The sequence below is a fragment of the Thamnophis sirtalis genome, unplaced genomic scaffold (genome assembly GCF_051295495.1).
Source record: "Thamnophis sirtalis isolate CommonGarterSnake01/CBP01778 unplaced genomic scaffold, rThaSir2_p1.2 scaffold_3, whole genome shotgun sequence".
Taxonomy (NCBI): domain Eukaryota; kingdom Metazoa; phylum Chordata; class Lepidosauria; order Squamata; family Natricidae; genus Thamnophis; species Thamnophis sirtalis.
In genome coordinates, this window is record NW_028261383.1 from 97,140,299 (window position 1) to 97,245,293 (window position 104,995).

The window sequence follows — 104,995 nt, forward strand, 5'->3', positions numbered from 1 at the left end:
TGTACAACTGAGCCAGCTGGGTTTATAAGCAGTGATCCATAATCTTGGTTCCCATCAGGGGTGGGTTGCTAATCCCGTTCCAACCGGTTCGATTGGTACGGGGCCAGCGGCGTCCTGGTGCACGCGTGCAGTTCACGCATGCGTCTTAGCGCCTGCGTGATGCTCCAGCTGCTCGCGGAGAATCACGCAGGCGCTGTATGTGCCATGCGCCTGGGTGGAAGCGCAGAAGCCTTCAAAGACCGGTAAGGAGCACGGGCGGGCGGGTGGGCCCTTCGCCGTTCCCGGAAGTTACTTACTTCCGGGTTCCCCCACCAACCGGTTCGCGGGGACCGCCGCGAACCGGTTGAAACCCACCCCATCCATCTCAGGTATTCAACATGATTTATGCAGACTCACCCTTGAAAAGAACCTGGAATTGCAATTGGAGCAAAATGCATTGGCTGAGCTATTAGCAGGGCAAGGGAGAAGGACCATATGAGGCTGGACTAAAAGATCTGCTTTAGCTACCAATTGCCCACCAGGCATAACTTAAAACCCTTTGAAGTGGTGATTCCTTGACAGATGGTTCCTTCCATTGTAAATCTGCCTGGATCCACAGATCAGCAAGAGAAATCCTTCTGAAAATGCCCACTGTGTTAGGTATTTGATTATTGGGCATGGAAGAAAAGACCTTAATTTTATTTGTATTATTCATGTTACATCTTACCAACTATCTTTTTTTATTGCTATAAACTGTCTTGAGTGATGGAAAAGACAGAATGGTGTGACATAAATTCAGTAATAAATAAAATACATTCTAGGTGTTTTCTTACTTGATATACAGATATAGGTATACAATGTGTGTGTTTTAAACAACTCGCACACAGAAAGCCTTTATTCTTTTATCTCTCTGTTTTAGGCACAGTTGAAACATCTCCGTTGCATCGCAATAGCTTGTCTACTTCTAGCAGCAAAAATCAATGAAGAAGATGAGGTAGGCATCTTTTTAAATAAGTAAAGGTTTGGACTTTGCTGCGTAACACACAATATATTATTAAATGGGCCTGATCAGTCTTCTTTGTCTTTCCCAATACAATTTTGGGGTTGTGACTCACTATGCCTCATTCCTGATTTTGGTGATGGGGGCTGGCTTCTGTCAGACTCTAGTTAGCCGAATGAGATGCTAGTTTCTAGTACACCCTTCCTTGAAAAAAATCAGAAATGTACACTGTTCAAATTCTCAATTTTAAACTGTAGCTGTTTAGAGCCATGGTGGCGCAGTGGTTAGAATGCAGTACTGCAGGGTAATTCACTGCTCACTCCAGGAGTTCAAGGCCAACCAGCTGAAGGTTGACTCAGCCTTCCATCCTTCCAAAATCTGTAAAATGAGGACCCAGATTGTTGGGGGCAATATGCTGACTCTGTAAACCACTTAGAGAGGGCTGTAAAGCACTGTGAAGCGGTACATGCCTTAAGTGATTTGCTACATACTATATACCATGTTTTCCCCAAAATAAGGCAGGGTCTTATTTTCTTTTGATCCCTGAAATAAGCGCTTGGCCTTATTTTTTGGGAGGTCTTATTATATTTGAGGTGCAGGAGAGGGCGAGCATGGTCACCTCATGGCTGCTGCTCTGCTGCAGTATTTCCAGGGTGGGCTTATTTTGGGGGGAGGGCTTATTTCAGTGCATGTGCTCAAAAGCCTGATTGGGCTTATTATCCAGGGAGGTCTTATTTTCAGGGAAACTAGTAGTTGTCTAGATTGTATTTCTATCAATTGGTGTAGAGAAGGTCTATTTGTAAACAAATACGATAATTTTTTTCTTGTACTTAGTCATGTCCAATTCTCAGAGACTGCCTGGAAAAGAAGATTCCAATTATTATTATTTTTTTGGGGGGGCAAGTTTTTTCCAGAATGGTTGGCCATTGCCCCCTTCCCAGGACTGAGAGAAAGTGATTGACTCAAGGCCACCCAGCTGGCTTTGTGCCTAAGGCAGAACTAAAACTCATGGTTTCTAACCTGTTGCCTTACTCATTACACCAATCTGGCTCTCTTTGTTTGTTTGTTTGTTTGTTTGTTTGTTTGTGTTTGTACAGATTGTATCTATTAGTGTTGAGTAGGTCTATTTCTAACCAAATAAGGTAACTAGTGGCTTGGAAAACACAACACTATGAATTATGAGCCAAAGCTTCAAATACAGATTACAATTACACAGTTGAGACTAATTTCTACATTTCACAATATATGTTACTTCAGTGCATTTAAGTCACATACATCAAGAACTGTTATGGATGGAATTAATTTTTATTAAAATGTATGAGAATATTGTCTTGTAATACACAGTTGAGCATCCTGGATGTTTTGATTTCACAGAAGAATCGCTTTAGGTGTTATTCATTTTATTACATGGATAGTCCAGAAAGCAACTCTTCATCTTTCAGAGAATTGTACATACAACACCATTACACAATACTTCATAAGAACTGAGCTTCTTTTATTATGTTTCCATTTGTTTTTGAACAGATAATACCATCAGTAAAGAAGCTGGCAGAGCAGAGTGATTGCAAGTGTTCTCCTGCTGAGATTTTGAGAATGGAAAGAATCATACTTGATAAACTTCACTGGGATCTTTACACAGCAACATCAATGGATTTCTTAAACATTGTAAGCGTTAAACCTTTTGATGGTTAAAAGACTAAGCTGACTTTTTTAAAACATTAGTAAACATGTATTCCTTTCTAGTTAGCCTGACAAGTTAAACATTCGCAGTTACCTGCAAGTATTTCAAAGTGTATTTTTTTTACCACAAAGATAATAAATTTCCATTTTGAACATTCTACTTATTCCAAACACTTAAGCTGATTTACGAATGTAAATTCCCATTTTGAAAGGACAACTGAAATGGATGTTTAAAAGAGATACTCATACTGTTCACTAGAGGTCTTTTTTTTTCTTTTTCTTTTCTTTTGCACGCTGCAAAAATATTTTTAACTATCTGAATCTTAATACTGTACGTAAAAAACTTTCAAAATTTTTGCTACATTTCACAAATAGGTCATCTCAGATCAGCCTTTTTTTTCCACCCTGCATAAATGCACTTGACCCTCATTTTAGTTAAAATAGATCATTCTGATCTGGCACTTAAGTCATATATCTTAACTGCTAAACATTTATAGAAAGAAAACTTCCTTTTAAGAAATTACTATGTGCTATAGTAAGGCAAAAAATCAAGTGATACAACAGTGTCTTAATGCTCCTCCTTTACCATAAACAAGTAGGGTTTTTCCCTCCCATCCTGGAGAATTTCGGAAAAACATCCTGTTTTAACCAACCAGGATATTACCTTTATATGCCTATATGAGTGATTTTTACCACTCTCATTTATTTCTTTGTGCTGGCTTGAATATCACTATTTTCTTATTTATATAAATAAAGGAGAATTTGGACTTTCTGAATTTCCAATTGCGACAATGCAATGAATTCAGAATTAGTTACATTCAGTGTAAGCTTAAACATCTCAATATTTGGCAAATACGACACAAATTATAACAATGGAACATAATAATCCCAGTTTAAACCTCTGGCTGACTGTGCGATCAACCATTATAATAGATTTTAGAGGTTCTTGCCATTAATAAGAATTAGTTTGCACTTCTGGTCAATGACATAGGAAAACGTACAAAGTTCATTTATTCATATATATATATGAATGATATAATATAATATACTGATTCTCTTCTCTCCAGTTCCATGCCATGGTGATGTCCAAGTGGCCCCAACTACTAACTAGGCTACCTCAGAGGAATCCTTCCCGCCATGCTGCGTTCTTGACCAAGCAGCTACAGCACTGTATGGCCTGCCACCAAGTGTTGCAGTTTAAGGGCTCCACACTGGCCTTGGTGATCATCACCTTAGAGTTGGAGAAGCTGACTCCTGACTGGTTTCCTGTAATTACCGATCTGCTAAAAAAAGCACAGGTAGGAGTCAGGTTGGCCCCTGCAGCTTAAATTGGAGACCAACACCACGTTTCAAAAAGCAAGCAAGCAAGTTTAACAAGTGGTTGGAAAACATTGCACTTTTTAAACAATGTATTTTTCAGGAGTGCTTTGCAAGTAGTTGTTAGGATGCTGTTTCTGTCCAATGCAAAAGATCAGGTTAGTTTAATGGGATTTAAGGTTCTGATAAATTAAAATCATTAGTGGGTTATATGGAACCATGGCGTCATGCTTAGCTTAGTTCGTATTTTCAGGTATTCCAGATGTTCTTACCTCAACCAGAGCATTGCCTCTGCTCTGGCAATATGTGAGCACCAGTGTCTTTAGCCTCCTATAGAGTTTAGCTTTATAACCCGTTCACATTTCTCGCAGCCATGTAATAGGTGGCTTAGTGAACCCAGGAGTTGGATCTTTTAATTTCTTTATTACATCAATTTGTGTAGCCACCCATCTTGCAGTTGTGATTCTGGACAACAAATGCAGGATTCAAACCATAAAACAAAAGCAAAGCAACAAGTAATAACAATAATGGTGCCCAAGGTCTTAGGAAATTTAAGGGTGGCCAGTTTGGCTATTAGCCAATGACATAATATATGAAACTATAATGTTTCATAGTTAACACTATGAAAATCAAAGCTATGAAACATTATAGTTTAATTCAGAACTTTGCTTTACTGTGTGCGTTATGCAGACTTCTTGAAGACAGAAATGAAAGCCTTCTATTGTGCTCCCATTTCCCTGTCCTCTTGAGTGGTTTGATACTTGCTAAATAAGGTAAAGGTTTCCCTGACCAATAGTGACAACTCTAGGACACAATTCTGATTTTCATTTCTTGCCCAAGAAGCCAGCCTTGTCTGAAGACATTTTCTGTGGTCTTGTGGCCAAAGGCACAAGAGTTTGACTATATGCCAAAGGCATGCAGGATGCTATGGTATGTTCCCAGCAAAGTGGTACCTATTTATCTACTTGCACTTGCATGCTTTTGAACTGATAGATGGGCAAGAGCTGGGGTAGGAACTGGAACTCACCTTGTTTTGCAGCGCTTAACTCTCGAACCCAGGCTGTTAGCTTTCCAGCTGACAAGCGCAGTGTCTTTAACTGCTAAGCCATCGTCCCCCCTTGCTTAATACCAAGGTACTATTGAGTAGTGAAAAAATATAATGCATCCCTTATAACTCCCACAATTTTAGGGGTTCATTGATGGCTTAAAGTTCTCATGAAACAGGGAACCTGTGATTCTCCCATTATTGTGCAGCTGTATTTCCAGCTCAGATGGCTAAGGATAATGGATAAGGCTTTGCTTTATCTAGCCTTTGCTTTCTTGTCTGCCTTGTTCCATCATAGTGCATTTGCACAATAATTTGAAAACAAAAGATAGGCACAGCATTTTTTTTGCCATGCTAGGCAAAAGATAAAAGGCTGTGGCTAAAAAATAAACCACATTTGCTGTATAATACTTCCGTTGGTTCCGAACTCATTCCACACCATTTATCTTGAGTGAGCAGCAGTTTTAAAACAGAGCATTCACCCTAATTGTGGTTTATAGTACATTCACAACATTAAAAAAAATTCTAACATGCAAAGACATAAAAGCTTCACATTAAGTGTGAACTCGGCCAAAGCATCTCTAGTTTTTCCATTTGTTGGCGCTGAGTTCAAGGATAGACTTGTCTGGTTTTGTAGCGCAATTTGCTGGAATTACTGGAATTAAATGGAGAAACTTTTAAAAAATAAATTACTGATAGCACCTAAAAATTAAGGAAACGAGAGGAAATGGTTTTATCACATTATATTTGTATTACGCGGCAGATTGACAGCACCAAATTCATCCACTGCAAAGAACTTGTGGATCAGCAGATCCTGGGCTTCCAGCTACCCAATGCTGTCTACATTTTCAACCCTGCAAATCGAAACATCCAAACTCACCTGGCTGAAGGATTACCCTACTATTATCCCATGGAGAAGAAAGAAATGCAGTTTAACATGCAAGCTTCACTCTTCAGAGGCAAGGTTTATGAGGCTGACTTGCAGAGTGATGAATTCTATGATGGGTTCAAGTACTTGTACAACGAAGATGGGACCTCAGAAGCTGGACCAAACAGTGAGATGGGAAGTGATGATATTCAGGGGCCAGAAGAGAGTATCAATGCTTGCCCGCCATTACAACCGGCTCCTCATATTGATTAGAGGTTCACATAGAGCAAAAAAAGGAACCAAATACTAGACAAAGCCAAGGCTATTTCTAATATTTCATTAGTGAGGACTATGTATTAATCCAAAGCATTGCCTATGCCAGTGATGGCAAACCTTTTTGGAACCGAGTGCCCAAATCGGAAGATGCATGTGTGTGTGCCAAAGCGCCAAAAACTCAAAGACCAGCTGGCCGGTGAGTGCATGCTGGTTTTTTGGCTGTTGTTTGGCTGTTTTTTGGGCCATTTTCAGGCTGTTTTGGGGCCATTTTCAAGCCATTTTTGGGACCATTTTCAGGTCTTTTGGGGGCTGTTTTCAGGCTGTTTTGGGGGGGCATTTTCAGACCATTTTTAGCTTGAAAAAAGGCCCCATTAAGGGCCCCAAATGGCCTGAAAAACAGTCTGTTTTTTAAACCAGAAGAGCAGATGTTGATGACAACCGTGCCCAGAGAGAGGGCTCTGTGAGCCAACTCTGGCACGCGTGACATTGATTCGCTGTCACGGGCCTATACAGTAGCTTTCAACTTTCTATTTTTTAAAAAAATTCTTTGGCCAAACTTGTTTTGATTAGATCAAAATATAATCTAAAAAGGACATATTTGGACTGTGAGCAACTGCAAGGCAAAACCTCAGATGTCCCACACTTAAAAATATTGATGGGGGAACAATAGGGACTTGTTTAACATCTTAGGACAGCTTAAGATGTTGGTTAATACAGATAGTCCTTGACTTATGATCACAGTTGAGTCCAAAATTTCTGTTATTGTGGTATTTGTTAAGTGAGTTTTCCCCATTTTTATGTCCTTCCTTGCCTCAGTAGTTAAGTGAATTGATAAGTTTGGTAATCCTGTTTTTAGGCGGATCTGGCTTTCCCATTGGCTTTGCTTGTCAGAAGGTCCCAAAAGCAGATCCTATAACCCCGGGACACTGCAATCATCGTAAATATGATCCAGTTGCCAAGTGTCTGAATTTTGATCACATGATCATGGGATGCTGCAAAGGTCGTAAATGTGAAAAATGGTCATAAGTCACTTTTCTCAGTGGTGTTTGAACGATCATAGATGAACTCTTATAAGTCAAGGACTACCTGTATTCAGAAAGTAGCTTGGTTCTTGTTAGGTAAGCTCCCCGTTGGGAGAGCGAGTATGTTCAGAGAAGCGTTGTGAGAGTTGTGTTGGAGACCACACAAACCAGCATACAGAGACACTGCAGTTTAAATAGGCTTTTACTTTCGTGGAAATAGAGGTATCAGAGTCCATCAAACAGTCCAGGTCATATCACAAGGAAGTGATAACTGGTTTGCTCTTCATCTGATGTACATTTTTGTCTTGACCTTAGCCTGTTTATTGCTCTGAACATTATGAAATGGTGTTGCCAGTTTGTATTCCATTTCCACGGAGAAATTAATTGCCTCTAAACCACATCGGTTTTATATTCTGTGAACTGAATCTTGGAACAGAAAACATCCAACCGGAAAGAGTATTATTATCTTTAGTTCTTAGCTTGACTGTGCATGCTTCAAAAATAATTTGAAGATCATTTGAATGTGTGCACAATCACAATATCTCTCTGCTATTCATTTTTTTCAGGTTGCTGCATGGATCTGGAAAATCTCTTTGTGTTCAGAGTTGAAGTATCTTAACAAGTCAGCCTGTTAAGGCAGCACCATCTCATTTTCAACCTTGTGCATCATACTTGATGTGGCTGCTTTAACGAATAGAAGAGAGACCCCATATTTGTATAGATTCCAATATATTCCTGAACAGTTCTATCTTCTTGGGCAAGTTTCTTTCTATAAGCTTTATCCATTTGCTTTCTCAGACATTTTGTGGCTACCTTCTCTCCTCATGATTATCTCAAATTCCAGTGAGGACTAATTTTCCGAGGGACTAGTACAGCAAAATGGTGCAAAATGAGCAAGAAGATGTTTATCATCCTAACACTTACCTTCTCCCAATGCAGCTAGTTTTAATATATTGATTTTGAAAAGGTATTTAGATTGGCCTGTAATACCTCCCAGATCAGAAACTGCAGCATTGTTCATTTGAAAATTTCTCTTTTCATTATCAAGGAGTTCTTTATACAGCACAGAAGTACTTATAGTTTGATCAAAAGTTCCCTTCTGAGATTTAAAGAAGAGGAATTCAGCCCAAGAGTGCCACTTCCGGTACATTCTACTGTTTGAGTAGTGTGTTTACATACTGTGTCCAAAGGCACATAACATGGGTGATAATGATGAATCAAATAACATAACACTCTTCCATCTGAAAAAGACACTGTGAAATTATTCCACCTTAATATTGTAAAATCTGCAGACAACATTCACCCAGTCCATCAGCAGTTTTACATTTTCTCCATAACATTCATATGAATAAGACCTGCTGGTGTCATAGCAATAGCAATAGCAGTTAGACTTATATACCGCTTCATAGGGCTTTCAGCCCTCTCTAAGCGGTTTACAGAGTCAGCATATTGCCCCCACAGTCTGGGTCCTCATTTCACCCACCTCAGAAGGATGGGAGGCTGAGTCAACCTTGAGCCGGTGAGATTTGAACCGCTGAACTGCAGCTAGCAGTCAGCTGAAGTGGCCTGCAGTACTGCACTCTAACCAGTGTGCCACCTTTGGTCATTTCCTTGGGTCATTTCTCATGCTGTTAACACATTCCAAATCAGGACTTTTTAATTTTGTAATTTGCAAGGTTTTTTTAGCTCAAATCTTTGGCTAAATGGATTTCACTTTCAAATTACCTGAGAAATAAATGGCTCAAGGAGCAAAATAGGTTCAGCATATTCTAATTCCCCTTGGAGAAAGAACAAAAGAGCACCCACTTCTTGGGTATCCAAGCATAAAGTAATCACTAGGTAACCAATGGAATTCTTTGTTCTATAGCCTACAATGGGTTTTTTTTAAACCATGGTTTGAGTCTCCCGAGATGCAAACAATTTAGGAAGGGTGTCCCAAGCTCCATCTTGTGCACCAATTGCATTCCTTTTGGGACTTTGAGGCTCTGTTTGGAATCACTTGTGTCTTGGCGGACTACTGCATTCCCAATCCTGCAATGCACTTTACATGGGACTGCTCCGGAAGAGCATCCCGAAGCTACAGCTGGTACAGAATGCAGCGGCGCAAGCAACTATGATCACTTCTTGATCAATGCATGCTGCACTTCTGCTTTGCAAGCTGCCCTGGCTGCCAATATTCTTTCACGTTCAGTCCATGGTGCTGCTTGTAACCTAGAAAGCCCCTTATGGCATTGGGCCAGGAGGAACCATCTCTCCCTGTTTAAGTCTGGTAGGAGGCGTGCTCTGGGTCCCATCTCTATTAAGGAGTGCCATTTGGTGGGGCCGAGAGAGAGAGCCTTTTGGTCACTATGCCCACTTTTAGGAATATCATCCCTGCCCTCATCTCAAGATTAGTCTTGAGTTTGTCATCCTTTTCTAAGCTATAAAGATAGGGTTCTGTCACCAGGCCTGGGAGGCAGGAGTGGCTGAGTGCATACAATGGTTGGGTGTGTCAATTCATTTTTGATGAGTTTGATTTTACCCCAACTGTGGTTTATATGTGTGCTGCCATTTCTTGGTTTTTATTCATTCATTCATTCATTTATTAATTAAATTTATATGACACCTGTATCACTATCAAACAAGTTTTGATGTTGCTCTTTTCAAAGACTATTATCAGCCACTCAGAATCATGACTTGAGTTGGACAGCCATATAAACTGGGTGAATGAATGAATGAATGAATGAATATTTCTAAAGGTGATTGGGTTTGCACACACAAGGCAGCGAGGAAAGCCTAGCAGGAGTTTTGAGAGATAGCGGCTTACTGTTTTGAATTTGCCATTCTTTTTTTTCCTCCTTCAAATTATCTCTCTATGCTGTATATTGCCCAGAGTCTTATGGAACCGGATGGCTTTCCAAATGCAGCAAATGAATAAATTGCTGACTTGCAAAATTAGTCAGGGCTAAAATGATAAATAGTTGTTTTCTCTCTTGTGAGAATCTTTTTTCTATCCGATGCTGCTGTGATGTAAAGGACTTTTCATATCAATGTTGTGAAACAAGGTAACCACAAAAAAACCCCTACGGTTCCCATTCCTTACCTGTTTCCAAGTGGATATTGGACTATAGAATTACAAATGCTAATGTAGGCAAGCGTTCATTATTATTAGTTTCATTATATCATAAATTTAGAAAGTGAGCACCCTTCCGTGCATCTTTCGGCTGACCCAGGCAGCATTTTCAAATCGTCTGCTTGAAATAGTTGCATACCGGATGATCATGTGAATGAAATAAGTGTAGGAAAAGGTATTGTTTTGGAATATATCAGAGCAGCAGTTTGAATGCTGTGTCTTTCCCCAAACATTATGTTTTGTGTGTGCTCAAGAACTCAAAATAGTGCCTTGACGGCTTCATAGTGCGGGCAATCCTTGACTTACGACTGGTAGCTTAACAACCAAAGTTATGATGGATCAAAAAAAAACAACAACACCCTGACTTGGATGACTGGCCCCCTTCACAGTCATGTGACCACTATTTAGGTACTTGATGGCTGGCTCACATTTATGGCCATTTGCAGTGTCCCATGGTTACAGATAGCACTTTACATATTTTGCCAGAAACTTTTTCTGGTTTCCAGGAAAAATAATGGTTTCCTTAACAACCATGGTGATTCACTTAACCACCAGAAAAAATCTTGCAATATCAGACACATGATGACTCACTTAACAACCAGCACAACTGTAATTCCAGGCTTAATTATGGTCCTAAGTCAAGGAATACTTATATGTGAACAATAAGGGACATAGGAGTTTAAGCTATGCAATGTATTAAAATGTAAAATCTGGTATTTTTCATATGCTTCAATGTCTCCTAAAGGTCAGCTTGGAAAATGTCTTGACGTTCCTTTCAAATTATAGGACCATAAGCATCATTGTAAACTGTGACTTTTTATATTTTTAACATCACCTATCTGGGGGTTTCCCTTTTCTTTTCTTTTTTTAAAAAGTGGGTGTTTTTGTTCAATAAAATCTAATTTAAAATCGTGGTCTAATTTGCCTTTCTTGATTTTGTTTTTTCTCTTGGAAATAAGACATAGTTCTTGTGACTTTTGCAAATAGAAAACAAGCTAGTGCATTGAAGACATTGTAGTTGTATACATACCTGAAATATACCTTGAACTCAACGATCTTAACCTCTGAACTGGCTTGCAGTCAATGGGCTATGATCTCAGCAACCAAATTTCTGAAACTTCTTCAATTTGCAAACTATACCTACACAGTGTATACTTTCTTATAGAATGAAGCATATTGTGTGTACTTCTAAAGCATGTGGGAAATCAGACAATTTAAGGGTTGGGAAAAGGATGTGAAAAGGAGCAAACAAATTGCCATGAAAACACTATTCTGTTTTGATTTTTAATTATAGCTATCAGGGCGGTGTATTCTATGGGGAAATTAATATTACCCAATCACGTACATTCCTCAGATGTAAGAGTTTTCAATGGCGCTCATGAGGACACTATTTAATGTCAGACTAACATAAGAAAATCTGCATTTGGCTAAGCTTGGACTTAGTATTAAACACTTTTATTCTGGCAGAATATAATTCCACAAATATCCAATGAATTTTGGCTATTATGTAGCAGAAGGAAATTCAGTTATTGTCAGCCTCTATATTGCTTGTTTGCTTGCTATTGGCTGCCATAGTAACGGGGGAGGATGGGGGTTTCAGTATTTGGGAGGGAAATTGTGCTATGTCGGGGCGAAAAGGGAGTTTTGTTCTCACCATCTTCTGCGCATGCTGAATGGCCTTATTTAGAGATCTGATGCGCATGTGCGAGGCGAATGGCCGCTAACTTCTTCTCTCCGGTCTGGGTGAGCGGAAAACACCCAAAAAATACTAACGACCCGGCTCAAGACTATGCAGGAGGGAGCCCCAGTGGGAGAGCGACATTTGGGGTACCCGAACCATCGTTTATTTGGAGAGTTGTCGCGACTGAGCAGCCTCCGGGCCAGGAAATCACCCGCAGCATTTCTGACAACGTTCGGCGGCATAAACCAAGATCATGGCGGCGGCGCGCTGACGGCGCCGTCCTTGGAAGCTTCTTTTTGCAATTTTAGCCCCGTTTCCTCCGTCGACCATGAGGAGCCTTGGAAGGTGTTTGGCGGCTGTGACTCTAATTCTGGGGAGATGGTAGGTGATTTGAAGCGGCGCTGGACGAAGCTGGGCAGTCGGCTTGCTTGCTGCGACCGCTGCCTCTTTAAGCGCCCCCCCCCCTGTTCTATCGGCTCTGCTGGCTTGCGAAACGCGGCGCCCTCGGCTCCTTTTGACAATCTTTGTTTGCTCTCTTATGCTATACGAACTTTAGACTATCCCAGAGAAGGGGCTGGCCTGGCAGAATATTGGACGAGATTGGGGAGTTGTCTTTGCTGCCCCCGTGGCCCCTTTGGATGCCCCCCCCTCCGCCCCATTTGAACTGGCCTTCCCTTTGGTGTGGCCTGTCCTGTGTGATTTTTCCACGGCTTCGGGGCCTCTCTGCCACCTGGCCCCCTTTATTTATAGTAGCTGGATGCCTGGACTTGCAATCTGGCCACCTAGTGGGTTTATTATCATCTATGGAGGCCCAGAGATGTCATCTCAGCCCTTTCAGAGGAAACTCTTCCGGCTTAGGGCAGTTTCTGGGACGTGGAGGAAGGGAGAGGGACGGAATACCCCTCTCTGGACTGCTCCCCCCCATTGAACTCAATGAACTCTTGCCAGAACTCTCACCAGATTTGTAGAAGAGAAGATTAAGACAATTAAGACCTTATACAAGCCTCATACGCTTTTTGCACGCTGCGCAATTTTTAATTTTTAAATTTAAAATTTTTTATTTTAAATTGGTATGATGAGTGTATGAGACTGTATGTGACTGAGTGAATGCGCCCACTTTTATTATCCTATATTGTTGTATTTGTGTGTTTTTAATTATCACGTGGGGACTGTCTGAGTGAACGAATGAGTGTGTCTGATTCGGAGGGCCTGTCCGGGAATGCGGGAGCTATAGGTGTGGTTGGGGGAACCACGGACACGGGAGTGGGTCGGAGCATTACGGTCATAACGGGGAGGGGCAGATATGGCGGGGACTTTAGGGCTGGCCATTACCGGGGAAGGAGGGTTCGCTATGTCACAGCGATCCCTCCTTCCGGCCCTATGAGCCCCACTCCGAGGCCAGATGGCGCGACTAGTCAGGACCCTGGTCTCCGGCTGTTGTCGCTAAATGCCAGGTCTGTTGTTCACAAGGCTCCCCTCGTCCGGGACTTAATTTTAGATGAGGGGGCAGACCTGGCATGTATTACTGAAACCTGGCTGGGCCCGGAGGGAGGAGTCCCCCTCATAGAGATGTGCCCAGAAGGATTTCAGGTGCTTCATCAGCCGAGAGCTCAGGGAAGGGGTGGGGGTGTGGCTATTGTTATTCGGGAGTCTTTGGTTCCTCGTAGGATCCCTGCTCCGGAGCTTGTCGGGTGTGAGTGCCTGCTTGTGAAGCTGGACCTCAAGGGTCAAGTGGGCCTGCTGCTAACGTACCTGCCTCCCAACAGCGTTGCAGCAGCCATCCCCTCGCTCCTCGAGTTGGTAGCCGAGCTGGCAGTTGAGTTCCCCAGGCTTATGGTCCTGGGTGATTTCAATTTGCCTACGCTCGGTGAACACTCGGATGGGGCGCAGGAGTTCATGGCTTCCATGACAGCCATGGGCTTGACCCAGATAATTCGGGGCCCAACTCACTCTGCGGGTCACACGCTCGACCTCGTATCCCTCTCGGAGCAGTGGACTTGTGATCTTGGTCTGAGGGGTAATAAGATCATACCCCTGTCGTGGTCAGACCACTGCCTACTGAGGCTTGACTTCCGAAGACCAAACCCCCACTGTAGGGAGGAGGAACCGACCAAGTGGTTCCGCCCCAGGCGACTTATGGACCCTCTGAGGTTCCAGACGGAGCTTGGGGTTATTCCTGATACTCTCGCCCACAGTCCGGTAGACACTCTGGCTGCCGCCTGGCATTCGGCAGCATCGGAGACCCTCGACCGGATTGCGCCACTACGGCCCCTCCGAGGCGGCGGATCCCGGAGGCCTCCTTGGTTCACCGAGGAGCTCCGGGAGAGGAAGCGCCGGAGGAGACGCCTAGAGCACCTGTGGAGGTCCGATAAATCCGAACCGAACCGAGCACTTTTAACAACCTGCACCAAGGATTACATCAGGGCACTTAGGGCAGCAAAGAGATCTTATATTGCCACCTTGGTTGCGTCCGCCGAGTCTCGTCCAGCCGCCCTGTTTAGGATAACCCGCTCCCTCTTAAATAAGAGGGATACGGGGGACCCCTTGCAGGGTAGGGCTGAGGATTATGCCCAGTTCTTGGCGGACAAAGTTGCTCGGTTTCGGTCGGATTTGGACTCCACCTTTGCAGAGCCAGCCGAGGCACGAGAGGACGATTTGGTTGACCATCGCTGGGTTGAGTTTCAGGATGTTACTTCCGGGGACGTGGACAAGGCCATGAGGGCTGTGAGTGCCTCCACCTGTGTACTGGACCCGTGTCCCTCCTGGCTGGTTGCTAACAGCAGGGAGGTGACACGGGGCTGGATCCAAGCGGTTATTACCGCCTCGCTTCGGGAGGGGCACTTCCCCGCCGCACTTAAAACGGCGGTGGTGAGACCCCTCCTGAAGAAACCATCTTTGGATCCAGCCATACTTAACAACTATCGTCCAGTCTCCAACCTCCCCTTTATTGGGAAGGTTGTTGAGAAGGTGGTGGCCTACCAGCTCCAGCGGTCCTTGGAGGAAGCCGATTACCTGGACCCCTTCCAGTCCGGCTTCAGACCTGGTTACAGCACAGAAACCGCTTTGGTCGCATTGACCGATGATCTCTGGAGAGCCAGGGATGGAGGCTATGCCTCCATCTTGGTTCTCCTCGACCTCTCGGCGGCTTTCAATACCATCGACCATGGTATCCTTCTGCGACGACTGCGGGAGGTGGGGGTGGGAGGCACTGTTTTACAGTGGTTCTCCTCCTACCTCTCGGACAGGTCGCAGTCGGTGTTGGTCGGGGGTCAGAGATCGACCACGAGGCCCCTATCATATGGGGTGCCGCAGGGGTCGGTCCTGTCCCCCATACTATTTAACATCTACATGAAACCGCTGGGCGAGATCATTCGGAGGCACGGGATAAGATACCACCAATATGCGGACGATACGCAGCTGTATCTGTCCGCCCCGTGCCAACTCAATGAAGCGGTGGACGTGATGAGCCGGGGTCTTGAAGCCGTTAGAGACTGGATGCGGGCTAACAAGCTTGTACTCAACCCAGAAAAGACCGAGTGGCTGTTGTGTTTCCCTCCCAAAAATTTGGTTAGTGTTCCAATGCTCAGGCTGGGGGGTCAAAATTTACACCCCTCAGACAGGGTTCGCAACTTGGGAGTCCTCCTGGATCCACAGCTGACCTTTGATCACCACCTGTCGGCTGTGACCAGGGGGGCATTTGCCCAGGTTCGCCTGGTGCGCCAGTTGCGACCCTACCTGAATCGGGAGGCTCTCACAACAGTCACTCGCGCCCTCGTGACCTCTAGGCTGGAATACTGCAACGTGCTCTACATGGGGCTGCCCTTGAAGAGCATCCGGCGGCTTCAGCTAGTCCAGAATGCGGCCGCGCGAGTGATCGTGGGTGCACCTCGGTTCGCCCACATAACACCTATCCTCCGCGAGCTGCACTGGCTACCTGTTGACCTCCGTGTGCGCTTCAAGGTGCTTCTTACTACCTATAAAGCCCTTCATGGTAGTGGATCTGCGTACTTGGGAGACCACCTTCTGCCAATTACCTCCTCTCTACCCATAAGATCCCACAGATTAGGCCTCCTCCGAGTGCCATCTGCCAGCCAGTGCCGGCTGGCAACTACGCGGAGGAGAGCCTTTTCTGTAGCAGCTCCGACCCTCTGGAACGATCTCCCCGTGGAGATTCGTACCCTCACCACCCTTCAGACCTTCCGCACAGCCCTCAAGATCTGGCTATCCCGCCAGGCCTGGGGGTAAAGACCATAGTTTGCCCCCGCCCGAATGTTGAATGAATGTTGTTTGATCTTAACTACATATTGTATTTTTATGTTATTGTACGTCTTCCCCTCCCATAAGTTGTTAGCCACCCTGAGTCCCCTCAGGGAAAAGGGCGGCCTATAAATAAACGCAACTATAACTATAACTATTTAGGTCTGGTCAACGTCAACCATCTCGGCATACCAGATGGACGAGACTACCTGAAGATGCACTCCACAAGATACACTTGGGGGCTAGAGATTGGATATTTAGCTTGGGGTTGTTGGAGGGAGGGATTTGGGTAAACTTTTGATATGAACAATTTTGCGCCTTTTAGCCTCAGATCTTGCTTTACTATTGTTGCTTTCACTTTATATTAAGTCAAAGTACCTTTTCTCTAAAACAATGGAGTTGGGGGTTTCCTTTCTTGAATTTTGAAGAAGGAACATCTGACAGTCTTGTTTTCCATAAATGAAGAAATGAATATAAAATGCTTTATTCCAGGAATCAGGGATCAGAGTGATGAGGAATTTTCAACAAGTTATAGTGGGAGGGCAGAGCACATCTGTTCCTTGGGAAGTGGTCCCCTAAATGTGAGTTGTGCTGCACGATTGCTTTATCTGAATTAAAGTATCATCACTGAAACTATTTCTGCCATTTCAAGACCTAATCAACAGCTCCCCAAAAGGGCCTCAATTGAAGACAATTTTAGCTGGCTGCATATCATGCCTGTGCCCAAAACAGCATTTCCTTTGTCTTCAATTGGAACTTAGTTGTTTCTTTTTGTTTGTAAAACCTTCTGAGGCAGCTGTGTGTGTGTCCTCCTTTCTTGCCACAAATGTGAAAGGCAGAAAACAATGGTAGCTGGAGGTTCATAAACTCCCAGATGACATGAAAAGTCTCTCCTAGATGTTTCAGTCTTAGCCCTTCAAATTTTTAGATGTCTTGGGGAGGCTAGAAACTTCAAAAAAGTGAAGCATTTCTTAGCTGATGGCTCTTGTGAACAAAGATGCTGAATGCCATTCTCTCTTTAGAACAGATACTTCTGCATGTAATCAGCAAATTGGGGAGCGGAGAGGCGAAATAGTGTACAATGTTCATTTTTAGAAAATTTGACCAAAAGCAGCCAGTGACTGCCATTGCTGTAATAAGATCCCTTCAGAGTTTAATGATTTTGGTCTCTCTTTCATTCATCTTAATGTTCTCACATGGCCTCTTGAGAGAACAACGTTCGTGGCCACTTTGCTGCATTTCAAATGTGGCAGCAGAGTTCTGCTGATTCAGCTTACCCCTGCTCGTCCGGAGGGAGCCCTGGCCAGTTTCCTGAAAGTATTCCCTACAGGCATTGCTGAGTACTTCAAAACAACATAGGGCACTAAATTGTTGTTGTTTTTCACCCAAATATTATAGGTCAATTTGGATATGCTGGACTAATTTACAGAACTCTTCTCCCCAAAAAATGTCTTAATGTGGACTCCTTCTATACTCCACTTCAGGTTTCTGTTTCAGTCTTGAATGAGCTGGCAAACCAAAGGACCAAATGTAAATTTATTTTGTAGCTCAACCTGAATGTATTTTGCTTCCCATATTAGAACATTATATGCCAGAAGAATTAGGATCTGTGCATTTGGGCTATGCATAAACATTATCCATTTTGCTAAAGGAAGAGTTCTATGGATGGTTTTCTTATTGTCTTATTTCAAGATCTTAACAACAAAGCTATTAATCATGGAATTTCTCAACCTCTCCCATTAAGTTATCCTTTAAAAATGGTTCGTAAAAAGATTTTAATTTATTATTTGGAGACAGAAAAGGCTTTGGGGCATTGTGGCTTTAAATTAAAAAAAACAACACAGATGCACATACAGAAAGGGAGAAGACAACAATGGTCTAAAAGAGACAAGGGGGTTGTTCCTCTATTGAGTTGAAATTTAATGAGTTATTTTCCTTTCATACAAAATGTCTCATTATACAGACAATAAGGGGGAATTTCTGCAAAGAAATTAGTGCTAAGAGATTCTAGAATTTCATAGAGAGGTTAGAGATTATTTAAAATGATCTTTGATGCCCCAGTTTGAAACACACTGTGACATATTAGGTGGTGTTGTTTTTTTTAAGGTGAGGATTTTTCTCATGAAGGGCTTTACCATGTTAATGGTAAAAACATTACCATGTTTTTTTTTAAATGATCTATTATAGGGAGAGGCATTTTAATGGATCCAACTAAACACATCAAATCTCTGTTTATAGTGGAAGTAAAACAATAGCTGAAATATCAAATTCATTCTGAATACCTTCTCAGTGTGTTCAATCTGTCATTAGGAAACTTCGTTGGGCTTTCTTTCTTCACATAGGAAAATTAGTGTTTTTCTTTTAGTACATGCCATGCATTTAGTCTGAATTAAACATTTATAGGTGAACGATCAGTTTCTACCTAATCAAGGAACCTGATCAGGCAATGCGGTCCAAACCAATCCTTGTTTTAGAATCTCTTCTGTGAATACATTTCGAGCATTAAAAAAGTAGAAGCACCAATTAAAACTCTTCTGCATGAGATGTTTTGGCCTTAATAAATCTTCTAATTTACATATCTTCCTGATGTAATGGAGCTGGGAAGGCTAAAGAAGCTACAGAAAGAACAAGAAACAATATTTAGATTTCAGGCTCACTTAATTACATCAAACATACTGCAAGAAAACACACTCTGCAAAGACACCGCTGCTTGCTTGTTCACTGTGATTTTCTTCAGATGGAGGAAAGTTCAGCGGCTTGCTCTCAATAATTCCAGCAATAAAACAAAAAGAGACCAGAGAGTCAATAGACTGTAATGTTTGTAGTTTGTCATTGCCATGCAGAATTAAGAATAGCTTTTTTGGGGAGAGGGGACTGGGTTAACAGAGGTTCTGTACCTCCAGGAACCATATAAACTCAAATAAGACCTAGGTCAGGGGTTGGCAACCTTAAACACTCAAAGAGCCACAAAGGTCCTAACTGGAAGTCCCCCATTCAATTGTGAAGCCAACTGGAAGTCCGGTTCCCCCACCATAGTCTCCTCCTAGCATGGCATCCTTTTTCCTCAACCTATCCTAACTGAAAACACTATCAATTGTGGAGCCAACTGGAAGTCCGGTTCCCCCACCATAGAGTCTCCTCCTAGCATGGCATCCTTTTTCCTCAACTGAAAACCCTATCAATTGTGGAGCCAACTGGAAGTCCGGTTCCCCCACCATAGAGTCTCCTCCTAGCATGGCATCCTTTTTCCTCAACCTATCCTAACTGAAAACCCTATCAATTGTGAAGCCAACTGGAAGTCCGGTTCCCCCACCATAGAGTCTCCTCCTAGCGTGTCATCCTTTTTCCTCTACCTGTCCTAAACAAAAGTCCTATCAATTGTGGAGCCGACCAGCAACAGGGAGCTGCAGCAGAGGGATGAAAGAGCAGAGAGATGAAAGAGCAGAAGGATGAAAGAGCAGAGGGATGAAAGAGCAGAGGGATGAAAGAACATGTGGCTCCAGAGTTGCTGACCCCTGACCTAGGTGATGCATATTGATAGAGGCTCCCATTTCAATATATATATTAGTGGGCAAAGGCACCTTAACTAGCCTTTAATTGAGCCGACACAACTTTCCCTTGACTCTGACCACAAAACATAGATTTCAACATGAGCAGCTTATTGACAGAACTTTCTCAAAGTTCTGTTTGCTACTTAGAATATGACACAAGAACTGGCCTGTAGAAACCAAATGGTTCCTCTGGACTTTCAATGTAGTTTTTAAAATTTCACTACAGAAAGCAAGCTGCTTTATAGGCAATGTTTGCTCTAACGACTTCTGTAAGAGTAAATAATTTCAATGATCTCTTCACAATGACACAAATCTTAAAAGTCATGGCTAAGTACCTACGTACTGAGGATGTTACCTAGTTGGGTAATGAAAAGTCTGCAAGCAAACGACCAAACTCAGACAGACACCACAGTTCAATCTTGGGTTACATGTGCTGTCTTTCACTGACACTCTCATAAAACAGAACTCATATTCAAGAGTTACCAATTTAAGAAAAAGACAACCACCAAGAGGTGCATTATTCTTCATTCTAAAATGACATATACCTACAATTATAATCTCATCTCTCTCATATAATCTCAAATATTTGCATCTCAATTTTAAAAATGTAATATGCATTCTTTCTGTAATGCATATTACATTCTTTCTAATTAGCATTTTATCAGATTACCAATATTTTTATATCCATCTAATAATATAGTTGCCTAATGCATGACAGTTTATGTTCTGCTTAAGACAGCCTAATTCAGCAAAACAAAATTAAATCTGATCACTGTAGCAGCAGGATACCCTGCATCCATGAGATGGATTAGGAATAGCTATTTTATTCATTATTCTGCTTACACTTTTGCTACCATAGTTCCAGTAGTACAAAATCATTAAATATTTAATGGTTCATAGAACATCAGGATAATTGATCTCATGTTCACAACCATCCATGTTTCCCATATCTGTTCTGAGGTTTAAAGAAATGGACATGAACAATGAATGGGGCCTGTAGTAAGAAAAAGCATTATTACCAATCCATTTCCATAAGAACTATAATTATAGTTACTTTTCATTGTAGTTGACCTTACCTATTGATAAGCTTTAAAAAAAATAACCCCACTATTCAAACTGTTTTGTATGCAATCATACATGCATGCACGCACGCACACACACACACACACACACACACAATTTCCTTCTGTACAATATTTCCACCTCATATAATCCATTGTAAATGTACCTCTCCTCCCTTATTTCAGTTTCTCTTTATACATATTATACTATTATATACAGTCCTTAATTTACAATCCTTCTTTCCATTTATACATGTTTGTTCATCTCTACCTATACATTGTTAATTTCTGACTCCTGTGTCTTCTTCATTTAGTTTTTCCTTAAGCTTTAAACCTGTCCTCTAGCCACTTGTACCACTCATTCCATACCATATATTCTGTTTCCTCCTTTTCAATGCAATCCTACATTTTTATCCTTCCAAACACATTTGGCTTATGTTATATTTCCCATCTTAAAAATGAATTTTCAGGATTTTGAGAATTGAAATCTCTCAGGCCCATTATCTGTGTGTATTATTTCCACAACTTAGCATCCTTCAGCTCAGAACTTCCCAGCAACTAAGGCAATTCCACCAGAGTAGTATCTTCTTAGAGCTAATGTCTTTTGAGGCTAACGATGTGTTCTTCTTTCATAATTGAAACCTGGTTATGAAATCGTCTCTTTTTAAAATGCAGACAAGTCCTAATTCCACCATTAAAAATTGTTCAGAATTGCTGGCATCAATGAGAATATGGTTTTACCCCAGGCACGTCAGCTTTAAGGGTGCAAATATTATATTTATATAACATGTTACAAGAACTTTTTCAAGTTAGAATTGAATGAAATGTGTAAAAATAAAAGCACGGAACTTAAAATGAAATGTAATATTTAATAAAAAGAAGTACAAAGAAAGCTGAAAAAGTGGTTAAAAAACTACTAAAACCATAATGTAAGAACAATACATAACACTTCATTAAAAGAAGTTGATGGGTTTTTCTCTTGACACTTTAAAATATCATTCAGTACGATTGTCCAAGTGAATGTTTTTGCTTCTGAAAACATAGATCATATACGGAACCATTACTTAAATTACACAAATTTTGAAAAAAAACAGGAAATATATGGGGTATTTAAAGTCAATGGAAGATGCAGCTTTCCACTAGTCAAACATTATAGAAAATAATGTAGGAAATAGATCGTTGTGTTTTCCTGTTTTTCTTACTTCACACAACAGAGGTAAATCTTCAAGCTTAGTTTAAGATTTAATTTAAGGTTAGTGTCACATTATAATAGCCAGCAACTTATTAAATAACAATGAATAAAACTACTAAATGCAATTTGGTCCCATAAAGAAATACAAAGTACCAAATCAGACCTCAACCAAGAAAAGAATATTAGTTTCCACGGGACGACTAATCACAAATAGCTTAACCAAGACGGTAGCAAAATTGAGGCCCATAGTTCAATGAAATTAACATAACGGGCAGCACAACATAAAATATGCACTCACATAACACTAATGCTATAATAATTAATATAACATTACATACATTCTGAATGTCTTCATCAGACATATATTGTCATTTCACTATGCCTTCTATATATTTAATATTTATTATTATTCCCACCTTCGTAATTAATTTCCAAAATAGGACAGCATCAAACTGAGGTCCAGAAAACCAATTGGGCCAAAAAGAAATGTTCTGCATAGAACAAATCTTATTGGCTTTCACAATTGTTAGAAAAACTTCTTAAGCTGCAACATTTTGCATATTTGATAGAACTCTATTCTACCACCCTGCAGTCTCCTTAGCACACATTAATTTTCAGGCTCCTAATTTTGCCTCCCAAAGAAATTTTGTTTTACGCCTTTAAGCAATCATGTACCAGAACTGCTACTATCTACATAAACAATACAATAGATCTCTTCTGCACTGCAATTCACCTTCAGTAATTATCCAGTTGCATTTTAGAAAATATATTTTATCTTAATAAAGGCACAGCCTTTATAAAAGAAAAAAAAGAGATTAAAATGCAAGCCTGAAACAGTATAACTTGAAGAGGCTTGCGATTAAAAAGTACGCTTATGGGTTGTTATTTTTTCATGAGGTTTTTTTCCCCTCTCTCTTAAAAATATCAAGTAATACTGTAACATGATTTTCAATATATTCAGAAATTGGCTGTAGGTTAAATGACAAAAGACTAAACTAGTATTTCAACATCCAGGCAAGAAGCTTCTGCCAGAAAATGTGCAAAACAAGGAACCTCGGGATAACTATATAGTTAAATTCTACTTTTGGAAAGGTTTTAGCAAAAATAATAATAATATGCAAGCAATGCTCTAGCACCGCCAAAAAATTTAAATGGATGGACAACTAAAACTTCCCAAGCAAAACATTCTGTGAACAGCTGTCCAGTCAACACTAAGGCAAGGGAGAGAAAACATGTGTCTGTCCAGTTCTACGCAGTGGACAAGCTGTGCATTTGGTTTTCTTATCAATTTTCTGGCAAAGAAAATTTGAATCTTTTAATGGCAGTAAGGTGAAGCTTCAATAAGCTTCACTTAAGCTTGGTTCAATTTTCTGGCAGTTTATGTATGTAATAGGAATGTTTTGTAATTGAATTTTCCATCAGGAGTCACTGTATAATTGGAAATCTTGCCATTTGTCCAGGCCCTTTTGAATCCAGTGTTAATTTGGATCTCCATATGCAATAAACAAGACCAACTGGATCCCAAGGCTGCCTGTCAGGTACGAAGCCAGACTTTTCAGGCTCACGTTTTAGTTGTGTACATTTCCCCAAACCATATAACAAGAGACAAGACACATTTTAAAAGTAGACTGTACAGTATGTAAGTAACAATTTAAATCAGCACAAAATATGATTTGAAAACCGCTAAGTGTTTTAATTGGCCTAATCTTAATTGGCCCATTTTTTTTTCCAGAACCCTTGCTATCAATGCTATCTCCATCTCTTTTTTTTGCCTGACCTCTATTATGTACAAAAAATTATAGTACTTGTAGTACTTGAGATTTGCAATACTTATGAACTATTTTAAAATAGCCAAACCACCTTGGCAGAAAACCACAGGTGTACCTGAGGGAAAAGAAACAACTTTAAAAGTTGGTTTAACATTGATTTTTTTAAAAGTGAAGTATGATTTTCTATGTTCTACCACCAAGAATGGAGCCATTTTCAATTTTAAAATTTGAGGAGGGAATTAATTAAAGGAATTATATGTCTCTCTAGATCCTACAGCAAACTTACATCCTCTTGAAACTTGTCTTGAATAATATTTCAGTCACCAACAGAAATGCTAAGCTTTCTCATACTATAGTTTCTTATTTTAATATAAAGTTGGGAATGCTGCCTCAAAACAGGTTTTGATCAGAAGTAACATTCTGGTAATCTCTCCCTCAGAATAAATTACCAAAATTAAAGCAAAACCAAAGATAACTTTTACCAATGGTAATTTTTACACTGCTACCTCTCTGCCTATTTTGCATCGTAAAAATTGACTCACTATATTTAGGGCCATTTGATACGGAAATGGTGACTCGAAGAGTTTAAAACAAATACGTTGCACTGCAATTACCTTCCCGGCATTTTGGAACTAAATGTGTGAAGAATTTCCACCTTGAATCTGCAAAGGCAAAGCAAATCATTCTTTTTCTTAATCATGCTAATTTCCTGCATGGTCACCATCCATTCTTGAAAAAAGGCAGGTGATGAGTTTCTCGTGCTGCTTCCTTTGCCCAATGGGATAGCAGAAGGATTCACAAGGTGGGGAAACAACAATTAACATACATATGAATATACAGAGTCCACTCATGGCATTGTAATCTATGTGTGAGATTAACTGAAACAAAAACATAAAAAAACATGGATTAAACTATAGAACTCAAATATAATAAGAACATAATAGCATGAAAAAAAATAAGGATGATGTGACCCTTTGGGACATGCCATAAATGCCCAACCAAATTATACTTCTCTCCAAAGTCTGCCAGCAAGTATCTGCAGTTAGACTCTACCACTTTACCTTAATAAAATATTAGATCGATATGTATAAGCAGTGATGGGATTCAACTGGTGTAATAACCGGTTTGCTAAAAGTGCGCTTTGCACGTGGATGCACGCTTTGCACATGTGTGCAGTGCGTTTGAAAACAGCTCCACAACTTACCTTCTATTGCAGCCCCAGTAAGTAAAACAGCGTGGCCATCTGCTCAGCCGCGCCTATCAGCTGGGTTTCAAACAAAGGAAATATCGGACAGACTAGTGCAGGGATGGGTGGGCAGGACCAACTGATCACTGGAACTACTGGTCCATACTGGCTGAATCCCACCCCTGAACATAAGGCCTCATGTTCAATTCCTAGTATTTTCCCACTTTTTAAGATTTGTGGTAGCAAGAGTGACTATCTTACATCTCAAATCAGCATAGTATTCAGCATGTGGTACCTATTTATATTCCAAGATATCCAAATGATTGCCAGGTTCAGGAACATTGCATTTAGTGAAAATAATAAGTTTAACAGTCAGAGAAACAGAATATTTTAAAAAGAAATAACTACTTGAAGCATTAATTACTTGAAACAGAAGGACACGGGCAAGACACTAGTAGCTGTCCATCTTCTTTTAATTCTTGTCCTCTTTGTCTGATTGGTCTAGCTGGAGCACATTAATAGGTTGTCAAAGGCAATGTACAAATTCTAGAAGTGCAATGAAATAACTGGACGGGACTACCAAGGGATAAATGCATCTGCACAAGACTGTCATGGGCAAGAGAGTCATAGAGCTGAGGTGGCGCAGTGGTTAAATGCAGCACTGCAGGCTACTTCAGCTGACTGCAGTTCTGCAGTTCGGCTGTTCAAATCTCACCGGCTCAGGGTTGACTCAGCCTTCCAAGGTGGGTAAAATGAAGACCCGGATTGTTGGGGGCAATATGCTGACTCTGTAAACCACTTAGAGAGGGCTGAAAGCCCTATGAAGCGGTATATAAGTCTAACTGCTATTGCTATTGCTATCTGCACAAGAGAGTCATGGGCAAGACTCCCTACAGAACTCATAGGTCCCCTGCTCAAAAAAATCCAATTTGGATATTTTGATCCTTAATAATTTAATGTTCAGTTGGTTAATCTCCCCTTTCAAGAGAGGTTAAAACTGAAGATAATCTGAAAGATAAATGAAGATAAACCTGAAAGAAAGGAATAACTGAACTCATTCAGCCCTGACTATGTGACCAAATCAATACTGACGGCTCAGGGACGAATGTGCCTTTGTTCTCTTTTAATCTCTTCATTCCCTCTTTAAATGTGATATCCTAAACTTTCCTTGTAGGTTGTGAGCGAGGCATTCCAGTGATACCACTCTATTCCCAGATTAGCATTATCTTGGCTTCCTGGCAGTTATGGAACGCCAAAGAATTCCACTGTTTATAACATTCTTTCCTGGTTTTTATGAAAGCTGTTGGAAGCCATTCTTAAGGGAATCAAACTGAAGCCTCGTTGATATGTGACATTACAGAGCAACAGTTAGGTACCATCGGAATCAAGAGAAATGAATTCATGCTCTTGGCCACTTTCTGGACACCACAGCACGTTGGAGGACGATCAAAAGGCTGAGGTTGAATTCTGAAAGTATAATGACAATGGGAATATGATATTCTCTTGTCATTTCATTCCGTGAAAGAGTGCTGTTGGAGTCTCTTTATGAATGGAGATTTTGACTAAATTGTACTTGTTTGTAATTGGTGTGTGTGTGTGTGTGTGTGTGTGTGTGTGTGTGTGTGTGTGTGTGTGTCTATCTGCTTAATAAACTGTATAACTGTATCCTTGTTTTGGGATTCTTACAATAAAAATACCAAGTATCAATTACATAAATAAATCAGGTAATATCAACTGGGCATTGTCCAATAGGACATGTCCATACTGATATTCATCCCAACTCACATGACAAACTTCCAATAAGCTTTGAAATGCAATAATGGCTAAATCTTCCATATTAATAAAGAACAAATGAACTATCGGAATGTGATGAAACAGAAGCTCTTTCAGCAATACATTTCATGTCTTTTAGTCTATTAAGAAGGGCGATTTATTCAGGGTAAATAAGTATAGGAGACTGCACCATAAATTAAAATCGGAAGATGAATACAATTACACCTCTTTCAATGCAAACTTTTTCATAGAGCAACTGCTTCAATTTATGCCAGCAAAAGGATCCTTTCCCTACAATGGCAACTTTGTTCCAATTCATTTTAGACATTCCATAATGAAAAAAATAACTGTAGCAAAAGTTACCATGAAATCTTGCTTATTAAAAGAGGTAGATGTCACAATATATTGTAATTTAAGATTAATTTTACTCTAAGCAAATCTGTAGTTATGAGCCTCTATTATAGGAGAGGTATGTCAGTTTAGTAAAAGCTATTAATCTGATAGCACCTTTTCATACTAACAAATTTTATTCAAAGGCATAAGCTTTGGTTAGCTATAGCTCACTTCATCAGATGCACAGAATGGCTAGACTGCTCTAGGTTTTAAATTGGGATGGGCAGGGGTGAGTGGGAGAAGGGAGTGGAAAATAGGCTGATCTATGCTCCCTAATGCCAAACCTGGTTTTCAAATAGTGGCAAAAGGTCACCTCAGTTGAATTAAACTGGAAGTTTTAAAGAAGAGATTGGACAACCATTTGTCTGAAGTGGTGTAGGGTTTCCTGCCTGAGCAGGATTCAGCAGCATAAATGATATGAATTAATGCAAATATTGAAAATGTATCTTATGACTTGTAGGGGGTAGAAAATATGGTATGGCCACTGGTTGGGATCACTTTACAAGGGGATCATACAGCTTCAAGATTATTGAGACAGCATCTGAATATGGAGAAGGTTCTGCTATAGGTCATTCAAATCATATAACTAAGAGAGGATAACTCTATATCCAAGCAGAAGACTTTTAAAGAGTATGTCTGATATCGGATTCAACCTAACAATTTTTACGTTTACTGCAGTAGTAGTCAACCTGGTCCCTACCGCCCACTACCGCCCACTAGTGGGCATTCCAGCTTTCATGATGGGTGATAGGGATTTGCTGCAACTCTGCTATATAAATTTTATAAAGTAAAGTTACTTCCCTACTGTATAAATCACCATTACTGTGGAACCAGTGGGCGGTTAGAAAATTTTACTACTAACAGAGATACAAAAGTGGGCGGTAGGTATAAAAAGGTTGACTATCCCTGGTTTACTGGCTTTTATTTTTCACAGAGCAGATATCTAGCATGTCTGATTGAAAGGATCTTGGGCAACATCATCAGGAAAGATCTCTGAATGAAAACCTGAATAGCTGCTGTCAGCAAATAAGTTTAGATGGTCCAATGTTCACATTTTTGTTCCAAATTCAGAGCACATGATTCAGTTTTAATATACCAGCACAGAGGAGGATAAGTGTACATTTATGGAACATAAATCATACTCTAAAGGTAAGTACTCATGTATATACTAAGTGCTTCTATTCCTCAATTCATTGTTTCCTGCTGTTCCTTTTGTTGATGTCCAGATTCTGTGCTTCTGGTACCTCTTAAATATCAAAGATTCCAGAACCCAACAGTAAAGAAAACAAACTTCATTAACCTCCATGGGGATTAGCAGACCCAGCATTCCTTGCAGGAATCAGGATAATCAAGCATCTATTAAATAATCTTCTCAGATCCAAGAATCATTTGTCTTTGATTTCTTTAAAAGGTATTCCTTTGGCTTATCCTTTTAGGATTTGAAAGCATTCTAAATGGGTAATTATACCTTAGGTATTATTTTGTTTAAATACCTAACCGTTATTTATTGTTGCAAATAATTTGTTGCACCAATATTGTTGCAAGTTATTTGCAAAACTGTTACAAATAACTGTTGCAATATTTTTATATGATCAGCTGTGAACCTCTGATCTTGGAAAAGGTAGATAAAAGTGGCTTACTTTTTCTTGTCTTTATCTTTCTTCAGTGGTTGCTGTGAAGTGGCTTGCAGATTCTGACACTGTAGTGTTTCAACTGCCACCTTCCGCCTGTTGAAGGCATTCATCTCCTCCTCTAGCTCCCTTCTTTTCTCCTCCACTTTCCTCTTTTCCTCCTGATGTATTCGCTTGAGATGTTCAAACTTGTCATGCAGCTGGTGGGAGAAAGAAAGGAAACCTAATCCAGGCTCTGTCTGGCACTAAAACCAATTATAGCCTGCAAAAAGGTCTTCTAATGAGGCATATTACTCTAGAGTATCCATTACATATCATGTCAGAGTATAGGCTATGTCAAAAAGATATACATGGAATCATGTAGGATGTTTCAGCTGCATAGCAAATTTACAAATATTTCACAGGGTTCCTGTTTAACCCTAAGAGTTCCTAAAAATCCCCCAAAAATATCTCATAAAATCCTCCAATCTCACAAATTGGACCCAAAATGTGTTCCTAACTACTGCTACTCCTTCTCCAATACCACTTCTACCACCATCACATTACTATTTATGAACAGTATTACTTTGGCTTATGGCCCAAAGAAAATTAACTGTACAAGCTCTGGATACATCTTAGCGCTTAAGGCTTGCATGTTTCTATTCTAATTTAGGTTGCATTAATAGAGTATGTGAAGTATTCGTACTGCTTTATAAAGTCCTAGTAGGACCACACTTAGAATACTACATCCAGTTTTGATCACCATGTTATAAAAAAGATGCAGAGACTCTGGAAAGAGTGCAGAAAAGAACAACAAGGGTGATTAGGAGGGTGGAGGCGAAAACATATGAAGAACATTTACATTAACTGGGTTTGTCTAGTCTAGTGAGAAGAAAGACTAAGTGTGACATGCATATAAGTGTTTTGTGTCCTCATACTAACTTTCTAGAAGGATTTAATGATTTACCAGTGGGAAGAAAATATTAGGCCAGTTTAACCTGTTTTAATAGTAGAAGGATCTGGAAAATCCCCTTTTCAAACATTTGATCAATACAGGGAAAACAAAAAGAAAAACTCAGTCCCATCTAATGTAGGAATTTGTCTAGTAGAGTCATTGTCTGCCATACTCACTTCTCTCTCCTTTTCTTTTAGTTCAGACTCCGTCTCCTTGACCTTGTTCACAAACATCTGTCTCATTTCTTCCTCTTTTTTTTGCAATTCACAAAGGAACTCTTTTCTTTTGGTCTCATACGTTTCTTGAAGGCTGGTGGAAAACACAAGTTCCAAATTGTCCAGACATTAAAAGAAAGATGCAAGGTAAACTATTCAAGGTCACAAATATCTGAAAATGCATTTTATACCCCATGAAAAAATTTGCATGTGTCAGAAAGGGGAAAATATCAAGAGAGAGAAAACATGAAGAGACGACATGTCTACCCCACACCCTGAGGGTAAAACTCCCACAGCTCCCAAGAGAACATCCAGTTTTCGCAACTCCCTGCAGCGTATTAATGGGGGGGGGGGGAGTAGAGAAGAAATGTAAGACTTTCTTACCTGAATGGCTGGCTGTCAGGATCTGTATCCTTGAAGCCCATTTCTTCTAGCTTACACCGCCTATAAAGCTCGTAATGGCGAGCATGAGTTTGCTCTCGCAGGTCTTCCATGTTAACTCGGATCAGCATTTCGCGCAGCTTCATAAAGTCACAGTGGCTTTCATTTTCAACTAGTTAAACAAAGAGCAGATGTGAAAACACATAGGAGAAAATGACTGGTTCACATAGAGACAAGCATCTGCCCATGTGCATGTACACACACACACACACACACACACACACTCTTGAAGAGCATTCGGAGACTTCAGCTTGTCCAGAATGCAGCCGCGCAAGCGATCGTGGGTGCACCTCGGTTCACCCACGTAACACCTATCCTCCGCGAGCTGCACTGGCTGCCTATTGGTCTTCGGATACGCTTCAAGGCGCTAGTCGTCACTTATAAAGCCCTTCATGGTATTGGACCTGGGTACTTGAGAGACCGCCTACTGCCAATTACCTCCAATAGACCGATTAGATCCCACAGATTAGGCCTCCTCTGAATTCCATCCGCCAGCCAATGCCGGCTGGCGACTACCCGGAGGAGAGCCTTCTCTGTGGCTGCTCCGACCCTCTGGAACGAACTCCCCATGGAGATTCGAACCCTCACCACCCTCCAGGCCTTCCGCAAAGCCCTTAAAACCTGGCTGTTCCAACAGGCCTGGGGCTAAAGAGCTTTTGCCCCCCTCCTCGAATGGTATGGTTGTTGTGTGCTTTTAAATTGTGTATTGTTTTGTTTGTCTTTTTCATCCCTTATTTGTATCCCCTTCCCTGACTTGGATTGTGAGCCGCCCTGAGTCCCCTTCAGGGAAAAATGGCGGCATATAAGTGCAATAAATTCCAAATTCCAATTCCAATTCACTCCTCTTGCAGGATTAATGCAGCATTTGTATGAAAAAAAGCATCCTCCAGAAAAGTAAAAGTGTTGGGATAGAGAGATTAGAAAAGATGATAGACTGCAGGCTCCTGTGTATATTTTGCTCAGAGGTTCACCACCCTGACTTCAAAAGGGCTCGCTCCCTTGCAGCTGTGTTGAAAGAGGTGCTTTGCAATGTGTGGAACACAAACAAAGCAACTCTATTTGAATTGTTAAAGCAATCCTGTGGAAGCCTCTGAAACATGACATCTCTGCTTTGCTGAACAGCAGAGACTGATTTATTTATTCAGCATGTGTTGCAAATCCATTTTTGAAATCTTATTATTCATAGGATATTGGAAGCTACTTTTCAGAATCAATTATAAACATTAAGATCAAATCATATATCAGTGTTATTAAACTATTAAACCTCTTCTCTCTCTTTTTTTTACTTAATGTGATCAAATATTTGTCTGCCTTTCCACAGATATAGGTTGGGTATGGTGTTTAATGTGGTGACCTAGAAACCAGGAGATTGTGAGTTTTGTTCCACCTCAGGCACGAAAGCGGCTGGATGACTTTGGACCAGTCATTGTTTCTCAGACCAAGCTACCATACAGGGTCGTTGTTGTGGGGAAAACAGGAGGAGGAAGGAATATTAGCTAAGTTTGCCACCATGGCAAACTTAAAAAATAATAAAGGTGGGATAAAACTCAAAGAAATACAAATTTTAGGTTAGATAAACAACCAAAACTTGTAATAGCAAAATGAAAGTATAATAGAAACAGTGGCAAGAGGATAAATAATCTATTAAATATCAAAATGTATGCAGAGCCAAATCCACAGGCGAATATAAAAAATAACACTTAAGGCAACAACAACAATAACAAAAATGCTAGTGAAATGATGTTTCTGAATTATTGTTTCATGACCATGATATTCACTGGCATTGCAATATTATGAGTTTATTATGAGTGGGTATTATTCTTTTATTCAAATATAATGCACACAAACCTACACACACACACACACACACACAACTTAGCCAAAATAGATAAAAAGGTGGATAAAAATATGATAACAATTGACAGGTGAATAAAAATATCAAATCCAGCCTAAACATTTGGCTCACTGTGCAGTCACAAGAAGAATAGCAGCAATAAATATTCTTTAGCAAGCTGCAGCACACAAGGATTTCAGCCACTATTAAACATGTCTGGAGTCCCAACTTACCTTGTACAACACCCCATGGATACTGCCGAGCTCTCACCATTTTATTTCCCACTTTTACTTCTTCTGTGCTTCCCACAACAGCAAATGGCAAATGAGCCTTGAAGGAAAAAATATAACTATGAAATTCAGAACAAAACAATAGAACTGTCCAAAAGGATTTTTTAAAAACACTTTTAATGCAAATTTCCTAATAAAAAACGTTTTTTTTTAATGTCTATGGAATCAGTATGATGTTAAGACAGGACTGCCAGGACAAACAAAACAAATCCTAATTTTTGAAAGTTTATTATTCTACAGCACATTAAATAAAAGGCTAATCCTGAATTTGCAATAAAACCATCTATGGAATTTTTAAATCCACCAGTTTTGTGAATAATGTTTTTGGCAGTTTTTACATACTGCATTCCACATCTTTCTATCCACAAACAGAAGTTTATTTTGAGCACTCATAGAGAGAAGAATAAGCCAAACAGAACAAACCCTTTTGTTTTTACAAATCATTATGGCATGCTAAACAATAGTTTGCTATTCTAGTTACTTGCAGGTATAGCTCAACTAGCAGACTAGCCAGGAGATTTTTCTGCCTCATATAGCAGATTAAGCTAGGGCCAATAATTTTCTCATTTCTACATGGTGAATTCTATAGGGAATACCTAAGTCTAAGTATATCTTTCTATCATATATATATTTCTAGGAAAGCCAGACAATTTCTAGTATATGAATCATCTTCTAGAAAATTCAAAACCCTTTATTATTTGTGCAGTAGCCAAATCCTGTATTGCAATGATGAAAATAAAATATAACTGCTCACAGAAGTAACCACTTCTCTTTTATTTATCACATCAAGTTCAACACATTGTTTTAGGTAATACATATGTACATTTGCAGAGGTAATTATAGTACGATACAGTATGATACATTTTTATTTGGTATTTTATCTTTTTTATATTTGTGTGTTATCTCATCTATTTGATTTTAATTTTGTGTTGTTATTTTTTTAAAAAATTGCATATCACTGATCAATTTTTTTTTCCTCCCAGCACAATTTCCTCTTTGTGGGATTATTGCAAGAAATTTGAATTCCAAGCTAAATGGGATATAATGTAAAACACTAATAAACAGGATGGCATGGGGAAGGCAATTTGGCACAGTGGCTAAAGTGCTGGATTAGAAATTGGGAGACTGTGGCTTCTAGCATAAACCACCACCATTGTTACTGAGGAGAAATAGGCAGTGGGAGCATTATGTATGATGTCTTGAGTTGTGCAAAGCAAAGACAAGTTATAAATGTAATAACAAATTTAAGAAGAAATAGAAACATTTTGCTCTCTCAGATGATGACAGATACAATATCATTTTTCTTTCTCCTCCTCTTCCCTTTTCTGAAATACAGAGTAGTTACATTCATCAATCTGACTGATGTTTTGCTGTAGCACAATATATGCCAAAAATTATTTCAATATTCCCAATCTAAAATGTATCCAAGAATATGAAAAACTTGATGGCGACTTTCCAGACTGCTTTACAAATTCCTATTCCATTCTAAACAGACATTGAACATGAAATGTATCAAGGAAGAAGGATTATATTCCACACTAAATCACTGGATTGTCTTAAATGGCAACCACTCCAGACGGAGAGAATGCCACTGCTTCCTTGAACATCCATTTGAGAAATGGCAGGAATAAACACAATTATAATGGCATTCACCAGCTAACACAACATAGAGTTTCTCAGGGTCACTGCTATAAATACAGAAGCATAGAAAGTCTAGAGAAGAACATGTTACTTACATTCATCACAGAGTTAATCTCAGATACAGCATCATCATCAATAGGGAATTGATAAATCTGTACTCCGTTACTGACCAGTTCGCTCATGATCTTAATCTTAAACTTGTGCAATTCGCTCTTGGAAATAGTGTCAGCCTTGGCAATGATGGGAATGATGTTCACCTGGAGAGCAGTGAAAAAACAAGAAATAACTAAAAACTGAGCTTTTTGTAATCAGTCATGAATTAGCTACAGAATGGATTAATGCCAGCTAGGAATGCAGGCAGAATTAAACATTAAATGACAGTGGCTAAAAGATTAATGTAAACAGATATGAACAAACTGGAACAAGTTCAGAGAAGGGCTAACAAGATGTAAAAGAACTGGAAATCAAGTGATGGAGAATAGTGCAAAGAACTGTATATTTATCTTACAGAAACAATGACTCTCTGTGTGTGTGTGTGTGTGTGTGTGTGTGTGTGTGTTTATAAATACTTGTAAACAATTTGTTGTTGTGCTGGTAGACAGGATCTGAATCCGTTAGGAAAACTTAATCTAACATTTATTTGTTTGATTATTTATCAAATTTATATAGAAGCCCATCCCACCCAAGGGAACTCTGGGTAGGGCACAATAGATAAAAAGCAAGAGTATAAAATAGCAAATATAAATAAAAAGGACCATACTAATAAATTCCTCTAAAATCAAGAAATACAAATCATAGTTGAAATAAATAAACAAATAAGTGAAGAGGTTAGAGCTAGATGATTTCTGAAGCAAGTTAACTATTTGTTTTCACAATTCTTCATAACACAAAATAAATTTAACTTAATAAATTTAACTTAATAATAAAGGTGTGAATTAAATAGTTAAATATAAATGCAGCTTAAGTTATAGCTGTCCTATTTTCTTTTGAAAGTTATTTCATTTTGTTGAGGGTTTTTTTCAGTTCAGGGAAAATATGAGGAATGCATGAGATTTGATTAAAAACATGTGTCCTTAAAAGACATTCACCAACACAGATTGACCCCAAAAAAATAACATCCTCTTGGTATGCTGCTGAATATTAATTGCTTTTGTTGGCACATCAAAAGAAGGGACAGGTGCAAAAATGCACAGATTATAAAGCAAGTAAATAAGGCTTTTAAAAAGAACATTGTCCACTCTAGAGAAACATCTCCCTACTCTGATAAACAAGCTACTTGTTTCATTCAGTCTAGAGTTCTGGGAGTTGCTGAGGTTGGAAAACGCTGGTCAAGACAAGTGTTGTCTTTTTCAGCTCTGAAGAAGAGGATTGCCCGACTGGGCCTTCTGCTGAGTGATCTCACCCTACCTTGATCCAGATTGCCCCACCAGGATGCATCTTGACCCAAAATACTAAGCTGCTCCCCCAAGCAAAAAGTGGGATGATTCAATCTGGATACTGGGCACAGATCACTGAACGCAGACAAAAAGTTTCTTTTTTTGCCTCCAGATCAAATGTCCTTGGGCCCCTCTGATCAGCATTTCATAGGAAAGTGACATTGCAATCTAGGACACCTCTTCAAAGGGACCTTTCAATCAAAGCTTGGTGAAACCATGCTGCCTCTTTGAACACCACATACACACTCAACTGAATTGAAAGTGGAAAGTAGCCCTTGTAATCACAATAAATGTCAAGTTCATGCCGAACCCAATCCCTTCAGATGCTCTGGCCTGGAGCTTCCAGCAGCCATAATTGGCATGGCCCAAAGTCCAACATGACAGGAACTATAGTTCCACAAAATCTACAGGACACCTTCATTAACTGATCCTCGACCAGAGCAATAATACAAAATAAAACTCCTGCAAAAATGCTCTGCAACTGATTACATACATTTCAGCATAGGGTTTAATCTATTTGCATGCTTGGAACTGCAGAATATTTTTGGATTTGTTCAGTATGATGTATTAACATATAATTAATTAATATCTTTCATTTTAGCAACATCTAACCCATCCCTAAGATCCATATTTACCAATCTGATATCCGAATGGAATACATATCCATTTTCCTTGACCCTTAAGCAGTGCAAGCCAGTTCTTCAATTATCTTTGATAAAGGTTCTATGGCTACTTCAAAAAATACAACATTTTGGTGATTGCCAGAATTTCTGACAAGTATTTTTCCCTCTTGTTCATGCAACAGAGGGACTTGAACAAGAGGAAGATGGTGAGGAAATGGTAATGACCTATAAAGATTAAGAACTCCTCAAATTAAGAGCCCTTTGGAATTGAATGAGCTGACTGAGCTCCAGTAAGTTATTCTGGCTCCAACTGATTGATGTAATCTATTAATAGGGTTGCAGCCTAATACAGGGGGTCAGCAACCTGCGGCTGTGGAGCCACATGTGGGTCTTTCATCCCTCTGCTGTGGGATGCTGCTTGTTGCTGGTCGGCTCCACAATTGATAGGGCTTTCAATTAGGAGAGGTAGAGGAAAAAGGAGTCTCCATGCTAAGGAGACTCTATGGTGGAGGAACTGGATTTCCAGTTGGCTCCAGAATTGAACGGGGGACTTCCAGTTAGGACCTTTGTGGCTCTTCCAGTGTTTAAGTTGCCAACCCCTGGCCTAATGGAACCACCTCCGTTGCTTTCACCTCTCTTCTCACTGGGTCTTTGCAAGATAAGCCACACATGATTGATGGATGCAGTGCTCAACCTTTCCATAATTTTCTTTGGCAATAAATACAGTTTTCATTCATTGATTCATTCATTGATTTTTCATATTTCTAGATTGCCCATTTCCTTCAAGGTCTCTGCAGGGCTGGGGAGGCTTGTATCTGTCCTCTTTCCTACTTTTTCTGGATCAGAAGGGATGCAAGAATTCCTTGAGAGAGGCTCAGAGTCTTTTTGGCATCACAACCTGCTTCCCAGGCAGATGGTACTGCCCATATTCCCCTGTATTAGCTCTTTCTTCCCTTCCCCTTGGACAGGACATTGTTTTGGCTCCTCTTTCCTGCTGTCATTTCGGATGATTATAAGGTGGGTGGGAATCTCCCTGGATGCTAGGTCACCATTTTTCAATGATGCTTGGGAAACCACTGGTCTCCTTGAAAACATAAAGCCAAAAACTGAAGGGGAAGGTTAAGAATAATGTTCCTTTCAGTCTTGCTTTTTCACTAAGTGCTAATGCTAATACCCTATTTCCCTGAAAATAAGATCCAACTGGAAAATAAGCCCTAGCATGATTTTTCCCATGATGCTCATAATATAAGCCCTACCCCCAAAATAAGCCCTAGTTAAGATTGTCAGCAGACAGAGGCGTTTAGTACTGTATTTTCCCCAAAACAAGACATAACCAGAAAATAAGTTATAATGTGTCTGTTGGAGCAAAAATTAATATAAGACCCGGTCTTATTTTGGGGAAAACACGGTATCTTCAGCTCCAATGATTCACTGAATGAAAACACGAATACCGCCAGGTTTCAGATAGCCCTATGCTCTATAATGATATATCCAACTGCTCCCCTAAAACCAGATATTCAGAAAATAATCTTTATATGCGGTCCTGAATTTACAAACATACATTTAATGACGATTCTGAGTTACAATGGCACTGGAATAAGTTATTTTCAACCTGCCTTCGATATTATGACTGTTGTACGTCTCCTACCGTCACAACTGTGATTTGGGTAGTTGGCAACCAGTTTCATTTAAGATCAGTTGCAATGGCCTACAGACCCATGGGCATGGTTTGCAATGTTCCGAGACAGCTTTTGACGAGCAAAGTCAATGGGGGCAGCTGGATTTGTTTAATGACCATGTAATTCACGCAATGACCACAATAAAATGATCATAAAATCAGGTCTGGTCCCATGATCAAATGACCATATCACTTAGTGACCAAAATTCCAAACACAATTGTGATCATATGACATGGGCTCCCTGTACATCATTGAGGACTTGAAGCGAGGAGGAGCTAAAATGGAAAAGGAGGACAAAACTGTAGTCCAGTCCTTCTGACTTTTGACTCCAACTCAACTTTCAATCACAGAAGTTACATATGTGATATGAAGGTAATTTGGACCCCAAGAGAGTAATGCGGGTAGATCAGTGGTGGGTTATGACCGGTATGCCCCAGTATGGGCGTACCAGTGCCTGCCAGGAGCACCAGGTACCGTTCTGGTATGGTGCTCTGGAGGGCCCATTTGCCCGCCTGTGCTCCTTACTCTTATTTGAAGTTTTTGGGGCTTCCGCGCACAAATCCAGAGCCTGTGCGACACTCTGCCGAGCAGCTGAAATGTCATGGAGCATTGCAGGTGGTAAGTACACATGCGTGCACTGTGCACGCATCGCACACATTCATGTGGTGGATGCCCGGCCCTGTTGCACCGTACCAGTTGCACCGGGATCCGGAACCCACCACTGCTGTAGATCCAATCTCTTCATATAGGCAACATGCACATATGGCACAAGATTATTTCCAGATATCTTGTAGTATATATTGACCACCATGGAAAACTTCCTGACTGAAAAGGAGCTTTTCTGAAGTCCCAAGAAAAGAAAAGCTCCGGTTCTCCTGCATATGGTATTTCACATCTCAGCTTTTGCCTTTAACATCCTAGAGAGCTGTATGAAGTAATAGAATTTGGAAACAGTTGGCAACCAATAAACATGTTAACACTCTGTATAGGAAATTGCTTGACTTTTCATTCACTGGCTTCCCAATTAGTTTTACAAAACGGTTATGTTTAGCTTTTATCCTTTTAAGTGAGAAAAATGTTTGTGTGTGCCAAAAAAATAATAATCTACCAGCAGGAAGTCTAAAAGCAGCCTTATAAAAAGAACCGCACCACTTCACTGAAATTAAGCTCCAAGTTGAACACCTGGCCACATACACAACAGTGAAAATTGCTTTCCTAATGGCTGCAGAAACAAAAACACAAAGATCTCCAGCAAATTCCAATGGATGGGTGCCCAGAATCATGAGTTGGAAGATCATAGAGATCACCTAATTCAATTCCTCTGTTGTGGCTCTTACCCTCTAGAATTACATCCCTCCAGAGATCCAGATCAGTCCAAATCCTCATGACATGCAGGAAACTATTAAAGACCTGGCTCTTCTCCCACATTTTGAAGCAGAAAGAAGGTGGAACCTCTGCTGGCTCGTTTTATTTGGTTATACTTTCCTTTTGAAGCTGTTCATAATTCTTTTGTGTTTTGCTTTTTTTTTTAACTTTTAATTGAAAGCAACCCAGAGTTGCTATGAATTGGAAGGGCTACAGGTTGTATATACAAATAAATAAACTCCCTCCCTAGTGCAGGATCTACTAGAACAGTATTTCTCAACCTCAGTATTTCTGACATACAATCGTTCAATGGCTTTTTGAAGATCTCTGGTAAAGAAGAACTCGTGACATACTGTGGCAGCTTGCTCCATCAGTTGACAGTTCACGCAGTCACGAAGCCCCCCTAGTTAGTATCTAACTAGGCTACCTGTTGTGGCCCAGTAGGAGCCGTTGGAGCTGCCACCAGACTCCAACAGTGAGGGGCCCTATGAGTCGGCTCTGGAGGATGTGGAGGATCCTGGACAGGGTTCTGACTCCGAGCAGGGCGCAGAGAGACTGGTTGGCCACCAGGTGGCGCCTGAGCCTTGGACCAGTGGGGAGGAGACAAGGGAGAGTGATCCAGAAGCCAGCAGTGAGTTGTTCCTGGATGCACGCCATCGAAGAACTACTAGGCGTCAGGAACAATTATGCAATTACAGGAGGTGATTGTACTCAGCTGGTGGTCATTAGGCTCCTCTCCAGACTATAAAAGCTACTTGTGCACACAGCCCTCTTTGTAGAAATCAACGCAGGAATTGAATGTCAGAGGACAGTTCTGTGAGCTTGGCAGGCTGGATTGCTGCCAAGCCTTATCTGTGTTTATTGCTGCCTGAGTTTGTCTGAGTTGCTGCCAAGGTCCTTATCTGTTTGTTTGCTTGGCTTTCAACCACTGAGGTTTTGGTGTTTTGCTAATTAAAAGACATTCCAGTAAAGCTTGTCTCGGCATTCATTACTGGACGGAGGAGGGGGTCAGAACATCTACCTTCCCTGTAGCTTTAACCCTCTGATTCTGATCGTGCTCTCTGAGGCAACGGAGAGGGATTTCACTTCTTTTTCTACATGACAGCCTTCCAAATATTTGAAGACTGCTATCAAATGTCTCCTCTTTTCTGTAGACCAAATATAGACAGGTTTTTTTTAACCATTCATGATAGGGTTTGGTTTTTCCAGCTTGATCGCGTTCTTCTGAACTTGTCCCAATCTGTTATTGCCCTTTGGGAACTGTGGTGCCCAGAACCACCATGGAGATCTCAACAGAGCATAAAAGCGGGGAAGAATTACTTTTCATGACCCAAGCTTAATGTTCTGGTTAATGTACTCCAAAATAATATTTGTCTCCAAAATAATATAAGTACTTTTAATAGCTGAGTCATACTGCTTGTCTTTAACAAAGACCCCCATATCTTATTCTTTTTCTTTCTAGGGTGAGGAAATTGGCTAGAATACAAAAAAACTATATATAAATAAATTATGTGAATCTGCAGAGGTTCTGGAGTTACTTTGATCAAATATCAATTTGCTGTAGAGCAAGCTGATGTTTGGTTTCAGATCCAATTCGGCTACTCTAAAAAAAAAAAAAAAATCAGAGCAAACTTTTTATCATACAATTTGCTGGAGATCTCCTAGCAGGAAATCCACTACTCTTAAAATATACACCCATTTGAAGTTCATAACGTCTTGTAGTCTTTTCAGCTTCATCTTCCCGTACTATTTCTTGAGTTCTAGAGTTTAAATCCTGAGCTCTGGAAATATCACAAGGAAAAACCAAGCCTGGAGCTAGAATAAAGATGCACACCTTTTTATTCTCATTTAACAAGAGTCAATCACCAAAAAACCTTCTAAAGGGACAAGTACTTGGCACTATACTTTACTGTTCTAGATATACATGAGTTCCATTTGAACAGCAAAGCAGGGAAGGTTGATTCCTGCTAAGGTTCTCTTATTCCTTATGAATTGCCAGAGATGGATCAGTTCCAGTTTGACTAGTTTGTTTCAACTGCAATTCCAACCACCTATTATTTAACTGAGGAATTCAGCTTTGAAGATGAGTTTTTGGCTGCCTGGAAGTAATTAGATACAGGAGGCAGCAGCTGGGTTGGTTATGAGTTCAGCTGCACACAAATGCACAATGGGAGAGTGGGCTGGGTAAAAAGGTCACCCACTGATGAAGTCACACTTCTGAACAAGATTCCTTAATATCATAGAAAATTCAGACAGTCTGCCCAAGTTTGACATCATCCTGCTGATTCTGCTGAACTGTTGAGCACTGGAACACAATGTCAGATGCTTAATAACATATAGTATAAATCTTTGCTGAGAAGATGTTTGATCTCCAGCCAGTACATGTCATATCTAAATCCCATGTGTCTCAGAAGAGGAAAGCATCAGGGCAAGAAAAAGAAATTAAGTAGAAAAGAAATTCATACTTAATTAAATGTCAAATATTTTCATTTTTCAATCTTTCCATAACTTTCTTTCTTTCTTTTCTACCATTGCAGATTCCTCAAGGAAACGAAATTCAAAATAATAAGAAGAAGAAAAGAGCAAGTTTATTATTTCAGGGAGCATCCACCCTGCTTGAGCTGGGCAGAAATAAGGAAGAGCGAAATATAATAGATGTTTTGTGGTAGAGGTTTACATCCCTAGTTTCCCCCCTGTTTTATAACTCATTTCTGATCTGTTGTTTTGATGCAAGATCAATTATTTAAACCCACATCCTTCCTCACCTGGGACTCTTTAGTGGCAGCCCCCAGGATTAAAGCACAGAAAAAAAAGAAGGTAGACCAAAAAACAACCCAAGGTTCACCTGGAGACAAGCCTTGAGGCCCATTACATCCATGGGAATGAGGTTTATAGGATTCTCCTCTGTAATCCATAACAGGATTAAGCAAAACAAGGATTGAGATTGAGTTCTTCTCATCTTCAGCAGAAAATCTGCTAAAATGTCTAGAAGCTTTATGACTTGAGTTGAACTTCAAAGTTGTTAATGCTTACCAAGTGACAGGAGAATCTCATATTATATGAAAATTTTCAATTACTACTATTTCCACTGTTAGTCAGATTGATTTGTGCCTGATCCCATACTACATCAAATCTCTCTAAGGCTAAGGAAATAATCATGTCCAGAAAGCTATAGTCAAATACAAATGCACTGGTCCACCTCTACGTATCCAGCATGCAGCCCAGTTGCAAAATCAATAGCATATTAACTAACAAAAGCTACAGTGAATGAACTTCTGGCTTGCCTCCAAAAGTTGTGGGTGCTCCATCACTGGAGGTTTTTAAGAAGAGGTTGGACAGCCATTTGTCTGAAATGCTACAGGGCCTCCTGTTTGAGCAGGAGGTTGGACTATAAGACCTCCAAGATCCTTTCCAACTATGTTGTTCTGTTTTGAAGAAACCCAGACCACTAGATGACAGCAAAGAGGAGCTTGTTCACCTTTTTTGCTAACATTTATTGGCTGGATTTTTGAAACCTGTATCTCGTTGTCCTAGGACAATGATGATAGACCTATGACATATGTGTCACAAGAAACACAGCATGTAGTTTTTGGTGACATGTCAGGCCTCCCTCTGAAACCTGTACAAGAGGACTCTGTTCTCGCATACCTTCTGGAGTCTCTGAAAATCACCTGAGAACAAGGAAGTACTTTTCCGCTCTTGCAGAGACTGCAAGGCCACGCAAGAGCATTTCCCAGTGTCCAGGTTGTCTGCAATCCTGATCTCAGATCCTCAGATGGGAATTTCAAATAACGTTTACAATTATGTATTTTCTTATTAAATATTAAATTTATATTCTGTATTTTTCAGAGTATAAGACTCACCTTTTTTCCTCAAAAAAGAGGCTGAAAATCTGGGCGCGTCTTATACAATGAATTCAGCATTTTTTTTGCCTCCCCAAACCCCGTTCCCTTCACTAAAATGTCGTGCATAGCTGGTAGGAGGCTTTCAGATAACTCCTGGGGGATGGGAAGGGCAGAAATGAGCAAAAAATTAACCGTTTTTTGCCCACTTCCCCCCCCCCAGCCCCCAGGAGCACTCTATAAGCTTCCTAAAGGCTATCCATGCCCTTTTTTTGACAAAAAAACGGACCCATTTTTGCAAAAACAGGCCGTTTTTGGGAGGTTTGCAGAGTGCAAAAACTTTTTTTTTAATTTTCCTCTTTAAAACCTTGTTGCGTCTTAATACTCCAAAAAATGCGGTAAACTATTACTCTTTGTTGTTGTTTCTCTTTTGTTGCGTCCATGTGTGGGACATGCCAGCAGAATCAAGGTGGGCATGTTATTTGAATTTTTGATCCGCCAAGGCCATACGGTTTGCCATCACTATCCTCGGATGAGGAACTTCATCAGCATTTCCTAGCAAATTAGATGCTGATGCTGCGATTTAGAAATAGCTCTGTTTTTTGTTTGTTTCTTTTACCTTTTAAAAGGTCACTCACTGGGATGAGCATTGTAATTCTTTTTTTTCCTGCACATGAATCACTTTGCATCAATTACCTTTGTAGTGTGCCTCCAGTTCTCCCCACAGTGTGAACTTCAGAAGATCGGCTGTTCCTCTTTGATCACCATGTAGTAAATCAAATGACTAGTTGTCAGCTATGATCCCCGAACATAGGCAGCATGGGAACAATTGGCAATTGCCAGTGTTCTGAGGAGGCCCTATGATTGAGTGCCACATCAAAAAAATGGCTGCTGCTTCAGATGTTCCCAAAGCAATGTTTTATATCTTATTGGCTTCGACATCACAACATCTGCAATTCATAGAACGTAAATCCCGGGCTTTATCGCTCTGCTACTCATCCAGTGCTCTGTTTTCCACCCAGCTGTTGAAATGTTCTAAGGATGGCAATAACGACTCATCTCCACATAGAATCACCCTCACTTTCTTTTGTTCACATCTCTGTATGATGCATCTCGTAATGCTGAAGCTGCATCATCATTTTTGAATTGTGAAAAGTAATGGAAAAACAGCCAACATTTTAGTTAGAATGATTCCAATAAAGTGGAGACTGGGTAGAATGTGTTTATGCAATTCTTCTGAGGGGAGGTAGGAAAGATGATCTTTTGATAAAGAGAAAGATCAGGGTTTTTGTTGAAATTATCTGGCATTCATTTATGCTTTCAGACGACTGAAGGAAAACTCCCGATCAAACGCATCATTAAGATTGATAATAAGTAAGAAGGAAGACAGGTAGACAAAAAAAGAGAGCCAATACTTGTGATGATGTGGAGATACTTACTTTGCTATCCAGCTTTTTCATGGTCACCAGATCCAAGGACTTCAATGAATGGCCAGTTGGGGTGATAAAATAAAGGCAGACGTGGATTCTCGTATCGTGATAGTTAAAAAGGGAACGCCGGATTTTTAGCTCTTCTTGTAAATAATTTTCAAACTGCGTGTCAATGTAATCTACTATTGGCCTGTAACTAAAAACGAATTCCATTAGCAACTTGAATGGTACTATTCATGAACAATGACTAAACACGTTCAACATGACGGCATGTTTCCATCCACCAAACCTTCATAAAATGAGTAAAAGAGATGCTGAAAAATTGCTGGCTGCAAACAGATTAAACCAAAAGACCGTGCATGTACAAAGTGCTAAACTAATTCTGAACTTGTGCTGGATTTCACCTTCAAAAACCTTGCACTATTGGCTGCTTTAGTGCAGACCAACCAGGAATTGTAATCTGACAATATCTGGCAATCATGCATTCTAGTATCAGGATTAAAGCAATCAGAGTTAGCTCTAACCCGGCTACAAAGAGTCCTTGACTTACAACCACAACTGAGCCCAAAATTGATGTTGTTAAGTGAAACATTTGTTAAGTGAGTTTTGTCCCATTTTAAGATTTTTCTTGCCGCAATTGTTAAGTGAATCATTGCAGTTGATGTTAGCAACCCGGCTGATAAGGGAACCCAGCTTCCCCATTGATTTTGCTTGTGAGAGGGTTGCAGGACCTTGGGGCTCAGCAAAGGCCATAAATATGAACCAGCATCTGAATCTTGATCACATGATCATGGGGATGCTGCAAAGGTCGTAACAGTGAAAAATGGTCATAAGTCACTTTTTTTCCAGTGCTGTTGTAACTTTGAACTCTCACTAAATGAACTGTATGTTGTAAGTCGAGGACTACCTTACAGATTGATTACACAGAAGTAACTGGAAGGCTCTTTTACAACCAGTCAATACTTTTCCTGTTGTGCAACCTCTTCCTATGTGCACCTTCCACTCAGACAGCAATGATCTTCTTTGTGAATGAAGATTTGCATGCATAAAGCAGCCACTGGAAATCCTGGAAGTTCACAGAGTGACTTTGGGCAAGTCAATCTCCCAGACCAACCTATTTGTTCTGACCCAGAATGAAACAAACTCCTTGTACTGACAAAAACCCCTTTTATTAATTTACTGTGAATTCTGCTCATTCACATCCAGCAAAGTCTTTCAAGAGGGGATTTACAGTCACAGACCTTATCTGGCTTGGAGAGCTGCCAGGGCAATATCTGCAAAACTGGCAAGGAGTCTTGGAGGGTCACAATTAAGCGAACTAATTGTCTCCTGCAAACCCCACTCCCCTTTTGCTTCTCTTTTATTTCCTCTGGGAGGGGCCATTCATTGTCTACCTGTGGCCTTTCTCCCAAGTCGGCCCCTGTTCTTTAGCTGTTCCCTTTGGTCTGGCAACTCTGCGCATGCGCACAATGAGAACAGGCTCCAGCTGTTCGTGTGCCTCACTGATGTCTGACTCTGAAGGCAGCTGATAACTGTCACACAGCTCTGGCCCAGTCTCTGCCTCTGACACAGAGGCTTCTCATCAGAGCCTTCTCCAGACTCCAGGACTGGCCCATGTTTCTCCCCAACCTACTCACTGTCTAAATCAGCTGCCACTATTTTACGGGATTATTGAAAGGATAAAACCTGAAAGAGGGAGTGTTTGATGACCTAATCTCCAAATAAATCCCATAACTAAATGAACCCTTTGGGGATACAGCAACAACCGGAAACATTGACTGGAGACATTCCTTGCAATAAAAGTAGCAAGCAAATCTCATCAATTTCAGGTCATCCTAAAAACCTTAGCTTTAAATTCTCTTTTAGAGTAGTATTTGATTCTCAAGTGTTTTACAAATCAAATCATGGATTATCCCGCAGAAACTTCAGTCTAGGACATTTTCTATGTTTTGACTTGAAATACAAGTTTTGCTGTACATGAAACCCACCAGTTACAGAACCCCAGAAATCATTCATAACCTCTGGGAATTGAACACCATGGAAGCCAAAGTCAGAATTAAATAACTCATGTTTTCCTACAATGATCCTCTGGGAATCTCACATGTAGGATATAAAAACAACAGCTCTCCCCTGTTGCTGCTCAGCGTTGGAACATAAGAGCAGATACTAGCACCCCATCTTTATTTTTGAAGGAAGAGGTATAGCAGCTCTCAAATGAAATGAAGACAACTGATTCCAGCTGACTAGTTTTTGTGGGAAAATGGGAGGAAGGGAATCAGGATATCTGCGGGGGAAAAGAGCTCCAAAGCCTCACTCTTTCATCTTCCTTTCAACATGTGCACAACCCAGCAATTTACATTAGAGCCAGTGGAGAAATTGAGAATGACTATAACATGCAAGCTCAGAATCAAAAAAAAAAAGTAGAGCCTTTGTTAACTCTTTAGTTTCCTACCAAGTTTCATGGAAATGTTATTAAATCTGACAACTATATGGATAATGTTACAGCTTAGCCACCAGGTGGCAATGGATTGTATTTTATCTGGCCGACATCTGAAATTTCCTGTTTCTGTTTTTCCTTCTTCTTGACTGCTGTGTCGTCTAAGCTTTGCATTGCCGATATGATAAGCAGCCCATCACAAGCACAATAAATAAAGTCTAGTATTCCAGGTGGAATATCTACATCCTTTCCCCATCAAAACAACGCAAACGTTTCTGGATGAAACTGGAAAGTGACTTGCCTTTCATCTTTATTTATCTGATCTCCAAATCCCACAGCATCTACAATGGTCAGTTTCAGGTGGACATTGCTTTCCTGCAGATCATACGTTCGTGGCCGTAAACGGACTGTGTGCTCATAGTGACTCGCTTCTTCTGTCTCAAAGGTTGTGTTAAAAAGAGTATTCATCAGGGTAGATTTCCCGATGCCAGTTTCACCTAAAAAAAATATTAAAATGTTTACTCCAATAGCGATCAACAAAGGCTAAAAAAAAAGAAAATAGCATCCTGAAGAAACATAATACCATCTTTTCACATTGAAATTTTCAGCAATTTATTAAGCTTAGTCCATTGTACTATGGATTTGGGATACCTTTCCATATATATAAAATGGGAAAGCATCAAAACATCAGAAAGAGTAATGCAAAACCTTTGCAGAATCTCAACATGATCCATAACAAACTATAGTGCCAGAATAATTTTCTACTTTTCATTATAACAAATATATATATTTTTTATAAAAGAAGACTTTAAAATTATAGCCAATGGCAAAAACATCATTTCAGGAATTTTTGTACATTTTCTTTTCTTTTTCTTTCTTTCTTTTTCTTTCTTTCTTTTTTATTTATTTATTTATCTATCAAATTTATATAACTGCCCATCTCAACAAAGGTGACTTTGAGTGACACACAGCAGTAGATGAAAAAACTAGCAAATACAATTGTAAAAATCATAATAACACATGGATAAACACAAAATATATTCTTGATGGGGTTAAGTTAGAAGATCACGCAAGTATAGAAATGAATAGAAAATTAATCTCGAAACTACTTCATGCGTGAAAAATCGAATCATAGAGTTGGAAGGAACCTTGGAGGTCATCTAATCTCCTGCTTAAGCAGGAAGTCCTATATCATTTCAGACAAGTGGCTGCCCAGTCTCTTCTTAAAAAGCTCCAGTGATGGAGCACCCACAATTTCTTAAGGCAAGCTTTTCTACTTGTTAACTGTTCTCACTGTCAGGAAATTTCTCCTTATTTCTACGTTAGTTCTCTCCTTGATTGGGTTTCCATCCATTGTTCTTTCCTGCTTTCTGATGCTTTGAAGAATAGGTTGACCCCCATCTCTTTGTGGCAGCCTCTTAGATATTGGAACACTGCTCCCGTGTCATTCCCATTCCTTGTTTTCATTAAACTAAACTTTCATTAAGGAGAGAAACTGAATTATTGGAGTGGCATCAAAGTACAATAAAATGACAAAGAAACATTCATAACTGCCCCAGATTGTCTAATACAGCAACCCATCTCCATGTATTTGTTCAAATGCTCACTGTTGAATGCAGAACGTAACAAGAAACTTAAACTGCGAGGGAGGAGTTTAAAACCAAAGCTTAAAGTGTTCCTCTTCACAGTCAAGGCATCACATTAAATCTTGTGAAAGACTATGAAGACCAGTAAGTGGAAGCTGAAACTTAAAAATGCAAATATCTTTTAAAACACATCTTAAATCATGTAAGATTTTTTCCCCATAAATAAAAATATATTTTAGGTATCTAAAACTAAACAGTTTGTTTAGTCATTAAATATTGTAAACCCACAACTTCTATACATCACAAGCCAGGAAGGGTATAAACTCAATCCTGGACACATAAGGAGCCAGAGGGGCGACAGAAATTAGATCGCTGAACTTTCATTCCGATTGCCAAAAGTTCATTCGCTCAATGGAGTAAAATGACATTATTCACGTAAATGTTTCAAACTGGGGTCTGTTCTCAGAAAAAAAATGTAAACAAGGTCAAGAGTCTGGAAAAAGAGTTAGCTTCATTCCAAGACACAGCATGTGACAGCCCACATTTGGAAAGTTTAATTTCTTAGCACATTAGCTATATTGTAGTTGTTTCCACTCGAAAAACCAACTGGGTGTATATATATTGGCGTAAGTCAAAAGAGACAAGTTCCCATAAAACAGTAGAGCAAAAATCCAAATCAATCACATTATGTTTTAAAGTGATGTGGGAACCTAGCTAGTAGTAGAAGAATACAGGAAGCTCTTCCTTACAAGCTCCATTTTATATCATCTTCTGACTGATCTTTTAGCTGAGATGGTGCAATAGACTTTTAGGTATGTTTCTGGTAAGCTTTCTCCTTTCTCCTTACAACGTGACAACTTCAGGCTATTATTCAGATTTTAAGCATTCCTTTTCACAATAAGTACTTTACTGACCTACACAGAGGATGTTGAAGCTGAAACCTTGCACCACTGATTTGCTGACCAGTTGATCAGGAAGACTGTCAAATCCAACATGGCCTCCCAAAGATAGGTTTCTTTTCTCTTCATTCTATTAAAAAGAATCACACCATTTTGCAGGGGTTATCTGGTGGAAATTATATCATCATCATCATCATCATCATCATCATCATCGCAAAAACTCAATGAAAACCCAACCATTTTACCTCAAATGCAGCAAGCTCCCTAACTGGAGAAACATCTCTCCAGATGGTCATTCAAAGAATGATCAGGTTTTTTTATATGCCACATTCTAGACACACTATTAATTACAATCAAGCACCGGGGGGGGAAAGGGGGTGTGGATTATAGAAAATTAAAAAGATCAATGATTACTTTGTGCCACTTTGTTGAAAGGACAATTTGCCTCCCAATGATCTTATGTTAGACATGCAGTGCTTCAGGAATTATTATTGGTAGCCATTGATAGCCTAACCCTTCATGAAGCTATCCTGTCTTCATTTAAAACCACTGAGGTTGGCTGAAATTGCAATTTCTGATAGGATCATTTATTCACATATGTTGTGAAATGCAGTATTTCTACCTATCAGTCTTAATGTTAATTTTTTATTGATTTATCACTAGTAGTTATTTTCTAAAATGTTCAAATCTGAATCATGTCAACTCAAAGAAATCTTTAATAAGTTTTCTCAGACTTTGTCGTAAGAAACTATGTTCATAAGCAACTTTTGCCTTATATTTGTGGAACTATTACTGCAGGCAACTTCCAGATTGGTGTGCACACCCAACACATTTGTAATCCTTATATCCACAACAAACATACATACATACCATACAGCTCAGATAGCAAAAATGAATGGCTTGATGTCTAGTTGTTAAAGATCAGAAAACATCAAAAATGGGGCACAAGGCAGACGAGTATTTGAGTATTTTTTTTTTGAGTATTTATTGAGCATTTATAGGCCGCCCTTTTCCCTGAGGGGACTCAGGGCGGCTTACAATAATGAGGGAAGGGAGTGCAAGACAAGACATAAAAGAAAAATGTGAGTAAAAAAATAACCATAAAACACAACATTCACTCAACATTCGGGCGGGGAGAGAGTAAATCCTATCCCCAGGCCTGACGGGATAGCCAGATCTTGAGGGCCGTGCGGAAGGCCTGGACGGTGGTGAGGGTGCGGATCTCCACGGGGAGATTGTTCCATAGCGTCGGAGCTGCAACTGAGAAGGCTCTCCTCCGCGTAGTCGCCAGTCGGCACTGACTGGCGGATGGAATTCGGAGGAGGCCTACCCTGTGCGATCTGATGGGACGCAGGGAGGTAATTGGCAGAAGGCGGTCTCTCAAATAGCCAGATCCACTACCATGGAGCGCTTTATAGGTGGTAAGTAGGACCTTGAAGTGCACCCGACGATCAACAGGTAGCCAGCGCAGCTCACGGAGGATCGGTGTTATGTGGGCGAACCGTGGTGCGCCCACGATCACTCGCGCGGCCGCATTCTGGACTAGCTGAAGTCGCCGGATGCTCTTCAAGGGCAGCCCCATGTAGAGCACATTGCAGTATTCCAGCCTAGAGATCACAAGGGCTCGAGTGACTGTTGTGAGGGCCTCCCGGTTCAGGTAGGGCCGCAACTGGCGCACCAGGCGAACCTGGGCAAATGCCCCCCTGGTCACAGCTGACAAATGATGGTCAAAACTCAGCTGTGGGTCCAGGAGGACTCCCAAGTTGCGGACCCTGTCTGAGGGGTATAAATTTTGCCCCCCCAGCCTGATTGATGGAACATTAGCCGAATTTTTGGGAGGAAAACACAACAGCCACTCGGTCTTTTCCGGGTTGAGCACCAGTTTGTTAGCTCTCATCCAGTCTTTAACAGCCTCAAGGCCCCGGTTCATCACGTTCACCGCTTCATTGAGTTGGCACAGGGCGGACAGATACAACTGTGTATCGTCCGCATATTGGTGGTACTTAATCCCGTGCCTCCGAATGATCTCGCCCAGCGGTTTCATGTATATGTTGAATAGCAGGGGGGACAAGACCGAGCCCTGCGGCACCCCATAGGTTAGGGGCCTCGGGGACGATCTCTCCTCCCCCACCAACACCGACTGCGACCTGTCCGAGAGGTAGGAGGAGAACCACCGTAGAACAGTGCCGCCCACCCCCACCTCCCGCAGTCGTTGCAGAAGGATACCATGGTTGATGGTATCGAAAGCCGCTGAGAGGTCAAGGAGAACCAGGATGGACGCATGGCCTCCATCTCTGGCTCTCCAGAGATCATCGGTCAATGCGACCAAAGCGGTTTCTGTGCTGTAACCGGGCCTGAAGCCAGACTGGAAGGGGTCAAGATAGTTAGCTTCCTCCAAGGTACGCTGAAGCTGGAAGGCCACCACCTTCTCAACAACCTTCCCCACAAAGGGGAGGTTGGAGACTGGACGGTAGTTATTAAGAACTGCTGGATCCAAAGACGGTTTCTTCAGGAGGGGCCTCACCACCGCCGCCTTAAGCGCGGTGGGGAAGTGCCCCTCCCAAAGAGAGGCGGTAACAACCGCCTGGATCCAGCCTCGTGTCACCTCTCTGCTGTTGGCAACCAGCCAAGAGGGACACGGGTCCAGTATACAGGTGGAGGCGCTCACAGCTCGCATAGCCTTGTCCACATCCCCGGAGGCAACATCCTGAAACTCAACCCAGAGATGGTCTGCCAAGTCATTCCCTTGTGTCTCGGCTGGATCTGCAAGAGTGGAGTCCAGGTCCAACCGAAACCGAGCAACTTTGTCCGCCAAGAACTGAACATACTCCTCAGCCTTACCCTGTAGGGGGTTCCCCGTCTCCCTCCTATTTAGACGAGGGGAGGAGAGGGAGGGAGAGAGAGAGAAAGAGAGAGGGGGAGGGAGGGAGGGAGAGGGAGAGAGAAAGAGGCATGATGTTTGTCTATCAGCACCCAACTGATTGGAATACAATGGGTTATTAGCAGTGACGTGCGGTGAGGTTTATGGCTGGTGAGACACTGACACAGGGGTTTCAAATTTTTTTAGACTTGTGGACTTCAATTCCCAGAATTCCACAGCCAGACATGCTCAGTTCCGATTTAAAGCGACAGCATTTGTTTTTCTCCTTTGCGAAAAAGTTTCCTTCATTCTTTTTCTTCTCCCTCTCCCTCCTTCCTCCCTCTCTCCCTCCCTCCCCCTCTCTCAAACAGACACACACAGAGAGAGAGGTTGGATTGGACTATCTCTCCTACCCCCTTCCCTCTGTCACTTACTCTCTCTCAAACAAACACAAACACAGAAGTTGGATGCAGCCTGCTGTCTGGGTAGGAAATGCCTGAAACGCAATAAAGCCTACCCACCCACTCACCTCCTGCTTGCAGGCTAGGGTGAGAGAAGAGGCAGAGAAGCCGATCCGAGCCTTTGATTTCAGGCGAAGCCATGTTGCCTTTTCAAACTTGTAATCAGTGAAGCTGGGCTTATATACTTTTATCTAGGGGTGTGTGTGTGTGTGTGTGTGTGTGTGTGTGTGTGTGTGTGTGTGTGTGTGTGTGTAAAGACAACATTGCTCTGCCTGCAATCAAACTACACTTGGGGAGGGATCTACATTTGAGGATGAAGTTTGAATTCCTCCCCCTCCCTCCGACCCACACATACTTTTTCCAGCTGTTTCAGAGAGGATTTCAACTCTGCTCTTGCCTGTCATCATGAAAAGAAAAAAAATGTAAAAGGAAAAAGGCAAGAGCTGAGGTCAGGCTGAGCTAGTTGCTGCCAGAGTCACCGTGGATGACTCTGCTTAACTGTTTAAAAAAGCATCTAAAAAAGCACCCTCTACAGGAGAAGGCAGGAGAACAACGTGCTTCACCTACGGCAGGAATTTTTTGGCTTTTAACCCTTGCTTAACTCTGCTCGAGTGATCATAAAACACCTAAAGTCAGACTAGATGAGGCACGTCGTTCTCCTGCCTCCTCCTGTAGAGGGTGCTTTTTAGAGGCTTTTTTAAACAGTTAAGCACTAAGCAGAGTCATCGACGGTGACTCTGGCAGCAACTAGCTCAGCCTGACCTCAGCTTTTGCCTTTTACCTTTTACATTTTTTTTCTTAAATGATGACAGTGGTGAGGCTCTGCCTCCCCTGCCTCCCCTGCCTGCACATCCCTGGTTATTAGCATGGAGAGGCCAAAGAAATGGCTTTTGGACATGATTGTAGCTTTAATTCCTTACATAAAATAACCGTACATAGCAGTAGCAGAATAGAGATGGAAACAGGCTACTAGGAGCCTTCCTCTATTCCACACCATTAAAGAAACAATTTGGTGGATAGGCTGAATGTATCCAACAATATTCACAATAACATTAATGAATCGTCTTATCTTGTCATCTGAAACTATATCTATTTCCCTTCTTAAAGCAATATCTTGGTTCTGCTCTCACCTCTTTCTCATGCCCTCCCATCTGTTCTTTTTCTCTCAGCTTGGAGAAATAAACTGACATTTTCCCATTTTCTTTTATTAGACGGCTAAAAAGTATTTTGACTTTAAGGTTGTAGGTTGTAGGTTGCGTTTATTTATAGGCCGCCCTTTTCCCTGAGGGGACTCAGGGCGGCTAACAACTTATGGGAGGGGAAGACATACAATAACATAAAAATACAATATATAACTAAGATCAAACAACATTCATTCAATATTCGGGCGGGGGCAAACTATGGTCTTTACCCCCAGGCCTGGCGGGATAGCCAGATCTTGAGGGCTGTGCGGAAGGTCTGAAGGGTGGTGAGGGTACGAATCTCCACGGGGAGATCGTTCCAGAGGGTCGGAGCTGCTACAGAAAAGGCTCTCCTCCGCGTAGTTGCCAGCCGACACTGGCTGGCAGATGGCACTCGGAGGAGGCCTAATCTGTGGGATCTTATGGGTCGAGAGGAGGTAATTGGCAGAAGGCGGTCTCCCAAGTACGCAGATCCACTACCATGAAGGGCTTTATAGGTAGTAAGAAGCACCTTGAAGTGCACACGGAGGCCAACAGGTAGCCAGTGCAGCTCGCGGAGGATAGGTGTTATGTGGGCGAACCGAGGTGCACCCACGATCACTCGCGCGGCCGCATTCTGGACTAGCTGAAGCCGCCGAATGCTCCTCAAGGGCAGCCCCATGTAGAGCACATTGCAGTATTCCAGCCTAGAGGTCACGAGGGCGCGAGTGACTGTTGTGAGAGCCTCCCGATTCAGGTAGGGTCGCAACTGGCGCACCAGGCGAACCTGGGCAAATGCCCCCCTGGTCACAGCCGACAGGTGGTGATCAAAAGTCAGCTGTGGATCCAGGAGGACTCCCAAGTTGCGAACCCTGTCTGAGGGGTGTAAATTTTGACCCCCCAGCCTGATCGTTGGTACACTAGCCAAATTTTTGGGAGGGAAACACAACAGCCACTCGGTCTTTTCTCGGTCTTTTAAGCCATGTATAAATCACAAAATCAAAAAGGATCAAACAGTAGCATTAAAAGCAGGATAATTCCTGTATTTCACAGCGTATTTTACTGCAAGTTGTCACATAACATAACACTTAAGCTGAATAATGCCACCAGTTGCTCAACCAAGAAAGCCCAAATGTGTAACTTAGGATCTTCAGCAAAATTGGTCTTAATATAAACAGACTGTACATGTTTGCAAAGCACATCTGCAGGGACCATTTACTTATGTGAATACCAGACATGTTAGATGACTAATGATGGAAATGTTATTTCTATATAAAATTTTGCTAAAACCTAAATCTATACCAAGAGATATCCCATCTATATATGACATCCCATATAATGCTATTCTAGCGTAAACACGTGTAGCTCTTTCCTAACCTTTTTTACAGTATGTTTATACTGTAAAACTAAAGAGCAGAGTACTGGAAAGATATAAAGGGTGTATGAAAGAGAGTCCGTAGCAGAGGTGGGTTCCTACCAGTTTGCACCTATTCGGTAGAACCGGTTCATCAAATCTACCGAACCGGTTAGAAGAGGTTCCACCAGTGGACCCGGAAAGCAGGCCACACCTACAGAAGAGCTTCCAAAAAATTTTGAAACCCACCACTGGTCCTTGGATATGATTATTCTACACTATCATGCTCATATTTATAAAACTCAGTGCCTCTGTGAAAGGTAAGGATGACTACTGCGTTTGTGGTGCAATCAGAACATTGCGTGTGTTGAAGTTGTTTTAACGCAAACCAAAGATGCCTTTTAAAAAACAAGTTTACATCATATTCTTATGCATGCCAGTGCTGTGTGTGAGGTAATTTAAGGTGGTTCTGACAAGTGTCGTCGGCATCTTCATATCCGGTCACATGGGCGGCAAGCCACTCCCATCCGGTCACATGGGCGGCAAGCCACTCCCACAAAGAAGGCCACACCCACAGAGTAGGTTCGAACAATTTTTGAAACCCACCACTGGTCCGTAGTGAAGGTAAAAACAACTCTTGGCAATTATCGATAGTTTTGAATTGTGTCCCTGCTGCTTCTCTTAAAATTACACTGTATGCAACATACAATAGATTCCATTGCACTGAAGCAAACCCTGCCTGGACCGGAATTTCTCCCAACACACATGGAGGAGAAAGAAGAGAAATACAGGTGATAAGACTGGAGGCTGAACCACAGTCAATCCTCTTTCATGTTTAGGTGTACAGGAAACCAAGAGGAAACACATCTTTCAAAAAAGTTTAAACCGAGTGAAAATTAGAAAGACTAGTGTTGAGCCTTACTCCGTTTGCTGCAACTTGCGCGAGGACTTCCTATGCATAACATATCTGTCCATTAGCAAGACACCTATAATAGATGTGAGCTGGATTTTGTAGCTGTCTAGTCATATGCTTTCTATGTTGATTTTCAGAACGCAAGCATTAAGTAGGAACAATGGAAGTTGGATTTTGTACATTATCCAACCCTACTGTTAATGAAAATCACACACAAAAAGATGTTACAAAGTTTTGAGGACCCCCTCCCTCTCCTCTCCCCCCTCCCTCCCTCTGAGGGAGAGGGAGAGTTTACCTGATGTTTTGCAGGATTGCTGCATACATAGGGAAGGATTAATCCATCTTCCCTTCCATTAATGTCCCGGTTTTGTCTCCCACATTACACTTTTTAAAATAGTACATTAAATATTTTGTAAAGTGTAGTTTGGTAATCATGGTGGTATGAAAGAATGAACTTATTTCATGATTTACCAGGCCTTTTCTTTCTGGTCATCTGAAAACCCTTCCTTCCACACCACAGGAAACCAGAATATTTCACTTTATTGGAGACTACCTCTACTATCAAAGACTGTGAACATTATGTTTATGAATGTTCATAGAACTACTGTATATACAATATATTTTGACTAACAAATGCTGTCCTGTGTGCTAGGAACTCTTCACCCTCACTTTGTTTAATGTGTATATGAGACGATATTATGAACAATAAAAAAGAACAAGAAATATGCAAAGGTTCTGTCATCTCCACAGCCTGGAAAGGAAGTAAACAAGCCTTTGCCAAAGTGCTATGATTAGAATATAAATGCACCAAAAGACCAGAGAGATGTTCCTAGGCAACAGTCAGAATCAGTGCAAGGCAGGTTTAGGGGGAAAAAGCTCTCTCACTGCTAAGCCTGAAGTCTCAAACTCAGATTATCTCGGAAGGGAAGAAGTCATTCCTTTGGGGAAATGATCTGTTCAACTTCTAGTTGACCACACAATCCTTTTCAGGTTTTTCCCCTCTGGATATTGATATAGTTATTTCAAAATAATATTGTTTTCTAACATTCATATTCCCAATGTGGAAAATCAGTGATTTGGCTAGAAGAACGTATTGATATATTTTAATGCAAATATTTTGTCCACCACATGGAGCGTGTTAAGAGAATGTACAAGACTTTACCTTTTGGAATTGCAGTGAATCAATGCATTCTTAAATTTTGACTACTGTAATATATATCCTTGCCTCCTGTTCTTACTGAAGAAGTGACAGAATATAATATCTGCATTTAAGGAACTTAATTTTTTTTAAAGTCCAGGCTACTCAAGGCCTCAAAGGGATGCTCTGCTCTGGTGTGGTATAACATAGTGGCATCAAAGGAAACACAGACAAATCAAAATAAGTTACAAGAAGATAAAGACATTGAAGAGATAGTAACAATAAGTATTATGAACCAAATAGATAATTTTTAAAGAGTTTACAATAGAACAGAGGGAAAAAAAGAAAGATCTCCCAAAAATAATGAAAGGATTATGGATGGGTATTCAAATGAAGCAGCAGAAGGAGACAAGGCAGAGGGAATATTCAGTTTGTATAAAAATGCTAGAAAGAGATGTAAGATTCCAAGGGAGAAATATAAAAGAGTTACCAAAAAGTCAATAAATGATAAAATTTTAAAAAGGTAATTTTAATTTATAAAAAGATAAAATACCTTTCAATAGTGACAGTATTAAAAAATTTTAAAAATAGAAAGAACAAATTGGGAAGTAGTAGTATACATACTGATATATAATAGAATTTATTATAATCATAAGCATATTAAGGTTAGAAGATAGAAGACTATGATAAGGTATACTGTATTATTATTACTAAGAGAGTGTAAAATGTATATTAAACTTATAGCTCTCAAGGACTATAAATTTAGGGGAGTTGGAGATATAATCCCAGGACTAACTGAACCTTATTAATAATTGGCTTTATTGGTATTCCTAGATAATTGGGATATTGGAATTATGGTGGAATATCGAGTAATTTTTAATACATTAAACTATTAGTGACTCAACAGGGGACAACACATTGTGTGAAGAAATGTTATTGATGTTTAAATGTATTTATGAAGAAGTGACAAAGGATCATAAGGAGAGAATGATATTGTTTAAAGATAAATATGTGAACGTAGAAGAATCCCAACAAATGGGGGTGGGGAAGAGGAGTACAAATGTATGTTAAGGTTAGAAGTTGGAAGAATATGAATGAATTAATGTACGTACGTACGTACGTACATACATACATACATACATACATACACACACATACATATGCACACATACATATAAATAAATAAATAAATACATACATACATACATACATACATACATACATACATACATACATACATACATGGAAAGGAAACACTAGTAGGATCTTTGATGCAGGCAGAAAGCGCTTGAAGCAGCCAGCCATATCAAACTATCCCACCTCAGGTGGGATGCATCACCTTTTTTGGGGGGGTGTTTTTTGGTTTCAAATATGGGTTTGAAGATGGGATTTTTGTCCCAAGTCTGGTTGCAACTCTTGTTGATGCAAAGTTAGCCTTGCTTTACGCTGGTGCCCATTTCTGTCAGTTTTGGTTTTCCCATGAAGAAGCAAGAAAAACAAAGCTTATATTTATTTATTGTTTTTAAAATTCATAATAAAAAAAGACAAAAAGAGCAAAACACAAGGAAAATAGGGATGGTGATAGATAAATTGTCAAAGAGAAGAAAAAAGAAGATATTAAAACGTGCCTTAACAAAAAAGTGAAAAATATAAAAAAAGGGGTGTCATAATAATAAGGAATTACAATTCTATATGCACTTGTCCAATTCAAATATTACTCCTGTACATATACATATATATATATATATATATATATATATATATATATATATATATATATATATATATATATATATATATATATATATATATCATACATTTATATATGTGTATGCATATTCTATTGCATTCTGTATTAACGACTTCCATATTTTATTATATTTGTCCCTACAAAGCTATGTCCACAGACAATCTGCTCGTAAGTGGAGAGTAAAATCGGGTCTTCAATCCACTGAATAAATGGACCATGCATTTATTTTCCCTGCTGCAAATATCAGTCTTTTAGCTGCAGAGCTTTTCAAAGATACAGCTTGGAAAGAGATCTGTCACAGTGAATGACAGGAGCGCATCCTTTACAAAGAGAGCACTTTTCTCCTTAAACGCTATTACAGACCACACAGAAACAGAGAAGCTCTTTAGAATTCTGACCATAAACTATTTAATAATGAACAAGTCAAAGGCTTCTCTGCCCCGAATGTCATAACAATATACAAGCTGAGAGTCCAAGGTCAAATGGGTTCTCCGTGGGCCCTCCAATAATTGCAAGCAAATTGATATTTTAACCTATAGAAAACATGGGTAGCAATCATATGAAAAGCATCCATTCCATTTAATATAATTCTGAGTCACTGTAATTTTAAATAAATTAGATTTTTATACTGCCTCTAACTATGTTTGAGAGAATGACCTGCATTACATTAACCAAATAGTTAACCACCTTTTGGCCCTGGGTCAAAAATGAACTACTGCATTCAAAAAGCAGCAGCCTATTGAAGAGACTATAAGTAGGTTTGTTAGTAACTTAGTTTGTTAATTTATGCAATTGTCCTAGGAGATCAGGATTGAAAATAGTCAAGTGATGTCTCACTTTGCCAAACTGTAGTCAAATCCAGCTTGAATAGAGTGGTCTGTCACAATCGTTACCAAAATCGGCAGAACTTCACTAATAACTATCAAGTGCCAGGGAAATCAGAAGATCCAGGCAGTTCAAATGGGTGTAAAGATTTATTGCAAGCTTAAGCTACAAGAATATGAACTACTAACTGCCAAAGCAAATTGGTGGTCGATAAGAGTCTAAGGAATTCAAGGTGGGCATGACTTAATCACTTATGGACACAAAGGGACTCATGACTGATGATGTGTTTCACCCCACCCTCAGGCTCAGCCTGGGTATCTCCTACAGTAACAACACATTCCTAGATGTATTAAAAAAATAAGGTCTATTTACTTCTCTGATGGTCAAGTGAGAACAGGATTGCTGAAAGGAATGGAGACAAAAAGGAAGGAAATCAAGATTATCCCAAAAACCCACTCTACTCAACCCATATCCATCCACAGCGTTATCCCACCAAATGCCATGAGAAAAGGATCTAAGAATTTGTGTTTGTTTGTAAAACTATACAGTAAGAATAGTTTATATTGCTTGTAAGCTGCTTTGGAAGATTTGTTAGATTTGTAATTTGAAGGGTAGAATAGAAACACTTGTAATCTGTAAATTAATAAAGAGGTCTTGTGTGTAATGTTGTACTTTGAAAGAAAGGCTTTTGATTTATTTCAAGTATCACAGTAAGCTACATTTAGAAAGCAAAAGATTTTAAAGTAGTTTTTGATCTTGCAAGGAAGAACAAATGTTCAAACAATAATAACAAGTCCACTCTGAAATCAAAGGCGCAGATCATGGTCTGAATATGTACAGATGAATATTCCAAAACCAAGTGGTCAGTTTTCTCCATGAAAATAGTTGGAAAACTGAGTAAGTGAAACTATATTTAGATGCTTCACAATAGTTCTATATTCGGAATCCTTCTTGCCTGTTGCCAAAGCAGCTGTGAAGTTGACAAAGGCTGAGGGTTAAAAGAGAAAGGTTTTTATTATTATTTCTACCACTAAATTTTTTTAAAAAGAACAAGAATATAAATTTGGATCAATTTTTAGGTTAGTCCACAGATTAACATTAACATTTTAATGATAGGTAGTCCTTGACTTATGATCACAACTGGAACTAAAATCTCAATTGTTGAATGAAGTGATAGTTAAATGAGATGCTCATATGACCGGTTTGTTCAAATGACCACAACCCCAGCTCTCCCAGTTGTAGTTGTTATGCGTGGGTCACTAGAGTAGAGTAGAGTAGAGTAGAGTAGAGTAGAGTAGAGTAGAGTAGAGTAGAGTAGAGTAGAGTAGAGTAGAATAGAATAGAATAGAATAGAATAGAATAGAATTCTTTATTGGCCAAGTGTGATTGGACACACAAGGAATTTGTCTTTGGTGCATATGCTCTAATGTACATAAAAATACAAGATACATTAATCAAGAATCATGATAGTCATAGGGTACAAATAAGCAATCAGGAAACAATCAATATCAGTATAAATCGTAAGGATACTAGTAACAAAGTTACAATCCTGCAGTTGTAAGTGGGAGGAAATGGGTGATAGGAACAATGAGAAGACTAATAGTAATAGTAATGCAGCCTTAGTGAATGGTTTGACAGTGGTGAGGGGATTATTTGTTTAGCAGAATGATGGTGTACAGGAATAAACTGTTCTTGTGTCTAGTTGTCCTGATGTGCAGTGCTCTATAGCTTCGTTTTTAAGAGCCAAGGTGGCACAGTGGTTAAATGCAGCACTGCAGGCTACTTCAGCTGACTGCAGTTCTGCAGTTCGGCTGTTCAAATCTCACCGGCTCAGGGTTGACTCAGCCTTCCATCCTTCCAAGGTGGGTAAAATGAGGACCCGGATTGTGGTTGGGGGCAATATGCTGACTCTGTAAACCGCTTAGAGAGGGCTGAAAGCCCTGTGAAGCTGTATGTAAGTCTAACTGCTATTGCTATTGTTTTGAGGGCAGGAGTTGAAACAATTTATGTCCAGGATGCGAGGGGTCTATAGATATTTTCACAGCTCTCTTTTTGACTCCTGCAGTGTACAGGTCCTCAATGGAAGGCAGGCTGTTAGTAATTGGGGTTTCTTCTTCTTTTTTTTTTTTAAGTTCTAATTATCCTCTGAAGTCTGGGTCTGTCTTGTTGGGTTGCAGAACCAAACCAGACAGTTATAGAGGTGCAGATGACAGACTCAATAAGGGGACAGAGCGAAAGAGCACGCACAGAAGGGAAGTCCAGTGGAGGGCTGCACAAATGAAGCTCGGATCTTCAGGCAAGGATATTAAGTGAACAAAAAAGGATGGGAGTTTTAGACTTTGAACTACATGCCAGTTAACCAACCATACTCCCTTCTCCAAATAATTGTGGATATGCTGCCTCAGATCAAAACTACATTAACTTATAAAGAATCTGTTCCTAATGTCCTCCTTTCTTGTCTTGTCATCCAGCATGATCTATTACGCTTGGAATAATTTAATTGGCCTCTAATTTGGAACCAGAGGGATTCTTTAATTCCATGAAAGAGTACTAAGGTAAGAGGCCTCCAAATACATTAGAGGCAGGAAAACCCCAAACTTAACTTATCTTTTCATCATTAATTACATGAAATAAATAGTCTAATGAAAGATAAATATCAGGTAGGGGTATAAACCCTAAAATAGAAACCATGTGGAGGTTTTTTTTAATTAAAAAAAATCTAGGAAATATAAAAGCATTAAAAATTGGCAATTATACATATTAAATGTTCCATCTCTCTTTCCATCATTGTCCTGCACTTTATTACTTACATTTATGTAAGTAATTACATTTGATGGAGTTACATCCTGCTTTTCCTTCAGGGGCTCCAAGATGCTGCTTCTTGTTTTTTTCCTCCACAGCAAAAAATAATAAGTGGTTTCTAGTCATCTAAAACTGGGCTGTTCCCAGAGGCAAGCAAAACCACATGGTTTCTTAGATATTCAGTTTATTTGGAAACATTTTTTTTTAATGAAGTGTCTGCTTTTGCACTGCTATATAACCCCGTTTCTAAAAACAATCCTATATTTTCAAAAGTAATCATTCAAAATAAAAATTAAATGATGTTGCTACAGAGGAGATGGGAATGTACACATCATGAGAAAGCTGGCGCGAACCCTGAATTAGTCTGAAATAGGTGGTGTACATTTGGATTCAATTTACATAGCTTAGAGCATTTCTGTCCAAAACAAAGAGTTTGTTCACTTGGAGCTCATGCATATTCCTGCATCCAGCATAATTCATCCTGGAAATTTGAACAGCTCACAAAATAGCTTAATTATTATTATCTGGAAATAAATATATGAAAAATTGTCTATATCAAATTTAGCTTAATCATAAACTATAGGATGCTCAACAGGCTTCTAACAATACTTCAAAAAAGAATCAAAAATGCCCAGTTAGTGGCTTCTGACGCAGGAGTAATTTCTAATAGAACGTAAGAAGGGGAAAGCAGAAATGTATATTTTCCTTTTTTTAAATCTCATTTCAGCAGTGCTGCAGGCTTCGAAGCTAGGGTGCCTTTTCATGTCCACTGACTGGACATTAGTCAGGCTTGCTGGACATGAAGTGGGGCACATGGAGTATTTTAGGAACCCAACTGGACTCAAGGCCCTTTGTCACATTGCCCTTGGCTTGCTAAACGAAGCCTGTTGAGTATGGTTGTTAAACATACCAACTCACACAAACCACCAAGTAGTTTAAAAAAAAAACAGCATAAACAAGGAGAAAACAACACCCCCACCAACTGTGGTAGGACAAGATACTGTATATAAACAATCAATAAACCTCACTCTTTCATAGCTCTGAAAACTTCATCTAGTTGGGTAACAAAACGTCTGCAAGAAAACAACCAAGCTCAGAGAGCAGCAAGAACTCTGCAGTTCAACCCTAAGCAGCATATATTCTCTTCTGCCAAGTCATTATACTATTGCAGCTCCTATGTTGGGATGCTGTTATTCTATCTGTTCTATGTAAGAATTATCTATCAGAGAGAAAGTGATGTGCACAACTGATTAGTTTTACTGATTCATTCTGTCACATCTTTAGACCTGCTGCAAAACAAAACAAAAACATTTTCAGAAAGGTTCTTCCCTTTCAGAGAAACCCATCACGAAATGTCCAAGAATAAACTTGCAAGCTATAAAGTACAAACCGTAAAAAACAATACTTAGTATGGCTGTGCAATGCTATATGTTCAAGTTGGAAAAATACCTTGAAAAATGTGGTGTGAGCACATAAATGCAGAACCGGTCTGTGGCTCATTAAAGCAACTTCACTTGCTCCAAACGAAGCTGTTTTAATGAATCACAGTGTCAGCATTGCAAATATCATGCAGAATTAAATCAGAGACCAAGGCAAAACTATCCTTAAAGTTCCAATTTAATAAGACAGACATGTTGGCACATTGCTATGAAATCCCAATACTGGAAATGACATCAGAATTCCACCCAGTTAAAAGTTCATGATCTTGTCCCCACACCCACAATCCATCACATGGTACAATCTTCTTCTTCCACGCTGGCATCCACACCCAGCTGCTTCCGGTCAGGTGTACTGGTGCGGAGACAAAGGATGACCTTGGCTTCTAGTAAAGAATGAAAACAATACATTCCACAATCTCACTCCTGTCTATTCCCCACTCCCATCAACTATACTAAAGAAACAGCATAATGAAATAAGAGAAAGTGTGGCAGGCCAAAATTCTAAAAGGAATATAATTGCAGGCCTGACACACAGGTTGGTGGTGCATTTGCATTTGTGCAAAATTCCAATGCAATTCTTCCAAATTGAATCCAATGCATCCGAATGGACTTCAAACCGAGATAATACATACCTATATACAGTCTCTCCCAATAATGCAGTAAGTAAAAATGATCTATTTCATCAGGAGATTGGTAAATGTATCTTCAGCGGTTAGCATTCTTGGAGATGTACTCAAATCCGCAGATTACTTAACAGTTCTTGAGCACGGCATCCTGACAACTACCTTAAATATTTTTCTCTAAATTCAGACTGTAAACTATTATATAATTTTATGTTCAGATTGTATTGCTTCTGCCATTTCACAGACCTTATGAACATTAAGAGATTGGCTGTATTATTTGAAATTATCCAGTGGTGCATTACTATGCAGTGAGTGATAAGCCATTTGGTCTTATGTGACAGATAAATCATCAAGTGAAATTAGCAAGGGCCCATCATCCTACCAGGAAACCGACGTATTTCAAATTATATTTTTATGAAAGACACACATTCCTTAGCTTTCAAAGTGATAGCAACTGAATTGTGCATTCAAATTAGAAAATTTAGAGCGCTCTATAAGATCCATTGATTACTTTAAAAATAAACCAACAGAAAACAGTCTCTGACCTGGTTAAAGCCATCAGAGTGCCAATTACTTGGGAGGCTGAATCCACAGTATAAATCTATTGGCATCAATGCTTAATAAAGACTCCAATTTCGGTTTCAGAAACTCTGGCAAGTCATAAGCAACAATTTTGGAAAGAGGGTCAAGGCTTTGAAAAGCTGATGCCCATGAGAAAACAATTATTTCCAGATACACATGAAGGATAATTATCAACACCGTGGGGTCCTTGGTGCTCTCTGAGGACAGTTGCTTTCTTGCAGACATTAGATTACCAAACTAAGTAACATCATCAGTGCTAGAAGACCGGGATTTGCTTTCATTTTATATATTAGTGGTCACATTGGAACAGCCTCCCACCTGAAATATGGACAGACCCTATCCCCGTGATGGCGAACCTACGGCACGCGTGCCAGAGGTGGCACACAGAGCCCTCTCTGTGGGGGGCACGCTGTCGCCAGCTGCTCTTCGGGTTTCCGGCATGTATGCTGGTCTTGCCACCTGCTGGAGCACTGTAACCCTGAAAACCAGCTGGCCAGTGCACTGGTCTTCGGGTCTCCAGTGCTCATTCCAGCTTCAGCACTTGGTGCCAAAAAGATCCGCCATCACTGCCCTATCCTATTGGCTTTTCACAAGACTGCAAAGACCTGGTTCTACTTTTAGGCATTGGGATCTGGATATTAGCATGACCGTTCTAGTGATTTCATTTTTTTTATTGAGTCTCAGTGCTACTGTAGTTGAAGTTTTTTTTTTAATGAAATCATGTTTTTAAATTTTTTGCTGTCCCAAATTTCTGGGTTAGACAGGTGGCTATATAAATTGGATGGATGGATGGATAAATGTGTATGAAAAGGAGTTTAACCCTCTTTAATTTATTGGTACAGATATTCAAAACTTAAAACATAACTGAGAAATGTATGCTCTGAGCAAAGAAAAACGCGAGCATCACAGAAGAGATGTAGAGATACATAACAGACAAAATGTCAGCTAGGAATGATTGCTGCATTACAGCTCCTATAAAGTTTTGGGGTGTTTATTTAATTTTTACAGCTGCTAAAATTTCAACAAGTGAATCTGTACATGTACATCCTTAAAACAAACTATTATTCTTTTATTCAACTAAAATATACTGAATAGTCCACTGCTCCTTTGATATTTGGGCCATACAGTCCATTGCTCCTTTGATATTTCTCAATTGGAAAACTGCTCACTGGCATTCCAAAGCTATCATCATATTTATTCAACAGAGAAAACACAAGGGAGTGTTGCAGATACATTCACTCCCAAATGTTCGTGTGAACATTTTTAGGAAGTAATCACCCTTCCTCCAGGTCTCATCCCACCCCCCATCTTTCCATCCACCCACATTTGTCTAATGTTGGTTGTTGGTCAAATATTTGAGGCTTTCCAGAACACCAACAGAAAAAGCAGTTTCCTCTAGACTGTGCTGCTTTCTGTTGATGCAGAAAATGTGACTTCAGCAACTCCCATCAGCTGTAATCCACCTATTAAATGCAGATTTGTTAGCCAGATATGACTTTGCAATGACTTATTCTTAATGATTAACTGTATGCAAAAAATCTGGCAGTTTTTAAAAGGCACAACACTATTGCACCAAGGACTGACCAGTTCTAGTTTTTCCAGATATAGTAAAACCACCCCAAGGGCTAAAATGTTTTACGTGTGAAACTGAATGGTTAAATTGGTTGTGGAACAAATCATACATCACACATTTTTTTTTGCTGTTGTTGCTGTTTTACATACTGGAGGAAGAACACTGCTCTTCAGCAATCTAAAATAATCAAGGAGAAATCCTCCTCTCTTTATTTAGGAATAATTCACTATATAAAATGCTAACTACCACAGATTCTTTGTAACCAATTCAAGACGAACTGAGGCTTCAATTCAATTCAAAACAGAGTTGGAAGGGACGATGGAGGTCTTCTAGTCCAACCCCCGGCTCAAACAGGAGACCCTGTACCATTTCAGACAAGTGTCTGTCCAGTCTCTTCTTAAAAACCTCCAGTAATCAAGCACCCACAATTTCTGAAGGCAAGCCTTCCACTGGTTAATTGTCCTCACTGTTAGGAAGTTTTTCCTTAATTCCAGGTTTCTTCATTTCCACTTCCAGAAAAAAATATTCTTGCACCTAACCAAACAGATATCTATCACAAATTATAATGATAGAACAAAGCCACCAAAAATTCTCTTCAAACAGCTACCTCGTTAATAACAAGTAAAAAATTACTTCCCAAAAGCAAATAATCCAGATGGTATCTATATTGAGCCACACAGTACCCAACTTGGACAGATTGTGTGACTTTAGAAAGAACATGAGAATGACAGTTGGTCTTACTTGAACTGTTATTTTAAGAGGTGTTTGCAGGATAGGCCAGAGATGGTATTATCACAGCCAATTGGTCTCGAGACTGGGTTGAAGCTGAAGCCACGCCTCTGGGCTCCTCTCCTCTGACTCCAGTTTCAATGCAGTATGCGTTCCCGAGATGCTGAAAACAAGTCACAAAGGAGACACTTCCACCCCCCAATACTGTCTATCTAACCTAGGGTGGGAACTGGCCCATCCTGCAAACACCTCTTAAAATAACAGTTCAGGTAAGACCAACTGTCATTTTCCAGAGTGAGTTTGCAGGATGGTCCAGAGATGGGACATACCCCAAGTTTCATCCCAAGGGTGGGCCCTCACTGATCCGACAGGACCTGTTGCAGGACCCTATGGCTGAATGCCGCGTCGGAAGATGCAAAGGCATCCAGTCTGTAGTGCCGGATGAAGGGCGACGGAGATGCCCATGTCGCTGCCCTGCAGGGCATGGGAGGGCTGCCCAAGCCGCCAAGGTGGCTGCACTCCTAGTGGAGTGGGCCGTGATGCCAGATGGAACTGGTAAGTTCTGCGCCTGGTAGGTGAAGGCAATGGCCAGATGGATCCACCAACTAATGGTGGACGGGGAGACCCTCTTCCCTAACGACGAGGGTTAGAAGGATAAAAACAGAGCCTCAGACCTATGAAACTCCGCCGTCCACCTTAGGTAAATCCGTAAGGTCCTTCTTACATCTAAACGGTGCCAACTGTGCTCCCACTCCCTGGTCAGGTCTGGACAGAAGTCCAGAAGAACCACCTCCAGCACCTGGTGGAAGACAGTGTTTATCTTTGGCAGGAAAGCTGGGTCCAGGCGTAGCACTACCCTGTTATTGTGAAATGTGCATAGATCTTCCCTGGAGGAGAGAGCCCCCAGCTCCGAGACTCGCCTAGCCGAGGTGATAGCCCCCAGGAACACAACCTTACAAGTGAGGAGCTTCCGGCTAACCGTCCGGAGTGGTTCAAAAGTCTTGGCCATAAGGGCCCGTAGCACCGTGGGAAGGTGACTCGTAGGAAACCTGTGGACTGGTGGTGGACGAAGGTGGGCTTCCCCCTTGAGGAGCCTCTTAACTAAAGGCAAACGAAGTAGCAGAGTGGGCCTCTCCCCAGGTAGCACTGTGGCCAGTGCCGCTAACTGTCTCCTAACTGTAGCTAGGGACAGGCCCTTGTCCAGACCCTCCTGGAAGAAATCCAGGACTTGAGGGACTGTGGCCCTGGAGGGGGTCACGTGGGAGGCCTGGAACCAGGAGACAAACATCTCCCAAGTGGAATCGTAAAGCCTGTTTGTTGACTGTCTGTGGGAGGCCTCGATGGTTCTGGTCACCTTTTGGGACAGGAGGGCACCTCTCAGACACTCCTGCTCAATCATCTCCACCTGCTTTGTGGAAGTCCCCTCCCCAGGAGACATGGGGGGGAAGGGGATCTATTCGCCATCATGCAACTACTTACGACCACTCCTCGTGCTTACTGTGATTCGCTCCTCACCCCCACCTCCGCAGCTAGAATGGCAAGGTCCTCACTCCTTTCGTCATACACTCCAAATTTTAAAACACCACCAGGGCACATTTTGGGGTTGCTATGGCTTCTCAGGGAGTCTACTGCTACTGCACTGCTTCCCAGCCGCCTCTGCCACTCCTGGGACTTCTGCGGCCTTCGCATGGCCCACACGCTCTTCTGCGCCCTCTTTTAATGCTGCTGCAGCGAGGCACGCTCTCCTTTTAGGCTTCTGAGCTGTCGGGCTGGAAACCAGAGCCCTTTAGTCTCCACCGGCGCCCATCTGCCCTCTTAGGGCTCCATGTGGTCACCGGCCAAAATGGCCACCGGGACAGCGACCCAGCCACCGGAGCCTCCAAGCCTTGAGATTTAACCCTCAAGTAGCTGGAAAAAAACACAGCTAATAGCAGGGACTTACTGGGAAGTGAAGGAAAGGTCTCCTTGTGAGAAGGAAGCAAGCTGAATCGAAGATGGTCCAGAAAAGCTGAATCAGATCAGGAGTCAAGAATTTACAACCTCTCTTTGGCCAGACTGGATTGAAACTGGAGTCAGAGGAGAGGAGCCCAGAGGCGTGGCTTCAGCTTCAACCCAGTCTCGAGGCCAACTGGCTGTGATAATACCATCTCTGGACCATCCTGCAAACTCACTTTTATTTATATTATTTATATTTATATTCTTCTCAGTTTGTTCACTTGCAGACAGTGCAGTTTCGAAGCAAAGAATCTTTGCACAGTAATTTTGTTAGAATGAAGCAAAAAAAAAAAGTTCAAATTATTACTATAACTTCAGGGCTCACAAAATAAATCCTATTGCTTTTTAGATGGAAGAAACCTTGGAAGTCTTCTAATCCAACCCCCTGCTCAAGCAGGACACCCTGTACCATTTCAGACAAGTGGCTGCTCAGTCTCTTCTTAAAAACCTCCAGTGATGAAGCACCCACAACTTCTCAATTCCACTGGTCAATTGTCCTCACTGTTAGGAAGTTTCTCCTTAATTCCAGGTTGCTTCATTTCCACTTAGTTCATAAACAAGATGCCAGGTGTGATATTTATTTATATAAAAGTTACAGATATCATCCAAACAAAAAGTCTACATACAAAATATTTCAAAAATAGTAGCTTTTAAAAGCAGCAAGCAAATCCTAAGAACCACAGAGATCCAAATGTATATAGATTTGCATAAGATTTGGTTAAATCCACAACTGCTATACTGCCACTGTAAAAAAACATCATCATGAAAACATTAAAAAAAATTCACTGAAACATAAACATTTTACATTGAATGTGCTCTTTTATTTTCTTAAACACTCCCTCTGCTCCAACATATTTCATCAATAAATATACCAGTGTTAATATCCCACTCTGGTTATGGCAACCTCACCCAATCTGATGTCCTCCCATTATGTGTTGAACATCTACCTATTTTCTATGTTAGTACCAACTGGAAAAGCATCTGGAACAGTAGTAGGTTGGGGAGCATAATCTTCTGCCATCCACCATAGCCACCTATATACTACACAGCAAACAGCAAGTTTCACTATTAGTGGGATCACAATAAATCACTTTCCCTAACCCATTGGCTCTCCCCTAACCCTTAGCTTTTGCTCTGAGAAATACTTTAACAGTCAACAGACTCTTTATGTTCTGCTATCTGCAGAGCATAAAGTGATGCAACTGGAAACACACACAAAGGCAATTTGCTTTTGCTCAGCCAAGCAGATGCTCTGTTCGCAATGACACTCTCTGACCTTTCAGAGAAATGTCTACCATGCACAGGCAGTAAAACTGTCCTAGTCAATACACAGAAAGCACTCTGATGTACCAAGCAAGCTAGTTTAGCTAACGGAAAAAAAACTTCCCCAAAAATCCATTTTTAAAAAAAAATCCCTTCCCCTATTTCAATAAGTAAGAGAGTGAATAAATCCAACTTCTTCATTAGGGTGGTGTAAAATCCCCAAATGCTATGTTACCAAAATGATGCCTAGAGAAGACATAGGAATTCAGCAAAACCTCTTTATCTTCTTTGCTCAGGATTCATATTCAGTTTGTCGTAGATTCAGTTTGAAGAGGGCTCCAGACAGAGGGGAGGAGACAAACAATTGCCTTAGACAGTTTAATTAGAAAAAATAAAATACAGTATAAAGTTTACATTTTTTTTTCTACTAAAGAACCATCCTAGCATCCCCACAGTTAAATGATCAATATGTGTGTGCTTGGAAATTGGCAGGTATTTATGAAAACTGCAGTATCCAACAAGTCAAGTGACCACCTCTTGCTACCCTCCCAGTTGGCTTCCAACAAGGAAAGTCAATGGGGAAACCCGATTTGCTTAATGACCCCGTGATTCAATAATAACTGCAATGATTCGCTTCACAATTGTGGCAAAAAAGGGTAATAAAATTGGGTGTGACTCACTTAACAACCCCTTTCCTTAGCAGTGGAAATTCTGGTCCCAATTGTAGTGATTCAAGAACTACCTGTATAAAGGATTTTATATGAATAAAGTCTTGTAATTTCAGATTGCATTGTGTTTGCATAGTTGTCAAGAAAACTCTCTTCACTCACCAGCTGCATATATTGTCTAGCTTCTTTCTATTCATTCACACCCTCTGACAGTTGGGGAAGCACCAAGATGATAACCCTACAGCCTTTTCCTAAGAAACTGCCTTTGTTAACTCAAACTGAAAATAATTCCTTCCAAACGAGATTCTCAAGAGTCTTCTTCTCTTGGATGACGGACTAAGGGATGGGATTATAAAAATCCCAGCTACTGAACTATTTTCCATTTAGAATCTATTAATCTCCTTATTTATTCAGGTAGAAGTACTTTTTAAAAGTTTCTTTCTAAGGTAAAGGTTCCCCTCGCACATATGTGCTAGTCATTCCCGACTCTAGGGGGCAGTGCTCATCTCTGTTTCTAAGCTGAAAAGCCAGCGCTGTCCAAAGACATCTCCGTGGTCATGTGGCTGGCATGACTAAACACCGAAGGTGCACGGAACACTGTTACCTTCCCATCAAAGGTGGTCCCTATTTTTTTTTTGCTTGCAATTTTTACGTGCTTTTGAACTGCTAGGTTGGCAGAAGCTGGGACAAGTAACAGAAGCTCACCCTGTTACGCAGTGCTAGGGATTTGAACCGCTAAACTGCCAACCTTTCTGATCGACAAGCTCAGTGTCTTAGCCACTGAGCCACTGCGTCTCTAGTTTCTTTCTAACAGTCATATTGATAAGGTGGGCAGGTCTATGCACCGGAAACAGAGGAGCTTCAGGCTGGCTGGCCCCTTATAAAAATGGCCGTCAACTATTTGTGAATTAACTATCGCAACATTTTTCTCCTTACCTGCTGCCAAATTTCAGGGCTAAATCTATCTGTTACAAAACTCTGGTAATGACTCACTCAAATATTGCCTCTCTATAATATATATGTCAATTGGGATAAACTGTGACAATACAATAAACACACAAGGGAGTATGAAGTTATGGTGAATGACTCTTAAGTCAATCTTAAGTGATGTGATAAGTCACATATCAGAAATATTTTCAGGGGTTTTTCCCGGCCTGAATCTATTGATAGGAAGCTGTCAACACATGTCACAAAACTAAACGTGACTCCATGCTTCGTAAATGTTGCCTATATGACCAAGAGACTAACTGTGAAAACTGGATGTCCCTTTCTACCACACAGAAAAATTAGAAACAATTACCATGTTCACAGTCACAAAAAAGTCCAAGTTGTTTTCTTCATTTTAAGTTGCTTTCCCAAGATAAAAATAAGAAGCTTGGAGAAATCCAATTGGGTTATTCATGTTTAATTGCTTATTCGTTATACATTCTGGCAAAATTACAGCAGGAAATCCACTGTTAAATGCGAATGCAGAAGTTTACCCATATGTTTTCTATAGGAAGATAAACATTCACAGGCAAAATACAGTATGTACATGTATTATTTCCCATATGCATTCTAAAAATACTAGCATTCCAAGAAGATTGAATTACAAAACTTCTCTAAATGTGAATGGCTTTGTAAGTGGCAAAGGATGACAGATGTTCCAAAGTATCATACGAATGCAGGGCAATGTTATGATCTTTTGTGCAACATAAACAATTGCAAGAAACTTTTATGTCCATGTTTATTAGCTTGTGAAATAATTCTATAAATTTCCCACGGGGGGGAAAAATTGCAGCTTCATCATTTTACTTCTGTTTAATCCATAAATGTTTCAAAATGACATAAAATATTCAAATCAGGTTAATCACGCATTCATTACACAGCTCCTCAGAGTAGTCAACTCAACCATCACAATGCTTAAACAGAACAATTCTTTTATCTTTTCTGAAAATAATTTTTAAAAAAACATTCCAGGCCACACAATTGCTAACCCACTCAAAATTCCATCACTATGAGATGCATCATGGAAAGGAGTCAGTTTATTCTGCTTGTTGTTCAAATGACAAAATGAAGCATTATGGAATTAGTCAAAACCACTTTTATACCAAATCTCAATAGATAAAAGTACTAAAAGTGTCACAAAGATATACCAAATCCATCATATTTTTCTATAGCAATAGCAATAGCAGTTAGACTTATATACCGCTTCATAGGGCTTTCAGCCCTCTCTAAGCAGTTTACAGAGTCAGCATATCGCCCCCAACAGACTGGGTGCTCATTTTACCCACCTCGAAAGGATGGAAGGCTGAGTCAACCCTGAGCCGGTGAGATTTGAACTGCCGAACTGCAGATAACAGTCAACTGAAGTAGCCTGCAGTACTGCACTCTACCCACTGCGCCACCACTACCCATGCTTTGAAAAACTTTAAATATTCATTTAAAAGCATACCCTCTTCTCCAGTCCCCATTGCTCATCTGGCATAAAGAGTGGAGATTTTCTTTGACCATATTTAATTATACAACTATTAGCAATTGCTCCTGCTCTCTAAATCTAAACAAACACATTTCCAACCCTGTTACCCAGAAGCAACACTAATAAAGCTCTTGGCCTCACTGAACAGAGTAAACTGGGTTGATTTAAATATGTTTTCAAGGTCCTCACAGCAAAAGGATCCAGGAAGGATATAAAACTCATGATCCCAAAACTTATCCTTGCATTCCTAAAGAATGGTTTTGTGTAATACACAAAGGTAGATAGATTTATATCATAGAATGAATTACTCGATGCTCTGTTTAAGCCAGTGGTTCCCAAACTTGGCAACTTTAAGACTTGTGGACTTCAACTCCCAGAATTCTCCAGCCAGCAGAGCTGGAGAATTAGTTTGTTGAAGTTACACTTGTAACATGAGTATCACTCTAAGCCATGGGTTTCAAACTCGCCACATCACATGACATTTCGCAACGTTTTCCCCATTCATGGAGCTGGGGTGGGCGTGGCCAGCTGGCTGGAGAATTCTGGGAGTTGAAGTCCACAAGTGTTAAAGTTGCCAAGTTTGGAAACCACTGGCTTAAGCCTTAGTTTGTTGAAGTTACACTTGTGACATGAGTATCACTCTAAGCCATGGGTTTCAAACTCGCCACATCACATGACATTTCACAACGTTTTCCCCATTCATGGAGCTGGGGTGGGCGTGGCCAGCTGGCTGGAGAATTCTGGGAGTTGAAGTCCACAAGTCTTAAAGTTGCCAAGTTTGGGAAACACTGGTTTAAGCCTTAGTTTGTTGAAGTTACACTTGTGACATGAGTATCACTCTAAGCCATGGGTTTCAAACTCGCCACATCACATGATATTTCGCAACGTTTTCCCCATTCATGGAGCTGGGGTGGGCGTGGCCAGCTGGCTGGAGAATTCTGGGAGTTGAAGTCCACAAGTGTTAAAGTTGCCAAGTTTGGAAACCACTGGCTTAAGCCTTAGTTTGTTGAAGTTACACTTGTGACATGAGTATCACTCTAAGCCATGGGTTTCAAACTCGCCACATCACATGACATTTTGGAACGTTTTCCCCATTCATGGAGCTGGGGTGGGCGTGGCCAGCTGGCTGGAGAATTCTGGGAGTTGAAGTCCACAAGTCTTAAAGTTGCCAAGTTTGGGAAACACTGGTTTAAGCCTTAGTTTGTTGAAGTTACACTTGTGACATGAGTATCACTCTAAGCCATGGGTTTCAAACTCGCCACATCACATGACATTTCGCAACGTTTTCCCCATTCATGGAGCTGCGGTGAGTGTGGCCTGCGGGTGACGCATCCGGCCCATGGGCCGCCAGTTTGACACCCCTACTCTAAGCCATTCACCACAGTTTACAATCCTGGTTAAACTGTCTTCACATAGTACATGAAGCTGAAACTGAACAAACACTGTCTGAGGGAGATGGCTGTTTTGGAAATATGAAATTTAAATCAATAAACATGATGTTATGTAATTATTTACAAAGAAAACCAATAATCCTGTACCGTGACTATTTCTACTGGGATGTTGTACAGAGGTAGTCCACAGCTTAAGACCATTCCTTTAACAATCATTTGAAGCTATGAGTGTTGAAAAAAATGTCTTATGACAGGTCCTTGGACTTAATGCAGCTTCCCCATGGTTATTTTAGTAAGGTTGCAATGCCCCAGGGTCATGTGATCATCATCAGCCACCTTTCGGGGGGGGGGGGGGGGCTTCTGACAAACAAAGTCAATGGGGGAAGCAGGATTTATTTAACAACCACATGATTCACTTAATGATAGTGGCAAAAAGTCAAAATCGGGCTGACTCACTTAGGTCTTATTCTAATAAACCTGACAACAATAAAGTGAGTTATCCATAGCCTCCTTGGAAAAGAGCTAACTGCAATATAATGGCACTGTGCTGCCTTCTACAAAAGGCACATTTTCTGCTTTATAATGGCATATGTCACATGTAATCCTCTGCACATATTAAAGACTAATCTTGAATTTGTTCTTAATGCAAATGCATTGCTTACCTTTGCCTAACGATTGCTTAATTCCTCGCATCTTAATTGCCATCAAGCCACACAGTACTGCAGTTAGCAAAAATTTCGGTTGTGAAATAGCTACCTGGTCTAAGAAACAAGCTTTCTCCAGGTTGCTCAGCCCATTATACACCCACACCCCTGGCAAAAAATTGATTGCACGATCACACCCTTATCCTTTCTTTTGCTCTGGATTAACTTAATAGCTTCAGTAGGTGTGAATGCAAGACCACAATATACCCGACTATAAAGTTGGACAAAATAATACATCTCACCAAGATTAAATTACAGCTTCGGCTTTCCTATAAATTTAGCCACACATTTGGCTCATGGAAACAAAGAACCTCCTTGATTTATTACTGTTTCCTCAACTAAAACAGAAATGGAGCCGAAATACCAAAAAGACATGGGAACAGGCCATGTAAGACATTCAAAGAGCTAAGCAGTATAGAAGCACTTTCTGAACTTTGTTCTCTAACACAGCTTCTGTTTCCCTCAAAAAATATTTCTGAGCCACTAGAGCCCTCCAGAAAGATAATGGAGTGCAAAGGAAATGAGTGTAGAGTTGAAGAGAGAAACCCAAAACACCAGATACACAAAGAAACAATTCTGAACTGACACAGAATGTTTTTCCACATAATAAAAATCACCAAACTCCCTTGTGAAAAACCGGATTTCTAAAAAAAAAAAAGTTACATATTTTTTAACAAGTCTGTATTTTGTTCTTCCACTAAATATTTTAAGTATTTTAAGCAATCATAATCACAGAGCAAATGAAAAAAATATAACATTCCTCAACCTGGTTGCAACAGCCATGCTGGGGAAGATATATTTATAAGTCATTTCATAGGCTATGGGACTGTCTGTAAAGGGTACCATCACTGCCTATTCTATCTACCAACTGATCACAGAGCTCTCAAAGTCAATCTATAAGACAGAGTTTTTAAAAACCCAGCAACTTTATGATGTGCAGCCTGGCAGGAGTATTCTGGGAATAGAAATCCACATATCCTAAGAATTGCAGAGGCTGAGAAACATTGCTGTAAGACAAGAAGTCTACAGACAGAAAGAATAGCAGCATCTACTCCAGGTTGAACAAACTAATTCAGATCAAATTGTATCCTCTCTTAATCCACATGCAGTCATCCAAAAGTTTGGGTCAGGTTTCAGAAATGATGCAGAATAAAGAATGCTGCCCCATCAGATTTGTTGTTGCGTGTATGGATTGCAATTTAAGGACTCAACTCACTCCACTCTTGTACTTAAAATTAACCTTGGTTCCAATACAGTTTGATGGTGGAAATTCAGATTATTCTATAGCTCTGGTGACACTTCAATTTTATGACTCCAGAAAAGAGAAAAGATAACACTAGTTTTCAATGCAGAATTCACCCAGCCACCTACTGTATTTGAAGCAAACATGAAATTATATGAATCCCCACCATTATCTTCAAGTGGCCAGATACAAGTGAAGCCAATTAGGCTTCCATTGCTATACACAGTCATATTTGTCTTGACACCCATTGGGCTTCGGGAGGGCTTAAACATGCAGCTGGATACCAAGAAACAAAAGAATGAGAGCTATTTCCTCCAGAATGACCTTAAAGCATGAGAGAGTTCACAATTTCAGCAGGACAAGGATTTCATTCCCCAAACCAGAATACCCCGGAAAATAAAAGGAAAACAACCTTTAAAAAAAATCAAATTAGTAATGTTAACAAGCCCCTGCTCAAGAAACATCTAAGAAGGTATCCTCAATCTGCACTGTGAGACGCAGATTTCTTTAGTGCTGGAAACGTATCATGCTAACACATCATACATACACCTGAAATCTAGGATTTCAAATCGAAGAGCCGCAGTTTGGCTTATAACTGGATGAGACAAATTCCAGGGAAAGTAATGCTTAAGCCCCGGGCTTAAGTGGAACACCCTTTCTTCAAGGAATGCACTTGTGAGATTTATCCTTATGGAAACTCTGTGGTGTAGGTCAGGCCAAAAAGGAAAACCTACTTCCAAGCTGAGCAGGAAGATAAATTCTTCCCAGCTCAACTTTTAAAATCTATCCAATCTTGGCCACCGTGGTTAATGACAAAGAATTGAGGGACCTGTTGCCTAAAATACCTACAGGATCCCTTGTCTATGTAGATTCTCAGTCATCCAGGTCATAATTATCCCCACGGTGCTTTTTCAAATGGAAACTGGACTTTGTTTTTCCTGGAAGACGTTTCGCTTATCTAAGCAGCTTCTTCAATTCATTGCTCTATGAGAACTGAAGAAGCTTCTTGAATAAGAAGTGAAACCTCTTCCAAGAAAAACAAAGAAAGTCCAGTTGCCTTTTGTAAAAGCATCTTTGGTTAATGGTACAGGATCTCCTCTCTGGCTACTATATTACATTTGTGCAGAAGGGGTGGGGATCCCTGTATCCTATGATGAGCAATATTTCTCAGGTCAAAAGCTGCAATTCACTCTCCCAATTGGTTAGTAAGAGTGCAGAAAACCCTCCAATGAAGGAAGGGACAATGTCCTATCAAAATATGGTGGGAGATGTTATGAGCGGGAACAGGACTGTACATTGCTGTTCCTGTTCCTATTTTAATCTAAAAACCATGCCATTCAGATTCTATTATTTTGCTGCTGAATTTTCACAGCGTGATCACAAAATGCTGTTTATTCAAATTGCGTGGCACATGTTAAGTACAAACAGTTCTGCATAAGAAATGGTTGTGCTCTGCTTTTAAGTTTTTATATACTAGCTGCAAGGGGTCCCAAAGCTTTATTCAATCAGAAGAGTGAATATTCAAGGGCCACAAACTCAGTGCTCAGTGCATCTTTAGATACCCCCAACTTTCCTAGGAATAACAGAATTATAATCCAAAGGGCCTCCATTAGACACATGAACCCATATTTCTTCTGTTGCTTGTTTTTATCCCCTGGACTTTAGTAATGTGGTTTTTCGTGTTTTACTTTGCACAGTTCTGATGGCTGAAATGTTCACAGAATGCCTAACCAAACAAACGGAAAGGCATTCAATGCATATATCTGAGGAATTAAAAAATGAAATACTACTGCCGTTCAGATAAAGCCGATATGCATGTCAGATCAGGGTCACCAGTCAGAGAGACTGCTGGGGGTGTGGGGCAGGAGTACAAAAGTTTTCTCCCATGGTGACTATATCCTGTCTAAGCAGAAAATTCAGCAGAAGGGATAGTAGGAGGTGTTGTTTTTTTAAGTGAGTAAAGCAACAAGGTAGCAGTAAAAACAACAACTTCAAGAAAGCAAGCCAAACAAGCTGCTATCCTCAAGGGCACAAAAGAAAACTTAAGGAGACAAGTTAATCAGAGGATTCGGAGAGATACAGAAATGATGCTGTCTTTTGTCTTAACTTTGGCTCCTGAAAAACTTTATTCTAAAGATCGCAATCGCCATTCACTGATTCTGAGCAGCACTGTTGATTTTAACTTTAGAACTGCTTGTGAAAATATGGGCAAAGCCTTGGCTGCAACTTATTAAAGCATAGGCAATCCTTTTCCCAGGATTGAACCTGCTGCAGAAAAAGTGTGGCTACTTTGGTGAAAGACAAGGGGCTGTGCTGGTGCTTGTATGCATTCTGAAGCATTTCATTTATTGATTTATTTATCCAATTTATATGACCACCCATCTCAACAATGACTCTGGTTGTGTACAGAATTAAAATGAAATAGAAGCAATTACAAACATTACAAAAGTTAAAATACAAAGCAGTGGAGAAACATCAAACCCAAACCATTAACACAATCAAGAAGCAGCTATGTCTAAACTAAAGCTTACCAAGTCTAAAGCTCAGGCATCCATTAGCCTTGTCTCCAACTGCCCAGCTAAGGCCTGGTACCAGGCTGTGGTCCGTTGGGAACCAGGTTGCGCAAGCGGCAGGCGAGTGCCGCACAAGCACACTAATTACATTTGTGCAAGCAGCACATGTGCACACGAAACCATCCTCTCTCCACCCACCCACCACCACCACCGGCCCACAAAGCTGGAAAGGTTGGGGACTGCCAATCTAAAGCCTTCCCTATATCCTAATCCTCCAATGATGCAAATGGTTCAGAATGTGGCAGTGCAGGTAACTTGGGAAGTTTCTCCTTATGCCCATCTGAACTCTCTAGCCTGGAGGTCTTGGTAGACCACACGTTAAACATGATCCATCAATGTGCCCTTACTGCCCAAACAGCCAATGCAGTTTTCGGCTGCATCAACAGAGATACAATGCCAAGAAAACAGGAAGTAATAAGAATGTTCCATGCCACACTGGACAGACTACCCCTAGAATACTGTGCCACAGTTCTAATCCTCACATTTATAACTGGTTGCAGTGTCTAATGGTCACATGATATTTCTGGTGTTAAACCCCGGGGGGGGGAGACCCCACCCATTTGGAAGAATAGCCTTATTTAACAACTGCATTATTTGCTTTAAAAAAAACCATGTGATTTGCTTAATAATTTTACTTAATGGCCATTAACTTAATGGCCATTGCAAAAATTGTTGTAAGATGAGGTCACTTGAATGCCCCTATTTACAACTGCAACAATTTTTGACTGAATTTCCAGTCATAATTTTGGTTGTAAGTTGAGAACTATATGTTGTTGTTGTTGTTTTTTTTAAAAACTGTTCGACTGGATTCATTGAGGTTCTTTCCTGCAATGCGGAAACGTGCATTTTCATCTTGTTCAAGTATAGCTGTCCAATCTGGTTTCCCACATCTGCTTCTGTTTGACGTTTCTAATGAAACTCGGGCAGCCTATCTCAAAACAACAGCCTCATCCCCGCCCCCTGCCTCCTTCCACAACCCTACATCTGCCACTTACTCACACTACACTGCAGAGAAAAACAATAGTTTCCTTTCCTCGTTGGCTAATCTAACATTCCTGACTGCTGCCTAGGACGGTGGTGTTTGATAAAGGAATACATCAAGATACACTTGCATTCTCCTCCCAATGAAGATTTATTTTTCTTCCGTTCAGTCGTGTCCGATTCTCACAGAGACTGCTTGGACGTGTGTCAAATGAGATAGGGATATAGCTCATCTTGACAGCAGACCAGCACTAACTGCAGGGAAGGTAAATGCAATGAAGATGGAGCTGCCGTGGGAGAGAAAAAAAGGATCATTGCTCTAGAATCAATTACAATCCTCCAGAAGAACAAATGCAGGTGGCTTCTGGATTTGAACCCGACTTCAGAATCCCAAACTGACAGAGCAGCAAGGAATGTCTTCTAACAGCTTCAGCTGATACATTATCTATGCCCATTTGCATTAGAAAACAATCTAAAACTGTAATGCATGTGGTAGCGTGGGAAGTTATCATCCAGCCCTCTCCCAGAAAAATGAAATATCCTAGGAAATATTGAAAAGGAGAATATTTCTCTGGATATGAAAAGAAAGAAACATGTTTTAAAAGACAGAATAATTGCCTGTAGCTTCCTGCCCATCCCCACTGTTAATGGGCCATTAAGAAGGCCAAGCTAGTCCATTTTATCTAATAAAGACTTCTCCACTGCAGCTCCAGGGGGGATGGGAGTAAAAGCATGATAATATTGGCCCTTTACTGAACTGACCACATGGCATCTGAGAACTCAACCAAATCTGGATTCAGAACACAGCCTAGAGAGTAGCCCCTGCATGGCCCCATGGGAATCTGACAACCAATCAGAATACATTTCTTACACAAGAACAAGAAACAGACTAAACAAGTTATAAAAACCCTAGCAAACCCCTCCCTCAGCCCTTCTCTTCTTCTCCCCCAACATTGAAGCATGTGATCACCTTTTCTGTTCAGGGCTCAAGCCATGCGGCCCTGTCCAACAATAAAACCTCTTTCCAAGCAGCCTCCATGCCTCCAGTGTCTTTTCCCCCACTTGGAGCCGAACCGAGAAGGACATTTCTTTCATCAGTAGTAACCCCTAAAAATTACTACTGCAATCCCTTCTCTGTACAGTTACCTATCTTGCATGTGATTCAGAAACTTCAGCTCAAATTGTAGCCAGGCTAATCTCACTGGTATCTCATTGCACACCTTTTGATACAACTCATTTAGAGAGCTACCTCTTCTGCATGATCCTCGTGGCTCATTCAATCCCACGAGGGGGTCCACCCTTAGCTGCTCCCACCTGACAGCAACTCAAGACTAGGCCTTCTGTGCAGCGGCTCCTCCTAGGGCTAGGCTGTGCAATGCATTTTTAGAAGAGGGCATATTTAGAGGCTCTTTTAAAAGCCCTAAAACAATCCTCTTTGTGGCCAGCTGGTGTTTAAAAATCTGAATTATTTCAACTGTTTAATCTTTGAGAAGGCTTGTTTCAACTACCAAGAGACAAGTAACCAATAGTATAGAAATATATTAGTAACAATAAATGATTCCAAGATCACAGGAGCATTTTGATTCATCCATACATTCCTGGGTACAATAAGAGCTAGTTATTTCTATTGTACTAAACTTTTCTTTCTGTTTTAATCCTTACCTGTCTATTTCAATTATGATCTGCTTATTATCATTGCAAAGAATGCTGCCCCTATAAATAGATTTCCTAGAGTAAAACAACAAAGATGCAAGCATGCTTAATTAGCCAAGGTAAAAATAATGCAGGCACTAAATAAAGAAAATACAGTGTATGCCATGGTGAGAAAAATCTACCTACAGCTTTCTCAACTGCTTTAGATTTTCTTTCTCTCTTTCCTTTCCTTTTTCCTTCCTCCCTTGTATCTTTCATAAGGTAACAAATATAAAAAGCCAGTTCTAAGGCTGGCAAAAGAAGAAAAATCACACCCATCAACTTTCCCACACCAACCCACACGGAAGGTTTCACAGTTGTGGTCTATTATGAAATGGGAGCATGGTAGCATATAACCAGTTCTCACATTCTAGTATCAGATGTTTGTAACATTGTTGAACCTTTTTTTTAATTAAAAAAAACTGCTTTATTTGCCAAGGGCTTGCTGTAAATCTTTACAGTATGATTATGCAGCTAGTTAAGCCCAACATTACTAATGTTTTCAAGTTCTATGTAGAACAGGGGTCCCCAACCTTTTGAAACTCAGGGACCACTAGATTCATAATTTTAAATCCCACAGACCACTAATATGATCTGCCTAATGACTGGGTGGGCGTGGCTAGGTGGTCATGTGACTGGGTAGGCATGGCCAACTTAATGTCACTCATGCCGAGGGGCGCCTTGTCGGCTTCTATTCACCCCTTCCCTGCCAGCCACTCCTTGCCTCCCTGCCCGGGCTGCTTAGGGCCCCAATAGGAATCAGTTGTTGGAGCTAAGCAGCCACCACAAGAAAGAGTTGGCAAAACTGTTGTCTCAGTTCAAATTGGATCTGACTGAGAAGGAGGCTCAGCAGAAGCACTTCACTGAGGACTACGAGCATAGGCTTTCCAAGCAGAGGGAAGATCAATAGGTACTGGTTCCTGGAGGCTTGGTGGATTGAGATCAGTCAGTTCCAAGCCATGATACAGTCCCACTGGAACAAGGCCCTCCGGCTCTTTGCCACCAGTGGCACTTCCCTCCAGCCTTCACCCAAAGCCCCACACCAGGAGGCCGAAGCAGACCCCAAGTCGGAATTTCTGCCCCCCTCTGACCTGCACAAAAAGACCCCGAAGGGGAAGACTCTCTGCACAACACAAGCGTTCATTGCATGTATCCGTCCCAGGGACCATAGTTTGAGGACCCCTGATTTCGTGCAATATAAAAAATGCAAATAATTTTTCTGCAGATCACCAAAATTTTCTCACTGGCCACCAATTGGTGACTGCTGGTGTAGAAAGTCCGTCTTCTCACATTATCCAACATTGGTTATGAGCTTCTTACAATTCCTTCACTTATATTTTTGCATTCAGCCAAGAGGGTAGGCGGATGGTGGGAAGGAGATGACAGATTTGGAAGCAATGGGAACTTCCCCAAGTCACTCAACATGCTTATCCTGACCCCACTGTATCTAAAATGTTTCAGACAGGTCAACAGTTAACAAGAAAGGACAAAATATTCACCAAGGGCCTGCACTTCAGGAAGCCTCTTTCATGTATGCATAACAGGGTCATTTCCAGTGAACAAGTTTTGATAGGATCCTCTAAAGAGAAAGAAAATAGTTCTGTCTTCCACACAAAACCACCCTAAATAAACCACACACAGCCAGAAGGGATTCCCTTGCCGTGTGCTCCAAGATTCAACCCCAAGAGTAAGGAATGGAAATATGGGTAATCCCCACCTTATGATGACAACTGAACTCAACATTTCTATCCGTAAGCGAGACATTTGTTAAGTGAGTTTTGCCCCATTTTACAACCTTTCTTGTCACAGTTGTTAAGTGAATCTGGCTTCCCCTCTGACTTGGCTTGCCAGAAGGTCGCAAAAGGTGATGACTGTTAAGTAAGCTCCCCGTTGGGAGAGCGAGTATATTCAGAGAAGCGTTGTGAGAGTTGTGTTGGAGAACACACAAACCAGCATACAGAGACACTGTAGTTTAAATAGGCTTTTACTTTCATGGAAATAGAGGTATCAGAGTCCATCAAACAGTCCAAGTCATACACGGATAAGACAGTCAGTCATCAATGTCTTTCAGTTAAGGGATAATCCAAATAACATAGTCCAGTATTATATAATCAGTTCAGTATTCAAAGTTTGCTAGCAGTTGCAAAACTTACAATAGCTCACGGCACTTTCTAACAGCCAGCTTCCAAAAACACTCAGATCAGATCAGCCCAGCATCTAACAAAGAGAGAGCTAACAGTCCTTCTGGCTCCCTCTTATGGCCGATTGAGGAAAACAGCAACCAATCACATTTTACAGTATGATTTAAAGAAACAGGTATAGCATTGTTACATGATTTATATATTGCCAACCCAACCGTTAGAATTATATTCCTAACTACGACACTGGAACACTGCAGCCATCATAAATGCACGCCAGTTGCCAGACATCCGAATGTTGACCGCATGACCATGGGGATGCTGCATAGATGTACGTGTGAAACATGGTCATAAGTCATTGTTTTCAGTGCCACTGTAACTTCAAATAGTCACTAAACGTATGAGTGTAAGTCGAGGACTACCTGTGGACCCTAAGCCAACAGAATCTGAACTCAATTTTTTAAAAGAATGTCAATAATCCAGTTACACCAGCAAAATGTCCATGGAGATTCTCAGTCATCCAGGTCATGGTTGGCCCAAAGGTGCTTTTTCAAGAGGCAACTGGACTTTGTTTTTCCTTGAAGATGTTTCACGTCTCATCCAAGAAGCTTCTTCAGTTCTGACTGAACTGGAGCTTCTGGGATGAATCAGAACTCATTCAAAACAAAGTCCAGTTGCCTTTTGAAAAAGCACCTTTGGGAGTTACACCAGCAATACCTATATGCTCAAGTAAGATGACCTTTTGCAAGATTTTCTAAAACTTCAAAGGAAAAGAGAAAGAGTCAAGCTCAGGGTAAACACTACAGGAGAGTGATTTTAAAAAACTGCCGTATATTTATTTTCAGTGCTTGCAATGCATAGTTCCAGGCTGTTACTGAAGAGCAGGTAATTCATACTGGATATTTACAACTGAATGTTTAAGGTATGACTCAGCCTTTGTTCTTGAGAACATCATACACCGCTATTTTCTAGGTCACACAGAACTGCTAAAGGAGCTGTTATTTTGACAATTTACTGGGTTTTCAGCAGCATTCTTAATGCTTGAGAGAATCAAGAATACTCCATGAAAACCTCCTTCCAAGAATATAATAAATAGCATAGACAACTTATTTCTTAGAACCCAAGACATTTTCACTTCATGTGCACTCTCTTTCTCTCTTCAGTACACTGTGGTCAGCTAAGGAGTTTTCAGTACATTTAAATTGGTAAATTGAGGTTTTCAACCTCATTCAAACCGAGAAATTGAGGTTTCCAGCATCACATGTTCTGCAATGCTAAATATGTTTGCTAAGAAGTCCTATTAAACTCAAAAGAGCTTTATTTTCTAATAAGTTTAATAGTGCATCGTAAACCTATATTCTGCATATTAAGAAATAAAATAATAAATTGTTAACTGATAAATAGCATATAACATATTCATAGCTACAAAGATCAGCATCATGCAGGCAATGGTTTTAGCTATGAAACTTCTGAGAAGAAAATCTGGGTTTTGAATAAGCAAAATAGAAAGTATATTGATGTTTCCGAACTTTGATATTGGAGAAATCTCTTGAGAATACCATGGCTAGCCAAGAAAACAATGAAATCACTCAAGGCACAGATAATCAAATTGTCATCTTTGGGACACATTATGCAAAGACTTCACTTTCTGAGAAAGGAATATTATCACCCTCAGTGGTAGGATGAAGCAATTCATGAATGTTAAATCCAGGAGTGAAATTTTTAATACTGTGAATAAGTATGAATAAGATCTACAGAACTTTATGTGTACTACTTATTACATATGTTCACAATTTCACTGTTTATTCAAAAATCAAAACTAAACCTCAATTGGGAAAAGGTTACTTGAATTATCCATAGCAGAATTATGGATTATAGAATTATGGATTATATATATATTTATATTTTAAGCCAATGATGGGTTCCGGATCCTGTTGCAACCGTACCAGCCCAGCATCCTCCACATGAACGCACAGAGCGCACACGCATGTGTCTTACCCTCCAGCTGCTTGGCAGAGTGTCGCGCAGGTGCTGTACGTGCTGTGTGCATGCGCGGAAGCGCCAAAGAGTTGAAAGACAAGGAGCGCAGTCAGGCGGGTGGGCCCTCCAGAGCACTGTACCAGAAAGAACATTGGGCTTACCTGAACGTGTCTTTTAAGAGGAGGGGAGGGAATGGTCACCTGTGGGTATTCTCAAAGCCTGAGAGCAAAACCTTAAATACTGGTTCCTTCCAATCCTGGCCCAGTTTCCTCGAAGTCGAACGGTACAATTGAAACAACAACAAAAAAACAACAACCAAACCCCCGGGACCACCCGGGCCCTCCCCTTGGCCCCAACGGAACACAACTCAGGGCGGGTCGTGACCACTCCCTCCCCTCCTCTTAAAAGACATGCTCAGGTAAGACCAGCGTCCCCGGCTGGAATGAAACAAACAAGGCCTCCGACCTATGGACCCTCTCGGTCCGCCAGAGGTAGATCCGCAGAGTGCGGCAGACATCCAACCGATGCCAGAGCCTCTCCCTATCATTGGATGGACCTGGGCAAAAGTCGGGCAGGACGATCTCCTGAGCCCTATGAAAGGGAGTATTCACCTTCAGGATGAAGGTAGGATCAAGGCGAAGCACCACCCTGTCCTGGTGAAAATGGCAAAGGTCGTCCCTGGAAGACAGGGCGCTCAGTTCAGAAATATGTCGGGCGGAGGTAACCGCTACCAGGAAAGCCACCTTCAGTGACAAGAACCATAGATGAACAGACCAAAGAGGTTCGAATGGGGCCCCCGTCAAGGCCCTGAGCACCAGGGGAAGATCCCACATGGGGAACCTGTGGATGGGGGGAGGCCTGAGATTAGCCGCCCCCTTCAGAAAATGCTTGATCAGGGGGACATGGGAGAGGGAAGAAGACACACCTCCCCAGGATCGAAGACAAAGCCCCCACCTGGCGGCACAACGTATTCTCAAACAGTACTTGGACCAAGAAAGACTGAGGGAAACTGGGCCAGGATTGGAAGGCACTAGTATTTAAGGCTTTGCTCTCAGTCTTTGGACCAATCAGGCTTTGAGAATACCCACAGGTGACCACTCCCTCCCCTCCTCTGGAAAACGGTACCCGCTGCTCCGGGCACGCTCCGGTACGCCCTGCAACCAACCACTGATTTAAGTGAAGGCCCTCAGCCTACAGAGTTCTCTCAACCTTATTTTAATAATTGTAAATTGTAAATAAGTAAAAATATTTTAAAATTACTTTTTATCTTCTTGGCATACAAGCAAAGGGAAAACTCAAGATTCCAAATCTTTCAATGAAAGGTACAGCACAATCTTATGTTTGTTTTGTCTGGCTGAAAGTCCCATAAAGGTCAACATGACTTTTAAACATATGTAGGAAGGCAATCATAGTTCTTTTTAGAATACATACATACATACTTACGTGTGTGTGTGTGTGTGTGTGTGTGTGTGTGTGTGTGTGTGTGTGTGTGTATGGAGTATGCTCCCTCCCATATTGGGCATACCAAGTGCATTGACATAACACAGATATATGTATGTACTGTATGTATACATACATACATACATACATACATACATACATACATCAGGAAAAAACAAGAAAGAAAGAAAGAAAGAAAGAAAGAAAGAAAGAAAGAAAGAAAGAAAGAAAGAAAGAGAAAGAAAGAAAGAAAGAAAGAAAGAAAGAAAGAAAGAAAGAAAGAAAGAAAGAAAGAAAGAAAGAAAGAAAGAAAGAAAGAAAGAGAGAGATGGAGATGGGTGGGTGGACGGACGGATGGATGGACGCACAGATAGACAAGAAAGAAAATGTTTTCTCCCTCCAGTAGATAGAGGACATTAAAAATTATGCTTTAACTCACACCAGCTAGGGAGCTTTATGAATGTACAGAGATTATTAGTTGGCCACACCACTAATTAGTATTGATGTTATCTAGAGGCCAGCAAAATATTGCTGCATCCAAAATATCCTCATGTGCTTCAAAAACCTTTCGTAACAAGGTCAGATAGAAAGACTACTATACCCATATGCTATTTTTATGGCTATATTACACCTACAGTTTACAAGAATCACATTTTCATAATTTATCATCACTAACCTATTATCAAGAAATCTCCAAATAGAGTACCTGGTTACTTGAGAAGGTCCTTGAACGACAAGGGAGTTGTTTGTTGGAATCCCAAATCTCCACAGGGACCAAGTTTTAGAGTCCCCAGCTTTACACAGAGATTTAGATCAAAATATGTTAGAAAATAAATAATCAGATGCCATCAACCAATTTGCTACTCTGTCCTTTCAACAGAAGCTGTGAAAAAAGGCCCAAGTTAGTTCTGTGTTCTCCCCCCAAAAGTTCCTCAAGCTATACATAAAGGTAAAGGTTCCTCTCCCACATATATGCTAATCGTTCCCGACTCTAGGGGGCAGTGCTCATATCCATTTCAAAGCCGAAGAAACAGTACTGTCCGAAGAAGTCTCCGTGGACATGTGACTGGCATGACTAAATGCTGAAGGTGCATGGAACACTGTTACCTTCCCACCAAAGGTGGTTCCTATTTTTACGTGTATTTTTACATGCTTTCAAACTGCTAGGTTGGCAGAAGCAGGGACAAGTAACAGAAGCTCACTCTGTTATGCAGCGCTAGGGATTTGAACCGCCGAACTGTCGACGTTTCTGATCGACAAGCTCAGCATCTTTGCCACTGAGTCACCGCGTCCCTCTAAGCTATACATACTTATTCAGAAAACTTTGGAAGTTTGAAAAGAAAACATATTTGTGAGGATAGAAGAGAGAAAAGACACATTCTATTTGAAAGGGAAAATATTAATTCATGAACCTGTTTCCATCATTGCTTTAGCTTTACCTCAAGTTGTTCATTATTCAAATTCCATCAGAACTCAACAACATAAAGTGTAAGTTTTTGAACACCACCAATCTCCTACACAGTTCAGTATATGGGAATAATTATATAGTACGTACCACCTGCATGCTTCAGCTGTTTTAAACATATTTTTAAACTTTTTTAAAAAAAAAATCAAGCTCAACCTAAGCAACACGTAATTTATCTCTTTTTTACATTTTCAACTTCAAGTGCTTCTAACTTATATAATTAAATAATTTTCCTCTGAGTTAGAAATATCACAAACATGTGAGCAGGCTTTCAAGGTATCAGTTTTCCTTTAACTGTAAAAATATACTATTTTTACCTTACTTATTTAAAAACTAATGTCTTTTTAAGACCTGTGACATATCACTTCAGATAAATCATGCAAGGGGAATCTGACCAAATGGCTTGTAAATCCTCCTTGCCTTTTTATCAAAAAAGAAAACAATTAAATATGGATACAGAACAACTATTTCCAGAATGTGTTGAAAACTGATTCATCTTTGGTCTTAGCAAAATAATTATATTAGCTACTGTATATTGCTTGCAAAATCCAAAACTCTTTTAGTATATTGATAAATTATATAAATAGAATAGAATAACAGAGTTGGAAGGGACCTTGGAGGTCTTCTAGTCCCTTGCCTAGACAGGAATCTCTATACCATTTCAGACAAATGGCTATCCAACATCTTCTTAAAGACTTCCAGTGTTGGGGCATTCACAACTTCTGGAGGCAAGTTGTTCCACTGATTAATTGTTCTAACTGTCAGGAAATTTTTCCTCAGTTCTAAGTGGCTTCTCTCCTTGATGAAAGATATTACCAACAACAAACAAATGTTTTTCTTTTCCAAACTTCAGAGAAAATGCAAAACCTACCGGTATTTAAAAATAGGTTTAAACATCTTAATTTTAGATTTTCATTTTTATGGCTAAAAGGACAGGTAGAAAAAGGATGTGTTACTGAGCACAGGGATGCCCTACATATATGTATACCCCTAGTGACCATATGCCTCTAAATTATTGATGTCTTGAAGAGCAAAGCTTTATTTTTACCGACAGTTTCATTCTCCATATGGAACAGCCTACCTTGGACGCCTCCCCATCTATGTGACAATTCAGTAGGGTTTTCTTTTTTCAGACTCATCCAAACAATTGAATTGATTTTCCAAATCCTTTAGAATCACATCAGATACAGGCTTTAAATGGAAGGCTTTAAAGGTAAGCGACAACATTTCACTTGACGCACTATTTGTGTCTTTAATATATTTTGTGTATGATTACCTTCCCACAATCAATCTCAATTCAAACCAACTTTCTGCTTCTCAGTTTGACTTGTTCATTGTTTGCATACATTAAACATTTGCAAGCACTCACTAAAAGAGTTGTAATTTGTTTTGGTTATCCTTCTTAGTTGCCTTGGGCCACCCCACCCTTCAAACCCATATGAATATCAAACGCCCTAGAGAAAATATTAAAGTTATTTTCTCCCAAGGAACTTCTCAGTACACAATACTATTTCAGTTTCCATTAACAGATCTTATCAATATAAGGCAGGCAATTCAGCAACAACTAGTGGAGAACTGCCATGGAAAACAATGTCTGAACAAGCAAACATGATGAAAACAGAAATACATAACTCTTTAACAAAGGCTTAAAAGTATGTTTATGGTTGAAGATATGCCATGGCCCAGCCACTCTCTCAGCCCAACTTACCTTGAAAGTTTGTTGTTGTGCGGAAAGGTGGAGGAAAGAATATTAGATATGTTTGCCATTGAGCTATTTATTAAAAAATTAAAAATGTAGGATACAAACAAATAAATAAATATGGACCCATACAATCCTTAGCCCAAGTTCTCCAAGAACCCATTGCTTTAACATTCACATCCATCAGGACTATAGTCGAAATTGATTCCAACAGTTGTTTTTTCCCTCATCTCAAGATGAGTTTTCCAGATTTTGTTAAGCAAAATTCATTTGAAGAACTGGCATTTTAAGTAACTGCCAAAGGCAGAACCCAACTTGCCAAATCCAAGCTGCTATTTGTGTGGCTGCCATAAAATGCGTATTTTTAATGACACAGAGTTCCAATTAGCTACTGCCAAAGGATGTCAGAGAGAGATGTCTCCAGATGGGAGAAGAAAATGCTTGGGTGCAATAGCACAAGTTAAAAGGCACTGCAGGAAATCATGTAATTATTCAAGTGAGCAGTCAGAAACTATACAAACTTACAGGCAATGCCAAATTCCTTTAACCAAAGTTTTCCACTGAGAGTCATGTATTCACTCCTTATACAATGTATTCAATATATGCAGGCAGCTGTACAACATGTATATAATATTCCAATTATTCTCAACAAGAGAGTTCTTTCACACTCAACATGTCAGTATACAGAACACGCTCCTCGTTTTCCATCTGAGATCCCAAACACAGCCAGCCACAGTCTAGTATGTGTTTTATGAATGTGCAAATCCAACCTTTAATTGAATTTACCACTCAGAGATATGCACAGGGTTGGTTTTGAAAGCCATTCCTTACTTCTGTCTTGTTGGAATGCCAACATTTACACAATTAAGGATTTGCAATGGCCAAAGACATCTGGCCACACAAACAAAACATCAGCTGTATTCTAGATAACATAATGGCACAGATAGAAGTCTGACAATCAGCTGGTAAAATGTTACTTGGAAAGTGGGGGAAATAGCTGTTTTTACAAAGGACAAGCAGAATGCTGAAAGATTAGAGAAAAATAAATACTCCATTCCTACACAGAGCTACAAAAAAAAATTAGAAAGACAGCCTGAACTGGTTATTTGGAATGCACCACAAACATCAAGCTTCATTCATCCATGTTGAGTGAGCTCTATCTTACCCAATGTATTGCAGATTTCTAAGAAATAATTTGCAGAAAGAAATGCTTACAACATTAAGAAAAATGCTTGTAGCTCAAACTCTCTGATCTGGTCTCCATACTCTCATCCTAAAATTGTTGCACTAAATGGAAGGACAATATTCATTAATACAAAGTATTTTCGCAGAAGAAATGGGCTTCTACAATTGAAGTAATTATTCAGGGGAATAGATATAGCATTATCAATTTATTTATAAAATCAAGTTCCTTGGAATAAAACCCATCAAATAGAAAATTAATTTGGGTCCAATAACTCTATCTGAATACATTCAAAGCCCTAAGTCAAAAAATAATAGAGTTCCCAAATCAAATCTGGGGGAAAATTGAATAACTACTAATTGGCAGCAAAAAGTCCTTTAGTGTCATCTAGTGATTATTTAGATTTATTTTTTTTGCAAACCAGACCAGATAGCCTTAATCTGTAAGCAGGAAATCTCAACAACTGTAGATATTGTTCCTGCTACTAAGTAGGTGGCATTAAATGCATAATCTCTGTCCCCAAGGAGAAATCTCATTCATTCCATTACCCATGAAAGGTGGCTCAACCATTAAACCCAGCTGCCTTTTTTTTTTAACCAATTGCACAAATTGGTTTTTGCTTTCAGTAGGGTTGACTAGGGTTGATTGGGGTGAAAGAAATTCCTCTGATGGTAATGTGACTTTATTTGATGTAAACATCTCAAGGACTGGGTAGTACGTATGCTCACAATTAGAGCTATTCGTATCATCGCTGGAGTCCAACCAGTCATCTCCTACCACACAGAGCTGTTAAAAAAAAACATACTGCAAGACAGAATCCATCGGAAAGCTCAGGTTCCCAACAGCTGAGGAGAAGAGATGATGGGTGTCATCCTAACAGCTCAACACCTCCTTGGCCACAGGGACCAAATTTATAACTAGAACGTTTGGTGATACAGATGGACAAGATCCTAGGTGTTCAACTACACACCTTGTTTACACACACTCTTAAGTAAATTAGCAGACCTTCCGCTCAGGTCCTAGATATTTTCCCGGTATGAGCCAACTTCCTGCCTCAAACCCAAAACCGCATTTTAAGATTGGGGGTGGGGGGGAGTAGTAGCAACTATTCCCGATTCAAGAGTGCGCTTAGGTGCAAGCGCTTTCGCAAGAGAAGGCGACTCCCTTTGAGCCGAGCTCTAATGCTAGCTTGGCCCCGCAACACTCTCTCAAGAGAGAGAGAGATCAAGCAAAAAGATCCCAGAGCCCGGGCAGGATCTAAGCCTCCTCCCTCCACTTTAGCCAGCCGATTCCCCCGATCCACCAACGAAACAGACGGGCTGTTCCAAACCTATCCAGCTCTTTCCAACGCCGGGCGAATGCGAGCGCGCACACCGCCTCTGCCCTTCTCCTAGTGCCAGCGGGAGGGGAGGACTGAGGGACGGACAGCGCAGTCTTGTTACTCACAGAAAACCGATCCAAGTCCGTGGCAGCCATAGCCGGGCACCTCCGGAGGTCAGTGGCCAGGAATTCCTTCTCAGGCGCTAGGTAAAAAAAAAAAAAAAAGTCGCCTCAACCCAAACCTGCTCTCCTCTTTCGATTGATGCAACTGAATGAATCCAATATGGCCACTTCCTGGAAACTCCCCCTCGTCGGCTGGGGAGAACGCAGACGCGGCCCGCCCCTTGGCGCCCGGGGCTCCCAGCCGTAGGGAAAGTCACGGAGGGCGCTTTTTTTTGGAGGGAGACCCTCGTGAGTCCCTCCGGCTGGAGAAGTCTCCGCGGAGAGGCGAGAAAAGCACCGCGTTAATTGCGGCTCTCCGGCATTCCATCGAAGGAATGCTGGGAACGATCGCCCTTCGCTTGTCTCGATCCCAGGCGGATTTGGGCAATCTGTTTGGCGGGTCTGTGCGGATGTGTGTGTGTCTAAGAGAGCTATAAAAACAACACCAACGTATAAAGATAATGCTCTAGCGCACCATTCATTTTAATATAGCATCATCGCTTTGCAACAGCTTTGTAAAGAAGCCTGATGTTCCTTAACTTTAAGTCCGAGTACAGGGGTCCAGAGAGATAATAATTCATCTTTAAAAGTTGCATAATTTAAAAGTGAGTTTTATTGGCATATAACGGAAATGGGCAACAGTTTTGGGGAGAAAAACCTTGCTATTATCAGGCAAAGGAGAACGTTTTTTTAAAAACATATGAGGCCTGGGGAAAATAGAAAAAATATTTTGGAAAATCAAAACAGATCTGAAAGATAACACATCAAAAAACCAAGTGGCATGTTCTAAAGCTATATATTCTTGAATTTGGGGCTTAGGAGGATCAGTTGTGGGATTCAAAAAAAATTACTACCAGTTCTGTGGTTGTGGCTGTGGCAGGGGAAGGTTACTGCAAAATCCCCATTCCCTCCCCTCCCACTCACCTGCTTTCCAGCTCCTTTCTCCTGTTCAGGGCAACAAAACAAGATCAGCGGGGCCAGCCTATTTGCCGGTTCTCAAAATTTCCGATACCAGTTTTCCAGAACCTGTCAGAACTGGCTGAAAACCACCTCTGACAAGGATAGTGTGGTGACTACATGTGGGTCATAAGTTGTGGGTTGTATAGACTGCATACCTGATTCTGTTTCATCACTATAACACAAGTCAACAGTTTTGTGCGATCATAGAAATTCTTATTGAAGTGGTTTAAAAATTTAATTCAACCTTATCTCCAAAACAAGCCTCATGCTGTAGTTCTATACTAATTTATTTAGGAATAAACCCCAGTGAGCGAAGTAGAACATTCCCAAAAAGAACATATATAGTATTGTTTATTTATTGCATTTATATTTTTTTGTTCTTCAAAAAATTGAAGGTGCTGTCAGCTCCTCCTTCCCCTGACATTTTAATTTCATAACAAGTACATGACATGGATTAGGATATACCCTCTAGGCCAGTATCAGCCAGTGAATGTTGTATCTGAGCAGAGATTTAAAATCTGAGTCATGCCAAGTAGCAAAATCTAGCTAAACTTGGCTGATCTTCAAAAATGAATCAAAGACATACCATGCTAGTAGTTGTATGAGAAACCACCTGGAAGGCCAGCATTACAAACTAGACTGAAAGAAGGTGATGGCAAACATTTCCGTGTTGCTGTCAAGAGAACATTGGGCATATTCACACAACCCCCACAAGGCAAGTGAAATCTGAAGGAGGCTTCATTGTAATTTCCTCAGTCTTAACCTAGCAACCCAACCATGACCCCAGAGCTGGTTGTGTATCCCTAAAGGCACATTTTAAAAACTGCACTGAGAATTATTTTTCATCTGTATCTTGGGCCTTTTGAGTTTTATTGTTGCTATTTCTTTGTTGACAGCTCAATTCAAGTAATAAATAGCCCAATACTTGGAGAGGCAAATGTTCAAGGATGCCAATGAAGCAGAATGGCTCCATAACTGTATATGGTGTTGTGTCTCAGCATCTCCTTTAATTCTAATAGTTTCTAGGGCAGGGCTGTCAAACTTGATTTTACTGAAGGCTGCATCAGGGTTGTGTTTGATCTGGGGGGGAGGGGATAGGTATGGCAAGAGTAGGCATGGCCAGTTCTAAATCATTCAGATCCGGAGCACCTGTGGTGCTCAAGTGTTAAGTACAAGTGTTAAGGCAGGACTTCACTCAGACCCTCCCACACTTTCATTATAACCTTCCTTCCTTCCTCTTTTTCCCTTCCTCTTAATTCTCCTTTCTTCTTCCTTCCCCTCTTTCCTTATTTTTCCTTCCTTGCTCTTTTCCCTTCTTTTCTTTTTTTCTTTGTCTTTCCTCTTCTCCTTTCCTGTCCCTTCTTGCATGCTCAAATCAAAAGGGGAAACATTTCTCCACATGTGGCCTGCCCGAGCTCCATTTTCACTGGCAGAGGCACCATGGGCTGACCCTTTGCTGTTTCTAGAGCAGCCTGGTGGGCCAGATCCGACCCACGGGCCTTGAGTTTAACACCCCTGTTCTGGAGTGTTCTTTCAGCACAATTGTGCCATAACGTTTTGCTTCCATAGCATAGAAAAAAAAAAAAAAGGTCGCAAAAAAGGAATCACCTGACTCCAGGCCACTGCAACTTTCATAAATATGAGTCGGTTGCCAAGCGTCTGAATTTTCATCACATGACCATGGGGATGCTGCAACAGTCATGTGACCAATGGTTGTAAGTCACTTTTTTCAGTGCCATTGCAACTCTTGAACCATCACTAAATGAACTGTTGTAAGTCAAGGACTAGCTGTATATCAGATGTATTATTACAGTCGAAGATCAGGATACCATATGTATATTCATTTTTTACTCTGGCTACAATGTAAAATGCCATTTTTATTTTTGTGCCATCGTATTAGGTCTCTTATGTTTTTCCTTCTTCCTCCTTTCATTTGTTGCACAATAATATATTCTACAGTTAAAATGACAATGTCAATAAATAAATTTGCTAGTGTCTCCTAAAATATTTGTTCCTAATATTTTTCCTTTATTTACAAGATTTAGGAATCACTTCCCCATTTTTTTGCCCATTTATATTCAAACAGGAACTATAGTGTATTCAAGATAACAATGGCTTATCCCCTCAAAGTAGCATCCAGGATTTAGAGGCTGTTTAGACTGTTTTAGTATACAGGACATAATATTCGTATATTTGTATTCATATAAGTACAATTGTAAATCTATCTTGCACACAGTACTGTCAACCCAACAACTGGAACCAATATATGTGACGTACGGGAACACAGAAATGCCTCAACCAAACAATGAGTAGTGCTCATCTCATTTTTTGCACATTTCCATTCTCAAAAACATCAAACCCCATTTTTCCCCTGTCAAAAGAATACCAGTTCACAACCCCCCATGCATCAGGTGCGCGCTGCACGTGCGTGCGCTGTTCAACGTAAATTGTTGTAAATTGTATCTGGAAAACAGAAAGCAAAATGAAGAGAATTAAAGGTCTGTCTGTGAATATAACGTGGGATGGGTTAATCAAAAATATCTCCTCTTGAAATCTGTGGGGAAAAGAAAATGTGCTGCAATTTTCAGAATATATCTGATAAAAAGAAAAACCTAACTGTTGTTCTATTTGTCCAAAAATATCTTATTTCCGCATCTATTTATATAACCATTTCTCCCCTATAAGCCAGTGGCTACCACTCACAACACACACTTCAAAGAAAAAAAAACCTGTGCATCAGCCCTAAGCAAGGGAAGATGTGATATATGCCTATAAACAAAGAACTGGGTATCAATTGTTTGACTAGCTGACAATGGCTGACTTGTGATTGCTTTTTTCTGGTCATATTCAAGTTTTTATTCTATGCATATAAAGGTAGTCCTTGTTTAGTGACACAATTGTTGTTGCTAAGCAAAACATTCAATAAGTAAAACACAACTGGGGTTATGATATTATTCAGCTTTCCTTTGCTTTACAGACCTGCAAAAGTAAAAAAAAAATGTGAAGGTTAGTCATAACCCTCACATTTTCAACACCATCATAACTGTGAATGATTGCTAAACAAAGCCGTCTCTAAAGAATGACTACTTGTATACTGTCGGGTAATTTTTATTTCTGTTTTAGAATCTACATTTCAGTGTAGTCTTGCCCTGAACATATATATGCAATCCCAGGGTTATACAAAAACATGTCAGAAATTTATTGTGTACTATAATTCTTTATACATGAGCAGCACAAACATTTTCAAGTCACATGTTGATCAGTAGCTGAAATAATTTTCTTCTTCTGGTTTCAGTGAATTATTTAATGAACTATTCCTTTACTTAGATACATTTTGCTAGCTACGTTAGTCTCCAACATCTGTTAAGATGGCTATGCATGAAGCTGCAAGTACCTAAGCTCCATTTTAAAATTCATTCTGTAAATAGTGGGTAAGAGCTTTTGGATATTGATGATCAATATCAATATATAAAAAGTAGGACTCCTCATAAGATCTCATCATATGCCATGGGGAGGTTACAACCTAAAACAAGCAGGCCACAGGACAGTGTCAAAAATATAAATTCCAAACATTGTTGGTTTGTGGCTGTTCATTTTAGCTATAGGTCAACTTCCCATGACATATCATAATGTTCTTTTATAGAAGACTATTAAATGCCTATCCTATATCTGCTCTCCATACTTAAAATCACTTGCATATAAGGGAGGCAGGATCCTGATAACTTTTGCAGATAACCTCACACACAGATCTCTTATGTTTAAACCATACCCTTAATTCCACAATTGTTATCCATGTTTAAGCAAATGTGAGCAGAACCCTCTCCTTGAAGGTTTAGCTATTCAACAAGATTCGTGTTCTGAGAAACCAATGAGAGTGTGCATGATATTTGTACCCCAGGTAGATGCTAAATAATCTGGACAAGAGCAACAAATTTACCCAAAGATATACACATCCCTTTAAGTTGGATGCACTTCTATGTCATTATATGCTTATTGTGGCTATGTTAGAATCAGTGAGGCATCTTATAATCCAGCTATGCTGCATAATTGTATATAACAGAATAATTGTAGATTCTGTTACAATTAACTGCACCTCTCTTGTTCTGAAAGAAACTATTTTCCCCTCCATAATTACCTTGCAAATAGTTTGTGATCTAGGCAATTCACTTTATAAAGTAGAGAAGTTCAACACTATATTCTGACTCACCTGTGTGGGCACATGTAGTAGAAAGAAAATTTATCTGGAACAGAGGTATACATTTCTGTAATGCATCATTTACAGTTTGGACACCTAGACATCTTTCATAAGAATACACATATTATATTTCTTTATCTTTGATTGACCAATGGATTTAAATTAAAATAAAAGCTGCGTTTTGTACAAGCTGTGACCCGTCAAAAGCGCGTTCCACAAAAGCGCGGTCGACGAAATCGCGTATGTGACGTCATCACAACGCGACGAAAAAGATCGAAAAATTGAAATAAAAATTAAATTACAGCAAGCCGATTCACATAAAGGTAAGGGTTAGGTTAAGGGTTAGGGTTAGGGTTAGGTTAAGGGTTAGAGCGTTAGCGTTACGTTTAGCATTAGGTTAAGGGTTAGCGTTAGGTTTTTCGTTACGTTAAGGGTTAGGTTTAGGGTTAGGTTTAGGGTTAGGTTAAGGGTTAGGTTTAGGGTTAGGTTTGGGGGGGTTAGGGGAAGGTTTTAGCTTTATTTTTACATTTTTCGATCTTTTTCGATCTTTTTCGTCGCGCTGTGATGACGTCACATACGCGCTTTCGTCGACCGCGATTTTGTCGTCCGCGGTTTTGTGGTAGAACCGTACAAGCAAGTCATTTGCAGCCCTGCTTTTTACCTCCATTCTTATTTCAGTAGTGTCTCAGGAAAAAAGGCCCTTTTTATTAGTGTTAAATTTCTTGTGCCACTTTCATTTAACTTCCTGCATAAAAAGGAAATACTTTCAGTAGTCATTTGGCTTTTAATTAATCTAGTACTTTAATTAATCCTTCTCCTTTTTAAAAATAATTTTATTGAAGATTTTAATTACAATAGTAAAAACAAATACAAACTAAACTCAAAAAAGAGAAATAGAAAAAATAAAAAGTGAAGAAAGAAAAAGAAAAAAAGAGAAAGGAAAAGTAAGAGAAATGATTTTTGATTTTCATCATGATATAAACAAACAACTCTTCACCCCCTAAAACAGTGGTTCTCAACCTTCCCAACCCTTTAATACAGTTCCACATGTTGTGGTGAGTCCCAACCATAAAATTGGTGTCTCGGTTCCTAAGACCATTGAAAATATGTGTTTTCTGATGGTCTTAGGCAATCCCTGTGAAAGGGTTGTTTGACCCTCAAAAGGGTCCCGATCCGCAGGTTGAGAACCACTGCCCTAAAAAGTTACAAATGAACATCTCTTCTTCTTATGCAACCTATCACGTATCTAAATGCAAATTCATAAATCATCAACTTTTCAGTACCGGTATCAGCAAAAAATACCTAATGAGTTACATAGAAAAATGTCTGATTTTAACTTTGCTCAAACAAAAATATCCCTTCCTTTTACTTCTAATCTTGACCTTTATTTCATTTGTTGCTGCAGGATTTGGTGTCTTCTCAATTTTTCTTTTTTTTCCCCATCCCAAAAGATTCTTCTTTCGTAAATCTAATATAACTTCATTGCTCTTGTTGTTCTCTTGGTTTATCATTTGTATTTCCACTTTAATTTTCAATCCTTCAACCAGAAATTTAAACCTCCTTATCATCATTATCATCTACTATTCTTCTAGAGCCATGATGGTGAACCTATGGCATGCATGCCACAGGTGGCACTCAGAGCCCTCTCTGCATGCACACCAGCCGTTGTCCCAGTCAAGTTCTACCACGTATGCGCATGCACCTCCCCCCAGCTAGCTGGTCTTCAGGTCTCTGCTGCACATGCATGAGGGGTGGGGCATATGCAGGGGATATGCATGGGATACCCCCTGCACTCCGTTTTGGGCCTAGAGGACTACTTGCACCAACCTGGAAGCAAAAATGGGTGAAGGGATGGGGCACATGTGTGGGGGTGGGGGAGGGGTTCACACGTGCATGTTGGGGGAAGGGGCATATGCACAGGGAGTGGGGTGCATAGGGGGTGTCATGTGCGCATTGCATTATCACTGTTCTAGAGAATACCTACAGTATACATGTCAAATTCCATGTCTCTCAACAAAATTAGCGCCATCCTGTTTTCCCATTTTTACCCAGGCATGGGAATCAAAACTGCATATACATAATTCAGAAAAGAAATGTCATATAATTCTTTCTTATTATTTCTGAAAGCAGCTGAGAAAATATTACATGGTTCCATAATTTCCCCCTCTATATATTAAAAGGCGGACACTTGGAATTCCATATTCCTTTTCCTACAGAACAAAAAAAAATGAAGATTGGAATATTACCTTATGATTTCTCCATCTGAATTCTTGAAGAACATCATCTCACAATATTGATCAGGTCAAGTCCATCTCAAGTATAACTCCACTTTAAATAAAATACTTAGTTTAGGCAAAATATTATTCTTGAACAATAACACAATTCAGTGATATCTTTGCCTTCTTGAAAAACAATGTGTGATATTGTCCACTATTTTACATGGCACAATACACTGTAGAATTGGCTCTTGATTCCTGTGAATCTCTACTTAAATGGTGCCTTTTATTTGTGAATGTTGTCTCTTCCTCAAGCTATCTGACTTTTATTTATTTATTTTGGTCCATTCAAATTTTGCCACTCTCCCCCCTAAACAATGGAAGAACTGTTTGCCTTCACATAGCATATCCTTTGTTCCAAAGAAAAATATAATAATTTGATAGTTCCGACTGTTATGATTCCATTGCCCATAGAACATCGTATTCCAGGAGCAGATCAGTTCTGCTTTGAAGAGTTAAGAATGCTACCATATCCCCCACATAGATGAAGAATAAGGATCATCTTTTCCACCATTTGTGAAGAAATCTTTCAATTTTCTGTTCAGTAATATTTAAGCTGGACATGGAACCACTGATTGGTTCAAAATTGGGAAAGGAGTCCAGAAAGGCTGTATACTGTCATCCTGCCTATTTAACTTATATGCAGAACACATCATGAGAAAGGTGGGGATTGATGAATCAAAAGTTGGAATTAAAATTGCTGGGAGAAATATCAACAACTTCAGATATGCCGATGACACCCCTCTAATGGCAGAAAGTGAAGAGGAACTAAAGAGCCTCTTGATATGGATGAAGAAGGAGAGTGCAAAAGTTGGCTTGAAACTCAACATTAAGAAAACTAAGATCATGGCAGCCGGCCTTCTCAATTCCTGGCAAATAGATGGGGAGGTAGTGACAGATTTTTATTTTCCTGGGCTCCAAGATCACCCCAGATGGAGATTGCAGCCGAGAAATTAAAAGATGCTCACTCCTGGAGAGGAAAGCTGTAGCAAATCTAGACAGCATACTAAAAAGCAGAGACATCACCCTGCCAACAAAAGTGTGTATAGTCAAGGCTATGGTTTTCACAGTTACAATGTATGGCTGTGAAAATTGGACCACAAGGAAGGCTGAGCACCAAAGAATTGAGGATTTTGAACTACCATGCTGTAGAAGACTCCTGCGAGTCCCTTGGACTGCAAGGCGATCAAAACTGTCAGTCCTAGAGGAGATCAACCCTGACTGCTCTTTAGAAGGCCAGATCCTGAAGATGAAACTCAAATACTTTGACCACCTAATGAGAAGGAAGGACTCACTGGAGAAGAGCCTAATGCTGGGAAAGATTGAGAGCAAAAGAAGAATGGGACAACAGAGAATGAGGTGGCTGGATGGGGTCACCAAAGCAGTAGGCGTGAGCTTAAATGGACTGCAGAGGATGATAGAGGACAGGAAGACCAGGAGGAACATTGTCCATGGGGTTGCGACGGGTCGGACACGACTTTGCAACTAGCAACAACAAAACATTCAAGCTGCAAGGCTTGAACTCGTATTATGCGTTTGCTATTCCCCTTTCCAACAGTATTGGAACACAGTGCTACACTTTTCTTACAAAATAGGGAGGAAATACTTGCAGTAAAGTTTGGTTATGAAAGAATATCAGGCTAGAAACATTCTCATCCTGACTCTGAACTTTTAGGTTAAACTAAAAGATTATGTTTTTGACATAGCCATTTAACCTTTGTGACCTTTACAAAGAGCAAGCATAAACTGAAATACACACACACATTGTTCTCATTCAGTCCTATCTGTATTTCACTTATCCTTCCTCTGATGTTGAAACAGCATGCACTTTGGGACAGAGATTCCTATGTTTGCTTTTCCAAAAATTCTCTTTTATCTGCATTAGTAATAATTCATATCTTGAGTGCCTTCGTATTTTAAAACCCAAGGGGAATTTATTTCTGATTAAGGCTACATCAGCTTGCATTGGAAGCTTGGCCTTGCTTCTTCCTGGAATCAATGATAAAGGTCTGTGGAATAAATTCAATCTCGTTTTTAATGTATTATAACACGTTATAGTTACATGGAATTTGAAAAGTATGCCCTTACATGTTGCACATATCTAGATCTCTGCATCCAACTGCCTCCAACAGCAGAAGACTGGAGCAATGCTACCATGCCAGCAGGCAATTTAGCATTAAAAATCTACGCTGGAGAATGACACTTAAATTCCCACTCCTTATTTTATTTAATCTTTTGCTCTCAACAGATAACATTTATATTTATCACCAAGCAGCTCAACAAATATCACACAGGAAGGGGGGAGGAGAGAGAGAGAAAGAGAGAGACTTACTGTATGCAATCTATTGAATTCCTTTTTGTCATAATGCCAACCATCAGCAAATGTTACTGTCTGGAAGGGAAAACAAAAATCCATCAAATGCATTAGAGGCCCTATCATTATGTGGAGAAAAGGAATACATTCAGACACACCCTTATGGGATACTCCCTTAAGAGTCCTGCAGTTGTTTTAATTAATCACGTTGCTTCTGTGTATTTTATTAACTAGTTTGAAAGACTATTTATTGTATTTCTATATATTTACTTAACTGAACAGGAAGATTGGTGGGCTGGTAATGTAGGTCTTAAGGTGTTTAGATAAAGTGCGCCCTCTGGGAACAAACCTTCATATCTAGATGTCATTACAAAAAAGGTCAGCTCCACAAAATACACACACACACACAGACACATATCCCAAGTATCCTAGGCAAATAATGTGAAAGGCAGGGCTACAAAATTCCACAACAAGCCTGTAAACTTGAAAAGGCAACATGAGGATTACATTGTATTAAGAGAGTATTAGCATGGAAAACACAGAATTTGTTGCAAATTGGTTTGGTCAAAAATGACTTTTTCCTCTGTCTTGACTCTTTCTTTCTCATTTGAACTTGGCATTGTAAGAGGGAATACGATGTTGCACACAGCCCGTAATCCAGTCGCACTGTAAAATAAGCATCCACAGATACAAAGGAATTTATACTGAATTTTGTAACACCGGAGGCATTTCCCTGACTCAAATTCGGGCTGTTCTTAAAAGAGTGCGCCCCCACCCCAATAGAGCAGTGATGCTTTTCAATGCCTCCAAGCCTAACAGTGACATAAAAGAGAACCCAAGTGGTGTGAAGGGTCTATGGGAGGACAGTGTGTCTATATATAACAGTGGAAATGTGTGGGTAAATGTGTTTCACTCCAGATAAATACGTCAGGCAGAGGAGTTTCTGGGAGTTGGCCTTTGAGTAACACACTCAGGGCTTCATTCCAAGTAAAATGGGCAGAGTCATAACAAAATTCAAATGTATTTAAACCCTATTTAATATTAATCAAATAGTTAATATTAAGAATGCGCAGATTGCCAGCAGAGGCAAGTTGTTCTGCCTTGGCAAAAGAGCTGAAGTAGGCCAAGGCACTTCAATCAGCCGATCTGTTTTGCAAAGCGATTTCAAACTGACTGGGTTAACTTTGAGTGCAGCTGCTGCCAGTGCCCATGGTTTCAGCCAGTTTAGACTGAAACTCAGC

The 104,995-nt window shown here is 40.4% G+C and overlaps 1 protein-coding gene across 5 annotated transcripts; it reads right to left on the reverse strand.

Annotated features, from left to right (window-relative positions):
* Positions 1-2,265: 2,265 nt before the first annotated feature.
* SEPTIN8 (septin 8) lies at positions 2,266-94,235 on the reverse strand. Of its 5 annotated transcripts, none has more exons than XM_087709566.1 (10): positions 93,974-94,235; positions 49,461-49,575; positions 47,262-47,457; positions 44,533-44,713; positions 34,244-34,405; positions 32,451-32,547; positions 30,327-30,495; positions 29,904-30,036; positions 28,803-28,993; positions 2,266-3,942 (listed from the first exon to the last, which is right to left on the reverse strand). In XM_087709566.1, the coding sequence occupies exons 1-10, from the start codon at positions 94,001-94,003 to the stop codon at positions 3,777-3,779; spliced, it is 1,440 nt and encodes a 479-aa protein (XP_087565692.1). In that variant the 5' UTR covers positions 94,004-94,235; the 3' UTR covers positions 2,266-3,776. The 5 variants fall into 5 exon arrangements, with proteins under 5 accessions (XP_087565692.1, XP_087565691.1, XP_087565694.1 ...); XM_087709565.1 differs by having other exon boundaries at positions 44,533-44,719; positions 93,974-94,233; XM_087709568.1 differs by lacking the exon at positions 2,266-3,942 and adding an exon at positions 18,131-18,852 and having other exon boundaries at positions 44,533-44,719; positions 93,974-94,219.
* Between the last annotated feature and the right edge of the window lie 10,760 nt (positions 94,236-104,995).

What these genes read in the sequence shown, in the direction of transcription:
- SEPTIN8 (XM_087709565.1), bottom strand. Translation starts at nt 94,003, where the DNA reads ATGGCTGCCACGGACTTGGATCGGTTTTCT. An exon ending in TCCATGGGGTGTTGTACAAG is followed by an intron (nt 30,496 to 32,450) that starts GTAAGTTGGGAC and finishes TTGTTTAACTAG; the next exon opens with TTGAAAATGAAAGCCACTGT. An exon ending in AAAGATAAAGACAAGAAAAA is followed by an intron (nt 3,943 to 28,802) that starts GTAAGCCACTTT and finishes TGCTTTTTTTAG; the next exon opens with CAGATCGGTAATTACAGGAA.